General features: G+C 43.9%; 2 long non-coding RNA genes across 2 annotated transcripts; one reads left to right on the forward strand and one right to left on the reverse strand.

Moving 5' to 3' along the window:
• Positions 1–75323: 75323 nt before the first annotated feature.
• LOC142471126 (uncharacterized) lies at positions 75324–85772 on the reverse strand. Its single transcript, XR_012789367.1, has 3 exons — positions 85548–85772; positions 84144–84284; positions 75324–75509 (listed from the first exon to the last, which is right to left on the reverse strand). It is a non-coding gene; the product is annotated as an uncharacterized LOC142471126 (long non-coding RNA).
• Positions 85773–87588: 1816 nt separating this feature from the next.
• On the forward strand, positions 87589–116420 carry LOC142471134 (uncharacterized). Its single transcript, XR_012789368.1, has 5 exons — positions 87589–87671; positions 88123–88281; positions 97782–97966; positions 102186–102282; positions 116273–116420. It is a non-coding gene; the product is annotated as an uncharacterized LOC142471134 (long non-coding RNA).
• The last annotated feature ends 26108 nt before the right edge of the window (positions 116421–142528 follow it).

Here is a 142528-nt window from a genome sequence, read left to right on the forward strand (position 1 = left end):
TCGGGTTTATGTGCCGGTTTTTCTACTGAATACACGCTGTTTTTTGTACCTTTGAGTGTGCTGTCTCCTTCTTGCCTCGTGATCTTGGGATCCTGGATCTACTCGGTAAGGAACCTATCTATACATTACCTGTATGGGACAAGCACATTTTTACCACATATGTGTGTGCCATCTGTTTATTTTTATATATATATATATATATATATATATATATATGAAAAAAGCTACCAGAAGCAAGATAAAGACGCAGAAATCAAGCTTCCAAAACTTGACCAATGATGAGAGACATGCTGTCAATACCTTGAGTAACAACAAAAATATTATCATCAGAGCCGCCGACAAGGGCGGAGGAATCGTCATCTTGGACTACCTCTATTACAAGGAAGAGGTTCTGCGACTACCGGCAGACACAGAAACATACAAGCGGTTGACCAGAGATCCTACTATGGCGTATAAAGCTGAGATAGATTCAATTATACAACTAGGCATATCCAACGGGTGGATTTCAGAAGACACCAGCAGATTTTTCACCCAGCAGCATCCAAAAATGCCTGTTATGCACACAATTCCAAAGATTCATAAGTCTGTGACACACCCACCAGGTCGACCGATCATCTCTACCCGGTCCTCATTATGCCATCCAATATCACAGTACGTAGATTTTTATCTGCAGCCATTGGTAGCGGGTATGGCCACATACGTAAAAGACACTACCAATTTTATGGAGCATATTAACAACTTGACGTTTGATCCCTCTAAGTGTATATTGGCCACGCTTGACGTAGCAAGTTTATATACGAACATCCCGCACAGAGAGGGCTTGGATGAAATCCGGAGCAAGTTGAGTACAAGAGCTTCATGGAACGGCCCCCCATCAGAGTTACTACTACTCCTGACGGAAATAATTTTGAACAAAAATTTCGTCAGGTTTGAGAGAACCTATTATTTACAACTGAGCGGGACAGCCATGGGCTCAAACATGGCACCATCATATGCCAATTTGTATATGGACATGTACGAACAAACCCATATTCTACATGATGCTCCCTATGCACAGTACATCAAAAAGTTTTTATGCTATATTGACGATATTTTTATTATATGGAGCGGTAACACCACAGAACTAAACAGCTATGTGGAACATTTGAACAGCATTCCATCCAAAATAAAGATTCACATTATGTTATAGCGAACTTGAAATACCATTTCTGGATACAATGGTGTACAAGAAAGGTGGCACATTGGCAACTAGGCTATTTCAAAAAGTAACAGATAAGAATACGTTACTTCATGCATCACCCGGCTCCTCTCAAAAAAGGTCTACCGTACTCGCAGTTATTGAGAGTTAAACGAATCACCAGCGACCCGGAAAAAGTAGAAGCAGCTCTAATGAATATGGTGAACCGGTTCCTTGAGAGGGGGTATAGCTCATCAGATGTCAAATATGCTCTTGATCGTGTGATTGCATTAGATGGAAAGAATCTCGAGAGTGGCAGACCAAGGGAGAAATCGGATAATACAAGATTTAACATCATTAGTACATTCAGCCCTGCATCCACATGTATTCAACGTAGTGTGAAAGAAAACTGGCACGTCCTAACGAATGATGACAAGATAGGCCAACACTTTCGTGAACCACCCCTTTTTTGTTTCCGGCGAGGACCATCTATTGGCGACAGGATAACGCAAGCGGACCCCATGGAAAAATACACCAAGGATAAAACTTGGCTAATTCAAAAGCCAGGTTCATACAAATGTAAGGGGTGCACGAACTGCCAATACATGCAGGTGGGACCCTCCTATTGTCATCCACACAGTGGGATTAAAATCAAAATTCGCCAATACCTTAACTGTGAATCTAAATTCGTTATATATTTGATAAAGTGCCTATGTGGCTTGTTCTACATTGGGAAGACAGTGCGGATGTTAAAAGAACGTATTGCTATACATCGTTCAACAATACGAAAAGCTTTGTTATCTGACGCCAACAACCTTGAGTTTAAATGCCTCCCAGTGGCCAAACATTTTAGAGATTTCAAACACTCGTTGGCAACCTTCAGGTGTATGCCTATTATGCAAATCCCAGCGCCCGCACAAGGGGGGGATAGAAATAGACTTCTGCTGCAAAGTGAAGCGAGGCATATTTTTGAACTTAGGACAAATAGCACCTTTTGTCCTAAACGAGGACCTATACTTAGGGTGTTTTTTGTGATTTTTGAATTTTTTATTTATTTTTTGATGATAATAATTGTTGTATCAGCTTTTTCTTCTTTTTTGTCCTTTTTCTTGTTGGTTCATTGTGTGGTCCTTGTTATGTTTTCCTCACGTGGTCACTCCTACTGCTGCGGCAGCTTTTATTCTAACAAATCACCGGTTTTCCCCTGGCTTGTACCTGGAATGCGACACTCTTCACCTGGCGCATGCCGCGTTTATTTTGCGTTCCCAGCCACTGGTCATGCCCGGCTGACGCGCGGTTGATGGGTATATTGATAATGATTCGGATTCAATAGGCTGCAATGCTTCGCGTGTCCGCCAGATGGCAGATATTCATGAATTGTAATCCGCATACGCTTCAGTAATGTGTCGGCTTGCAGGTGTTTCGTTTAAAAAAGATACTGTACCACAGTGTGCCATTGTAACTTGGCCTTGAGACTGAAGGAAGAGGTTGCAAAAATGTATCAATTTAGGCTTTTCATATTAAAGAAAGACAAAGACCAATTTCGGTTACAGTATTCTCCAGAGACCCGCCCTCCATGAGTGTTCAAGTGCAGCCCGCTTTCCAAAAACCCGACAGAAGTTACGCATATTTGATATGTGCCGCGATTAATGCAACAGAGGATAAGATGGCAACAGTTGTTCAAATTTATCAGAATTTTATCGAAAACTATGACTTTTACAAATTTTCGCCAACTCCTCATACGTGGAAGCGTGCAGTAAGGAAAAGGTTATGTAGCGATCCCTGTTTTCATCGTATTGAGCCACAATTTGTTGGAGGGTATTGGTGTGTATCACCGGATTTTTCCGGTATCTATGATCATGAAGGCGGCAAAAGGTGAAGGGTCGTGTTAAAACCAACTAAGAAACGACAGTCGCTGCCAAGCAATGCAATGCACCAGCACCTGAGCTGGATTTGGCGTGCAGTTTTGATGAAGCTTGCATGTACCTAAGCAATTTCCAGCCTCACCAGCTGACTATAGGTGGACTAGTCCCGCTGCAAACTATCGACGTGGATGATCAAGAAAGCTGGACTGGCAGTGGACCGGCGCCGGCGCCAGCTGAATGGGAAATACGATGGTGAGTATTGTTGCTGTATTATTTTCTGTGTTTTTTTTATTTTGACAATACAGTATAAATATCGGTGGGATTCCAAAGTCAAGCAATTCTCCTGTAAGCAATATCATTGGCTGAGCAGTTTCTACAGTACTGTACTGCAGATTCTGAACAATTGGTGGAACGCTAGGCGCATGCGCATGTGAACAGGAGAAAATGATTGGTGGGGCTGGCTGGGTACTTCATTAGGGGGCTGACCATTACTGTACATTTAAACTTTTCTTTTTGTTTTTCCTCAGAAAAGAAAACGGCTAATGGGGGGATTTCGATGGATAATATCGCGTTGTGTGACAATGCCTGCACATTGCTGAATCGGATTTAAAACCCCACGTCTACTGTTTTTTTGCCCTTGTTCCGGCCGTAGTATACTGTGTAATAAACCCGAAAAAATAAAACTATGCATTTATTCTACATGTACAGTATCATTTACATTATGTGTGTTCTACAGTATACAGTTCCAAGTTCCTAACATCTATGGGCAAAATGAATTTTATTTCTAGGTGCCCTAGAACAGAAGTTCCCACGCCAATTGGCCGTGAACTAGACCGAGGCCCTAGTTCCTACGCCAATTGCGTGATTACCCTGACTCCGTTCTGTTGCCACGAGAGGGTCGCTATTTGCCATGCAATCCTGCCTGAAATAGGACTACATGGTGACCGAATCTGAGCCCTCTAGGTTGAACAGAACCAGAGTTATGGGTTCCAGGTTTCTGCTCATTCTGACTTAGCCGTTTCAAAGCAGCGCGGCTTTCTCCGCCATTACGGTCAATGATAGGACTCTCCTCGCCGGCGTGACCCTTTCTCGTCGCCATTACTGGTCGGACCCTGTTGGGGTCAAGTGAGGGGGTTCCTAACATCTATAGGCAAAATGAATTTTATTTCTAGGTGCCCTAGAACAGAAGTTCCCACGCCAATTGCCCTAGTTCCCACGCCAATTGCGCGATCATTGCTCTTTTTTGACAATGTTTCCGATCTTGCGGCTTTGCGGTCTGGCAGTAAAAAAACAGTGCAGTAAGCCTCGACATTTGTTACACAGTCAAAGGAGCAAATGGAAACAATGTAAGACAAATCAACATGTTCTTTTATTGGTGGAGTCAGTATAAAAACATTTATTTACAAATACAGTACAATGTTGAAACATTTTAAGTGCACAGCAATTCAAAACATCAACAGGTGTCTGGTTTACTGCTACAGTACATGTGTGAAAACATTTGTCAGTCAGTATGGTTTAAAGTCACATGTTTTAAATACAATACATTCTTTAATATCTTTAAAATATAAATATATAAATATATAAATATAATTTAAAATAATCCGTTCTGTGGGTCTGAGCAGGTTGAAATTTGCCTGGTCCTCATGCGGAAGGACCCTTGCCATAGTGGCCAAATATTAGCCTTCCACTGCCCCGGAACCGGAGATACAAAAATACAGTTTAAAAGCACATTACAAAAGTGGCTTTTTTCTGCCATGCAAGTCAATGGCAGAAACCTAAACTTTACCATTACCCTTACTCCATTCTGTTGCCACTAGAGGGTCGCTATTTTCCATGCCATCCTGCCTGAACTAGGACTACATGGTGACCGAATCTGAGCCCTCTAGGTTGAACAGAACCGGAGTTATGGGTTCCAGGTTTCTCATCATTCTGACTTAGCCGTTTCAAAACAGCGCGGCTTTCTCCGCCATTACGGTCAATGATAGGACCCTCCTCGCCGGCGTGACCCTTTCTCACCGCCATTACTGGTCGGACCCTGTTGGGGTCAAGTGAGGGGGTTCCTAACATCTATAGGCAAATGAATTTTATTTCTAGGTGCCCTAGAACAGAAGTTCTCACGCCAATTGCCCTAGTTCCCACGCCAATTTTGCGATCATTGCTCTTTTTTGACAATGTTGCCGATCTTGCGGCTTTGCGGTCTGGCAGTAAAAAAACAGTGCAGTAAGCCTTGACATTTGTTACACCGTCAAAGGAGCAAATGGAAACAATGTAAGACAATTCAACATGTCCTTTTATTGGTGGAGTCAGTACAAAAACATTTATTTACAAATACTGTACAATGTTAAAACATTTTAAGTGCACAGCAATTCAAAACATCGACAGTACAGTCCTAGAGGTCAGCAAACAGGGCAGGTTTTCAGGGCAACCTTGAAAACCGTGCCTGTTTTTGGCCCCCAGGGACTGGAGTCGTGCATGTCCTGTGTAAAAAAGCACACAACAACATCTCCTTTTTTTAAGTACAGCAGGTGCTGTAGGGCAAAACATGTACAGTACAATACAGTTCAGCACAACAGTATGGTCTCACAGAAAATCCTCCACATTGTCCGTCCATGGCCGATTCCTTGCATGGCGCAAAACGCCATTAATGCAGTCTCGAACGCCTTTCATTACAGTACCTGTAATTGTATAAAAGCGCCGCATTTCATCCACAATGTTTTTCCTTAAATTGACAGGAAGCGCCTTTTTTACGCGATTCCCATCGTAGTTCACTTTGAAGGCCCAGTCGCAGTACAACGAGTAGGGAACATGGTGCTTAAAAATGAACAAGGCATACTTGTGGGGTACACCAGCACTCTTCACCCTATACTTCTCCCTGAGCTTCGGTGGCAGATCGCACAGGGTGATGTCGGGCACCGTATCGATGCGAGCGAATGTAGGTCTTTTGGGAGCGGGTATGCTTGAGGCGACGGGCGATGGTAGGTTGTCTGGGAGGAAGCTTACCTCCGGTCGTGGTCGCCGTGTTGTCTCCTGGCGTGGTCTTGACGGGGTTGTTATGTCCTCCTCAATGGCATACATGTACACTACATCTTCTGGTGGAGGGGGTGCACTTGGTGATCGAAGGGGGTCGAAGGTCCCATTCATCACATCCATGTCACCCCCCTGCTCCGGCGTCGGGGAAACAGGGGCATTAGCACCGAGCAAATAATGTATGCCCGCTATGTCAGCCTCTATCTTCTCCATCCGTCGATCCATCCGTTGATCCATTTGTAGCATCTATTGCTCCACATTTAACATGGTCTCCAGAAGCAGATCTATCTTTGCTAGCACAATAGAATTCCCAGGGAGATCCACAGTAATCCCATTCAGCAACCGGTCTAACGAGCTGCTTCTTGTGCATGGCGTCTGGTCATCTGGGGGGATGGTTGCAATGGAGGATGAGATGGGGTTTCCATGGACAGAAGCGGCATCAACATCGAGGAAGAGTGGAGGAGGTGACCTGTGGATTCCTGGTAGAGGAGAAGCGGCAGCGTCGTCGAAGAGGGATGAAGAAAGTGACCTTTGGATTTCCGGGCGAGAAGCAGAGTCATCCATGAGCAAAGGAGACAGTGACCCGTGGATTTCAGAGGCAGCGTCGTCGTCGGATGGAACCGGTGAAGCTGGGGGTGGAGAAGACGGGCTGAAGACTTCCGGGACAGCTACAGCAGAGTTTTTCGAAGCATATGTGAGGAAGTGGTCTGTGGGTTCGATGGGTTGGCTCCCATTCGTTTTGCGTCGAGAGTACATCACCGTATATCTTCTTCACATAATGAGGCTTACGTCTAAGAAAACCCTTAACCTGTGGGGTCAGCAGAAGGTTTTCTTTATTGGCCTTAGCCTGTAGCTTTTACCTTGGCGTGGAAACGGCAACCGCCTTTCGCTTTTTCAGCTTGACAGGCACGGCAGAGGCGAGTGGGTTCCTGCATCCATAGAATCGGGGTTGCTCCATGGAAGCAGGTGGAACAATGCAGTATCTGGACAAGGGCAAGTTCAGATAAAAATCATCGAGTGGTGGGCTATGCAAAGTGTGTAACCTTTTATGCATGGCGACCAGGTACAGGTGTTGAAAGTGGGCGTACTCTAATGTGAGTCATTACCGTATAAATACACCATCCATTTTGTGTATTGACTGCACATAGAATACACATCGACTAAACATCGAATACACATTCTTGTGTTTGTATTTCTTTCTACTAGCAGCAATGCCTGTTAAAAAGATTTCAAAGGAGCTCAGCATGCGAATTAAGGAGATGTACATGAGCAGACACCGAATGGCAGATATCCAACGCTGGTTAGCTACTTCTGGCCTCGTTGTGCCAGCAACCACCATGAGCTATCATGCAAACGGAAAAAACAGAGACCGCAAAAGGGCACCAAGGGTAACTAACGCGTAAGTATATTTATAAAACTTAACAAAAAAAAATATAGAAAACTGTACGTACTGTACTGTTCATACAGTACAGTGCAATTCTGTATCTACTGTAATACTGTTGTTATTTCTGTTGATTTATATTACAACATAGTTTGTATATTTATATTTATAGTACAACAGTATATATATTTTGTATATTTATATTACAACAGTATATATATTTTGTATATTTATATTTATAGTACAACAGTATACATTTTTTTTATATTTCTATTTATCATACAACGGTATATATAGGATTTATATTTATATTTATATTACAACAGTATATATATTTTGTATATTTATATTTATAGTACAACAGTATTTATTTTTGGTATATTTATATTTATATTACAACATTATATTTATATACATTTTATATTGCTGCATATTAATAAAACAATATATTTTCTTTACATTGTAGGGAGGCAACTCTTCTGGTGGACAAAATAAGTGAGGAGAATGATGATAGGAGTGCATTAAGGGTTAAAAACACTCTGCAGGAAAAGCACAATCTGACTGTATCCGAGAGCAGCATAAAGAAGATGAGACGCAGCATTGGATGGAAATATGGACGTGTGAGGTTAGTACTGGACAGTACAGGAGGTAAAAGTGTTGTTTAGCAAACTGTACTGTACTGTGCCGCTAAATTTTTTTATTCCTTGTCATTACAGAGCGTACCCCATGATACGGGACGCAAACAAAATCAAAAAAGTGGTCCAGGCCCAGGCATGGATCGACAGTGGGAAGACTTTCCAGGATTGCATCTTCACTGATGAGTCTACTGTGTCACTGGAGAGATTGACAAGCTTTGCATTCCACAAAAAAGGCCTCACATCTTTGAAGCCGCGGCCAAAACACCCTGTGAAGCTGCATGTGTGGGGTGCCATCTCTAGGCGTGGACCGGGTTGCATTGTCATCTTTGAAGGTAAAATTTATCAAATATAATGTCGCCTAATGCACTGTAATTTACTAGTGTTGCCTTACTGTATGCACTGTACTGTACTATTGTGCAGTTTTTTGAGCACTTTTCTTTTCTTGCTATAGGAATCATGAATAAAGCTTTCTTCCAAGACAACATTGTGCCCGAGTGCAATACATCACACGCGAGTTCCCCAATGGTCACCGCTTCTACCAGGACAACGATCCGAAGCACACCGCGTCAACAGCGCATATCCTTGAGCACGGCATCAACTGGGTGAAGACGCCAGCGGAGTAAGTGCAGTAGACCGTGTCCCATTTTTGTTCCCCACTGTTTTTAGCTCTTAAACCAATTGTCCTTTTTTTCCAATGACAGATCGCCAGACTTCAATCCAATCGAAATGGTCTGGCATCAGCTGAAGGACCATATCCGGAAAGTGGCGAAACCCTCCAAAAAGGACAAGTTGTTGAAAGGCATAATTAGTTTTTGGAACGATGTACTCACCGTGGAACGCTGCAATAAATATATAGACCATATTGCCACTGTGTTGCCCATTGTCATAGCGCGCAATGGGCAAGCATCAGGAAAGTAGTACTGTGCTGTAGTATTGTAAGTACAGTATGATACAGGTAAGTATGGCACAGATTTTTTCTTTCCAGATAGTCAGAGTATACAGTAGTTAGTTTTTTCTTTACAGAGAGAGCAGCACCAGCCATCAGGTTACAGTACATAGAATTTAACAGTAGTCAGAGTATACAGTAGTTCCAGTACAGTATACAGTAGACTAGTTTGACAGTACTACAGTAACTGCTCAATTTTTTTCTTTCCAGAGAATGCAGCACCAGGCACCTACAGTAGTTCTACACATCACAAAATGCCATAATACAGTACGTACATACAGTACAGTACAGTAACTGCACTCATTTTTTGTTTTCTTGTCGTTTCAGGAAAAAAGGGTGGCCTGGGGAGAGGTGGGTTTTTGTGTCCAGTCTAATCTGTTTGTACAGTAAAATGTACAGTATATAAACAGCAGTAATGATGTACACAAAACCTCTCCTCTCTCAATGAACTACTGTACTGTAGACAGAATGAGGATAAGATAAAGACGGAAAAAATAATATTACTATACAGTATATACAGTATACAGTATATATATTATACAGTACATTACAGTATATATTATTAAATAATATTCTTATAAATGTGCATTATTCATGTTTCCCCATGTTTTACAAATGTTTTCTAAATGGTTATCCAATTTCAATCTGCCAAAAGAACTTAATAAAGACTGCATTACAGTATGTATTATTCATGATTATTTTTATATTTGTATTTTTTGGGTCCTGACAAAATAAAATAAATATTTATTCACTTTCCTGCTAATCATAATCATTGACAACAACCACCCCTCCCCCCCGACAGTATAAGAATGAATGACAAACAACATGAATCAGTTAATGGTTTTTTTACTCTCAATTCTTACAATGCTGTGCACATCAGATTTACATTTCAAATTCGAGAGGGGATTTTCCAAAGCGTTTCCGTAAACAAAGCCTCTAAGGGTTGGGGGGGGGATGGTGTGATTACACGCAGGCGCACTGAGGCTTTGTAGCTCGGCTATGGACGGATTAAGAACACAATGGCAATATTCAGAAGATTAACGACTGTGGAGAGAGGGGGTTGGTAGGGTAGGGTGACTCATGCGCTGTAAGCAGCAAGCTCCCATCTCTAAAAGGATTAGAGTACACGCAGGCGCAGTCAGCCGACTGACGTTTGGCTAGGGACAGATTAAAAACACAATGACTAAAGTAACTGCAGAAAATGAATGACTGGAGGTGTGTGGCTAAAATAGTTAACAGTACTTTAATTTCAAAAGGCAGTTCATCATAATAATTTGATCAATAAACCCCCAAATACAACCCCCAAACACAGTATATAAAAAGCAAGTCACTTTAACTCCCTGTGCCTCAGGCACCAAAAACAAACAGTAGATTTTCTATATATATATTATTAATTAATTTTCATATAAATGTCCATTTTTCATGTATCTCCATGTTTTACAAATGTTTTGTAAATGTTTCTCCGATTTCAATCTGCCAGAAGAATTTAATGAAGGCTGCAGTATGTATTATTCATGATTATTTTTATCTTTGTATTTTTTTCCCCTGATGAAATATAATAAATATTTATTCACATTCCTGGTTATCGTAATCATTGACAACAACCACCCCACCCCCCCCAACAGTATACTGTAGTGTAAGAATGATTGAAAAAACAACATGAATCAGTTAATGGTTTTTTTACTCTCAATTCTCACAATGCTGTGCACATCAAATTTACATTTCAAATTCGAGAGGGGATTTTCCAAAGCATTACCGTAAACAAAGCCTCTAAGGGTTGGGGGGGGGGTGGTGTGATTACACGCAGGCGCACTGAGGCTTTGTAGCTCGGCTATGGGCGGATTAAGAACACAATGGCAATATTCAGAAGATTAACGACTCTGTGGAGAGAGGGGGTTGGTAGGGTAGGGTGACTCATGCGCTGTAAGCAGCAAGCTCCCATATTTAAAAGGATTAGAGTACACGCAGGCGCAGTCAGCTGATTGACGCTTGGCTAGGGACGGATTAAAAACACAATGACTACAGTAACTGCAGAAAATGAGCAAAGCGTTGTTATGTGTTTTTTTACACAGGACATGCACGACTCCAGTCCCTGAGGGCTGCAAACAGACACGGTTTTCAAGGTTGCCCTGAAAACCTGCCCTGTTTGCTGCCCTCTAGGACTGTACTGGTGCAATTTCAACTCGCTCAGACCCACAGAACGGATTGTTTTAAATTATATTTATATATTTATATATTTATATTTTAAAGATATTAAAGAATGTATTGTATTTAAAACATGTGACTGTAAACCATACTGACTGACAAATGTTTTCACACATGTACTGTAGCAGTAAACCAGACACCTGTTGATGTTTTGAATTGCTGTGCACTTAAAATGTTTCAACATTGTACAGTATTTGTAAATAAATGTTTTTGTACTGACTCCACCAATAAAAGAACATGTTGATTTGTCTTACATTGTTTCCATTTGTTCCTTTGACTGTGTAACAAATGTTGAGGCTTACTGCACTGTTTTTTTACTGCCAGACCGCAAAGCCGCAAGATCGGCAACATTGTCATAAAAGAGCAATGATCGCAATTGGCATTGGAACTAGGGCAATTGCGTGGGAACTTCTGTTCTAGGGCACCTAGAAATAAAATTCATTTTGCCTATAGATGTTAGGAACCCCCTCACTTGACCCCAACAGGGTCCGACCAGTATTGGCGGCGAGAAAAGGTCACGCCGGCGAGGACGGTCCTATCATTGACCGTAATGGCGGAGAAAGCTGGCAACAGAACGGAGGCAGGGTAATCGCGCAATTGGCGTGGGAACTAGGGCCTCGGTCAAGTTCACAGACAATTGGCGTGGGAACTAGGGCAATTGGCGTGGGAACTTCTGTTCTAGGGCACCTAGAAATAAAATTCATTTTGCCCCTAGATGTTAGGAACCCTCTCACTTGACCCCAACAGGTTCCGACCAGTAATGACGACGAGAAAGGGTCACGCCGGCGAGGAAGGTCCTATTATTGACCGTAATGGCGGAGAAAGCCGTTTCAAACCAGCGCGGCTAAGTCAGAATGAGCAGAAACCTGGAACCCAAATCCTATGTTAGCAGGCGAATTAAAAATAAGGTGGAGGAAGGGTAGAAGGGTAGACCAAAAAGGAGTATGTATCCCAAATAAATTCTAGGCTACTGTAGCTCTATACCCTCTAACAGGGCAGGTAAGTATATGCAATGATACAGTGTATGGTTTCTAAATGCTTCTAAATGGTTGATACAGTGTGTAGCACTGACATGTGAAAGGAGATACAATATTGCCAAAAGGGCAACTTAAACAATGTCAGTAGCGAGGGTTCCCATTTCAACAATATTCAAATGAGACATACAGTACAATACCGTACAGCAGCACAGCACGCAAATGCATGTACTTTAAATATGTAATTTTACTATTACTGCGCGCGCACGCACAGACTGTGTACTGACGTAGGTTGAACCGCGAAGGTATTAGACTTCAAAGACAGCAGCTCGCAAACGCCCCCCTGAGTTTTTACACGGCATTTCAGTATTGCAGACAGTGAGAATAAAATGCTTAAATCACGGGCGCGAAAATAACGCAATTCACTCCGGACGAAAATGACACAAAACCGCACATAACCGGGATAATCTGAAATTAGCTGAACTTGCCGAGTTAGAATAAAGGGTGTCGCCACTGTAGGTGATGTTATATGCACTGAGTTTGTGTTGATTTCTCAGTTCTGGGATGGTGATATTTTGTACAATTGCTGCATACATTGTAGTGTGTAAAAAAATGTGTAAAAACATGAAAGCATTATGTTGTCTAGACGGAGTCAGTTTAAAGATTTTGAGATTGTTTCAGGTTTTGATTTCAGTTTTATTCATCAATGTTTACCCATCAGTTACATGCCTAACATTTGCCTCCCCTATGCCCTGTGGTCAAATTGTTTTCAACTATAATTTTAGACCCTGCATTTCATCACCAATCCTGTTTTAGACTAATAGTCATTGAAATTATAGTAATTAATTATGTATGAGCATTTTCAGTACTTAGTGTAAAAATTATATGCATTTCATAATTTGTTCACATCTGTGTCCTTATTGTGTTACGTGGCTTTAGTGCTGGAACGTGTCACCATCTTTTCATGCATTTGTTTACTTTTTAACAGAAATGTGGATGCTTGGGTCGTACCTAGTGGGCATTATGCCCTAGGTGTGACACTGCTCGGCACTTATATGTTTTACATCTGCTGGGCAGTGCGTTTGCAATGCTGCCTCAGATGCTACTGGCTCCTTTAATGGATCGAGCATGCGCAATGGTATTCTTTTCACAGTTCTGCATTATACCAACACAGCACATGCGCACTAGTGCGCGCTGCGGGAATAGATATAAACCTAGCAGCCCCCTCACTCTTAGCATCCTTAACACAGTGCAGGGCACTGTGAGTCTTGCACATGTGCATGACATGTAAGGGTCTGATAGTGGACCATGCGGGCATCTGTATTTAGTCATGAGAAGCCCCATCCCAATTTCCAAGATGGTGGTGCGTTCCAGCACACACCTGCGGTTCACAGAGTACACAGCTGCACGTTTTTCTCACGGGCAATTATGTTCACACACGGGTGAGTTTGTTTAAGCTTTGATACATGTGGTTATATAAGGGGTTCATTAGCATTCACACATTGCACGTCCCTGAGGAAGGTCACTCTTTGATGACCGAAACGTTGGATGTGGTGCCATGTTAATCTGAATACAGTTCTTCTGGATTTCCCTGGCTGTGTGCTGTCTCGTTTTTCCCGGACTCCTATCTGGTAAAATCTATCTGTATATATATATATGTCTATATAAGTGTCAGAAAGGAGTGTTATTGAGCGTGGCATATGTATACAACAGACAACAGAGAAGCCCAATGCTACATCCAACATGACAAAAATACACAGTAAAATACTTATATATTCTCTTGAAAAAGGGTCATTTAGTTTAACCCTTTGGCCAAAGCATTGTAAGCTTGCGAGCCACGACAAGGCAGACCCTGTTCGCAAGTCCTAACACTACCAAATAAAATACTAAAATACCTCTATTAGGATTAAAATTCTCATTTACCTCTATTAGGAGGGAGAAAGACCACATTGGATCTATATCCAGTAGAATGAAAGGACCTACTAATTGGGCCAAAGGGTTAAACTAAATTACCCCTTTTCAAGAGAATATATAAGTATTTGACTGTGTATGAAATGCAAGTAGGGAAATGGGGCAAGGAAAAGACACACTCTCGCTACTGTCTGTGACTGATTAGGGTGCTGGAGCTAATTAAATATGAACAAAGAATACCTATAGAGAGCATAGGTGTTGAAAGAGGTGGACCCTATTATAGCACTCCCAATGGTTGTAATGATGATACTATTAAAATTAATGCCTTTATTAGTATAATATAGTAAAATAATAGTGGACTAACAAACACAAAATGTATCACTTTACCATGTAGGGTCTCAGTACTATGCCATATTAGTATAACAGGCTGTTGTATAGAGTTAGGACAGTAGTGCTAAACCTCCTGCTGTACAGTTGAACTGAATGGCTATAGCCAGGCCCGCCAACAGAAATCGTGGGGCCCGGGACAAACATTTTAAGCAGGGCCCCCCCCCCGTGACGGCGGTATTTCCCGCCGCCCCTCCCCATTTCACACCTCATGAGCCCCCTCTTTCCCCCCTCCCTTCCCACCTCACGAGCCCCCTCTCTTTCCCCGCCTTCCCATGTATTTCTCTCCCTTCCATCTCACCATCCCGCCTCGCATGTATTTCTCTCCCCTGCTTCTCACTCTTAGGCCGTGCCTATAGTGCCGTCGTTGGCAACGGCGACACGGTGGGTGATGTCACCCGTCGCCACCGGCAAAAGTTATGACTCGCCGGGTGGCGGGGTTGTGGGATTCCAGCAATTTGATTTGTTCAAGGGCCGTCACGTGACAGCTTTAGATTTCCGCGACGGTGACGTCGCTTGTAGCGTGCACTATAAGCGCACGCAGCAGTGGCAAAGTATTTGTTTTCAGGCGACGTCGCCGGCACTATAAGTACGGCCTTACACCCTCTTTTCTTCACTCCCCCCATCTCTCCTCTCCCTCCGTCAATTACCCCATGCTCACTCATTCCGTCTCCCCCCCACACAATTCCCCCCACAAGATATATACCAAAAAACTTCCCACCCCCAATGCACAAAACTTCCCACCCCCAAATACATTAAAAAAAAAATCTCACCCCCCAAGTATATACAACCTCCCCCCCAAATGCATACAAAAAATCCACCTACCCAATGCATATAAGAAAAACAATACATATAACCCCCAACACATATATATATATATATATATATATATATATATACACACACACATATACACACTCCACATAAAAAAAACATACATATACAAAATATCCCAACCCCCCCCATACATATAAAAAAATACCCCAACCCCCCCATACATATAAAAAAATACCTCAACCCCCCAATACATATAAAAAAATACCCCATCCCCCCAATACATATAAAAAAATACCCCAACCCCCAATACATATATATAAAAATCAGACTTACCTTGGTGGCTACAGAAGGGGGGCATGCCGGTGGCCGTGCGGGGGTGGCGGTGCTGGGGGGGCAATGCTGCTGGGGGGGCCGAGGCTGGAGGGGGGGACCGAGGCTGGAGGGGGGGGCTGAGGCTGGAGGGGGGGGCCGAGGCTGGGGGCCGAGGCTGGAGGGGGGGGGGGGCGAGGCTGGGGGCCAAGGCTGGGGGCGATGACTGCGGGGGGTGGCGGCGACTGTGGGGGGTGATGGCGACTGCGGGGGGCCCCGATGCTGCAAAGGGTGGCAGTGCTGAGGAGGGGGGGTGGGGGGTGGTGGCGGGACTCAGGGGCTGGCAGGAGGGTCCAGAGCTGCGGGTCCAGGACATTCCGGTGCTGCATTGGGTGGTGCGACTGCAGGGGTTGGACGGCCCGTAGCAGCGGTGGCGGGGCGAAGTCCTGCGGAGGATGGACAGCCCGGTGCAGCGGGGGGAGGGGGGTGTCGATACGGCCCAGGGGTGGTGGTGGTATTGACCGTGCGGAAGGGGGGGAGGTGGCCCCACTGCAGGCACCTGTACAGCGCCACAATGCTGCTCCCGCCCGCGCCGGAAGCTCACTTACTTCTGGCACTGCCAATAGGGAGACCGGTGCCGGGTGTCGCGTTTTAAAAAAAAATTAAATTAACAGCTACATGGGGGCCCGAGCGGCCAGGCCCCCCTGACTCAAGGGGCCCGGGACGACAGTGCCCCCTGTCCCCCGCTGTTGGCGGCCCTGGCTATAGCTCCGTATTTTTCTAAAAGCAAAGATCGCCACTAGATGGGAGTATATTATCGTTAGTATTCTTAGTTAATCTGAGTATGACTGCTCCAAATGGCATAAAGCAATAATAGCCACTGACTGAGTGTGTGATATCAATTATTTAAAATCCTTGTGTACCAAGTCTGACATAGTAAAATACAATGTCTAAGTATACCATGTTAGTAACTCCGGTAGAGCAAATACTATTTGAAATGCTCAAATGTAGACAGATATTTAAATAGTGTGACTCTGTTGGAGCTCACAATATTAATAAAGTGTAACTGGTAGCTATATACTGCGTGGTCTTCAGACTGGTAAATTGTCTCTGCAGTTATACTACTTAGTTTCTCATATTTGTAGATGTTAAGGTTATTCAGTTATACAGAAAGCTGATTTTTGCCAAAAGTATCAAATTTTATCTTGAGTGTAAGAATATACACTCTTCCTTAGTTTTTATTATATAGGAGGCACCCATTGATATACATCTGCTATTGATATAATAGCTAGTAATAACTTCATTAGTATATTAGAGGTAGTGAGTTCCTATGTGGCTAAGTAGTGGCTAATATGACTTATCTTGCTAGATAGTATAGTACTGATGTACCATCTCTTTGCCTCATAATCCCACAATAGGTCATTCATACTGTATACAGATCATAGCATCTGTGTATACCGGTGCTTGTTTGACACTGAGCCAAAACCCTCTGTGTGGAGTAGCACAGAAGCTCTACTGGCTGTTTATATAACCATGAGCTGCTGCTTAGCAATATCTCCCCTCTCTCTTAGTGTACAGTACAAGGCACATTGCATAGCATCTGTGTATATTGGTGCTTGTTTGGCAGTGAACCAAAACCCTCCATGTGGAGTAGTTAAGCAAAGCAGCTCTACTGGCTCTTTATATAACCATGAGCTGCTGCTTAGCAATATTTCCCCACTCGATTAGTGAACAAGGCACATAGCATAAAGAGGAGCTCTGTCTGGATTACAGCTGAATAAACTTTTTACTTCTGGTGTAACATGGCATAGCCTATTTAAATTAGCCTAAATAGCCTATTTAAATTAGAAAAAGAAAAGAAAATAATAATGTGTAACATATAATGTATATATATATATATATATATATATATATATATATATATATATATATATATATATATATATATATATATATATATATATATATATATATATGTGTGTATATATATATATATATATATATATATATATATATATATATATATATATATATATATATATGTGTGTGTGTAACGGGTTTTCTGACCTGGCCTGACCCACCCAATCTCATATTGGCCCCTGTGGTCTAATCAGTCCCCATTACAATGTGATGTCTGGTGGTGCACCTGTTGGCAACAGGACTCCTGAGTCTCCCGCATGATGTTGTGTGGGGATGGCCAACCCAGACAGGCAGCTGAGGTAGTGTGCTTGAGTACTACCTAGATCCAGTGCAGCGCCTCCACCTCATCAGGATCCCAGCGTGAGCTTGTGGATGGTCCTGGTGAGGAACTCCTCTGTGGTGCTCCTCTCTGTGCAATAACTCCACACTTACACACAAGAGTGTCTTGAATCAGGGACATCTTTATTGACGGCTGTGGGCTAACTGCCCCTCACAGTGATCTTCTAGCCACACATAATTAGTCAGCTGCTTCCCTGTGAAAGGTATGTCTCTGTCTTTGATTTGGGGATTCCCTATCCCCGCAGGGATGTCTTTCCTGTTCCAGGTCCCTGGTCACAGTCTCATCACTTTGCAGTGTATAACTACACCAACTACCTTTACTCCTTGCCGAACATGGCAGAACTGAACCCTTCAACAGCTTGGCAACACTAACTTTTGATCAGTGCTGTGCCTTATGTATCCTCTGGGGGCTGACACAACTCTGACATCACTAATTATGGATTCAGAGCATGTGACCACTCCCATCCATACATAGGGCACCTCACCAGGGTGTGAGGGAAAACCTCCATAATCACTGCTTGCATGCCCATAACTTACCAGGCCTTACTATCAGCAGGAGAGATGACTGCAGCCATTTTACAGCATGGTTATATATATATATATATATATATATATATATATATATATATATATATATATAATGTTGTTATTTGTTATTTACATTTACATTATATGTTACACATTATTATTTTCTTTTTCTTATTTAAATAATTGTTCTTTAAGCACAATACATATTTTGATTATTGGTTTAAAGATGATCCTATGATAGTTTTATATAATTTAATTTATTTTACACATTTACATTTTATATTTTATTAAGCCTCTTGTGGTATAATTTGGTCTACTCTAAATATTCATTATTGGACTTCCTTTCAATGCATTTCTGTTTAAGAATAATAGTTATGTATGTATCCTTCCGTATTGACCAATTAGGGTTTAATAGCCCTATAAAGGCTCATCACCATTTCCCTAGAAAACACAAATGAAGAAGTCGGCGCAACAGCTGACGAAACGCGTTGGTTTATGTCACTGTGTCCAACAGTTGTTTGTGGAAGGAGTGCTGAGTAACGAGTGAGGAGTGGAGAGAACAATTCAAGTTCATGCCGGTTAGACAAAGTGGAAGTCTGCATTTTTGGTTTCTATGTGGCTGAGTCTGACATTCTCCTGATACATCAGAGATCACACAACTTGTTGTGAAACAGTCTAAGATCGTAGATTTGTGTCTGTAGAGGGGGGAATACAGGAAGCAGGACAGCATCTTCAGTGTTACCCATATCAGCATCACGTGGTCACCTTATAGCGTGTTTTTGCCAGTGCAGCTGAAGGAGGGGACCCCAAAGGGTTCATCGTGGATACACTATCTGGTGAGACCGTCCCCTTATCCCCTTTCTGCCTATATATGTTGTCATTCAGTTATCCTTCATACGGAAGACACCTACCAGCCCGTTACTGCAACTGTATCATACTAATTACCTACCCACTTTATATGGCTGTCTTATACTCCTCATTTATTGCTATATATATTGTCAACGAATTCAAGTGACTTATCATCTGCAGCAACTGTTACTCCACAATAGATCTACTGGACATTTTTTGGGATAACAAACCAATTTTTTATCTCTCCTCATTTAATACCTCTCTTTATTGTGTTTTGTTATTACATATATTGTGTTTTTATCTGCATGTCCAGTAACTAAGATTGTCTTGCTTTAAAATAAATTATCCAGTTTTTTACTGCTAGATAGGATTGCACTTTTTTTTCTCTTTGTTCAATATGTGTGTGTGTGTGTGTGTGTGTGTGTGTGTGTGTGTGTGTGTGTGTGTGTGTGTGTGTGTGTGTGTGTGTGTGTGTGTGTGTGTGTGTGTGTGTGTGTGTGTGTGTGTGTGTGTGTGTGTGTGTGTGACGGAAAGTGAATCCCTGCGCTTCTGCCTAATGGGTTAACAATATAAGTGAAATACATATATATATACATGATGTGCAAATCTATGAGATAAAGGAGACTTTTTAGTTTAGTTGCATCCTTTGACCAAATAATCCCCAAGCCTGCCACCAAACGCCAAGGTAAGTCTCATAGGCAGGTCCCTACAATGACTGCAACTAGTGTTATGTAAAAATGCCCCAAATGGGGTTAAAATGCCCAAGCATGTGCTTATATATCTAGTGAGCCTGACAGGTATACTGCACCACACCTGGTAACACATAGGTTTCCACCCACACACACGGTATCTGTGATTGGGATAGATGGAATACCCGTTACATATATATAGCACTATTTGTGTCCAGGTATAGAGGTCTTGTATCCTGTTCTTGCTGTCAGCATATACAGTGGCGGCCGCCTTTATCCTCGTGCGGCCGTATCGGAGCAACTCTGAAAACCGCGGGCAGATGCAGTATTTGATGCGGTATGTTCCGGTATTTTTAGCCGCGGTCGCCTTTATCCTAGTGCATTGTATTAGCGCTGTCTCGGCATGAATGCGGCATGAACGCGGTGAAGTGCGTGGCATTCGGAAAAAATACCCAAACAAAATCGGAGATGTTGGAGAATAAAAAGGGCCGTGACAGTAGTTCTTTTGTGTGCATCAAGACATCATATTTTCTTCATGTCAGCCCAGTTGTAGACTAAGGAAATCTCTGCAGTCCACTTTCTCCTTATTTCAGCCCACATGTGAGATAAGGAAATCTACCTCCTGTTTCTCACATCAGGCTTTTTTAAAGATTCCTAATCAGCCAGGTGGAGTCTCGTTGACTGCCTGTGTGCAATTAGCCAGCACACTGCTTGATTTAGAGGCCGTTTCTCTCAAGTCCCTGTTACAGGTACATTATAATGCAATTCCAAATGCACACTCTATGAAATTAAAGTGTGCGTAAAGTGAGAGATACATCTGCGTGTGTTCCTTTGTACTGTCAAGAAGACAGACCCGCTAGGCATAGGTGGAGAGTAGAGACTGACCCGTACCTGTGATCTAAATCCTGAATCAGTAGAATAGTGTTGTTCAGTACTGGGGTCAGGGCAGGAGAGAGGCAGGATTGTCGAGGTCACAGAATCGGGGTCAAGGCTGGAGAGAGGCAGAATGGTCAAGGTCACAGTTGGACTGTAGAGAGGCAAAGTAGTTTGGAGGCAGGTACAGTATCTGAGGCAGGCAAATCAGGAACAAGGCTTCAAGTGGGAGACAAGGTAGGAAGTAAAGTCCGCAAGCAAGGAGAGAGGGGAATGGAAGCTTTTAAAAGAAGCTTTTAAAAGAGAGAAGACAGGTGTGAGCAGCAAAAATGGTGAAGACAATCTTTAGCTAATTCAATCCTTTTAAATTCTATAATTAGGCTCTGAAAAATAAGTTATAAAAAAATTACAATCAAGGAATTTAAACTGGCCACTGCTATTAACCCAGACAAACATTTCTATGGTATCCATTAATGTCATATCAATGCCATATAATTTTTCACAATCTAATAAAAGGTTTGCAAAAACAACCGAAAGCAGCTACAGCATACAGTATATGAGACGGATCAGGAACACACTTCATATAGCAGTCTTGTAGATAAGCAAGCGCCGCTTGATAGTGAGGACTCATGTGGTCCAGAGACATGATTAATGTGGTAAACAGAGGAATCACAATCACATAATTCCATTAATCTCACTACTTCCTGATTTATCATACAGCAGCACTCATCAAAATGTGTAGTGTAAGTCAGGATGTTGAAGCCATCAACAACTTCTACTCAGTAATTAAATGCATGGTACAGTATCAGAATATTGGGATATGTAATAAATGGGATAATATTTTCTTATGCTGGGAAATTATTTTAATGTTAGTGTAAATTAACCTTTTTTTTTACATTAAACATAACCATTTGTTATTATATAACTAGCCAGTCCGAAGCCACATGGGCTAATTTAACTGTAACAATAAAGGAAGAAAGATTATTTATTTCACCATACTGTACCTCTATAATTAATTAAATGTTATAATTTAAGGATTTAGCTGATGAATCTATAAATATGAATTTATGAAACACCTTGTTCACATTAGGACACAGGGCCTCATGCAGAGAGCAGCGCTATTTAGAATTGGAGAGGGGAAGAAAATTTAGCTTTATTGGAGAGTTTTTTTCTCCATATGCAGAAAGGGCATAAAACTGCCTTTCTGCATATGGAGAGTTTCAACCAGCGCTATGAGCGCTGTTGAAACTAGTGGGAAAGAAATCGATTTTTTTTTTTTCTCCTCCACCGGCCGCCAAGCGCCAGCTTCTTGGTGGAGAGGAAAAAAGTTGAAAATCGCGCCATTTTTTTGGCGCGAACAGCCACTAGATGGCGTTCGCGGCTCTCTGCATACGGCGGTTTTTAAACACTGGAGAGATTAGAATCTCTCCAGCCGCGCGGCGAATTTCTGTTAAAAAAAAAAAAATGGCGCTTTTTTTAAAACTTGCCGGTCTCTGCCTTTCTCAAGGCAGAATTCGCCAAATAATGCCGCTTTCACTTTTTGCGCTGCTCTCTGCATGAGGCCCACAGTGTCTTATGGCGGAACTGTATACAATTTATTTATTCTCTACATCCATTGAATTGTCAATTGCTAATATCTCTCGAAGACATTTACTTTAAAGGTTATAATAATGTATGAATTTAAGAGCACTCTCAGAGCAAAATTATTACTTTGAAAAGTCTGTCTTTTTATTCACATAATTAAAGGCTGTATTTTATTCATCTAATTATGGACACAACATTTCAAACTTAGAAGGTTATATTTGCACACTGTATGATTATCAGGTGTATATAATGCACAAGAAAAATGTAAATTGAAAGATATGTTTCCTATTTCTCTATTTGCAGAACAAAAACTCAGTATTATATTTGTGTGCAGTTTGGTATTTGAATTTTAAATGTTCTGGTATGATAAATGTATTGAAATATGAATAGAAAAATGAAATGCTTGAAGAGTATTGAGCAGAATCTATTGTGTGGCATGACACCAGTATTACCATTTTATTTTTATGTTAGCTGTAAATCTGCTGTTCATTCACAAAACCTTAAAAGTACTTAACAATCTGTTTATGTTTGGTGTACATTGCATTTATGGTAAAGACCAAATGAAACAGATAAAGTCATTATGCAATATCTTATTGGTAGCAGGTTATTCTTTTATTTAGTATGCACCCAGTGTTCTTTTGTATACCATTCATCAGTGGTTTTATGCATATCTGCATATCGTATTGATTTTTTATTACAGTATATTGAAGTGTGTGGAAAATATACAGAGAGAACAAGATAAACACACATTTAGTAACATGTTCACTAGCATTCTGTTGTACTGTACAGTACATTTTCTTTCGTCATTTGGAATATATTTTTCCTGAAGGTGCTTAAACCTGTGTAAATGGTCAATACATTTATAGGAATTAGTTCAACTATAAGTGAAAGAGACCCTAAATACATGGATTAGTACATTATTTGTATACATTTCAGTGCATGTTTATTAGGATGTAAAGTTTTGACAACTTATCAGCACTGATAATATATTAGTATACATTAATCAGATTTTGAATTTTATTTTGAAAACATTTGTGAGTGAACAGGCTGTTTTGGAATTATCCATTTTGTAGTATCATTTTTATATTTCTAGTAAGTTGTCTATGTCTTATTTACTATATTTGAAGCATGTTGATGGACATGTAACGGGTAGTCCCCCACCCAAGAGCATATGGTATGTGTGTGCGGGGAACCTAATGTTACCAGGTGTGCTGCTTTACCTGTTAGGCTCACAGGGGGCCTAAGCCTCCGCCACGGGGAGCCTGGGGCACGTATAGTAATAATAATAGGAGTAACCTCGTACTCGATGCAGCGCCTCCACCTGCGATGGCTCCCACCAGAGGGGGAGTGATCCTCGCAGGACAATATATATATATATATATAGATCACACAACAGCATGTAAAAACCCAATAACTTTACTTGTGAGCATAGAAACGTACTTGGGCATATAATATCAACCGGTGTCCCTCCCTAGAGGAGACACTAACTACTGCATTTTGCAGGACGCTATCCCCCCTTCACCGGGTGATCCCACCCTGTGTCCAGTAACCCCACACAATTGTCCTCCACCCGTGAGTGAGATAAATATGTGTGACTGCGCAGCCACTATGTCTTATAATAATAATATAGGATTGGTGCACTTGATGATGGTTACCTGCCGAGCACTCCAGTGCCCGGGCCTGCCAAGGAGCTTCACAAAGGATCCGGAGGCTGACGAACACAGGAACTACCATCCGGGGCGATCCCACCCGGATAGCTGCTGCAACCGCAGCGGAGGTCTGAGCCCAAACCTCTGAATGGAAACGCAGCGTCCGCTGTGTCCCTAACTTTCTCTGGATAATAAAAGGGGCAGGGTCCCTAACCTGGGGCCTGTCCCTACAACACTCCACTACTGATGACTCAGGGCTATCTGGGGCCTAGGGGGCTGCTGGCCTAGTTCAGGGAGTCACTGACTCCTGCACCCTACCTCCTTCCCCTAGCTGCTAACGTGCTGCAAGCCCGCGAAAATGTATCAATTCTCCCTTGCAGGGAGATGCTGTGGCCCTATCGGCTCCCTGGAGTCATGTGGGGCGATCCTAGGCTCATGGGATATGTAGTCCCTTCTCTAGAGCCCTATTCCTATTGGCCAGCGTTCGCGCAGTCTATCTGCGCATGCGCAATGTCCCTGGCTGGCCGCCGCTTGCGAGGACTCACTGCGCATGCGCGAAGTTGCGCAACATTGCGGCGCCCTGCTCGGGAGCCGCCGAGGACCTCCGGAGCACCGGCGTGCTCCCTGCTCGGCCCCCACCCTCCAGAAGTGCCGGCGGGTCTATCGAGTGACCCCCGGCAGTGGAGGTAAGAGGAGGGGGGGTCGCTACACAAAAGGGGACCTGGCTACATCCTCCACCTGGTAAAAACCCAACATCCTCGCTTGGGATACATAACTCAACCCTGTACAGAAATTATATAATGAAAATGCAGTTCAATCATATAACTTAGTACATTCGCATTGACTCTATACGATATTGCACAATTCTGTGAGCATCACAGATTGGATTTTGCTCCGAGACCACTGCTGAGCCTCATAATGGGGTGCCCCAATTTGATCATAGGTTACCCGAGTTGGAGGGTACCTGACTCTTTGGCTCCTTCAGAGCTGTTCTTCTGCAACTCCCTCGGGGGAGTAATAAACACAGTCCTGAGGCTCAGCCTCTTCCTTTGAGGTGAGAAATGTCTCTGAACAGTCTCTGTTAGGCACAAAGCACGGGCTCTGTGGATCCAAAGGCTGGCCTGTTGGTGCCACCTTAGTAGGCACTGGCCTAAGGGGCCCTTTACCCGTAGCTCCTCCTGGAGATGCCCCTTCTGTGGAGTAGTCCCTTTGAGAGGGTCCTTCCATAGGATCTTCAGGAGTTTCAGAGTGGGTCTCGTTATTGACAGTCTCTTGACCCATCTCTGATAAGTCGGACTCACCGTTGAGCGGTGTGGCCAGTATCTCTGCTTCCTCATCTCCCACTTGTGGAATGGGGAGAAGATGATTATGGTGCCATACCTTTACCCGGCCTTCAGTGTCTTTAATGCGATAGACCGGGAGGCCAGGCATCTGAGAATCTATTTCATATACCCCGTCTCTCCACCGGTCGGCCAATTTGTGTTTTCCAGGGACTCCCAGATTTCGAAGCAACACAGCGTCCCCAAGACGAAGTTCCCGATATTTGACCTTATGATCGTATCGCCTTTTATTTCCAGCGTTCAGCTTAGCTGTAGACTTCTCAGACTGTTGATTAGCCTGCTGTAAACTGTCTTTAAGTCTTTGCACGTATTTGAAATGGGTAGCATTGTGTATCCCATCCGTCGAGACTCTAAGACGTACATCCACTGGCAGTCTCGCCTCTCGCCCAAACATAAGGAAGTATGGGGAGAATCCAGTTGACTCGTGTTGGGTACAATTGTACGCATGCACCAGGGCCTCCACGTGTCGACTCCATTCAGTTATCTGAGCATTCTGCAGAGTTCCGAGCATGTCCAGTAAGGTTCAATTAAATCGTTCTGGCAGTGCATCTCCTTCGGGGTGATACGGGGTCATTCGTGATTTGGCAATGTTCAGCATTTTGAGCAGTTCTCGGATCAACATGCTCTCGAAGTCCAGACCTTGGTCTGAGTGAAGGCGGTTGGGAAGACCGTAGTGCACGAAGTACTTCTCCCATAATATTTTTGCCACTGTGATGGCTTTCTGATCTTTCGTGGGGAAGGCCTGGGCATACCGGGTGTAATGGTCCATGATGACCAGTACGTAGCATATTCCCCGGCTATCGGGCTCAATGCACAGAAAGTTCATACAAACAAGGTCCATTGGGCCAGAACTCTTCAGATGGCCCATGGGTGCTGCTCTGGTAGGCAGGGTCTTGCGCTGTATAGACCTAGTACAACGGCGACAGTGGCGTTCTACGGCCTCTCGCATCTTGGGCCAGAAAAAGCGGTCTCTGACCAACCCAAAGGTCTTCTCTACACTGAGATGTCCATGCTCATCATGTAGGGACTTCAACACCATGTATTGCAAGTTCTTAGGGAGGACTAGTTGTCGCCTATCCGGGTGGTTGTGGTATTGCACCACCCGATAGAGTAAGCAGTTGTCTATTTCGAATTTGTCCACTTCCCGCATGAGCAAGGCCACCAAGTCATTGGGAGCATGCATCAGAAGGGCTGGGTTCTTCTTTTCAACGGCTTGCCTAATGATACTAACGACAGGATCTCGTATTTGGTAGTCTACCAGATCTTTCCACCGTAGCACTTTGTCGTGCGTTATGTTCATCCCTTTTGGATCGCAGAAGGTGGCTGGGACAGCCTGCGACTGGCATCCCAATGAATCTGCAACCCTTAATTCTGAGAAGGCCACTTGGTCATTGGCGATGGCGGCAGTGATACACGTAGCTCGCACCCCAGGTCCTGGGAGTTCTTCCCATTCCTCATCATCTTGAGTAGCACTTAGCCCTGGCCATCGGGAGAGGGCGTCAGCCCCGACATTCAAGGGTCCCAGCTTATACTTCAGGGAGAAGCGGTAATTGTTCAGAGCTGCCAGCCATCGGTGTCCTGCTGCATCTAGTTTGGCCGAGGTATTGATGTACGTGGGGGGATTGTTATCCGTCCTTACCTCAAACGTAACCCCGTAAAGGTAATCGTGGAGCTTCTTGGTGATTGCCCACTTGAGAGCCAGGAACTCCAACTTGTGGACGGGGTATCTCTGTTCACTGGGTGTCAGACTGCGGCTGATGTAGGCTACAGGCCGAAGGCACTCGGGGTGCTTCTGGTGCAGGACGGCACCCAGTCCATTGAGACTGGCCTCCACATGCAGAACATATGGTTGTTCAGGATCAGCATACGCAAGCACCGGCGCTTCGGTCAGACATTTCTTCAATTACAGGAAGGCCTGTTCACACTCAGATGTCCATTTATCACCAAACGGTTGGCGAGCCGATACGGCCTTCCTTCCGGTCTCTTCGGGGTATATCTTCAACAGATGGAAAGAAAAAGTTGCATGGTGCTCTAAACCAAAATCACAGCAAACAATAATAATTGACTTGAATGTACAGCGGATTAACCCTCCACAGACAGCAAAAGATAAGGCTAGGATTTTAAATTACACCCATACACCTGTTAGATGTGTAACTGGAAAATAAAGTCCCACATGCAATGAGGTAAGGACAGTATACACCTGCCGGTGTCTAGCATTAATACAACATCATGGTAATAACATGGGGTAAAAAACAACAATCCTTGCAGCCACTAATGGAGAGAGGAGAGTGAAAGAAGCTCACTTAAGAGTATAACCCACGCAATTGTGGAGCCTGATGTATCACTTCTCCTGGGGTGTACCGTGCCTCCGCTGATATAGATGAGCAGAAGCAGGGAAGGAAAAAAACGAAGCACTGGTTCCACTGAGGTAGAAAATAAACACAGAGGTGCGTTCCCACAATAAAAGTTTAATGGATCAAAAGCACAAAAACAGGACACCTCTGCGTTTCGGGCTTGTGGCCCTTTATCAAGGTGTTCTGTTTTTGTGCAAGTTTCAGAGAATACTTCCATCTGTTGTATAGATGTGTGACAGGGTGAATGAACGTCACCAGCCATATACCTGGCAAATCTATGTTTAGGCTTGCCGTGCAGCAGTGACGAGGTTAAGTTTCAGTTGAGAAGGGCTGCTTAATTAGTCTGACCCCAGCTGCATAATCAAGGTGTTTTAAAACCCCCAGGCTGTACACACATGCAAGCTAGCTGGTCAGGAAACAGGACTGAAATACTGAAGAGATTACTGCTATAAGGTCTGTTTTTCAAAGTACATGTGTGATGAACTGCCTGTGTCCTGCATGCTGAAGAGAAGCTACCTTGTTTTCTATGCTGAAGAGAAGCTATATTGTTTTTGTCTGCTGAAGAGAAGCTATTTTGTTTTTGTATGCTGAATAGAAGCTATTTTGTTTTGTGTGCTGTATGTTTTTAAGGCTCAATAAAGAAGCCTTATCAAGATAACCCGCGTGGGTGGTTGCATGTGCCCTGCAACACGATGGATACTTTTTATTGATAGATACAGTATATGTTTGATTTTATTAGTCCTCTTTCTCCTTTCCAAGCATATATGTTGCAGAAATCTTTGTAAATTGTGTTCCAAATAGCTTTACACTGATGTCTTTAGGCTGGAATATTTACATTTGGAATATACTGTTTATATACTTGACTCACAAATGAGACTCAATTTGCTACACTGTCATTTTGGACCACACAATAAGTGCCCTATATATTTGACTGAAATTGTATGTTACAAGTACGTCTCGCATATTTCATTTTTGTCCAGCTTAATTTGCTTAGTCAACTGTTTTTTATTTCCAGTATACATTCATATTAGTAATGTTCTACCATTTGATTTATACAGTATATGGATGATTCAGTGAACTATTACTAGCCAATGCCTGTTTGCCTTTACTGTCAGCTCATATCCATACCCAGCTGCTGCTTTTCATTGGCCCTTCTTTCAGTTACACTGCGGCTGGGTTCTGAGCTGAATGGTATGAGACTGTTCCATGAATCCTTATGCTGATTTTGTTACATAGTTACTATTATCTCAAGCCCTCGTTTTATTGTAGGATTAATACAGTATGTTGGCCTTACTCCTGGTTGCCACATATAGTCCTGTGAGATCTATCTCTCATCTATCTATCTATCCATCTATCCATCTATCCATCTATCCATCTATCCATCTATCTATCTATCTATCTATATATCCCAAAACAGAATTAGGTGAGCTGAAACCTACCCCTATAACAAGAATGTATAAGTTACACTATATAATTAAATTCCTTTATGGAGTATGCAGCTGGCCAATAATTGGCCTTACATTATATGAAAAAGAAATACACAATTCCACGCTCCTCAAGTCGGCTTGCAATTTATTAATGAAATTCTTCATTTGTATCCTAAGTTGTTATTAGATTTAGAATTAAAATGTAGAATTTCAGTAATAAATTGCAAGCCAATTTGTGAGAAGGGCAGGATTTGTTTATTTGTTTTCCATAAATGTAAGGTACATTTCCAGCTGCATATTCCATAAAGATATTGATTAACATAGTGTTACTGATACATTCTAGGTCTGATCTCACTAACTCTGTTTTGCTAAATAGTTTTTTGAGGTGTTTGGCCCCTCCTTTCAGGTTCTCAACTCCTTACCAATTCTCCAATTATTAAATACTGTAGGTGTAATACATGTCAGAGGTGGTTTGAAGTTCATTCACTACTGCGGAGGGGTGAGCGTCAATGACTGACATTAATAAGAGAAATGTGTGCATGTGTATATTATTACTTTTCACTACCAAACGTGCACTCACATTTTCCTTCGTAATGTTAAGGAACCTTCTTTCTGGCTTTTGCCAGCTTTAATTGTGCTGAATCACAGTTAGCTTTAGTCTTCATTCATTTGACCACATAGGCACGTTCACATATTTCACAAAGTTTAGTCCACAGAACAATGAGAGATAATATGTTTAAGTGCCCGTTGACAGGGTTAGCGTGGCTCATCTGTTATTAGACAGGATCAAATTGTAGAATTTCAGTAATACATTTCAAGCCAACTTGGGAGGACAGCAGGATTTGTGTGTGTATGTATGTATGTATGTATATATGTATGTATGTATATATGTATGTATATATATATATATATATATATATATATATATATATATATACGGAAAAAAAAGGAAAAGTAACCTTGCATCCACTCCAACGAAATAATGGTCACCATAATCCAGTATATAATAAAAAAATTAATGTCATAACTGGCGGTGACTGGTCCACTCACAATGTGGACCCTAATGCCTATTATTGACGATGTAATATGAAACACTTAATAGAGCAGTAAACACTAAAATTGGCTGTGCAATACCAGTAGATGAGACATGCATATGATATATAACATCCCTAAGGAAAATAGAGTGAACAAGCAGTATACAGAATACTTCCTCAATGAGCATAAATCCTACCTCTTAAAGGCAGGTATATTTGAACCAAACCCAAAGCAATTGAAATCTCTGGGGGAGATAGGTGAACAAGCTCTGAGGGTCACTCTAACCATGAAAAAGAATAACAAACATGTGTCATAAATGTCTGAATACTCCAAATCAAAATACAAAATAAACAGCCTGTGTATGACCAGCATGAATAACATAAAGTGTTTCAAAGTCCAGAAAAAATAATAGCAGCAGTGTTAGATAGCATAATTACGTGCTGAGTAATTCAGAGGTCCTGCCTAGCACCCCCACTCCTACGCGTTTCGTCAGAGGACTTAAACTTGGAGTGGTGGGGAGGCTAGGACAACACACTGTTTATGAAGGTGTATTTTCGTGCCAAAGAGGCCAATGGGGCAGGTGTGGGTACTTACTATATTGATTACGAATCAGTACTTCCGCATGTCAGTGTGACACGCATGGCTAATGTATTTAGTTCCTATGTAGCGTCATTATGAGCGGTGCGCATGTGCAGTACTGTCAAATACCTAATGCTTTCATCCCTCATAGAGCAGAGAGTTATACTTTGCGCATGCACAATGATTACATGGTATAAACTACTGCGTGTCAGCGTGGCACGCATGACTGGTGCATTTGGTTCCTGTATGGCGTCATAATATGCTGTGCGCATGCGCAGTACCTGCCGAAACACTAAGAAAAATGAGGAGACTCAGCACAGCCCCTTCTTCGTTGTTTAACCCCCACACAGGTAGCAGCACGCCAATAGCCAGTGACATATGGTCAGGATCAACTACATTGTGTATCCAATACCTTTATCCGCCATAAAGCCAAATAACAAACTCTGCAAATGCGCAGTGGTGGCATGGGTAAGGGGCACATAAGCCACTAAATTAAAAGATTATCGCAGCAGCCTATTGAAGACACCATTAGGGCCAGGCTGAAAGCACCCCCCAAAGGACACATAATGAGGTTGCATAACTATTGGTAGAGTAAATACATATCACATCTGTCAACCACAATTAGCTAGAAAGAATACTATTAAAGTATAGTGTAAATTGCACAACATCATATTTAGAGCAGTTAGATCACAAATAAGCAGAATCAGTATCCTTTCCAGATAGAAATAACATGACAACTACAGTAGGTACAACCACAATAATGTCCATAAACGTGGTACCCATACTAATTCCATATATTGTCAGTGTGAAAGAGTCCAGATCAAAGATAAGGGAACCACATCAATGGTAAGTCCATATAAGTGTGTCATATAGAGAGTCTTGAAACTGATAGGAAGGAAAAATCATATAAATCATCTTCAGCCCAAGGTAAGGATCGGTGATTCTAGGGAGGCGACATCCACTTTACACTCATCTCCTCATTGTCTGAATTCCAGCATCTAAGGATCGATCAAGGCTCCGCCACAGATGTATCATCCAGTGCACAAACTTGTGAAAACACAATAAGACATGCAGTAAATCTTCTTATCAAGAAAGAACTTGAGAGCATGAATAATTATTGATACATAAATGATGTTAAAATCCAAACAGCATTAACCATGAGCAATGACATGAGAGGGTCTATAGGAAGCTGGTGAGGCCTATATAGTCATTGTGACCCTTGGGAATCATGGAATCTATTTGTGTGATCCATCTAGTCTCCCTACGTAAAAGGGCCCTTTCAAGGTTTCTACCACGAATGCCTAGCATGACTTTTTCAATTGCAAAGGCCCTAAGGAGTGTGCTATCCGCATTATGCTTGATTAGAAAATGTCTGACAATGGTAGTGATGTTTTTGACATGATCAAGATCTCTTGGTGCGTTTTTGACATTTCTAACGTGTTCTAAAATCCGAAAGCAGACCTCCCTAGTGGTCATGCCGACATAGGGCAGGCAACAGGGGCATTGAATACAGTAAATGACCCCTTTGGATTTGCAATTGAGTGAGTTCTTAATTTGATAATTATGGGTCTTCATACTGTTGGAAAAAGTTGGGACGTATTACTGACCGACCCAGATCTAGCATATGTTCTGGGTAAACAGGTCACCATGACGAGTCGTCGTTCACCAAATTTAAAGGACAGCTTGGTGAACAGTCATTATGTCCCAAATGTTGGTAGAACATTTCTGTCTACTACATCAAGAAGGGGTTTTATGAGGTGCCTAAACTGCTCTGCGTGTAAATGTATGGAGAATACATTAACTTTTTCCAACAGTATGAAGACCCAAAGGGGTCATTTACTGTATTCAATGCCCCTGTGGCCTGCCCTATGTCGGCATGACCACTAGGGAGGTCTGCTTTCGGATTTTAGAACATGTTAGAAATGTCAAAAACGCACAAAGAGATCTTGATAATTTCAAAAAATCACTACCATTGCCAGACATTTTCTAATGAAGCATAATGCGGATAGCACACTCCTTAGGGCCTTTGCAATTGAAAAAGTCATGCTAGGCATTCGTGGTGGAGACCTTAAAAGGGCCATTTTATGTAGGGAGACTAGATTGATCACACAAGTAGATTCCATGATTCCCAAGGGTCTCAAAGACTATATAGGCTTTGCCAGCTTCCTACAGTCCTCTCATGTCATTGCTCATGGTTAATGCTGTTTAGATTTTAACATCATTTATGTAGCAATAATTATTCATGCTCTCAAGTTCTTTCTTGATAAGAAGATTTACTGCATGTCCTTATTGTGTTTTCACCAGTTTGTGCACTGGATGGTACATCTGTGGCGGATCCTTGATCGATCCTTAGATGCTGGAATTCAGACAATGAGGGGACGAGTGTAAAGTGGTTGTTGCCTCCCTAGAATCACCGATCCTTTGGGCTGAAGATGATTTATATGATTTTTCCTTCGTATCAGTTTCAAGACTCTCAATATGACACACTTCTATGGACTTACCATTGATTTGGTTCCCTTATCTTTGATCTGGACTCTTTCACACTGACAATATATGGAATTAGTATGGGTACTACGTTTATGGACATTATTGTGGTTGTACCTAGTTGTCATGTTATTTCTATCTGGCAAGGATACTGATTCTGCTTATTTGTGATCTAACTGCTCTGAATATTATGTTGTGCAATTTACACTATACTTTAATAGTATTCTTTCTAGCTAATTGTGGTTGACAGATGTGATATATATTTACTCTACCAATAGTTATGCAACCTCATTATGTGTCCTTTGGGGGGGGCGCTTTCAGCCTGGCCCCAATGGTGTCTTCAATAGGCTGCTGCGATAACCTTTTAACTTAGTGTCTTATGTGCCCCTTACCCCATGCCACCACTACGCATTTGCAAGTTTAAATCCTCTGACGAAACACGTAGGAGTGGGGGTGCTAGGCAGGACCTCTGAATTACTCAGCACGTAACTATGCTATCTAACACTGCTGCTATTATTTTTTCTGGACTTTGAAACACTTTCTGTTATTCATGCTGGTCATATACAGGCTGTTTATTTTGTATTTTGATTTGGAGTACTCAGACATTTATGACACATGTGTGTTATTCTTTTTCATGGTTAGAATGACCCTCAGAGCTTGTTCACCTATCTCCCCTAGAGATTTCAATTGCTGTGGGTTTGGTTCAAATTTACCTGCCTTTAAGAGGCAGGATTTATGCTCATTGAGGAAGTACAGTATTCTGTATACTGCGTGTTCACTCTATTTTCCTTAGGGATGTTATATATCATATGCATGTCTCATCTACTGGTATTGCACAGCCAACTTTAGTGTTTACTGCTCTATTAAGTGTTTCATATTACATCGTCAATAATAGGCATTAGGGTCCACATTGTGAGTTTATCCCTATATTATGCTACAGTGTTTCTACTGGGTAGTATTCGTGTCAGGGGTCCTAGCCTTATTTTAATATTGTTGTACTGTTACTTATTTCTCTCAGTGTCAATTAGTATATTGTAATTTTCTAAACGGTATACCTGAGTGCTCATAAGCGGGTTTCTTTTTGCTATTGTATATATATATATGTATATATATATGTATCGGGTTTCCCCCCCCCCTCCAATCTCACATTGGCCCGGGTACTCTAGCAACCAACCCCCATTACGTGTTTGTGTTTGGTGGTGCACCTGCAGGCAACAGGACTCCTGAGTCTCCCGCTTGATGTTATTAGGGGATTTCCAGCCGGACAGGTAGCTGAGTTAGTGGGTGCAAGTTCAACTTATCATGGATTCCCAGCAAGCTCAAACTCCCACACCCACCACAAAGTGAATATATATTTATGTCAACCAGAGAGCTACTGAGCGTGGCAATTGTATATAACAAGAGACAGGGGGTGCCCAATGCTGCATCCAATTGACAAAACATATAAAGTAACATACTTCAATAATAATAATTGGTTATTTAGTTAACCCTTTGGCCAAAGGCGTCATAAGCCTGCATACCAACGTCAAGGTATAACCAAAATAATGCAGGTCCTACACTACACTGTGAACCCTTCCTTTTACCTCTGTGAGAGGGGAAAAACCATAATGGGTCTTGTTCCTGCAGCAAGTGAAATGACCTTCCAAGTTAAAAGGGTGAAGGAGGAGGAGTGAGCTCTGGGGGGAGGTGCCACAGCCTCCAAAGAGACATAGGTTAACACAGATTCCCAGCAAGCTCAAACTCCCACACCCACCACAAAGTGAATATATATTTATGTCAACCAGAGAGCTACTGAGCGTGGCAATTGTATATAACAAGAGACAGGGGGTGCCCAATGCTGCATCCAATTGACAAAACATATAAAGTAACATACTTCAATAATAATAATTGGTTATTTAGTTAACCCTTTGGCCAAAGGCGTCATAAGCCTGCATACCAACGTCAAGGTATAACCAAAATAATGCAGGTCCTACACTACACTGTGAACCCTTCCTTTTACCTCTGTGAGAGGGGAAAAACCATAATGGGTCTTGTTCCTGCAGCAAGTGAAATGACCTTCCAAGTTAAAAGGGTGAAGGAGGAGGAGTGAGCTCTGGGGGGAGGTGCCACAGCCTCCAAAGAGACATAGGTTAACACAGATTCCCAGAAAGCTCAAACTCCCACACCCACCACAAAGTGAATATATATTTATGTCAACCAGAGAGCTACTGAGCGTGGCAATTGTATATAACAAGAGACAGGGGGTGCCCAATGCTGCATCCAATTGACAAAACAAATAAAGTAACATACTTCAATAATAATAATTGGTTATTTAGTTAACCCTTTGGCCAAAGGCGTCATAAGCCTGCATACCAACGTCAAGGTATAACCAAAATAATGCAGGTCCTACACTACACTGTGAACCCTTCCTTTACCTCTGTAAAATGTGCAGCGCCTCCACCTCATCAGGATCTGTGCTTCCGCAGGGAGATGGTCCTGGTGAGGAACTCCTTCTTGGTGGTGACTGCCACGGCTGAGTAATCTCACACTCACACAGTGGGGGTTTCGTTAACAAGGTCATCTTTATTGCAGATTGGGATGTAGCAGACTGCCCCATGCAGCTGCCGGCTCTAGCCGCACATCTCTCTGTGCTGTCCCTTTGCCAGGTACGCCTTCCCAAATTGAAGTGGGATTCCCTCGTCTCCTAGGGAGATCCTCTCTGTGCCAGGTCCCCGGACACAGAGTGGCTTAGACAGGCCGATTGGTCAACCTGGACCGCTAGTTACTGCACTAGGGTCACAAAGTGTTCCTACAATCCCTTATGCAGGAAAATACAACTTCCCAACAACTTCCCACAGCTGCTGGAACACAACTAACTAACTGTGTTGTGCCTTATATACTTCAGGAGGCAGGCGCATCCCTGATGTCTCTATCCAGGGACTCAGAGCATACAGCCACTCCCCTCCATACATAGGGCACCTCACCATGGTGTGAGGGAAAACCTCCATAACTACTGCTGGCATACCTGTACTTACCAGGACTTACTGCCAACAGAGAGGAAAGTAATATACCATTATTATGCAGGGCTATATACTCCCCCTGGTGAATCCCCACCGACCCGGCTGGGGCCTAAATTTGGTTTACTGTACCTTGCTCCAGGAAACACTGAAAAGAACACACAAATTAGCGTTAAACATTATCACCTTCACATAATAATGACAGAACATCCGCTCACTGACCAGCAGAGAGCATCAAAGAAAAGGCAGACCACTCTTTGACGGGATCTAATAGTAGTGTCGAGGGTCTGGTTTCTTCACCTCCCGCCCCGCTGCATCGGTGACTGTCACGCTAAACTCTCGGGGCAAACCTCGCTCATTACAATACACCACCTTGTGCATATAAATGCTGGGCCCGATTTTCCATCAGTTGGGAGACCCTCTGCTCGGCCTGAACTCCCTTAATGTCTCCTCCCTTATTAACGATATAGTATTCGATATCATTACGAAGCCACCTTTCTCGATTGTCCTCTATTTCCCTCATCAGAGGTTCAGGGACATATGGGTATTCAAGCCCATGGGACCTTTTATATTTGGCTGCAATAGCCCGTTCAGCTCGACAGGCCCGGGTTAACTTAGTTTGCCCAGCCTTTCCCGGTAACACCCATGACAGGGGCTCATCTAACTCCACTGGATCATCTAACCCTTCAGATCCCTTTGGGTAATAAGACCTCCTTGTATTCGGTCCCACCTTACTCGTAGCTCCTTGAGATAGGCCTCATCGTCAAAATCCCCAGGAGCCCACCAATGGTCAACCACCCCATCCCTTTCTAGAATTAAATGGGTGTGGTCTATCCAGGCGACATAACCCTCATATAATGGTGCCCACCACCTAGTTTCCCATACCTCCCCTGAGTTGGGTTCTAGTGGCTCTTCCTCTTCAGGCCCACCCGATGATACCCCTGAAGTACCCTCAGATGGCGCAACCCTTTCCTTACGCTGTGACCAGTGTCCATCCGTGAAACTCAGCATGCTAGTGCTATCACTGGGTACCGACCCTCGTCGGGAAATCTTCCCTCCACCCTCCGACCCATCATCCGAAGTTCCCCAGTCCAGGCTTCTAGTCCGTTCTTCGGTAGGACCCCGGGAATCCCCTGACATCCCCAGGCTAGAGGTTGACCCGAATGAACAGGTGACAGGGACAGGGGATTGAACTAGGGCCTTGGGGCAAACTTTGGGTATGGACGGGGTTGGGGGACGGGGCCGGACGGTAGGTACCGGCAGGGTCACGGCCTGCTCCTCCGCTATACCTGACTCATGTCCGCCACAAAGTTCGTTCTTTCCTTCGGCAGCCGAGCCTCTTGCTCTCCAGTTCAAGCTGCCACTCCGTCTGTCCGTAGGGGATCGACTCCCACTGCTCGACCGCAGAGGCGCAATCGCCTCCCACTCGACACCGCTCAGGTCATCCGGAACTGCCTCGGGAGACGCACGTGCTGCGACGCCATCTTGGGTTGGGTCCCCAATCGAGACCTCTTCCTCCACGAGGACATCCGGCAACACCCGTCTGCTGTGCGGTCCAGCCTGACCCTGGATCTGCTCTGCGTTCACCTCCACCCGCGGAATTTTTTGGTGAGCACGCGTTAACCTACTGCTCCGCATGGTCGGGGTGGATCGACCTCCTTCCGACCCGCTAGTCACCACGGCAGTGGGACTCTGGCGACCGGGTTGTCGCGGTATTGGAGACACTCGACTCCGTGTCTTCACACCACGAGGGATAGCATCTCGCCACGGAATACCACTAGTATGGTACTCCGCCAACAAGTCCTGTGCCTCTGCCAGCCTGGCACACTCCTCGTCCGAGGACTCTAATTTACAGTACGGGCGGGGTATTCCAGTAGGGGACCGTCGATGGGCTCCTTTCCGGTCACCTCTCCGATGGCTGATTTTCTCGGCCTTAAGAACTCGGCTTGATTCCGGCTCCGCGGGACCTGCACTCGCATTCCACAGTGCACCCGGAAGCTCCGCTGCCGACATCGGGGTAGGATCTCTCATCCCCACAGCTTGTACCGGCACAAACGTTGTCATAGGCCACATATATTGCAGTCCACAATGAGGGCATCGAGCCTCACTGCCCATGGCTCCGCCAGGCAGTCTACACTGCAGGCAGAGACAGACCACTGTCTCCACACCCTCTACGCAGATAATCAGGAAGCCTCCTGGAGCCGAGTAGGGGTGGGTCGATATCAAGGGACTCTGTTCCACCTTCTTCGCTTGCTCAGCCATGGTCACAAACGGAAGCACTCGTCCTAGCGGTCTGAATTGATCAATGGCTCTTCGCAACTGAAGTGCAGGGGATGGTAGTGCAATCCTTCCCCCCACTTCCTCCATCGGCATCGGTGGAACGGCAGACCACTCCCCCTGGTTGAAACTAGGGGGATGTCTCGCCGCTTTGTAGGCTGACCCAGCACTGGGGCGGAGTGAGTCATAGTCCATGAGGGCGCGGCTCCAGCTTTCGCGCCAAACTCCCCAACTGGGTGGAGTTTCCTCGTTGCTGCCAATCCTGGCCAACAATTAGCAAACTGCAAAGTTGCAAGACTTTCTGCAGCTGGCCCACGCGGTGTCCCGGGAACGCGGGAACCGCCATTTTGGTAAGTACTGTCCTTCTTCATATTTGAGGTAGCGTCTGGCTGTTTGTTTATTGGTGTGTAACAAAGTCCATTTCGTTCCTCCCATCTCGCAAGGCTGTCGTCCTCACTATTCTCGGGGGTATCTTCCCGAGAACATAAGCATGACAAACACGGCGTAGCCACGGCTTTCACGCCATTCCATAACAAACACACAAGAGTCTCTCCTGTAGCTTGTTCTCCTTCCTCATCCCGGCATCCTGGACCTTCTGCTCTTTGCAGATCCTCCATTCTGACGGTCGCTTCTTGCTCACTGTATACTGGATTATTGTACATGGAGCTCCGCTCTACGGGGCAGCTACCACATCCGTACAATAAACATGTCTTGTGCACCACCTTGTGTACCTAACATAGGTCTAACTCGTGTTTGCACTACCTCAGGCTAGGCTCACTCTCTCAGTGTCTGCTGTATCTCCTTCCTCCCAGTCTGTGCTCCCTTTGGTAAGTGATCTGGAATGGCTAGAGTACTCTGGGGCTTCCATGCAGTTCTTGGGCGTCTACCTCTCTTGGTCAGCCTAGTGCAGACACTCTCCAGGAGTCCTTACCTAGTTAACAGGCTATCCCTTCAGGCGTCCTACCCCTAGCGCGACCTCAAGGTGACTCGGACAGCTATAGCCCGTCTCCAGACCCACTAACTCCTCTCAGGTTCCCAGGGTGTCCCTGCGGTTCCATCCCAACGCAGCACAAAGTGGCAGCATACACTTTCCCTGTTTCCTAGCGTGTGCCTAGCAAAAGCCTGTCCTGTTTAATAGATATATATCTCTCAGCAGCGCCTCCAATTGTAACGGGTTTCCCCCCCCCCAATCTCACATTGGCCCGGGTACTCTAGCAACCAACCCCCATTACGTGTTTGTGTTTGGTGGTGCACCTGCAGGCAACAGGACTCCTGAGTCTCCCACTTGATTTTATTAGGGGATTTCCAGCAGGACAGGTAGCTGAGGTAGTGGGTGCAAGTTCAACTTACATCATGTGCAGCGCCTCTACCTCATCAGGATCTGTGCTTCCGCAGGGAGATGGTCCTGGTGAGGAACTCCTTCTTGGTGGTGCAATCCACTGCTGAGTAATTTCACACTCACTCAGTGGGGGTATCGTTAACAAGGTCATCTTTATTGTAGACGGTGATGTAGCAGACTGCCCCATGCAGCTGCCGGCTCTAGCCGCACATCTCTCCGTGCTGTCCCTTCGCCAGGTACGCCCTCCCAAATTGAAGTGGGATTCCCTCTTCTCCTAGGGAGATCCCCTCTGTGCCAGGTCCCTGGACACAGATTGGCTTGACAGGCCGATTGGTCAACCTAGATCGCTAGTTACTTCACTAGGGTCACAAAGTGTTCCTACAATCCCTTATGCAGGAAAGTACAAATTCCCAACAGCTTTCCACAGCTGCTAGAACACCCACTGTCACTAACTGTGTTGTGCCTTATATACTTCAGGAGGCAGGCGCATCCCTGATGTCACTATCCAGGGACTCAGAGCATACAGCCACTCCCCTCCATACATAGGGCACCTCACCATGGTGTGAGGGAAAACCTCCATAACTACTGCTGGCATACCTGTACTTACCAGGACTTACTGCCAACAGAGAGGAAAGTAATATACCATTATTATGCATGGCTATATATATATATATATATATATATATATATATATATATATATATATATATATATATATATATATATATATATATATATATATATATCTGTGTGTGTAACACAATTGTTTTTTACCAACATCAGCATTTTTTATTCAAAAATTAGTTTCTTGTACATAGCAAGAGCTTATTTATGCATTCAGTGACAGCAGTTGATGTATTTTGCCAATGGGCACTTACAGTATGTCAGAATATGTGATGTGTTGCTAATCTGTCAAGGGTAAATGCTAATATGAAAATAAAATGATATAATATTTTACCAATAAACTTTCACCCATGCAATATGACATTAAAGAACCAAGACAAAAAGAAATTGTAATGTCAAGTGTCACTAACTTTCCTGAGTTCAGTGACTTTTTTTTGTGAAGAGAATGAGAAACTGTTACTTGATAAACTGATTTTGGCATGAAGGAGATAAAAGCTTTTACATTTATCTGGGAAATGAACAAATGTCTAAAGGTTAAACCAATGATATTTCCCATACTCTATTTTATGTATCCTTGCTGCATCTTAAAATAAATGAAAAAGTGGGGGGGAAAATGTCATGGCAAAGGGTATTTTTTATTTTTTTTTCATCCCAGTAATGTATTTTCAGGCTACTTGGACTCTTAAGCGGTTTGTATATTATTATCATCTAAAATGTTTAGTTTACTGTACAGTATGTAGTTGTATCACCTACATATTCTAAGTTAGCTTTAGTCTTCTTGACTATGTGATTGTCATATAGTCAAGTTACACCTACTGTAATGTCGTGCTTGGTTATAATAATCAACTATATTTTTTGGTGTGGTCTATTCCAATATTGGCAGGTATCAGACTTCAGTAAATAGCACAATAATAAGTAATTTAGCTTTAAAAACTCATTAGCAAAATGGTTAAAATGTCCCTTATTATTGCTTTACCGCTGGTGATATTGCTTCACCGCCGGTGATATTGCTTTAAATAGGTTGATAAATAACATTTACATGATAAATGCCATTTGTTAATGAATCAACATTTAGTGAATTTTGCTTTAAGTGGAGTTCCATCTGTAGCATTTCTTTATGCACATTGCAGTAATAAATAATACATCTGTTTAATATGAATTCTAGATTTCTTCTGAAAAAGTTGAACATTAGGACCACAGCATTGATGTCCTCCATTCCTAAATAGGTGCATTTGGTAAAAAAGTAAACTTTGTTATCCCCCTTTTCTATTTCTTTTTTTGATAGCCTTTTTGCCTTTTAACCATACACACCCTCCCCTTTGGGGAAAAATGCCCTACCATTTCCACTCAAGCATGTTATAATTTCTGTACCTTTGCAAAAGTGCATCACAGCAAAATACGTTATTACACATGCACACACAGCATTAAATGAAGTGCACATATTGTACAGTAAATAGAATACAGTAGGTTTGTACCCCCCTCACAAAATTGTATATGCACACAATATATGGTACTACATAAGGGGAGCGTAAACTTTTGATCTACGCCCCCCTACTTGCTCCCCCTTGCTCTTGCACTCCCTTACCTTGTTGTTTGGCGTTGTTGTCAAATAACCCCATTGCCATGGACATGCATGACACTGCGGTGTCATTGCCATGGCGACGGGTCAAAGCAACTCTTCTGAATCCTGGAAAGTGAGTTGCAGAGTCTTCACGTGATCCCCTGGCATTTAATTTAAATGCCTCAGGGAAAAACGAGTGGCCTCTGCAACTGCCCGTGCCACCCAAAAAAATCCCGGGGTGGGCCCCCTACTTTGCGCACCATTGTACTACATACTTATAATACACTGATAGTACATGTATTTACTATGAACAGATTTTACTGGCCTCCCCCACGACCTACAGTCAGGATACTTACCTCTGATTTTAGCCATGCAGGTTACTATAGGTCAACACACCCCTTGAGTACAGCACCCAGAGGGTTACCTCAGTTCATCCTGACACTGATATGGGCATACAGATCCTTACATAGGAGCATAGCTGATTGCACATTACCACTACTGATATACATAGTGTATTTGTTTTATATGTCTATCAGTTGCTACTGGTCACACCTACCATTAAGTACTAGGATATAGTTTTTATCCTTGTGATCTGTAATCTCAGTACTTACCCGGACACACCTGGAGTATTCACCCACCACACAGGTCGGCATTAGGAACACTGTGTTGACATATTACCAGTGTTTTATTAAAATTATCTGGCACACATTATCAATTTGATCCGGAGCCAATATGGCTATCTTTATTTAGGATCAACCCACCTTCAGTACGTCGTTCTTTCATCAATTATTTTATATATGTTGTTATTAATAAAGATTATGTTTTTAATTCATTCACTAATCTCCAGAGTGTGAACCTGAGTGCTACATTGGGTTCTCTCTCTCCCATATCTACTATGAACAGATGTGTACAGATGTACTGTTTTCAGTACAGCAACAAGGTGCTAGATTACAGCCGCGTAAATACTTTTTTCACTATGACTCGTCTGCGTTTCGGCTGCAATCAGTCAGAATAATTATTTGTAGTATTTATTTAAGTAAATGCAGTGCAGTATGTGTCCAGCATATAGTGTACTGAATATCTTTCCATGTACCCATGCATACACTATCTACAATGACACAACACGTGTTTCTGTACAATGTAACAATGTCTCTAGAAATACTTCACCCAAAGACAAGTATGATGAAGAATGACTCAGCACTCCATTATAGTGTGCAAAAGCAAATAAGTTGCATTATTGATGCAAAAAAATTCAACGTTTCAGTCCAACTATCAGACATTCATCAGGGCAGTGCACAGTCAAGGGTGAGGGGATATATAAATTCATACAGCGAAGGAGAGGGTAGGGAACAGGGGAAGGTGGGATGCAAGGGTCTAGGACCTGGAAGTTAAAAATCAGTAAAAAAAGCCAGTGAAGCAGGGAGTCACAGGCCCTGCACCTACTGTACTATAGTTGCTGACCAATTAGAGCGTAAACAACTGTGGAATTGTGAAATCTACGTGTAGACTAGGCTCGATCTGTGTACACATAGTGAAGAAAACTAGCACGCACCGTGTTGCCCCCACCATGTTGCAGCATCTTTTAGTCCCAGAGTAAGGTTTGAAAAATTGTATTTCTCTACATGGGGTTTATTTACAGGGTTAAATTATGCACTAACTGTCCCACCGTCCCTTTAAGTCAAAACAAATCATAAACTAAATGCCTACTCCTCAAAGGAGACTAACTATAAATGCGCCTTCAGCAATTACTAACTGGATGGACAGCTAAGCTGGTTACCACACCAAAACAGGTACTATTATATCTAAACATTCACAGTCTCTGCACCCAGCAGTATTGTGTTTCTCTTATATGTTTATATTGGGGCTCCAGGTAGTTCCTTCTGGACCCTACGAGAGTTCAGAGAATCCCTCCACAGTAGTTCCAATGATATGATAGGACATCCCTGCTAAAGCACTGACTCACATCCTTCATTCTTCCCTCTGGGATTGCAGCCCAGGCAGTCCCAGCAGATTCCATGACCACCGTCCAGCGAGTCTAAGGAATTGTGCAAGCTTTCTTAGCTGGGGAGAATTTTCTCTCTTCCCTCTTCTCTGTGGAAAGCGGTCTCTCTCAGAATGGCATTTCTCTTTGTCTGCCTTACAGTAAAACACTTCCTTGTTCATTTAGCAGTTCATTCTGATTAGCTGCAGCTGAACTAGCTCCTCTAGGAAGATTAACTCCCTGTATGCTGGAAGGTCCCCTAGCTGCCCTATTCCAGTACTTAGAGACAGTGATTGTATCACATATTCCCCTCCCCAGCGCAACATTGTCATGTTGTGCGGAATGTACACCTTTCCTGTGCACCTACCTCTTCCATGAAGACACCCAATGTCCATTTTTCTATCTATTTTCCTCGTCTTACAATTGGGGCATTTTCTCTTTGGGTCAATTACTAGGCCTTCTGGGCCTGTAGAACAGTATTTTGCTACCTCTTTGTCTTGTGCTGGTTTGAGTTTAGCGTTGAAGCTCCGCTTTTGTTGTGTCCCTACTTACAAAAGTTCCTGTGCATCCTGCTGTCTGTTAGCTCTCTCTGCCAGGACTCTATTCCCTTCTGTGACCCTAACTTCGCTGGTTAGCTCATTGCGCTAACTCACCAGTGTTTGAGACTAGAGACCGGTCATCCACCACAAGTTCTGTGTTTGGTTCCACACCATTTATCTTCAGAATTTTAACTTGGGCGGGATTCTCATAACCCCAAGTGCACCCCATGATGCCTCTCTATTACAGTCGGTTGACTCATAGGCTTGCGCCTTTCTTTCTTGATTCCTTATCTTACTACGATGGGAGTATCGTTGGATAATCTGTGAGGTCTTTCTCAGTTTATGATCACGGATACTCTTCCATCCCATTCTCATCCGAGATTGCACCTTTATAGCAGCTGTCCTCATGGCAATGAATCCACTTTGAACCCCATGGGCATTGCAGTACAACTAGATTATTACTGCGCTACTCCATCAAAACTTGTTCACCCCATTTCATGCCTTGTGAAAAGTAGACAGTGGTACTGCAATGGTATTGTAGTCATGCTTACAGGGGCACACAACTTGCTCAGTTTGATAAAACTGTGCATCTTGTTTTTCAGTTGAGCGGTGTCCCCAGCTCTCACTATTCCCTTGTCTTCACGAGCATTTGTTTCTGTGGGATACAGACGCTTGGGCTGGGTGAATACCTTTTCCTGTAGTGGAGACATCTGTGCATTACTTTTCCATATACAGTAGCCACCTTCTGTTTTAACTCTACCACCATCTTTTCCAGGGACTGCTTTGGTGACGCAAATGTCTGTTTTAGGTTTTGCTGCAAGTTCAATTCAAAAGCGAGAAACTTCTGTTTCTTGAGTGCATCTTGCAGTTCTCTTCTTGGGGTTTCCTGCTGGGCAGCAGTATAGTCCAACATGTCCTCCAACTCAGCCTTCAGAGCCTCGAGCTTTTCGCCAAGGTCACGCTTTTGTTTCTTTGCCTTCTTGCAGACAGCACGCTCAGACTCCATGTCCTTCCTCAGGTCTTGAAGCTGTCCCTGTGCACTTCTTTTTCCATTCAGAGCAGCTGCCAGTTCAGCTTCTTTAGAGTTGATTCGCAATTCCACATCTCCTAGCAGATTCAGAGCAAGGCTTAAATCTGTTTCCTGTTCTCAATTTCTGACCTGTAGCTGCTGGTGCTCTTCCTGGACCTTGACCAGGTCCTGCTGCATCTGGTTCTTCTCACTGGCGTGTCATCCCGAAATTTGCTGGCATCAGCCGTCTCGGTCTCATAGCATAGTGTCAAGTCGGCCACCTGATGGATGGACACTTCCTCCCTCTCTTCCTTTTTGGTGAGCTGTATCTTGAGCTCAGCAATCTGAATTTTCAGCTCTGCAATTTGATCCGGCAAGTCTCCTCTCAGGGCCTTCGCTTCTTTCCGGTGCATACTCTGAGTTTGCATCAGCGCCTCCTTCAAATTTTGGAGCACTGCAGTTTTTGTCGCTAGGATCGCTGCTTCTTCTGTTTTAAACGTCTCTTTCTCCTTAGCGTACGGACTATTGGGAATGGAGCAGCCTCTCTATTGGGGATGGAGCAGCCTCTTTGTTTCTCCATGTCTTGCTCCATTTTCTGGATCTTCTCCCGTTCCTCTCTTACAGAGCTCCACCTACAGTGATGCTCGGGTAATGCTTGGTGTGGCCTTCAGCCCCTCATGTTTCTCTGCTGGGACACACTGGTACTCAGCCATTCCTGTAAGGCTTGTACTTGTTTAGTAGCCTGGATACTTGCTTCCTGTAGAACTCGCTGCTTCTCTTTGGCCTCTTGCAGACTCACACGCATCTCTTGCAGCCCTCTCTCTGCATTCTGCAGTGCTTCCCGCACTTCTATATTTTGTTGTTTCAGACTTGTATTTTCTCTTTTGCAGTCTCTAAATTAATCAGGATCTTTTACTCAGCATCCTTCAATTCAAAGACCTCTGTGCAGGGAGCGTGGACATCCTGGCCTGAATGTTCCACCTTTGTGCTGAGAGTCTGAACCTCTTGCAGAGCCTCCTTATATTTCTGTTTCAGGTTGCCAATCAGGTTATCAGCTTTGCTTTTCTTCCATGGCGGTCATCAGAGTGTTTGCCCTTTCCTATGTAAATTCATTCTTTACCTTGACCTCCGGAGGTGCTATTTCCTCAATTATTCATGTCTTTCCCTGTGTATCCTGTAAGCACAACCGGTCATACACAGTGGGATAGACTTTACATGCAGAATTTCTAATTTCACTTCAGTTTGGCGGCCATTTTAAATCCCTGCATTTATTTTCAAACCCATAGTTTCCACTACTCAGTGCCTTTTGGACTGCCCACATTCAACTCCACCAATTTTGATGCCCACACCATGTTGCAGCATGTTTTAGTCCCAGAATAAGGCCGTAAACATTGTATTTCTCTACGTGTGATTTATTTACAGGGTTAAATTATACACTAACTGGCCCACCGTCCCTTTAAGTCAAAACAAATCATAAAATAAATGCCTACTCCTCATATGAGACTTACTATACATGCAGCTTCAGCCCTTGCTAACTGGATGGACAGCTAAGATGGTTACCACCCCAAAACAGGTACAATTATATCTAAACATACAGTACACAGACTGCACACAGCAATGTAGTGTTTCTCTTATCTGTTTCTGTTGGGGCTCCAGGTAGTTCCTGCTAGACCAGGCCTGCACAACTCGTAAAGTGAGAGGGGCTGAACTGCTCCAAGGAAAAAAATTTTTGGCCGCACGGGTAAAATCATCATCATCATCTCTCCTCTAGCACCTCTCATCATCATCATCGTCATATCTCCCCCAGAACCCCTCACTATCAACCTTTACGATACTCCTCATCTATCTATCATACCCCCATCTCTCCCCCTCACCAACACAATACTCCCCCTCCACATCAAACACACAATAACCCCCTCCACATAAAACACACAATACCCCCTGCACCTCCCATCACTCTCCCCCCCTGCACCTCACACCACTCTCCCCCCTGCACCTCAAATCACTTTCCCCCCTGCACCTCACATAACTCTCCCATGCACCTCACATCAATCTCCCCCCCTGCACCTCAAATCACTTTCCCCCCCTGCACCTCATATCACTCTCCCCCCCTGCACCTCACATCACTTCCCCCCCTGCACCTCATATCACTCTCCCCCCTGCACCTCACATCACTGCCCCCCCTGCACCTAACATCACTCTCCCCCCTGCACGTCACAAGGAAAACAGAGTCAGGCCGTACGGGTAAAACAGCATTTATTATTCTAAATAACACATTTATTTACGATGTTTACTTGAAACAAAATTACATTTAAAATACTTTAATTCAAATTAACTAATTTCCTAATCATCAGCAGCCCCCCCCCAAGTCAGCATCCCCCCCCCAAGTCAGCATCCCATGTTAGCAGCCACCCCCCAAGTCAGCATCCCCCCCCAGAAGTCAGCATCCCATGTCAGCAGCAACCCCCCAAGTCAGCATCCCCCCCCAAGTCAGCATCCCATGTCAGAGCCCCCCAAGTCAGCACCCCCCCCCAAGTTAGCATCCCATGTCAGCAGCCAACCCCCAAGTCAGCATCCCCCCAAGTCAGCATCCCCCCAAGTCAGCATCCCATGTCAGCAGCCCCCCACATTCAGCAGCCCCCCCAAGTCAGCATCCCCCCCAGAAGTCAGCATCCCATGTCAGCAGCAACCCCTCAAGTCAGCATCCCCCCCCCAAGTCAGCATCCCATGTCAGAGCCCCCCCCAAATCAGCATCCCATGTCAGCAACCCCCCCCAAGTCAGCACCCCCCCCAAGTCAGCATCCCATGTCATCAGCCACTCCCCAAGTCAGCATCCCCCCCAAGTCAGCATCCCATGTCAGCAACCACCCCCCAAGTCAGCATCCCATGTCAGCAACCACCCCCCAAGTCAGCAGCCACCCCACAAGTCAGCATCCCCCCAAGTCAGCATCCCATGCCAGCAGCCCCCTCAAGTCAGCCCCCCCCCCAAGTCCCATGTTAGCAGCCCCCCCAAGTCAGCATCCCCCCCAATTCAGAATCCCATGTCAGAAGCCCCCCCCAAGTCAGCATCCCCCCCCAAGTCAGCATCCCATTTCAGCAGCCTCCCGCATGAATGAACTACCTCCCCTCCACCCCCCATGCCTACCTGATGATGTTAGCGGTGGTGGCGGTGGCAACAGAGTTGGCAGCGGTGGCATCAGCAACAGAGGAGAAGGTGGTGGGTGGTGGTGGCGGCGGCGGCGGCAACTAAAACTAATGGTGGCATTGTGAAGCGTGGGGGAATAGCACTCTAGCAGCAGACCCGGAAGTTCCGGGTCGCGCTACACTGCTGGAGCGTGCCCCCCTGCTGGAGCAGGCTGAGGGGGAAGGGGGGTTAGGGGGATTAGGAGAGAGCGCGCATTCACACCAGGGAAGGGGGGGTGTTGAAGGGCGACCATCGTGGGCCGCATGTTGTGCAGGCCTGTGCTAGACCCTCTGAGAGTTCAGAGAATCCGTCCTCTGTAGTTCCAATGCTATAGATAGGACATCCCTGCTTCAGCATGGTCCGCTTCCTTCATTCTTCCCTCTGGGACTCAAACCCAGGCAGTCCCAGCAGTCTCTGCGACCACCGTCCAGTGGGTCTAAGGAACTGTGCCAGCTTTCTTAGCTGGGGAGAGCGATCTCTCTCCCCCTCTTCTCTGGGGAAAGCGGTCTCTCTCAGAAAGGCAGCTCTCTGTGTCTGCCTTAAAACACTTCCTTGATCATTCAGCAGTTCATCCTGATTAGCTGCAGCTGAACTAGCTTCTCTAGGGAGATTAACTCCCTGTACGCTGGAAAGTCCCCTAGCTGCCCTATTCCAGCACCTAGAGACAGGGATTGTATCGATACATCATATCACTAAGGAAGGTTGGGGTAATACTGTAACCACAATTCTTAATAAAGGTATTTATATACATAAAATCCAGCAAATAATACCAGTGTTATGGAAGCAGTCCAGGCTCATCCAGGGTACAAGAGTCCATAAGAATCAAACAGATAGTAAGTCAGGATTCAATCTGATAAACTGTTGTGCTGTCTCAGTCACACTGCAGGGCCTTTTGTCCCATATTAAAGGCAGGAAACTTAGAGTTCATTGAACAGGGTTTATTTACGGATGGTCAGGATCCATGATCCGCGATGTGCTCGGCGCACCCGGTGCTTACCCCAACCCATGATCGGGCCCACCGCTCCTCCCGTCAACCGTGACACTTCTCTTCCTCCTCCTGTGACCAGCCGCCATGCTGTGGGAGTGCGCGCATCCCATGTGGAGATAAATAGGCTTCCCTCCAGTCCCGCCTCCAGACTCTGCTCACACGGGGATGTCATCGGCGCGCAGCACGCACACGTGGTTCGCGGTCAGCGCGCCCACGAGTCATGTCATCTGGAGTCATCAGGGATTCTTTCCACACCTGTCTCCTGCATCCAAACTACCAATCATGATCACAGGAACTGCTCCGATAGGAGGCAAAAGCGAAGCACAGCCGCAAGTAGAAAACGAAGGAAGGCTGGTGTAATGACTAAACAATCTTTATTCGCACAGTGTACTGACGGATCCGTTTTTGCTTCTGAGCGCCTGAGGGGTTAACTGTTGTTCACCCGTCCATACAGTACCAATCATGGTCAACCTTACTGACACACATCCTCTTGTCAGCAACCCCATTGGTTCCTCTCTCCTATATATGCTCAGACGGTCCACTAGCAAATTGGCTGAGCATAAACCTTCCTATGTGCGAAGTGTTCACTGCTACCAATGCCTCCACAGTCTTGTCTTGTACAGTTCCTAGCTTTTACGTTCCTGACCCCGGCTATTCTTTTGGACTCCGCTCTACTACGCTCCTTACCCCGGCTACCAATGACGATTCGCACCTCTCTAATCCCGACCTCGGCAAAGTACCACGATGATCCGCTCATCTCCAATCCAGAACCATGGCTAAGTACCTACAACGATACGCACATCTCCAACCCCCGACCACGGCAAGTACTTTTGACTATCCATACCTCTCCAACCCCGACCCGGCTACCTCGACCAATTTACACTCCAGACACGCCCACGCTGCTGTGATTTGGTGTTTTTTAATATCCCCACCTCGGCCTCGCGGTCACTCCTGGTTTGTGGTGAGCACTCCGTTACTAGGATTAACTCAGGATACAAAACAAACAAAAGACCTAGCTGCACTTTGGAGTTCTGACTAATAAATCTTAGTCCCTATCTAACAGTTGGAGAACTAATCTCTTTTTCCCCCTTAAAACCCTGTAGCTATGGATGGACTGCATCTACCACTGCAGTCTCTCACTGGGCTGTCAGTGTGTGTGCTCGGCTCTCAGCACAGCAGCAGCCCAGAAAGGGGTATGTGCTGCATTTAAAACTGCAGCCCTTTAATTAAGGCTCAGGTGAGGGGAAAGGGTACACATCCAAGAAGGTACTGGGTCCTATGTACCTCCCTTCAAATACCTTCTGACTGAACATTTCATACTATGTATACATTTACTATGTCTACAGGAAGTGCAGGATGGTTAGGAGATCATTGCAGATGTTAGTTAACCCACACAGTAGGTCCTGTAGCAGTGTGTAAATCCTTGCATTATTACCAAAGATTCCCGATCTGACATCTTCGCGATAGCGCCAACAGTCACTACCCATCCCTTACCCCCGCATTCTCTCACTTGCACATCACTCCAAAAAAAGGAAAGGAATCACATGGTGCATCCACCATTCAGATTGGTGCCTGTACCATATCATTACATCAAGATTGGTAGAGAAGTCATTCTCTGCCAAACTGATGCCTGGAAACATCGTAGGTACATTAACAAATAGTATTGATGGGTGAATCATTTGTCAGTCCCATGTGACATCACGGATAGGGCCTGTCACGTCTCATTTGACAGCAATAAGATGGCGAGTCAACATCTCCTGGACCTGGTGAAGAAAAGAAAGAAGATAAGAAGAAAAAAAAGAAGATTTACTCACTGGTGACTCCTCTTCAAGTAATTGAGGATCGTGGATTTCTGTGCATCATGCTTCAAGATATTTATCTTGTTGTTGCTGCAATAGGATGAGGAGGATGAAAGCCTTCAACGCAGCAAGGGTAAGATACACATTGATTTAATTTTATTTAATTGCATTTCTTTTTATGTTTCCCATTAATTGCCAATGTGGTTATCTCTGCCATTGAGGATATAGATAACAATAGTGACAATCAATCCATTTTTTGGCTAATATTTTATTTTATTATAATGTATTTTTTTTTTTTTTAGGTAGCCCATTGGTTGTCAATGTGGCTATCTGTGCCCCCTTTGAGGTCAAAGATAACCACACTTACAATCAATGTTTTATTTTGCTACTATTTATTTTAATGTATTGAAATTACATTTTTATATTATTGTTTAATTTTTTATTTATTTCAACACAAATGGGCAAAAGCACTAATAGCAATATTTGGCTACTTGTGCGTTTGCCCATTGGTATGTATGTGATGGGGTAATGGGGGTAGGGGATGGGCTAGTTGCCTCTGGGAGTGTGGGTGGGTGGCCTTCTGGGTGGGTAGCGGGGGAGTGGGGGTTAACCCCTTAATTACCATAGTGGTTAATAACCGCTACGGTGATTAAGGAGTTACAGGCCAGTATCTAGTTTTTTTATTTTACTGTTCGGGCCATGGAAGAGGACCATGAGGATGAAGATGAAGACAGCCTTCATCCTGACAGGGTTAAGTACAACTTGTATTTACTATATGTTGGCTGACTAATGTTTTATTTTTAATGTGCAAATGTGCTATTATCCAAATTTGGATAATAGGATTGTTTTCCCATTCCCATTACTTTGTGGTGTTGGGGGGGGGGGGGTTGTTGGGGTTAGACGGGGTGGGTAGTGGTTGCTAATGTGGCTATCTGTGGGCATACTATAGATAACCACAGTCACAACCACTGGATTAAATGAATAGCTTGTTTTTTTATATATTGTATAGTAATGCTACTGTATTGTTTCATTGAATGGGCAAAAGCGCTATTAGCCATTATTGGCTAATAGCACTTTTGCCCATTCCTTTATGGTGGTGCTCGTGGTGGTAGAGGATGTGGCTGAAGGGGGTACCCACGCTTAAACCCATTATCCCCTCACTTATCCTAGACCTAAAATGTAAAAATGCAGGATAAGTTTTACATTGTAATTACTGTGAAGATGAGGGAATCATAAGATTAAGAAAGCAAAATGTTCTAGTAAAAACACTACAGGAAATTTTTTACATAAGAAAATATAGTACTGTACTTTCCAATTAAATATATAGTATGGTGAATTGAAATGAGGGGTTTAAATGTACAGGTATGAATTTTTTTTTATGACAAAGTACAATATAGTGACTACAGATGTGTGAAACTGTCCAAAATGAATGTGGAAACGTTTAAGAGTTTTTCTCCCTGCAAAACATTTCACCAAACCTCAAAGGTCTAATGATGTCCTCAAATTAGTAAATGTAGCACTAAGTAAATGTAGTAATTGTATTACAATTGCAAATTAGCATATTAAATTAAATTGAAATACACATTGTGATAATCTGCGAACCCCTGTGAAGCAACTTTTCCACGCAATTTAAATGGGCCAATTTTGTATCGTTTATGACCTCATGTAAAAAGTTTGCACTTCCCTAAAAGTAACTTCACATAGTAAGATATTTAGTATATATAAGATGTGTTTTAAAGAAATCCTTTTTCCTGCAGTGAAGCGCGGATTTAGACAAACCTCTACTAGTAAAACAATTTACTTATCTCTTCAAATATTGATTACCTTGTGAAGGTATTATTTTCTGCAGGCATCCAAGTGTCACTTACAATAGAGAATCTGTTGTTTTCATACTGTACATAAAGCACATCAGTGTACCCGGTAGAATTATTTATTTGCTTGCTTTGTTAGAATTTTATGTTTAATGCCTGGAAACCCAGCTGCATTCTTTAACTGCAGTGTTAAATATACTGCAATAACATTTTCGAACCACTTGTTTCACAATATTTACATCCTAATTATTTACTTAAAATCCCTTCCTGCTATTTTATATTTCTGATTGTGCTTGCAGCTACTGTATGGCATTTTGATATTGGAGTCGATACACAGAAGAACATAGTAGTTGAAATCCGCACTCGTGCGGTCCCAATGTGTGGTTAGAAATCAACTGCTAGACTCTTGCTGCTGCCCGCTGGGAGAACACCATCTCCTATAATGTGAGCTCCCTTGCGGGAGCTAACAAAAAGATACAACAAAAGAGAGCGGGAGAGGTGCACTGAGAATCAGTATAAATTAATAATAAAAAGTCCCACATAGGGACTAAAAATACAATTCAAATACAATACTTGAGTACTGGATTGAGCACTTCTGCCCTAGAAGACAGTGACCTGGATAGTAGGATAGTAAATGTCATTATCTGTGCCCACGGCTTGATTCCTGGATCTCCCGGCTCGCTCCACCTACTACTTTTTAGATAGTTGTAAGTTAACATATTATTTTATTGTATTTTATTTTTCTGCATTGTGTTTTAATTGTATTGTTAGTCCCTATGTGGGATTTGTTATTATAATTTTATACTGCTTCTCAGTGCACCTCCCCCGCTCTCTTTTACTGTATCACTGTATCACAGAAGAACAGTATTAACAAGATACTTCTAGATTGATTTAATTTGAAAATCCATAATATGACCTTTAAAACTTCAGTAGAAAGGTACCAGCCAAAGTCAAAATACATCAGGCCCTTACAGTACATCATTAAAATGATTATCTGCATGCATACTTTCATAGTTATATAGTAGATGAGGTTGAAAAAAGACATATGTCCATCGACTTCACCCTAAGCTACATTTAGATGGCATACTTTATTCTATATAAGTATCGACAGTATATTGATCCAGGGGGGGGGGGGGGGGAAACAGTGAAATATCATTCAATGAGGTATTATAAGGGGAAAAAGAAATTCCTTCCTGACTCCAAATAATCAGATTTCTGCCTGGATCAACATGCTTCCCTTGTTTACTTACTTGATATATACCTGTACTGTATACCTTTCCTTTCTAAAAAGTAATCTTCCATCAAAAGTCCATCTTTTTTTTTTAAAGTATCTACTGTACTGTACAGTATCGACGATCACATTATCCATAGTTAATGAATACCACATTTTCACACCCTTAATGTAAAGAACCATTTTCTTTTAAATCTCCTTTCCTTTAACCTTAAGGGAATCCCTGTGTAGTTTGTACTGCACTTAGAATGAATAGTTCTTAGGAAAGCTACTCACAGATGCAGCGGCCATTATTTTAAGAAATCACAGCGCCGTTTTCGTGTGTGCTACTGTACTGCACGCGGAATGAACGCGGCCAATCGCACTTTTTCTAGTTGCAAATTTAATTTTTTTTGGAATGGTTGCCCAAAATGGTATATCATATTCAAGCGGTGGTACTACTAATGCTTTATAGAGTGGTATAATTATGCTTACTTCCCTTCCATCCATACCCCATTTTACGCAAGACAAGATATTATTTGCCTTTGCAGCTGCTGCCTGACATTGGGTACTATTGCAATTACTATTACTATGCAAGCACTCTTAAATCCGTCTCCATCAAGGATTGACCAAATGTTCCCCTATTTAATTTGTAAACTTTTTTCCCAAATTAATAACCTTACATTTATCTGTATTTGTGAGGATGAGGGGATCACGGCGCTCACAGCGCAACCCCTCCTCACCTCTGAATGCCCCCGCTGCCGTGAGACGGCTTCCTCTCCTCATTCAATTCTCCTCACCCGACCTGCTCCCGCTGTGCGGGGTCGCCCCCCTCATCCCCGGCAGGCCAGGGCTGTCCCGTGGCCTCTCAGGGCTTTGACGGTTCCCTCTGGTCCCGGACGCGCGCTCTCCGACTTTACAGAGCGTGCCGCCGGGCAAGGATAATTTATTCACTGCACTAGCAGTGAAACCACGCCCCCAATTCTCACAAAGGCTGCCACTTAACCCTAAAGCTCCCCACCTGGCTGCATACCATAGTTACATAGTTACATAGTAGATGAGGTTGAAAAAAGACTTCCGTCCATCAAGTTCAACCTATGCTAAATTTAGACAACAGATACTTTATCCTATATCTATACTTATTGATCCAGAGGAAGGCAAACAAAAAACCCCATTAAGGGGAAAAATTAATTCCTTCCTGACTCCAAGAATTGGCAATCGGATTAATCCCTGGATCAACATCCTTCCCATGTATACTTATTTGGTATATCCCTGTATACCTTTCCCATCTAAAAAGATGTCCAACCTTTTTTTGAACAAATCTATTGTGTCTGCCATCACAGTCTCCATGGGTAATGAATTCCACATTTTAACTGCCCTTACTGTAAAGAACCCTTTCCTTTGTTGCTGGTGAAATGTCCTTTCCTCCAACCTTAAGGGATGGCCCGAGTCCTTTTTACTGCCCGTGGGATAAATAGTTCTTTTGAAAGCTCCTTGTATTGTCCCTAAATATATTTGTATAAAGTCATCATATCCTCTCTTAGACGCCTCTTTTCTAATGTAAATAAATCTAATTTAGCTAACCTCTCCTCATAAGTTAGAATGTCCATCCCCTTTATTAATTTGGTGGCTCTTCTCTGCACTCTCTCTAGTTCCATATTGTCTTTTCTTAGGATTGGTGCCCAAAATTGTACTCCATATTCAAGGTGTGGCCTTACTAATGCTTTGTAAAGGGGCATAATTATGTTTACTTCCCTTCCATCCATTGCCCTTTTGATGCAAGATAAGATCTTGTTTGCCTTTGCAGCTACTGCAATACATTGGGCACTATTGCTAAGCCTGCTATCTACAAGCACTCCTAAATCCTTCTCCATCAAGGATTCCCCCAATATATCTCCATTTAATTTGTAATTCGCCTTTTTATTCTTGTATCCCAAATGCATAACCTTACATTTATCTGTATTAAACCTCATCTGCCATTTACTTGCCCACGTTTCCAGTCTCTCCAAGTCCTTCTGAATAGAAATTACATCCTGCTCTGATTCTACTACCTTACACAATTTAGTGTCATCAGCAAAGATGGAGACTTTGCTCTCGATCCCAACCTCAAGGTCATTAATAAACAAGTTAAAAAGCAGGGGTCCAGTACCAATCCCTGAGGTACTCCACTGACGACTTTAGCCCAACCTGAAAAAGTTCCATTTATGACAACCCTCTGTTGTCTGTCCTTTAACCAGTTTTCAATTCAGGTGCATATATTATTACTGAGTCCAACTTTCTTTATTTTATACACCAACCTCTTGTGTGAAACCGTATCAAAAGCCTTTGCAAAATCTAAGTAGACCACATCAATGGCATTACCCTGGTCTAGATTCCTACTTACCTCCTCAAAGAAACAAATAAGGTTAGTTTGGCAAGATCTATCCTTCATAAATCCATGCTGACTATTACTAATAATTTTATTTTCCATTAGGTATTCCTGAATATTATCCTGTATTAAAACTTCAAGTAGTTTCCCTACTATTGAAGTCAGGCTTACAGGTCTGTAATTTCCAGGTTGTGATCTAGCTCCCTTATTAAATATAGGCACCACATCTTTTTACGCCAATCTTGTGGTACTGAGCCTGTGGAAATGGAGTCCTTGAATATTAAATATAATGGTTTTGCTATTACTAAGCTTAACTCCTTGAGAACTCTTGGATGTATGCCATCGGGGCCAGGTGCCTTTTTAACTTTAATTTTTTCAAGTCGCTTATGAATTTCTTCCTCAGTTAACCAATTGTTCATTAATATGGAGGTTGTGGCTTCCTCCTGAGGCACTACTATTGAACTTGATTCTTCCCTGGTAAACACAGAGGCAAAGAATTTGTTTAATACTTCAGCTTTTTCCTTATCTTCAATAATCTGCCTACCCATCTCACACTGAAAGGGTCCTATATTTTTTTTTCTCATTTTTTTGTTATTAAGGTACTTAAAGAATTTTTTAGGGTTGACCTTACTTTCTATTGCAATCCTTTTTTCATTATCCATTTTTGCTAATTTGATTGCCCTTTTGCAATTGTTGTTACATTCCTTATCATTCTGATACGATGTCTCTGTCCCTTCTGACTTAAAGAATCTAAACACCTTCCTCTTCTTGTCCATTTCCTCCCCTACCTGTTTATTTAGCCACATTGGTTTTGACTTATTTCTTTTATACTTATTACCCAAGGGTATACACTGACAAGTGTGCTTTTCTAACAATGTTTTAAAGTCTGCCCATTTATCTTCTACATTTTTTCCCTACAAAAACATCATCCCATTGTATTACTACTAGATTAGACCTCAGTTTATTAAAATCTGCCTTTCCAAAGTTGAAGGTCTTTGTTGAACCCAAGTAATCTGTTTTTTGATAATTTATTTCAAATGAGACCATGTTATGATCACTGTTACCCAAATATTCCAGGACTTGAATATTTGTTATTACTTCAACATTGTTTGATTTGACCAAATCCAGAACTGCCCCTCTCCTGGTTGGTTCCTCAATAATTTAGGTCATATAATTGTCTTTAAGCACCCCCAAAAACCTGTTCCCTTTTGTTGTAACGCTAATCTCATTGCCCCAGTCTTTGTCTGGATAATTAAAATCCCCCATTATGCAAACATGACCCAGTTTTGATGCCTTCTCCATTTGCAAAAGAATTTTAGCTTCCTCAATCTCACAGATATTTTGTAGTTTATAGCATATTCCCACAGACATTTTCTTTATACTTTTATAAGTATAGGGACATCATCCCTTATAATAGGTTTTAGATCCGGTTTAACATATAAACATACTCCACCTCCCCTTCTATTTGTTCGATCCTTCTGAAAAAGAGAATAACCCTGTAAATTAACTGTCCAGTCATGAGTTTCATCCCACCATGTTTCAGTAATGCCTATGATATCATACTGCTCCCTTGCAGCTATTAATTCAAGCTCCCCCATTTTATCTGTCAGGCTTCTTGCATTAGCAAGCATGCATTTCAGTTTTTTTTCAGCCTGTACTATTATCTTATCTGCTCCTTCCTTTCTGCGCCCACTTTGTTTAGTCTTTAGAAGTTTTCTAGTATTATCTGTATTTACTATGGGTGTCTCACTGCTTGTCAAACTTGCACTTGCCCCCATTCTACCTCCATACCATCTTGTATCCTCATCTATTCCATTTAGTTCATTATCTGTTTAATTCCCCTCCCCCCTCCATCCTAGTTTAAAATCTCCTCCAACCTTTTTAGCATTCTCCCCCCTAGCACAGAAGATCCCTCTTCATTGAGGTGCAATCCACCCCTAGAATATAGATGGCACCTCTCAGAAAAGGAGTCCCAGTGCTCTAAAGATTCCAAACCCCTCCTTCCTGCACCACTTTCTTGGCCATGCATTAACCTCCCTGATCTGACTGTCTCCCTGTGGTAGCGCATGGCAAGGGAGGTCCTTGCCTTAAGCTTATGGCCTAGATCCCTGTAATCATTTTTTAGGACCCTCCATCTTTCTCTAACTTTGTCATTGGTGCCAACGTGTACCAAGACCGCCGGGTCAATCCTAGCCCCAACAATCTGTCTACCCGATCCGCAATGTGCCGAACCCGAGCACCCGGGAGACAACAAACTGTTCGGTTCATGCGGTCCTGGCAAAAGATTGCCCTATCTACCTTCCTAATAAATGAGTCCCCTACCACCACAATCTTCTTTGTATCTGAGCATCCTGAGTCCCCTCTGTGCTGGAGGAACTATTCCCCTGGCTGCTAGAGGAATTAGTCTCCCCTAGCCTTGCCATTTCTGCCCCAACATTCTCAATATCTTCACTCAACATGGCAAATCTATTGGGATGTGTCAGCTTAGAAACGACCTGCCTCTCCCTATTGCCCCTGCTTCCCCTTCTAACTGTCACCCAGCTACCTACCTGCTCCTCACTAACAGCATCCATGCTACCTACCTGCTCCTCACTAACAGCGCCACCATCTGCACCACTAGTCGAAAGCAAGGGCCTGCTCAGTGAGCTCTAATTCCCTTTCAAGATTGCCAATGTCCCTCAATATTGCAAGTTGCCTCTTAAGATCAGCAATCTCTGACTCTAAAGAGACCACCTGCTCACACTTTTCACAGCGGTATGCTCCTTGGAACAGCTGCTCCAAGTGCACATACATGTGGCAAGATGTGCATTGAGTGGCATTTTCAATCCTGCTCATTCTAGCAACTATGAAGTTTAGACGTACTAACAGTAAACTGTACTTCAATAACTATACCTTGTTTAACCGCTTCCTTGTTCAACCTTGTTCAAATCATAGGAACCAATCCAGGACAGCTCATGTTCCTCCAGGACTGCCTCCGTTCCCTATTGGTCAGCCGCAATATATAGTACCTGTCTTGCCTCTCTCACATTGCTCGACATAGTCTCTGCTTACGACGTCTATTCAGGCTCTCCCTTTGCTCTTCGTTTATTCAGGTTGCGACCCCGCTTGGCGGACGTTCCTCTCTGACTCTGGACCCCAGCTCCCTCTTGACCTTGCAGCTTCTCTCTTCCCTCGACCACAGCTTGGACCTCGACATCCCGGATCTCTTTCTCCCTGACCTTGGCTAACGGCAACGACTTTGTCCCTTCTGTACCGGTACCGGTAAGTATTGCTACACCTATTCACATCTTGCCTGGCAACGCCAAAACACCATACTCCAGACACGCTCCTTCTGCTGCGTTTGCGTGCACATATACATCCCCACCTCAGTATAAGGGACGAGTCTGGTCTGCGGGCAGCACCGACGTAACAGTATTAAATTGTATCTGTTATTTACCTGCTGAAATTTGCAGTCTGCCCAAGTACTTCTTGAGAGAAATGACATCCTGCTTTGATTTTACTAATTGCACAACTTAATGTCATCATAAAAAGATGGAGACTTTGCTATCTATAACAACCTCAAGGTCATTAAATAAGTAAAAAAAAACAGTGGCCCCCGTTCCAAACCTTAATAATACCAATAACAACTGTATTTCATATAGCACTCTTCTCCCAAAGGGACTCAAAGCACTTCACAAATACAGAATAGTATGTGGTACACAGCAAAAACAGTAGGACTTTTACACACAGTCCCTGCCCAGATGATCTTACAATCTATGTTTTTGGTGCCTTGAGCTACTCCATTCACAACTTAAGCCCAACCTGAAAAGGTTCAATTCATGACAGTTTTCTGTTATCTATACTTTAACCAGTATAAATAGGTGCAAATATTTTTTTACCGTGAAAAATTAATTTTATTTTGTACACTAACCTCTTGTGTTTCAAAGTATCAAAAGCCTTTGCAAAATGTAGGTATACCACCTCAACTACATTACCATGGCCTAAATGTCTACATATCTCAAAGAGAAAATAATACGTTTAGTTTGGTATGACATCCTTCTTAAATCCATGCTCACTATTACTAATAATTGTGTTATCATTTAGTTATTCCTAAATATTATCCCGTACTAAACCTTCAAGTAGCTTCCCCACTATTAATGTCAGGTTCACAGGTCTATAGTTCCCCTGGCTGTGATCTAATTCAATTTTTAAGTATAGGCACCACATCTGCTTTGCACCATTTTTGTGATACTGAGCATGTGGAAGTGGAATAATTGAATATTAAATATAACGGTTTGGTTATTACTGATCTTAGCTTTTTAAGCACCCTTGGCTGCATGCTATCAGTGCAAAGTGTTTAATTTATTTTAATTTTATCAAGCCACCTTTGCACTTCTTCTTCAGTGAAGCAATTGTTTGTTAATATAGAGGTTGTGGCGTCCTCCTGTTGCAATATTTTTTGCAATTGACTCCTCCTTGGTAAACACAGAGGCATATCATGTATTTATTATGTCTTCTTTTAATAGGGTTGAGCTTACTTTCTATTGCAATCTTTTGTTATTACTAATCTGATTGCCCTTTTGAAACGTTGTAAAATAAACCACGGAAGAGTTTGTTAAGGCATAAAATATACTGTATGGACTGTTACTGGCTCTACCACGAGACTGTGCATAGAAGACCAATGCACTTAAATTCAAAGACAAGCATGTGCATAGGCAGGAGGGGGCATTGTACTTTAAGCATTTATTTCTTCTTGATTATTAATATGAAACAATGTCACAATTATTTAACATAATTAAACTATTCAAGAGAGACAAAAGAAGAATATGTCAATTGAAGTCTGTTTTTTTATCTCTAAGTTCTAATTTACACTTCTAAAATTTTCAACTTTTTTTCTACTAACTTCTGTTACTTGTATGTTATATTCAAACATAGGCAACACGATTCAGTGTAATATTTTGCACATGTTTCTATATTAATCACAGAGACATATCCATTATTATACTTTTATACTATGAGAGTTTCATTTAAATTAAAACTGCAAATACTGAAACAGAAATAGTGTGATTCTTGTGTAATATTTACATGTTTTGAGTTACGTGATTTTGCATTTGGTCACAATACTGACACAACCTACCTACACTATCTACTGCATAGACAAACACTGTACACGGTACCCTGCCCCACACCATCATGCTTCTAAGGTCCGGGACGTAGCTGTGGTCTTAAGCACACAAAAACACAAACTGTAAAATAACAGTGACAAAAGTCCCTATTGTTTTTTCAACCTTTCGTTCATGTGAAGGCACTTCTGCCCTCAAAGACTCGCATGTGCATTAAATAAAGTTCTAATTTACACCACAAATATATTCAACTATTTTCTACTAACTTCTGTTACTTGCATTGTAAATATTTTCTACTTTAAAACTATACTAATCAGAGTAAGCACATAGAGACATCAAAACAATACATATTTGTTCATTTAAATAACAGTTTAAATTAAGAGAGTTTCAATGAAATTAACTAAAGGCTAAAAACATGCGTAGTGCTAAAGACCAAAAATACAGAACACAACAATATTGTATATTAAGTGGAGGCTGTTATGAACGAACCCTTGAGACATATAAATCACCATGGGACAGGTACTTGGTGTAGCATTTCATTTACTGTAAGTAAACAACCACTTGTATATTGAAGTGAAGGTATGATGCATAATCAGTCCAGAAACCGTAGCATGTGAATTCACCCTGAATAGTATCTTAAGTCCACAAATACAGGAGGATACATGTAGCAAGCAAACTCACTGGTACTGTATGTTGCAGCATCCACACATAGATCCCAGGCTCCAGGCATTCCAGGTGTGCCTCCGTGATGAAGATTCATAGAAGAACAATGGTGACAGTAACAGAGAACCACTGAGAAGGCGTCCAAACTTTGCTTAAAAAAAATTAGAAAAATTAAAGTGAGTATTCCACAAAAATGAAATTATTTATTGGTCATAGAACAAACAAATGGAATAAGCATCACCCTACCAACGCATTTCAAACTGTGGTAAACAGTACGTGGGTCGCACTTCTCAAGCTCTTAAAGTGAGAATCATGGAGAATGTGCGACTCGTCTTAAAGGGGGACTCAAGGGGTTATAGATGTGTTTTCGTTTTCAGGGATTGAGCAAGTATTATCATCTTTTAGGGGTGGCAACATAATTAATGTGTTAGATCATCGTGAGTTGTTTTTGATATTCACTATAAAGACTAGAGTCCCATTTGGTCTAAATTCAGACTGGGACATTGGTCCTTTCAATGAGAATTAGGTTATCATACTAAACGATATATGACAATTTATGGAATCTGTATAAATATCAAATGCAAAATAATCCATGAGTTTCAACATATTTAATGAAGCATTACAGTATCTGTTGTTACTTACTCAATTCTCTCTCTTGTTTGATTTTTGCCTTTAGCATAAACATAAACCATACAGATTTCAAAGGACATTTCAGAATTTATTATTGTAATTTTTTTCTAATTATTACCAATTATGAAATGTACAGGCATACCCCACATTAACATACGCAATGGGTCCAGAGCATGTATGTAAAGCGAAAATGTACTTAAAGTGAAGCACTACCTTTTTTCCACTTATCGATGCATGTACTGTACTGCAATCGTCATATACGTGCATAACTGATGTAAATAACACATTTGTAACAGGCTCTATAGTGTCCCCACTTGTGCACAGCTTCGGTACAGGTATGGAGCCAGTATTGCTGTTCAGGACATGCGGACAGGCGCATGCGCGAGTTGCCATTTGCCTATTGGCCGATATGTCCTTACTCGCGAGTGTACTTAAAGTGAGTGTCCTTAAACCGGGGTATGCCTGTATTACACAAACCATTTAAAGTTACAACTAGTGTGAACACTATAGTGATGGTTTTAATCTTTTAATTTAACTGTTTGTCAGTTTGTATATTTTTTTGAATAAAGTTTTATTATGTTTATTTTATCAGGACGCAACGTGCATGCTCATGTGACTGGGGCCTCGTCTGGTGCGCATGCGCCATTGCGCATTGTGCCGTTCCCCTGCTCTGTGGGCATTCTTCCCATGTATCATGGTGAGCGTGCCAGGAGTTAATTACTGAGTGAGCTCAAACCTCCTTTGCTGCCGCTCACTGTTACATGGGCTTTCATTGACTGGGGCAGGGCTAGTGTGCACAGTGCGAGTGCATGTGCACGTCATGATGACTCTCAGGGCTTCGATTGGTAAGCATGCGCGTCTGTGGATTGGGCCGTTCCCTTGCTTTGTGGGCACTCTCCTCATGCCTACAGTAAGCGTGCCAGGAGTTAGTTATTGCGCAAGTGCGAACCTCTTAGGTTGATGCTTGCTGTCTCATTGGTTAAGATTGACCTAGGCGGGGCTAGGGTGCACCGTGCAGGGTCGCGCACGTGCGTCATGATGACGCATCAGGTGTTCATGGGCGTGCTATCTGTTGGATCCCAGGCAAGGCTTATGATTGGGATGATATTTTATTATTTACTTTTAGAGTAACAGAGCAGATGGCACACAAATACAGATGAGGATAGGTGCTAGTCCCATATGAATAAATATAATCAAAGGCTCCTTACCAGGCAGACCAGAGAGTCCAAGGAATCCAGAGTAGGCACAGCAAGGAAGAGATAGCACACTTGTTAGCAAAAAGAATTGTATTAGAATAGCAGGCACATACACCAACGTTTCGGTCCTAGGAACAGGACCTTTATCAAGGGAGTGCTCAACACAGATAAACCATCACCACCTATATATACCCATAACTAACTACCTTAATTAAAACCACAACTGCACACACCTGTGTGACTGCAGCCATCCCCGGTGAGGAACCGATGACGTCATCACCTCGCGTCTATCACATGTGCTGACTGCAGTGAGGAGCATCATGGGTAACTAGGGAGCCTAAGGAAACACCCCCTCAGCCAAAAAAAACGGGCTCTACTGCGCATGTGTGGCGCTCAAGTCCCAGATTGCCTCGCAATGACAGGCAACAGGAAGGAGAGGGGAGGAGGGAAGAGGGAGGAGGGAGGGGGGCCAGAGTGCTCCGTGACAGCAGCTAGAGAGTGCATGGAGATAGAGGCAGCAGCCAGAAAAGCATGTAAACAATAAAGATGCATAGAAAACCACCAAAGTGCAAACATCACGGCTGGGCAAAGGGACAGCAGGGAGAAGGGGAAAGGGGGAGTGTATAGGGGGGGGGAGATGGGGGAAAGGGAGGGGAGGTAGGTGGGAAGCAGGGATAGGAAGACATGGTAAAAATTAGAATGACAAAGAAGAATGTGGGGCAAAACCGTGCAGGTCCATAATGAGGACAGTGCCAAAAGAGGAGCATGCCAAAAATCAGAGAAAATCAGAAAAAGGAGAAAGAGGAAAAGAAGGAGAGAAACATCCAACACCATGATCACAAAAGGGGGGGACACTAGAAAATGGCATACTGAAATAATGACATTCTTAAATAAAACATCCAAGTCTGAAGTTCTCGTTAAGGCCAAACGGTGACATAGTTTTAAGGTCGTGGATCATTTTAGCCTCCAATTGCAGCAAAAGTCTATTGCAATCACCTCCTCGAGATGAAGTGTCAGCTTGTAAGAATGGCATACACCTTAAAGTCGACAGACTGTGTTTTTCCTGTTTGAAATGTCTTGCCACCGGGAGCAGTTTGTAATCCTCCACTGTGTTCGAGTCCAATAGTGCTTTCCTAATAGTAGAACTATGAACGGCCATGCGTTCTTTCAACATACGGCTAGTTTTGCCTATGTAGTAAAGCCCACACGGACATCTGATGAAATACACGACGAATCTTGTCTCACAATTCATGGGTGTTTTAATGTGTATTGATTTTCCAGTGTGTGGATGGGCATAAGATTGGCCAATCTGTAAAACGCCACAGTTAATACATCAATGACATTTATATACACCAGGTTTTTTATGTAGCCATGTTGTTATAGGTGCATATTTGTTCGATGGATCAGCCTCCACGAGAAAGTCCCTCAGGTTTCTACCCCGACGATAGCACATCCTAGGTGGTACCTGACAAATATAACCTATTTTGGGGTCATTGCTCAGGATGTTCCAGTTCTTTCTAATACTCCGTTTGATCATATTAGAAGCGGTAGTAAAAGTACTGCTGATGTTGATGCGGCTGGTCTTAATTCCAGCAATGTGCGGTGAGAGGAGAGAATTTCTGTCCATGCCCCTAGCTTTCGTGAGGGCCATATCAATTTCAGATCTAGGATATCCCCTATCAAGAAATCTATTGGCCATTTGGCATAAAGCACCCTCTACCAGATCTGGATCGCTAGTGACGCGCTTAACCCTCAGCATCTGTGAATAGGGAAGACCCCGTTTGAGAGACTCAGGGTGATGGCTCGTTGCACAGAGCAGAGTGTTTTTATCTGTAGGTTTCTGAAAGATTTCTGTTGCAGGTAATCCACCATTCTTATATACCACGGTGTCAAGAAAAGAAATTCTATCCATACTATAATTCGCCATGAACCGTATGGTAGATGGAATCATGTTTAGGTACGAAATGAATTGTGCTAGTTCATCCTCACTGCCTCCCCATATCAAAAAAATATCGTCAATGTAGCGGGTATAGTGGACAATGTGATCAGCAAAAGGTGCATCATTCAAAATATGTAGTTGTTCGTAACTGTCCATGAACAGGTTAGCATAAGCAGGTGCTATGTTGGAACCCATGGCTGTCCCTGTAAGTTGGAGGTAAAAGTCACGTTCAAACCTGAAAAAGTTTTTATGAAGAATAACTTCAATCAGCAATAGGATGAATTCGGTAGGTGGACCATCATATTCCAGATAATTGGAAAGATGTTCCCGGATTGCTTCCAGTCCCTCACCATGTGGAATATTGGTGTAAAGACTGGAGACATCCAGCGTCACCAATAACATGTTAGTGATGTCAAAGGTGATGGTGCCCAGTTTGTTAATAAAGGCCGTCGTGTCCTTGACAAATGATGCCATATTAATGACCATTGGTTGTAGCAAAAAGTCAACAAATTGGGAGAGTGGGTGGCAAAGGGAACCTCTTGCAGCAATAATAGGTCTGCCTGGCGGATTTATAATGGACTAGTGCACTTTAGGTAGCACATATATCACTGGAATCAAGGGGTGGTCCTGAAATAGAAAAGAGCCAGTTTCCTCAGAGATCCACGAGTTGTTAACACCAAGCCTGATGATGGAGTCTATTTCTGTCTTATAGCCTGGAGTGGGATCCTACTGCAGTTTTTTGTAGTAATTAGTGTCCATCAGTTGCCTCTCGATCTCTGCCCTGTAGTCACCATAGTTCATGACAACAATGCCACCGCCCTTGTCGATAATGTCATCATTAGACTTCAAAGACTTGATAGCGTCTCTTTCTGTAGCTCTCAGGTTTGAAAATCTTTTCTTGTGAGTCTTGATTTGTTTCCTAGTATCTTTGTCCAAAAGCCCCATAAAGGTAGCAATGCTGTGGTTAGCTACCGTAGGATCAAAGGTGCTCTTGGATTTGAATTTATTACCAGTGCACAGTGTCTGCTCAATACTCGAATGAAAGAAGTCTTTGAGACGCAGTTGTCGGTCAAGTTTGTACATATCAACTTCCCATAGGAAGGGATCTTGGGAGGTAGTGGGGACAAATGAAAGTCCCTTCTGCAGTACACTTGTCTCTGCAGTTGACAGTTGATGGTTTGAAAGATTGAAGATCACCTCATCCTTGTCTTTGGGCACCATCTCCCCTTCTTGGCTTCTTTTTCCAGGTACCTTACGCTTCCTACCGCCTCGCCGGATCCACCTAGGATGTGCTATCGTCGGGGTAGAAACCTGAGGGACTTTCTCGTGCAGGCTGATCCATCGAACAAATATGCACCTATAACAACATGGCTACATAAAAAACCTGGTGTATATAAATGTCATGGATGTATTAACTGTGGCTTTTTACAGATTGGCCAATCTTATGCCCATCCACACACTGGAAAATCAATACACATTAAAACACCCATGAATTGTGAGACAAGATTCATCGTGTATTTCATCAGATGTCCGTGTGGGCTTTACTACATAGGCAAAACTAGCCGTATGTTGAAAGAACGCATGGCCGTTCATAGTTCTACTATTAGGAAAGCACTGTTGGACTCGAACACAGTGGAGGATTACAAACTGCTCCCGGTGGCAAGACATTTCAAACAGGAAAAACACAGTCTGTCAATTTTAAGGTGTATGCCCATCTTACAAGCTGACACTTCATCTCGAGGAGGGGATCGCAATAGACTTTTGCTGCAATTGGAGGCTAAAATGATCCACGACCTTAAAACTATGTCACCATTTGGCCTTAACGAGGACTTCAGACTTGGATGTTTTATTTAAGAATGTCATTATTTCAGTATGCCATTTTCTAGTGTCCCCCCCTTTTGTGATCATGGTGTTGGATGTTTCTCTCCTTCTTTTCCTCTTTCTCCTTTTTCTGACTTTCTCTGATTTTTGGCATTCTCCTCTTTTGGCACTGTCCTCATTATGGACCTGCACGGTTTTGCCCCACATTCTTCTTTGTCATTTTACTTTTTACCATGTCTTCCTATCCCTGCTTCCCACCTACCTCCCCTCCCTTTCCCACTCTCCTTCCCCCCCCTATACACTCCCCCTTTCCCCCTCTCCCTGCTGTCCCTTTGCCCAGCCGTGATGTTTGCACTTTGGTGGTGATCTATGCATCTTTATTGTTTACATGCTATTCTGGCTGCTGCCTCTATCTCCATGCGCTCTCTAGCTGCTGTCACGGAGCACTCTAGGCCCCCCTCCCTCCTCCCTCCTCCCCTCTCCTTCCTGTTGCCTGTCATTGCGAGGCAATCTGGGACTTGAGCGCCACACATGCGCAGTAGAGCCCGTTTTTTTGGCTGAGGGGGTGTTTCCTTAGGTTCCCTAGTTACCCATGATGCTCCTCACTGCAGTCATCACATGTGATAGACGCGAGGTGATGACGTCATCGTTTCCTCGCCGGAGATGGCTGCAGTCACACAGGTGTGTGCAGTTGTGGTTTTAATTAAGGTAGCTAGTTATGGGTATATATACAGTAGGTGGTGATGGTTTATCTGTGTTGAGCACTCCCTTGATAAAGGTCCTGTTCCTAGGACCGAAACGTTGTTGTATGTGCTGCTATTCTAATACAATTCTTTTTGCTAACAAGTGTGCTGTCTCTTCCTTGCTGTGCCTACTCTGGATTCCCTGGACTCTCTGGTCTGCCTGGTAAGGAGCCTTTGATGATTTACTTTTAAATATAATGTTGGCAACCAGATATGTATACCTTGAGAAAGCGCTTTTTGGTGTGAAACCTGTTGGTAGGGAGACGTCTACACCATTTGTTTGTTCTATGACCAATGAATAATTTCATTTTGATGGAATACGCACTTTCATTTTTCTAATTTTTTTTATCAAAGTTTGGATGTTTTTTGGGTGGTGCTCTGTTACTCTCACCAGTGTTCTTCAATTAAATTAAAACTGCAAATACTGTAACTGCAATGGTGCTTAACTTGCCCATTGCATTTAAATTAAAATCATTTAAAAAAAATTACATTCTTCCCTCTAGGCATGAATCATTAATATGCTCCTTCCACTAAGTCTCCTTAACTAGGGCTAAGCTGGACGTAACATAGAAAACCAAATAAATTCTTCTCAACTGTAATTCCTAACAAATGACCCACATTGTTAAAGACAAGAATAATTTTCTCACAGGTCAACCGGCTTTTTTTTAAACAACGGTCAAATCTGATGAAAATGTTCATACCCCATCAGTGGTCGATAGTCAGCTACTCCTGTAACTTGTATCTGGTAAATTGAAACCAAAAGGATTTAGTGTAAAATACACTGATTGTCCATACTATAATTACAATTCTATAGCCATTCCAAACCGTTCAGCTGTAACCACAGGTCTTGCAGCCTGATTTTAAAGCAGGCCATATTTAAAGTAGCCCATTTTAATTAGCATGCGGTGCTGGAGTTTAAAAGGGATGATCTCTTACCCAAACAGATATCATCTTCTTCTGCTCTTCTCAGCTAAATCCCATATTTTAATCCTGTCTCCTATCACCCCTTGATGTGTGTTTTTTTGTCAATGCATCTTGTAAAATTCCTAGGTAAATCCCATATTTGAATCCTGTCTCCATCAACCCCTTAATGTCTCAGTTTTTACACTTAGGCAGGACAAAACCCTGTTTAGAAAAAAACATCTATTATAATGTGCCTCACTTGTGCTAATTACAGTGGCTGGACTGAACCTAATTCAGTCAGGTGACATTTTAGAGCTATATACAGTAACTAAAAGCACATCAGCTTTATGCTGTCTATCAGCCTTATTTTAAAGCAGACCATATTTAAAGTAGCCCATTTTAAGTAGCATGCAGTGCTGGAGTTTAAAAGGGGTTCAAAAGGAGCGAACAAGTGGATAATACCTACTGACCCTGATTCCTGAATTTGATCTACACTGGAAAGGAGGATATTATCTATCCCAGACTGCACATCTCAGCACTTTGATTTTGCTGTGATGCCTCCTTTACTATTTATATTTGTTATGGTCTCACTTCTTTTCAAATTATGCACTTCTTTCTACCAGCCTCATGTCTCTAACTCTATTCATATATCTCCATCTCTCTTTTCTTCACCACTTCTCAGTTCACATGAACTACAGTACTTTATTACCTCTATCACTACACAGCTATACCCCCTGTACTAAAACACACCCCTACAAATCATCCTCACACATCCACTTCCTATCCATGCTTCTCCTTCTTGCTTCTGGGGATATCTCACCCAATCCTTGTCCCTGCCTTATTACTACATGCTCTTATCCTCAGTGGCCAAATGCAACTTCTACTCCATCTGGTGTCAACCCCTCCAACCTCATACCCATTCCCTGCAAACCTCCCTCCTCTCTTCCTTTTTCTTTTGCCCTTTTAAATGCTCACTCCCTTTCTAACAATTTCCTCTCTGTGCATGACTTCTTTATTCTCTCACTCTGCTCCTTTTTGATATAACTGAGACCTGGTTCACTCAGTCCGATTCTGCTCTAGAATCTGCCCACTGTTATGGTGGACTTTCTTTCTCTCACACTCTGCACCCTGATGGCAGGGGTGGAGGCATGGGGCTCCTCCTCTCCTCTCTCTGCCATTACCGAACCCTTCCTATTCCTCCCTCTCTTGCTTTTCCCTCCTTTGAGGCTCACACTGTACAGACCTTCTCTCCTCTCCCTGTCTACATGGCGGTCATCTATCACCCATCTACCTCTCTCTCTCACTTTGAATCCTGGATCTCTTTCTTCTTTCCTCAGACTCTCCTGTTCTTCTCCTTGGGGACATCAACTGCCACATTGATTACACCTCTCTCCCTTGGGCTTCCCGCTTTCTCTCTCTCTCTCTCCTCTTCTTTTGGCCTTCAACAAAGGACTGCAGGAAGCACCCACGTGGATAGCAACTACCTAGACCTGGTTTTCACTAAAAACTTTTCACTCTGATTTCTCCATTTCCGACTTTCCTCTCTCTGACCATCACCTCATCTCATTTTCTCTCTCGCTTCTCCCCTTCTAAATCTCCATCTTCCCCTCATTTCTGAAGAAATCTGCGCTCTTTTAACCTACCAGCCTTTATTCCACTTTACACTCCTCCCTCTCCCCTTTCAGTTCTGCTCCAGACACTGACAACGTGGTCAGGAACTAGAACTCTGCCTAATCCTCCTCTCTTGATCTACATGCCTCACTCGCCCTTCTAACCCCAGACCCTGGCTAAATTACCACACGCACGTGCTGCGTTCCTCCACTTGTTCCTCTGAACACTTCTAGAGGAAATCTCACACTCTTGCAGACTTCCTTCACTACAAATTTATGCTATCCTGTATCAATTCTGCCCTCTCTCAGGCTAAACAAACCTACTTTTCTTCACTAATCAACACCCACATGTCTAACCCACGCAACTCTTCTCTGTCTTTGACTCTCTACTCATACCACCCTCAGCTGCCCCTTCTTCTTCCTCAATCCCATCTCAGGACTTTGCTGACTATTTTAAGGAAAAAGGTGGAATCCAAACGTCAGAACATCCCCTCTGTTTCCCCCTCCCATTCTACACCTCTTCCTAAGTCTCCTCCTGCCTTCCTTGAGTCTTTTTCCTCTGTCTCAGAGGAGGATGTCACTTCTGATCTCCTCTTCTCCCTCTACCACTTGCCCTCTTGACCCCAAACCCTCCCATCTCCGAAAACCTCTTGCTCCTACTATAATCCCTACGGTCACACACATTTTTAACTCCTCCCTCTTCTCTGGTACCTTTCCCTTCTCCTTCAAACATTCAACAGTTATACCATTACATAAAAACAGCAAGGTTGACCAAACTTGTCTTTCTAACTATCGACCTGTCTCCCTCCTGCCTTTTGCCTCCAAACTCCTTGAATGTCTTGTATTCTCTCGCTTGCTCCACTTTTTCAACACCTATTCTCTCCTAGACCCTCTACAATCTGGCTTTCGCACTGCTCACTCGACTGAAATAGCCCTTACTGAAATAAATAATGACTTCCATGCCCCCAAAGATAGAGGTCATTACACTCTGTTCATATTACTCGATCTCTCTGCAACATTTGACAGCGTGGACCACCCTCTCCTCCTTCACATTCTCCATACTCTTGGTAATTGTAACAAAGCTCTATCCTGTATCGACACTTACCTCTCCCATCGTACTTTCAGTGTCTCTTCTGCTAACACCTCCTCCTCCTCTATAGATCTCTCTGTGAGAGTACCCAGGGCTCTGTCCAAGGACCTCTTCTCTTTTCTCTGTACACACTTTCTCCAGGTGACCTAATCACATCTATTGGGTTTAAATATCACCTCTTTGCTGATGACACACACATTTAGTTTTCAACCCCTGACCTTACACCTGCTGTACAGACCAATTTTTCTGAATTACTCTTTTGATATCATCCTGGATGGCCCTCTGCCGACTTTAACGTAATATGGAAAAAACAGAGCACCTTATACTTCCTCCCAAAATTGGCCATATTACTGCCTTCCCCATTACTGTTGGAAGTACTATCATTCACCCAGTAGCCCAAGTACGCTGCCTATGGGTTACAATTGACTACTCTCTCACATTCTCCTCTCACATTCAAAACGTATCTAAAACCTGTTGCTTTTTCCTCAACAATATTACAAAAGTATGATGTCTCTGTCACAGCTTCGGATCTCATGTCCCATATTTAAGGAAGGAAACATAGTATTTCTCTATATGGGGTTTATTTACAAGAATAAATAATACGCTAGCAGGCCCACCATCCCAATAAGTCAAATCAAAATCATAAAATAAACTCCTACTCCTCTTAGACTAACTACACTTTCAGCTTCAAACCTTATCAACTGGGTGGACAGCTAAACTGGTTACCACCCCAAAACAGTTACTATTATAGGTAACCATATACAGTCTCTGCACACAGCAAAATAGTGGTGCTCTTATCTGTTATTCCAGGGTTTTGAACAGACTTCCTGATTCAGTGAGGCCCTGCTGCCTTCCTTCTTATGGGAGCTCAGCCCCACGAGAGCTCATGGAATATCTCCACTGTAAGACCAATGTTAAGGACAGGACATCCCCACTTCAGAATGGTCTCTTGTCCTTCCTTCTTCCTAGGATTAAAAGCCCAGGCAGTCCCAGCAGGCTCAATGACCACTGTCCAGCAGGTCTAGGGGGCTGTGCCAGCTTCCACAGCTGGGGAGAACTCTTCTCTGTTCTGTATAGTCACTTCCTGACTTTTAAAACTCCATGAGCAATCAGGAGTTTAACCTGCTCAATTAGCCAGCAGCTGCTACTGGCTTCTCTAGGGAGATTAACTCTCTGTGCACTGGAAAGTCTCATAGCTGCCCTGTTCCAGCACCTAGAGGACAGTGATGGTATCACAAAAGATACACCCTTTCCTCTGTTGCTCGACTGCTAAATGTCTGACTCAGGCCCTCATTCTCTGCCATATCGATTACTGTAACCTTCTGCTGTCTGGCCTTCCTGTTTCTCACCTGTCTCCCCTACAATATATCCTAAACGTTGCTGCCAGAATCACTCCACTCTTTCCTAAATCTGTCTTGGCGTCTCCCCTGCTGAAATCACTCTCCTGGCTTCCTATCAAATCTCGCATCTCTTACTCAATTCTCCTCCTCACTTTTAAAGCTTTACACTCTTCTGCCCTCCTTACATATTAGCCCAAATTTCAAGCTTTGCACAATCCCGACTCTTGCGTTCTGCTCAAGGATATCTTTGCTCTACCCACTTTGTATCTAAAGCCCTCTCCCACCTTAAACCTTTCTGACTGACTGCCCCACACCTCTGGAATGCCCTACCACTCAATACCGGACTAGCATCCTCTATATCCACCTTTAAGACCCCCCTTAAGACACACTTGCTTAAAGAAGTATGAGTGGCACCATAGCTAATATTATATACATGTAAGGAATCGGGGGCCACGTCCCTTGCGGCGTGACCCCTCCTTACCCACTACCAGTACTGCAGTGGCTGCTGCCCCTGCCCCCCGTTGCTACCCATGCCGCGCCCAGTGCATACCTTGAACTCGTCCGCTGCCATCTTGGATTCTGGCACTGATGTTACAGACTCTCAGCTGTGCTCTACTACTTCCTGGTCTCTCAGCCACTCACAAGCAGCTCCTCGACATGCCACCGCCATACCCCTCATCCGGATTGGTCACTGTCGCTTTAAATATCCTGCTTTGCCTTCACTTCCTTGCTCTGCATAGCTCTTTGCTACCTGTGTTGTCTGGAACCTGTGTCGTGCTCTCTTGTGTTTTTTCCTTACAGCTACTGACCCGGCTCATCTGAATACCCCCTCTGGCTCCTGAACTTGGCTTTCCTACAGACTACTCTAACCTCTAAGACCCTCTGACTCTGCTATGGATTTTGACTACGGAACTTTCTATATCCTCGGACTCAGCAAGTACTTGACCATTCTTTACCTACATCCAGGCCTGGCTACGCTATGCCACATCCCGGACACGCCCCCTCTGCTGTCGGTGCATATACTCTACATCCCACCTCAGTACAGGGGACTGGTCTGGTCTGCGGACTGCACAGCGTGACAATACATGACACAAATCTTGGCCCTCTGCAGATGTACTTAGCAGAATGCCCTCCTACTGTCTATACGTTTATCCTACCTACCAATTAGATTGTAAGCTCTTCGTAGCAGGGACTCCTCTTCTGAAATGTTACTTTTATGTCTGAAGCACTTATTCCCATGATCTGCTATTGGTATTATTTGTTATTTATATGATTTATATGATTGTCATGTATTACTACTGTGAAGCGCTATGTACATTAATGGAGCTATATAAATTAAGACATACAATACAATACAGGTGACACTTTATTTATATGATTTATGTAATTATTGCAGATTTCGACAGTTAGATACTGAGACTGGTAGCAGTAATCAATGATCCCTTCTCAAACTCTTCTTTGTTTGTCGGCTTCATATATTTCCTCTGAAGATGTTTTATTGCATACCACACCAAATCTATGGGGTTCATATTTGGGAATCTGCAAATGTAGAGACAAAGACAGTACGGTTATTACCAAGAATAAAACAAGCATACGCAATAGCACAGTACTGCATAGTATTGCACAGTTAATATTATACTACTGCTCTAAACAGTTAAAGTATTTGCTTTGGGTGCATGCGCGAAGCCAGAGTAGATGGAAGCTTAGGTTTCTAGCTCCGCTCGCATCGGCACAATAATCTACTAAAAGCGGCAATCAAAGTGACCCCCCACGAATCAGCCCAGCAAGATCAAGTAGGGGAGCACCCGGTGATGCCGGCACGAGGGAAAGCAAAACAGAAAGACCCCTTGGTCACCACATATTTTAATTTAAAAAAAAACAGCAGCGGGAGACAGCCCTGATCCCCCTACAGCAGGGATGGCAGCAGAGGCTGAGGTTGCCGGGCCGGCTGTGAGAGCGGACGATAACGAACCAGTTACTAGAAAAGACCTCAGGGAGTTCTGCACCGAGATGAAACAGTTCTTCAACAGAGAGCTGTGGAATCTGCGGAGGGACCTCGATGGACTGGGGGAGAGGACCGGGTCCCTAGAGACCAAAATGGACGCTAACATGAGGGCAACAACAAACAAAACAGTAGCCCAGTTACAGGATAAGATCCGAGACCTCACAGACAAACAAGAGGACATCGAAAACTGGGACAGACGAAATAATGTCCGTATCCGTGGGGTGCCAGAGACAGTAACGGACGCTGAGGAATTTGTACAGCAGTGGCTGGAGCATATACTTCCTGATAAATCTGCCCAGGACTTGCACCTTGATAGGTGCCATAGGGCCCTCCGTTCAAGACCACAGGCAGGAGCCCCCCCTCGGGATATAATAGTACGCTTTAATTTTTATAAAATAAAAGACGCAGTCTGCCGGATGGCCAGGGAGGCCAGATCCATGGAATATGAAGGCGTCAAGCTTCAAATCTTTCAGGATCTATCCCCGGCTACCCTTCTAAAACGACGCAGCCTGGGACCGGTAACCAAAACCCTATAGGACAAAGGAATCAGATACCGATGGCTGTTTCCGTTCGCCCTACTAGTTGTGAAGAATGGGGTTGCGAATACTCTACGGAGGGCCGAGGATGGAAACAGCCTCCTCAAGAAGCTGGGACCGCAGCAGAACCCCCCCAGCCCTGGCTCCTCTCGTCCACCTTACCTGGAATCTGAGGCTGATCCGACCCCGTCAACGTCCTGGAACAGAGTGGGAGCCGCGCCGGAGGAAGCCACGTGAGACCACGAGTTCTACACAGCTCTGCCGGACTGGTAGAGCTCTTAAAGGGGCCTGAATCATGTCTCCCCCCTCGTGTAAAAATGGCCGGCCATAGGTACTCCTGAGATGTCCCACCCTGGTGGCCTTCTCCGAGAACTGCAGCTGGGCGACGCCGGATCCCTTCTTCTCCGACGAGCATAGAAGCTGAGAGCGGGAAAGCAGGCTAAAGGCACGAACAGGAGGAGGGAGGAGCTTCAGACCTGCACACACCGCGACGTCATCACAAAGACTCCCTGGCACTTGGGCACTTCCGCCCATAGGGGAGACTTCTGGGTCGGGGGGTACCGGGTGCGGAGGGAGAGGCATTGGGACTGAAGGGAGAGGGAGGAAATAGCAACTAGGCAAGGAGATGGAGAGCAGCAGCGATGCGGGGCTAGTTTCCCCGAGAACCCAGGGCGGGCCTCAGTGTAGGGGCAGCCCTGCACCGGCGACCCAACAGAGGGGTAGGGGAAAGCCCCCTTCCATGCCCCCCCCATGCCACTCCCCCCCCTCGCAGCCCCCCCCCTCATCATCTTATCCACGGTCCCCTCCCCCCCCGACCGCCTTCCCCCCCTCTCTCCTCTCCCCCCCTCTCCGTTCTCCCCACAACCCCCTCCCCCCCCACTCACCACAACCCCCTTCCCCCCCACAACCTCCCCCCTCCCCCCATTCCCCCCCCACCACATCAGTCCGTCTCCCCCCCTCCGCCCCCCATCACCCCCTCCCTCTCCTCCCCCCTCCCACTATCCTCCCCTCCCCTCCTCATCACCCCCCCCACATCATTCCCCCTCCTCCGCACCACCCCCTCCCCCCCCCCTCCACCCCCCCTCCCTCCCCACACCCACCTCACCCCCCTCTCTCCCCACACCCACCTCACCCCTCCCCCCCCTCCAACCCTCCCCTCTCCCCCACCCCCCTCCCCCCACAGGTTGCACTCACGATAAGCAGGGGGAGATGAGCAATACGCCCTGTGCTTGGATGATAGCAGTTAAAGGAGAGAAAGGAGTTTCACCATAAGGTTGCTCTTACCATGGCCAGATTGACACATTTATATCTTAAAGGGATGTTGAATATAGGGGGCACCACAGGCTCAAGGGAGACGGGTTATTGTTGGGTCCATGTTTGACCCAGGTTTGTTCGTTCAACCTTAATGACTTTAGCTTTACGAGATGACTAATGATTAATGTACTTTGTCTACTTTAAGGTCAGGAATTGGTCACGGCGGTCGGCTGGCGGGGTATCGGGGTGCTCGGGGGCACCCTCGGGGGGTCCCATCTTTGTGGACCGCTCCTAGACCGAGACACAGGCCCCCACTCCGTATGGGATCCATGGACAGGGCGAGCGAGGGTACGTAAGCCCCCAACGCAGAATCCCACAGAGGCATCAACATCGGGAGTGGGGAGACGTCGGTCCGGGGAGGCCCCCGAGCACTGGGATGCGACCGTGGAGCCGAAGCTGAATTAAGCTAAGTCTATAGTTACAGTTTTTTTTTTGAAGTTGCAATAAAGATTGTTATGTTATGCCGCAACACACACACAAAGTTCAATGTCGGTGCGAGACACCTTTGGTCTTCGCCGGCGCCTCACAAGGTATCTCATGGAGGTAGTCCATGGGAGCCAACACGCCCTACAGAGGACATGCCCACAAAGACTGACACTCCCGATTGATGGGTGCCAGTTGGCGGTCCGACAAACAGGGCATGAGAGTCGACTCTGGATCAGCCCAGACAAGGCTTTTCCCTTTTTCTTTTTATTTACTCAGTTTTTCCCCCTCCCCTTCCCCTCCTCCTCCCCCCCTCTCCCTTCCTTGGGGCTGTGGGCCTCCCGTCAGGGCAGGGCAAGGCCAACCCAGTGGCACATACCTATCACAGGTCACACTCAAGATAATAGGAGGCCCAGATCTGGACCACCTCAGAACCATAGCATCTCTTGGCAGATCCCAGACACCGACCTAACTATATGGCGCTGAATTTTGTATCTTTAAACGTAAAGGGATTCAACAACCCTACGGAAAGAAAAGTCGCCTTTACGGATCTTAAGGCAAAACAGGCCGACATCCTCCTAATACAAGAAACTCATTTTAGCCGTAACAGTGTACCCAAATTCCTAGATAGACAATTCACACAATTCAAAAGAGGGGTCGGAGTTCTCTTCCACAACAGGGTACCATTCACTCTAGACACGATTAGGAGAGACAGTGAAGGCAGATACTTAATAGTAGTGGGATCAGTACAATTACAGCCACTGACAATAGCCTCGTTGTATGCCCCGGGTGAACAAGGCCACGAATTGCTTAAGGATTTTTTTCAGAAACTCACTCAGGTAGCCAAAGGCCAGATAATCCTAGCCGGAGACTTCAACCTTACTATGAACCCGAAGCTAGACAGATCGGGAATCGCTAGAAACTGTCGTAAGAAAGTGATCGACACCCTAAAATCAGGTCTCAAGAAAGCCCAGCTGGTAGATATCTCGAGGGCCCTATTGGAGTTAAAGAACATCAAAATCGACCTAAACCTACTATTGGTCTCCCAGGCTGATAAATCTCTGAGGAAGGAAAAGGCGAACAGGCCGGATACCATGCTAGAGCGCAAACGAAACACTAGACAGCCCAATTATAACATACAGGCAGTGCGTCTGAAGGACGGCTCCTCCACATCCAACCCAAAAAGCATAGTCGAGGAATTTAAATCATTCTACGAAAATTTATATAATGGAGAGAAAGTGGCACATAATCCCAAAATGGCAAGGGCCACGGAAGATTTTCTAGCACGGTCCAACCTAACAGGGCTGAGCACGCAGGGCAGGGAGGGGTTAGAGGCTGATTTCACATTAGAAGAACTTACCCAGGTCATCACAGACCTCAAACCCACAAAGGCCCCGGGCCAGATGGGTTTTCGGGGCAGTATTATAAGGCGTTCGCAGAGAACCTAGCCCCATGGCTGCTCCGAATGTATAATGCTGTTTTAGCAGGAGCCCCGTTCCCGGAGCAGATGCTTCAGGCGTCAATCTCAATTATTTATAAACCTGGGAAAGATCCGCAGGACTGTAAAAGTTATAGACCAATTTCCCTAATTAATACGGATGTTAAAATATATGCCAAACTACTGGCCAATAGATTAAGTCTTATCCTGCCCAGTCTCATTCATGCAGATCAAGTCGGCTTTATAATGGGTAGACAAGCTGCGGACAACACCTGACGAATCATTGATCTGCTAGAAATAGCCACTAATCAGAAATTAAGCATTATGATGTTGAGTCTGGATGCCGAAAAAGCGTTTGACAGGATTGACTGGCCATACTTAAAACAGACGCTTATCTATACTAAATCTATACTCGGGCCCCGCGCCAAGGTCATACATCAGGGTTTCCCCTCTAATTTATTTCAAATTAAAAGCGGCACATGACAGGGGTGCCCGTTATCCCCCCTGTTATTCGCCCTATGTATGGAACCTTTAGCTGCGCAAATCCGTAACAACTCGGATATTTCAGGGATTACGGTGCATTCACAATCACATAAGATTGCCCTGTATGCAGACGATATACTGCTGCTGATCTCCAAGCCTCTAACCTCCCTGCCGAACGTATTTGACCTGTTGGATAAATGTAATAGAATATCAGGATTCAAAATAAACCAAACCAAATCAGAGGCCCTGAATATCAGCCTCCCAAAGGAAACTGAAAAGCTACTGAGTCTGAACTTTAATTTCAATTGGCAAACAAAACATATTAAATATCTAGGGGTCTACATCACCAAAGATTACAGGGGCATCTATGATGCTAATTACCCCAAGCTAATCAAGACATTAAAAGCAGATTTAAAAAAATGGATGCCCTATAAGATCTCCTGGATAGGTAGGATACATAGTGTCAAGATGAATCTTCTCCCCCGTATCCTATATTTGTTTCAGACTCTACCAGTGCCACTTAGACTGAAGGATATACTCTCACTTCAGTCTGATATCTCTGAGTTTATCTGGGGAGGGAAAAAACCGAGAGTAAATAAGACAATTATTAAAAAAACCACGCGGACAGGAGGCCTAACAGTACCTTGCCTGGTCTCTTATTACACAAGTGAAAAAACAGGGAAAATCCCCACGTGGAAGCTACAAATATGGCAAGTGCTGTGAAAACCGGTATAAAAATATATAAATGCAGAGAGTGTCCCAAACAAATGTCCGATGTTATGTGTGGGTCTATGTGACTCCCACCTCACCTGTAGGACCTCTGGATATCCTCCGATCAGGTCAATGGCACCAGTCCCCCGTGCAGATGGAAATGTGACCCTCCTCACTCTGACAAGCGGTTCTGGCTCCCCGGTATAACAGGACTGGCTGTTGGTAGTAGAGATCTGCAAGCAGAATCTCCCGCCGCCTTACCGGGTGCCTGATGATATGCCGCGATGTTTCAGCCAGACGGGATCTGGGGGGCGCTGGTAAGCGTGGGTGGACCGGCGCGCAATCCAAAGCTGCAGCCGTTTGTCCCCGCAAGCCGTGATCCTACCCGGAACAGGTGAGGCGCTGGGCGTGTAGACCGCACACTTGTCCAAAGATCCGGATCCACTCTGCAGCTCCTGGAGGAAATCCCCCGATGATAACAGCTGCTCTGCAACGATGAAACCGGAGCGTGCTGCTACACTGATGAGACAAAAATAGAAAAGAAAGAAAAAAGCGGAGCACTGCCAGGAAATGAAAAAAGGCTGGGGCAAAAATTGAAATAAAGATTATTTATTGGGCATAATGGCCAAAAAAACAAACACACAAGGTGATAAAAAACTCTGACGCGTTTCCCGCCGTGGAGGCGCTTTATCAATTATCAATTTTGATAAAGCGCCTCCACGGCGGGAAACGCGTCAGAGTTTTTTATCACCTTGTGTGTTTGTTTTTTTGGCCATTATGCCCAATAAATAATCTTTATTTCAATTTTTGCCCCAGCCTTTTTTCATTTCCTGGCAGTGCTCCGCTTTTTTCTTTCTTTTCTATTCTGGTCTCTTATTACAAGGCAGCGCAATTGTGTCAACTCACACAATGGCAGACCAACCCTGATCTGAAAAGATGGGTGGATCTGGAAAAGAGGGCTTGTGCCCCATTAGAGATAGAGAATTTGCTATGGTTACCCAAAACTGCTATTAAATGGGCTGAACGGCCACTCTCTTCGGTGGCCAACTCACTGTCGATATGGGAGACCACGAAATATAAACATACCTTGACCTCAAGGTGCTCCATGATGGCCCCTTTGTGGGGCAACCCTGACTTTGCACTGAGACTAGTGGCAAACGCTGCAGGGCCTTGGAAAAGATACGGATATCTTAGGTTAAGAGACCTGGAGGGTATACCGAACAGAGTTAAATCATTCGAACAAATTCGATCTGAAAAAACATCCCACATTCCGAATTCTTCCGCTACCTCCAGGTACGAGCGTTCTTCGCCAAAAACTCCCCCTTCCCACCATTAACCACATTCGAAAAGCTCTGTCTGACGAAAACAGACACACAGGGACTTACATCGCAGATCTATAGAGAAGTGGTCGGTTCTGGGAGCTCACAGCAACGACAAAAACTGGCGTACCAAATTAGACGGGAAAAAGATTTGGGGGAGGAATTGGAGGAGGACGACTGGACGGCTATTTTAGAGGCTACTGCTAAGAGCTCCATATTCACTACTTTGAAGGAGAATGCATATAAAGGACTGATGAGGTGGTACCTCACCCCATTAAAATTATCAAGGTTTGTCACAGGATACTCCCCGCTGTGTCCCAAACAGTGCGGAGAATCGGCTGACCTGTTGCACATGCTGTGGTCTTGCCCTCGGATCTCACACCTGTGGGAGGAGATTAGACATTGGATCCAGAGGATTTTTGACCTCACAATTCCCCCTGATCCGTGGCTGTTCCTATTGAGCAGACCATGGAAGGGGCTTTCAAAATCAGACAATAAACTAGTTGCACATTTTGCAACAGCAACGAGGTGTGAGATCGCAGCTATGTGGAAACAACCAAAGATCCCAAATATCCCAAAAATTCGGAATCGATTATGGTACATATGCCAGATGGAGAAATTGATGAGTCTGGTCAATGACACTGGCCAAAAATATCTAAAAGTCTGGACGCCTTGGCTGGAACAGACAGACATCCCAGGGGTTGAGGTAGCCACGATATGGCATTGATAATCCCAAATGCATTCTCGTACAAAGAAAGCAGAACGGATTACGAGACTTAGTTGAGGACACACCATATGAACACTTTGGGCGGCCCAAGAAGTCGGCAAACAAACTGTGCATAGTAAATCTACCAGCCACTTATGGGAAAGAGGCAGTGCAGCGTGCCCGCGAACCCCCTTCCCTCCCTCCCACAATCCCCCCCCCCCCCCTTAATTTTAATTTTTTTTGTTCCCCCAAGTTTAAACTACATAAATATCCCAGCTGGTTTTAGAGATATTATGTTCAACACGTGAACACTTGTTGCTCCAGAGGGAGAGTTTAGCAGTATCGTACATGACTGTAATACTGTGAATGTTCATGTTAATTGTTTTGCGATGCTATTTATATTGAAAATCTTCCAATAAACTTGAAGTTATAAAAAAAAAAAAAAGTATTTGCTTTGTTGTTGTTTTGACCCAAATGATTTCACTATCCTTAATAAATGAATCAGATGCACTGTGTTTTGGATTGTAATCTTGGAGGAACAAGTAATCAGATGGGAAGAAATCTGAAATGGATGGTGCTATCTAGGAGATAATGGCCCTCCTGGAAAAACACTTTATCCATGATTCCTGGAAGAAAAACAAATATAACACCATTATACAGGGACAGGGTCACATTCAGATACAGTTACAGTAGTACAGTTATTAGTTCTTAAATTCAAAAACAACTTTGGGTTCTGGTCTAAGTCTCAAAATTGCTTGCCACAGATGAATTAAGTGGATGCTTCACCTGAAGTTTCAAGGATAAACAATTTTTTTTACTGAATACCTGAATGGAAAATCTTTCCAGAATGACTGATGTTTCATCAGAAAATATAAAGTCCCAAACTTTTCTCAACTCTTAATCCATGCACACAAGTTGTCAACACTTTACATTGTGTTAACATTCTTTATCATGGGAAACACTGCAATACTAAGAAAAAATGGGGAAGATACATTATTATACTTGTCTACTAATGGGTCATTTACAATGACAGCATACTCAGACATGTGGTTAAAAGGAAACAGATATTCTTTTGCCGGAAATCCTCCCTTCCACTTCATTTTTCCTTCAGAATATGTTGCAGTACCGTACTTCCCAGAATAATCCATACTACTTTAGTGTAATATTGAAACTTTTCTTCAAAATAAACATGCTACAGATTGCAGTAGGTAAACAAAGACATAAAACTTCATGCGTACTTAATGTACACTTTGCCTCCCACATCCAAAGCTCCAGCCCAAATAACATTTCGTTATGCTTCTATTCAGAATATACCGAACCTCTGCATCAAAGGGCCATCTCCTATCAGGCTGATCTCATCTTCCAGCCGAATCATTACACTGTGAAAGACAAAATGTGGAAGATTAACAAGATTAAAAGAGTGCTGATGCATAGTGTTAGGTGTGCGAAGAAAAACATTAGAGGCAAAAGTGTATACAGATCTGTACTTAGTTTGTTCACACCCTGCGGACCATTTTATGAATCTTTGTTTTACCTTGGGCATGATACCGAACCCAATATAGTGCCTATTCTAGTAGCCATCATAACCCACTTATTGAGGCTTTTCAGCTGTTATCGGGCAAAAATTCCTACAGTGATTCAGAAAGCCTTGATAAGTGGGCGGTGAATGCATTTTTGGCTCTCATCAAAAACACATCACCTGGTGAGCTGCGATAAACCCCTTATCGCCAGTTTTGACATTTGTGCTATTCTAGTAGCCTTGATTAGATTATTGAGGCTAATCACGGCTCTAGAATGGTGATAATCTCCCAAATTCCTCACGCCAGAAAAAGTTGGCGTGAACCTGGTGAGACGCTTCAGAGGGCCAAGCTAGGGGCAAGGTTCAGACAGCGCTAGAAAGAATGCCGTCATATCCATAGCAAAAGTAATGTGTATGTTGATGTAAGAATAAACATGCTATTTGAATGAATTAAGTTCCTGGCCCCATCCTGCCCAGTCACACAAATCCCTGACAAGGTAATAAACTCTGATGTAAACTCCTTAGGACCCCGGAAGTGATGGTTACAGCAAATTTGTGGGTAAATGTATAGGTTATTGTAATGGGTACAATCCACCTTTGGGGATACATGTTATGGATATCGATATGTTAAAAACAGCGGTAATGTAATGCTAAAAAATGTATGCACTTCTGTGGATCTATCCGTTAATCTTTTTTTTAAAGGTCTAATTGTTTTACCCAGATACTGTATGTTTTGCTACAAGGGCAAAGCAGCTCAACTTTAAAATTTGAATCAATTGTGAAAAATATATTGATTTAAAAATGTTTTCCTGTTCTTGGATGTTGGAAACTATTACCCTTCATCAGTTATAGTGAACACAATTCAAGAAAGGATAAGCACATGCTTTCCAACTGGATAGATTATCACAAAATGTAGTGTGTGGTGCACAGCGGCAAGAAGCAGGTCGTGTGGCAATAAAAAAATATTTATTCAAGCTGCATTAAAAAACGGTAGAGTTAAACACTCCTACGTGTTTCGTGCCGCAAGGCACTTTATCAAGGAGTTACCTGATATTAAATACACACATACAATTTATACACAACCTTGCACCAGAACAATTTGCGCCAAAAAGTGAAATCATACCCATGATGCACTGTGCTCCAGGATCAACCAATCCCGCAAGCTCGTCAGTTCGTGGGAGGTGGATCGTGGTGTGCGTAACCAGGATGCTTGGCGCAAGCCCTCCGCCGAGCACCAAAAGCTGCCGCTTTCAGCGTCCCGTCACGCAAGCACCACCCACATTGACAACGACTCGACGCGTATGCGCGAGCAGCCGAAATATACCAAGACACACAATGTGTCAATGATAACAACGAGGCAGGGAATGGAGGCAGCGGTGCATCCCGCCCCCTGTACAATGCGGGTGACGTCAGACCAATGGATGGTATAGACACCAGCCACATCGCAAGGCTCGGGCGCAGCCTGTTCCCATCTCCCCCACTCAAAACCCTCCCCACTGCATCTACCCAATAACTGAGCTCTATATGAGAGCTCTTTGAAATCTGAATTCCTTTAATTAACCTGTTGTCATAGATACATGGGGATAAACAAAATAGATATTGGATGCAGATCTGTAAGGGGGTAAGGTCACACAATATATACATGAGCATCCAGCATCAGGGTACAATATGTTCTATGCCGGGACGAATATCTCTGTTACAAATACACACACAAAAAAAGAAAGAAAAAAGAAAACAACAAATTAATAAAGTACTTCTTATGGTACATAGTGTTGTGCACATACATAACAATAAAATAAAATCAATGAATACTCTCCCCTAATACGGGTGACCCGTATGGTATTTAGATTATTTCTCATATCTATATATATATATAGTTAATCAATGAAGACAAAATGTTATTATCAATATTTACTATATCCAGCTATAGACACCAAACAGGAAAGTCATATGTTTAAAATTGGACTCTATTGCATAAGCTACAGTAATAATGTAGATATCTAATATTCTCTTATGTGTTAGTATGTTAGTCAGCAGTAAAAGACTAAAAAATAATACTATTATGAAATATGGTCAATATATAAAGCACTAAATTCTATAAAGTGCTCAAAAGGTATGATAGCAGTACTTCATACTGATTAATACTACTAAATGTGTTCATGTTATGTGTATGCATATTAAACTATATTATGTATCGAGATATGGAGTTAAAGACATGATGAGATCCTCAAACTTGCAACCCCATAAAATGAATGAAAATCCCTATAAAGACATTATGGAAACAGTATAGAGATGGTATAGGGAACATATGGATAGGAGCTAAGCGAGAATTATCTCAAGAAATGACTAAGGCTCCAGTCCACATTAATTCCATTAGGAACCTGTGTTTTTAGGTTAAAGATCCAGAATGATTCCCTACGATCAAGTGTTTTAATGATATCGCCTCCTCTTTCATGTTGGATGATTCGTTCCACCCCTACAAAAGTGAAATTCTCTGGCCCTTCCCTTTCACATGCAGTAAAATGTTTTGGGACAAGATGTTGAAGATCTTTTTTTTAAATTAGTCTATAATGTTCCAGCATCCTAACTTTTAGTGGTCGCATGGTTCTTCCAATATATCGCATCCCACATCCTCATGTAATCATGTATACCACATGAGTGGTATCACAATTAATAAAATTATTGATTCTGAATATCTTCTGTTCTTGATGTTGGAAGCTATTACCCTTCATCACTGAGTTATAGTGAACACAATTCAAGAAAGGATAGGCACCTGCTTTCCAACTGGATAGATTACTCTGTAACTCGCCAGTGGCTTCATTGTCTTCTTTAACAAGATAATCACATATATTCTTTCCCCTATTTGAAGTGAAGAAATACAGCTTTTTTTTTATAAAATAGGATAACTGGAAACAAATGCAAATGTCTTAAAATGTGAGAAAACAAAAAGATGCTGTGAAACACCAACATGCGTAATGAAGTGAGAGAGGGTGACTTACATGAAAAAATTTCAATTTATTGAATCATTCTAAAAATCGAGGTAAAACAATTCCTCCGACATGTTTCGCACAGAGCACTTTATTAGGGTGATATCAGGGTCTCTTCATTACGCTTGGTGGTGTGTCACAGCATCTTTTTGCTTTCTCCCAGTGTTCCAGTATTTTGGCGGATTCGCACGCTGAATGAACCCAGCAAGCGACTGAAGATATTCCTTCACTCATTCAAAGGATCCTCGGTACAGCACCATGTGAGTCACTTTTTAAGTATTTACTCATTATAATGGGCTAAGTTTGCAAACTACAGTATTAGAGTTGTAGAGCAAATCTTGAATGTCATCTTCTGTGCCTGGATACTGCATATTCTCATAGAGAAAGAGCCAGGTAGGCGTCATCCTCATTTAATAACTAGCCCAAACATGTATATACTGTTTATGGACATTTTGCAAGGGTGCATCTCCTTTAAATAAAGAAAGAAAAAAGGAAGAAACAAATCCTTTTTTTTTTCTTTTTTGTATGTCTTTGCACAGTTGTGAGTCCCCTATCCTTTTTAAGGACTCCTATACAATGTTTTAAAATGTAATGTTTTATATACCTAGATGCTGTGGTACTGTTTATCTAGAAATAAATGGAGTTCTTATTGGGTAAACTATTCAACTTTTTACAAAAAGATTAACTGAACATAAATATTTAATTTGGCAGGTCTTCAAGAATCTTTGTGAGATTATAACAGAATCACCAGTAGCTAAACATATTCTTCAGGCTAAACACAATATTAGTCAGCTTCGTTTTCCAATTATTGATCATGTCGTTCCATTGAGGAGTGGAGGCGACAGAGAAAACCTTTTAATGAAAAAGAATGTAAGTGGATTTTTACACTTGACTGCTTATTTCCCAAAGGCATGAAAGATCAATGACTTTAGGGCATTCATTTGATTTTTTTCATGATTTGGTACAGTTGTTATACAGTGAATGTATGATTCAGGTATTCATATCTGCCTAAACTTTTTGTGCGTTATACGGTTACATTTTACTTTTCTACTGTATAAGGAGAAAAAACAAAAAAAATATTATTATTTCATTGGAATTTATAAATTAGTTGTTATTATCTTTACATGGTTAATTCCTGTTGTAGTATCTATTATTATCATATTTTAAGATCAATATCACTGTAGAGTTTTTTTATTATTATATGTTTAATGCATAGTTAAATATACTGAGAATGTATGTGATGTGTACTGTATATACTGTAACATAGTTGCATACGGTAGTTACATAGTTACATAGTAGATGAGGTTTAAAAAAAACATATGTCCATCAAGTTCAACCTATGCTAAATTTAAACAACTTTATCCTATACAGTATTTGTATTTACTGTATATTGATCCAGAGGAAGGGAAAAAAATTCCCCAGTGAAATATCATCCAATGATATCTCTTAAGGGAAAAATAAATCCGATTTCACCCTGGATCAACATCCTTTACATGTTTGCTTATTTAGTACTGCGTATCCCTGTATACATTTCCTTTCTAAAAAGATATCCCAACATTTTTCTTAAATACAGTATCTATTGTATCTGCCATCACAGTCTCCATGTGTACTGAAATCCAGATTGTAACTGCCTTTACTGTAAAGAAGACAAATAGACACGCTCAGCGAAACGTACGTTGGCATGTGACGTCATCACGTCAAAGGGTCGGTCTTAGTGCTCGTGATCGGAGCGCAACCGCTTCTACTAGCTCTCCGTTTGTAGCTATGCTAATGCACTAACGTGCTTCATTGATTTTAACCTCAGCAGTACCCACTGGTTTAAGTTATAGACTGTACAAGCACCTTGTATTTGCTAGAAGGTGCACCGCTATTCAGCGCAACTACCAGGGCTACTGAACATGGACGGTGTAGACGGACGTTCACAGAGGTACACAATTGGAGGCTTTTATAAGGTGAAATTATAATAAGGCTTTATTGTGCCTTTTCCTTTTCATCAGGAAATCATCCAAACACAGGGGGGGGGGGAACAAAGCTTAATTCACTTGGGAGTATTTCTAGTGAAACACATAGCATGACATAAGCAGATATAAGAAGTCTCTTTAGAATGAAAGTCTAATCTGTCAGCTGCTGTAGAGTAAGCTTCTCTACTCTCCTGGAACCGCACCCGTGCGTGCACAGAAAATCAGCATCCAGGTTTAAAAGTCTTATTTGGTGTCTTGGAATCAGCTCTGCTGTTTCTTCTTGACAGAGCTCAAGACAGGTCAGCTCCAGAGATCTGTGTTCTCCAAAGTTCAGCCCACAAGTGAGCTAAGGAGTCACTTCCTGTCTCAACAGAAAGGCTTTTGTAAGCAATCTAAATCAGGCAGGTGGTGTAAGGAATCCACTACTGGCTTTGACTGTAGCCTTGCAGACCTATGCAGTTGCAAGCTTCCTCTGGCAATCTATGGCACATGTGCTGCTTCTCATTGCAGCTTCTGCCCTGTGCTTCAGCATTGGAGGAATACTCACACACCCTCCTCCTGTGATTGGATCTCCACCCTTTATATCCTGGGCATTGGCACTGAACCAGTGCCGAGCATAACTCCTACCTGGGACGTTACTATCTCTGCCACAAACCACCCCAGGCCTCTCTCCTAGCGTTCTTACCTTCCAAGTTCCTGAGTATCAAGAGGCTTGTTCCTGTCTCCTGTGCTGAAGCGTTGTTGCCAGCACTGTTACCTGCTGCATTCACTCCTAGCAGTGGTTACCCCTGTTTCCTGGTACCTGCTGCATTCTCTACTAGCAGTGGCTACCCCTAGTTTCCTGCGGCCTGCTGCTATCTCTATGCAGTGGCCTGCCTTGGACTTCTGCGCTGAAGCGTTGGTTTCCCCGATGCTGCCCTGCGGTGTACTTCAGCCAGCCTGCTGTCTCCCCCTGCTGAGACCGGCGTCATGGGCCGAGGCCGCTCCTCGTGCAGAGGCCACTCCCGCGCTCACGCTCCTAAGCTGAAGCAGGGAACTCCTGTCTCAACAGAAAGGCTTTTGTAAGGAATCTAAATCAGGCAGGTGGTGTTTCATTAATTGACTACCAGCAGTTTAACCACCACACTGCTAGATTAAATGCACATTACTTGAACAGGGATTACTCCCCTGTTACATACCTCCCCTGTTTGTGGGAAGCTCGGGCTTGCCACGGCCAAAGCCCATCCTTCCACTCTCATTCTAGATATCTCAGTGACTTGAATGAGAGTGGATGGAGGAAGAGAACCCTCAGTCCTGTTGGGATTGGAGCCCTTTCTCCAGTTTATTTGTGTCTCCTCCTAAAGGTGTTTGAGATTAGCACCTCTCAGTCGCTCGAGGAGGACTTTCTCCAAGTATAGTCTTTTTTCTACGTGCGCGGTCAAGAGATTTCCCTCACGTCGGGTGCTCATCTTATTGTAGGCATACTGTATGGCAGCAGTTGCAGAGCGTTTAAAAAACGCCCTTTTCCCACTCAATGGGGTTGCTAGTTCAGCCCCTTTTAGATTAAGTTGCAATTCCACACCCACTTCCAGAGAATGTCCCATCTTTTCAGCTTCATCAGCTAAGGATTCTTTTGGTTTTAATTAAGCACGTGTACCTTCTTTTGTTGCCTGCTGGGTGGCTGAAGGTTTTGCTAGTGCTTGTTTAGGTGGTTCAAATTTTGCAACCTTGTCTTTCAGATGAATGGTATTCCCAGCTCTTACTGTACCCTTGTCTTCATGGGTTTTTGAGGCTGTGGGATACTGACGCTTAGTCAGGGTCAATACTTGTCCTTGTAGGACCGTAATCTTATCCGCGAGAGATCCCTGGTTTTTGAGTGCGTCTTGCAAGTCTCTTCTCAGGGAATTTATCTGCATGCTTTGCTTTCTCTGAGCCTGCCTCCACATTTTTATTGCATTGTGGAGCACTATGAACTTCTTTGCTTGGGCCACAGTTACTTGTTTCAGTTTCTGGACCTTCTTGTGCTCCCTTTTGTGCCGCGTCACCTGGGTTCTAAGCTTGGCCTTTAGCGTTGCTTTGGTGATGCTCAGGGTAGCCTTCAGTTTCTCATGCTGCTTTGCGGGGACATACTGGGTCATCAGACGTTCCTGCAGCACTAGAATTTCTTTAGCAGCATGCAGCTTTTCTTCCTGCAGCGTTTGCTGCTTCTCCTCAACATACTGGAGGTGTGTACGCAGACCTTGCAGTTGGTTCTGCAGTCTGTGCTCTGCTTCAAATTTTTCCTTGACTTCTTCTGTCAACTGAAAATTTTCTTCTTTCAGTTTTAAGTTTTCTCTTTTTTATCTTGAATTTTCTCTTTTTTCAGTCTTTGTATTCTTCAGGGCTTCTTTGCAGTCCTCCTTCCATTTACGCACATCTGCTTTGAGAATGACACTCTCCTGGCGTGAGACTTCCTTCTCTAGGTTGAGGGTCTGAAGCTCCTTCTGAGAGACTTTGAGATCTGTATCAAGATTACCAATAGTCTCTTTAGCAATGTCCAGCTCCTCAGTGAGACTGTGTAGTTCCTTTCTGGAAACTACCAGGTCTGTGCGGCAGCTGTTGGTCTCATGATGTGAGGCATCAAGCTCTATACGAAGAGTGTGAACCTCTTGCTGGAAGACTGTCATCTGCTTCAGTGCCTCCTCATACTTCCGCTTTAGCGTAGCCACCATTTTATCCGATTGGCTCTGCTTTTCATCCATGGCGGAAATAGTAGCCTTTGCAGTATCTAGCTCAGTCCAATTCGGTCTTGGCCGCAGAGTAAATTGCGAGCACAGTCTTCTGTAGCTCAGCATTATTTTTTCTCTCCCTTTCCAATTCTTCAGAGAGCAGATCACAGTCATGCCTGGCAATTTTCAGGGTGTCTTCAGGGCTTGTTAAGGGATCGTCACTCACTGGTTCCGGCTCCGCTTCCCTGGGATGACTGGTTGAGGGTTCCTCACTGTTGGCACCGGACAGACACTTCTTTGGGGTACACGACTTCTGCCTTGGGCCCTCTGGATATTCGGTTTAACCGCAGGACGAATTCTCCATTTTCTCTAGGCTGCAGGGCAACTCGGTCCCCCTTTTCCTCCACATGATCTGCAGACGTGTCTGTTCCTTCCACGGTACTGCACCGACACACTTTATCCGAGCAAATACCCGGTATGTACCTGGCACATACCTGGAATGCGCCGCTCCTCACCTCTGACAAGCCCCGTTGCATTTGCCTTCCCAGCCTGGGTTCATGCCTGGCTGATGGGCGGCTGATCTGTTAAATGATAATGATTAGGATTTAATAGGCTGCAATGCTTCGCGTGTCTACCAGATGGCATAAATTCATGAATTGTAATGCAGTATATATAGATATACTGTGCAGTATTGCAGCCAGCGGGAATAAAATGCTTCAATCCCGGCCTGAAAATAACTCAATGCACTCGGGCAGAAAACAGTCACAAACCTCAATACACCCGGGTATACCCGAATTCGTGGGACTAGCCGAGCTCGAATAAAGTGTGTCGCCAGTGTAAGTGAAGAACTGCTTTTCTTTTTCCGCCTTTTTGATTTGGATGACACAGTCCCTTCAGGGATATTGGGGTCTCCATCTTCATTTGAAATTTTAGCGGCTTCATTATATACGCCAGGCTTTTCTTGCAGTTGCTTTAGCTGACAGAAATATTGGGTGATCTGCTGCTCCCGCTCTGTCTCCTGCTGATCATATTCGTCAAAGGGAGCGGTCTTTTCTGTTCGTGCCGAGTTCAGGCACCCCCACCATTCTTGGGGTTTTTTGTGGGTGTGACTCAGTTCGGGTTCCCCATAAGAGATGTCTTCCTCTTTATTGGACTGGAAGGGACACTCTTCCATGGGGTAGGGTTCATTACAGGAACGCTGCATCTTGTCCTCCATTTTTAGGCTATCAGGTGTAATTTTCTTCCTGACCTCAGGAGGCACTATTGCAGCTGTTGCCACTGTATTTGCTAGAACCCCCAATTGGGGTAGTCCTACAGATGGGCATATTTTGCTTGTAGAGGTCGTAGCTCTCACAGGCATCTCTGTAGACTTTTCTTTCTTGGGAATTTTTTTTTTTTCAATATCAGCAGTGCTGTGCATGCATTTTCTCTTATCAGGTATACAAGATGTGCAGTTGATAGGTCTATTTGCTCTACTCCATTTACTTGCTAGGTGCAATCTCTCCGCTTCAGCAACAGAATTTGGTTTTCTGCCTGAGTTCAGTAATTTTCAGTCTCATCTTTGGGTATTATGGCATTCACACTTCACACTTTGGGTGTCTGTTTTTGCTCCCAAGATATATATAGGCAGACTTTTTTACTTGCAGAAAAAAAACATTCTTTCATTCCCGGCAGGGTGACTCAACACTCAGCATTTGTTTGCTAAAAATTCCCGTGCTTCAGCACAGTCTTGTATCAATTTTCACACTTTTCTGCATATTCTCCATTCACAGCTGGTAGCCCTATGCGGTGTGGCAACCTTAATTTGCAAAATCAGTACCACTCGTGGGTCACCATCTGTATTCACTGCTTCAGCGAAACTTTTGAAAACAACAAACACCTATCCCTTTTTAAGGGCTGACTCACTTCTTGAACCCTGACTATGGCTGGAAGGCAAAACCCCTATTTCAATGACCATATTACACTTTGTGATAGGCAAAATTAGGTTTAGCTACTTCAGCAGTCTCTTCTGGGTTTTTGTAAGTTTCAGTGCAGTGTGTATCCCTTTAACTCTGATCTCTGCTGCATGAGGTTTTTTTTTTCAGACTGTTTGTAGGCAAAAAGCATAACAAAACATTTCACATAAAAATCTCTGGTCCTTTTTAACTTCAAAGACACCTCTTGTCCCACCTCGGACACCATATGTAGACGGACGTTCACAGAGGTACACAATTGGAGGCTTTCATAAGGTGAAATTATAATAAGGCTTTATTGTGCCTTTTCCATTTCATCAGGAAATCAGCCAAACACAGGGGGGGGGGGGGGGGGGAAACAAAGCTTAATTCACTTGGGAGTATTTCTAGTGAAATCCCATGCAATTCACAACTCCTAGTTAAGCAGGTCTCCCAGCCCCAAACACATAGCATGACATAAGCAGATATAAGAAGTCTTTTTAGAATGAAAGTCTTATCTATTAGCTGCTGTAGAGTAAGCTTCTCTGCTCTCCTGGAACCGCACCCGAGCGTGCACAGAAAATCAGCATCCAGGTTTAGAAGTCTTATTTGGTGTCTTGCAATCAGCTCTGCTGTTTCTTCTTGACAGAGCTCAAGACAGGTCAGCTCCAGAGATCTGTGTTCTCCAAAGTTCAGCCCACAAGTGAGCTAAGGAGTCACTTCCTGTCTCAACAGAAAGGCTTTGTAAGCAATCTAAATCAGGCAGGTGGTGTAAGGAATCCACTACTGGCTTTGACTATAGCCTTGCAGACCTATGCAGTTGCAAGCTTCCTCTGGCAATCTATGGCACATGTGCTGCTTCTCATTGCAGCTTCTGCCCTGTGCTTCAGCATTGGAGGAATACTCACACACCCTACCGCTGCAATAGTGTGTAGTGAACCCTCCCGCCCCATTCCCTCGCTAACCATCACCCGGAATTCCTTGGAAGCTAAAGACTCTCGCAACTTCCTCCGTGCTGATTTCACCAAAGGCATTGCCTTCTCTGAAGGTCCCTCTGCCATTTTTGTCCGACAATCTGTGTCCTGTGTCCCGTACTCTTGGACTATTACTATGCACCGGACACCTGGCTAATGCCCTTCTGATGTTCCCATTCCGGAGCCCTCAGGTTCCATTGTCCATGTACCAAGAACTGCAGTGCCACCGCTGTCTTTTATGGCACTCGCCAATGTACACCTGGATTGTGGACCTAATTCTCGCCGGAGACACTTCAGGAACAACTCAATGTCTCCCAGACCTATGAATGGTCCTGTCCACCCAGGCTTCTCACCCAGTAGTGGGGGTACTGTAAGGAATCCCAACAAACTATGGGCTTTCAACGCCACCTCTCGCCTAAGGAGGTTTAGGAACAATTCCATGTCCCCCAAATCTGTGATGGTTCCTGTTCGTCCGGTGGTCTCACCTGAAGGGGGGGGGGGTACTGTAAGGAATCCTCTACTGGCTTTGACTATAGCCTTGCAGACCTATGCAGTTGCAAGCTTCCTCTGGCAATCTATGGCACATGTGCTGCTTCTCATTGCAGCTTCTGCCCTGTGCTTCCGCATTGGAGGAATACTCACACACCCTCCTCCTGTGATTGGATCTCCGCCCTTTATATCCTGGGCGTTGGCACTGAACCAGTGCCGAGCATAACTCCTACCTGGGACGTTACTATCTCTGCCACAAACCGCCCCAGTCCTCTCTCCTAGCGTTCTTACCTTCCAAGTTCCTGAGTATCCAGAGGCGTGTTCCTGTCTCCTGTGCTGAAGCGTTGTTGCCAGCACTGGTACCTGCTGCATTGACTCCTAGCAGTGGTTACCCCTATTTCCTGGTACCTGCTGCATTCTCTCCTAGCAGTGGCTACCCCTAGTTTCCTGCGGCCTGCTGCTATCTCTATGCAGTGGCCTGCCTTGGACTTCTGCGCTGAAGCGTTGGTTTCCCCGACGCTGCCCTGTGGTGTACTTCGGCCAGCCTGCTGTCTCCCCCTGCTGAGACCGGCATCATGGGCCAAGGCCGCTCCTCGCGCAAAGGCCACTCCCGCGCTCACGCTCCTAAGCTGAAGCAGGGAACTCCTGTCTGCCTTTTGCCAATTCCTTGCTACGACTACGACCACCCGGATGTCTTCTATCCTGACCCTGCTTTGGCCATCGATTGTCCTGTCTTCTCCTACCCCGACTTTGGCTTCAATAACGACGATGCTGCCTTCTCCAATCCTGAGCCTGCGATGTACGACTACGAACTGCGCACTCCGGATCAGTCTGCGCGGACTAAGGTCGGTGATTATATAACCCCACCTCAGCCCCACGGTCCGGTCCCGGTTTGTGGCGAGCATCGGCGTAACAGGTGGTGTTTCATTAATTGACTACCAGCAGTTTAAACACCACACTGCTAGATTAAAGGCACATTACTTGAACAGGTATTACTCCCCTGTTACAGTCGGATACATTTTTTTATTGTCTACAACTCAGGACACCATGTTTAAACAGGCACTACTTGTGCACATACCAGCTTTTGACCCTACCTACCTGTGCTTATTAGTCCTTTGTGACTTAGGGCTAATCGTGTCTAGGCTAGCACTCTACCTTATTCGTGTACTGTATGCACAAAGCTGTACTGGCATGCAGACCCACTAGCCTACCTCTGTCACAGTGGGCTTGTCAGTTGTAGCACTAATACCTATATGTGCTAAACGAATGTAAACAGTTATCCTACCACTGGTGTGACAGTCACTGAATCAGTAGGCTGTGACAGTGAATGGAGAGATGCTGCAGCCAGTTCACCGAGTGTTAATCTCCTCAGACAGAGAAAGCACAGCTGAGGACTGATTAAACAGGGGCTGAACTATCAGTGAAACAAGTGCTTTAAAAAGCAGGAAGTTGCTCACAGAAGGTGAGCTTGTTTTTCCACAGGAAGGGGGACCAGCTGGGACCCCAACCCAGGATAAAGATAAACATTGCTGCGAAGCTCGACACAGCCTGCTCCCCAGTATATATTTTCTTTCGTGATTGTACAAATTGATGTTTTAGCTGCCGATTCCCAGATATCCCTCCAGTCATCATTATCTATTTCTATGTTTAGGTCTTCAGCCCATTTCCGCATATAATTGTGAGGTTGGGACGTTGCGTGAAATGCTATCCCTGTGTATATTTCCAAGATCAAACCACCTCTATAGAGGTCTTCCATACATAATTTCTCAAAGTTCGTCAGGGTAGTAAATTTGGAATTCTGAGAGAACTTTTGGAGGAAGTGTCGGATTTGTAAGTAACTAAAAATTGGAAGGTTCTGCCTGTGGGGCTTTTGTTTTAATTCCTGATATGAGAGCATCTCTTTGATAAGGTCTTTTGCTGCTAGCATGTCCATACTTCTGAGTTGCTCCATATATTTAGAGGAACACGCCGCTGGGAACCTAGGATTATGGACTATCGGGACCAGGCTATAAAGTTGGGTGGAAAGGGCGTATCTTTTTTTGCTTTTAGACTAGATGTCCCATGTGCATCTCATCGCCCCAAGTTTAAATCTTCCCATGGGGCTCTCCCCATCTCCAGAGCTCCAAAGTTCCGCCGCTAGAGTGGAAGGGCCCACATAGGTAGACTCGATCCCCAGCCAACCACAAGTTGTTGGCTCACAGTTCCACATCACTGCTTGTTTTAAGTGGGCCGCATGATAGTATTTGATAATATCAGGCACCCCCATGCCCCCCCGATCTCAGTGCTAGCATTACTAATCTTGCAACCCGTGGTCTTTTATTCTTCCAGATAAATTGAAAGTTTCTGTTTTGGATATTTTTGAGCTCCCTAATCTGGACTTTTATCGGAAGGGTTTGGAAGCAGTACAACAGCCTAGGCAAAATATTCATTTTTACCGCCATTATCCTTCCGATCCAGGATATTTGATAGTCGTTCCAGGACTGAAGATCTTTTTTTAATTTTTTCAAATAGGGGTGAGTAGTTATATTGGTATAATAAATTGTATGTGTTTGTTATGTATATTCCTAGATATTTGATGTGTGTTTGTGACCATTTATATTTAAAGTTTGCTTGTAAAAGCCTGACCTCTTGGGCAGGGAGCGATAAATTTAGTGCTTTAGATTTGTCATTGTTTATTTTGTATCCTGAGGCCTGTCCAAATTGGTCTAGTTGGGATTGCAAATTTGGTAGAGATATCAATGAGTTGGCTAGTGATAATATTATATCATCTGCGAATAGTTAGATCTTGCAGTTTGTTTCACCTATCTGTATACCCTGGATATTGGTATCATCTCTGATTATTGCCGACAGGGTTTCGATCGATAGTGCGAAGAGAAGGGGTGACAATGGGCATCCCTGTATAGTACCGTTTTAATTTTGATGGGGTTCAAGTCTCCTCCTGGAAGTTTAACATAGGCAGTGGGCGTCCTGTAGAGGGCTCTAACGCCCTCCGGGAATGGGCCTGAGAAACCAAATTTCAGCATTGTCTGATCTAAAAATGCCCACTTTATCCTATCAAACGCTTTTTCAGCGTCTAAACTTAATAGAATCGCCTTTGATGGTGGCCATGGCCAGGTGGCCATGGTCCACAATATCCATGACCTTACAGGTGTTATCTGATGCTTGTCTGTCTGAGACAAAGCCCACTTGGTCCGAATGTATAAGTTTATGGAGAATTGGGGTTAATCTATTCGCTAAATTTTGCTGAAGATTTTCAAATCTGAGTTTAATAGAGATATAGGTCTATAACTCCCACATTGAAGAGGGTCTCTGCCTTCTTTATTTATAATCCCTAAATTGGCCATTGAGATTGAGGTCGGGATTTCCGCACCCTTCAGGAAAGTGTTAAACATCTCGAGAATATACGGGGACAGCACCGCTCTGAACTTTTTGTAATACAGGTTGGAAAAGCCGTCTGGGCCTGGTGTTTAATTAGTTTTAAGTTAGCTTATTACTTCTGCAAGTTCTTCCTGGGAGATTATTTTGTTTAATATCTGCGTATCTGCCCCTGAGAGTTTTGGAAGATTACATTGTTTAAGATATTTGGATATTGCCTCAGACCCTGTATGTCCTCCTCGGTTAGATTCTAGATTATATAATTTGGTATAGAAATTTGAGAATTCTTTCGCTATTTCTTTATCTTTATATGTTGTCTCTCCAGTTTTAGTACAGATTGCTGAGATTTGAGATTTAACTCTCAGACCTCTTAGTTTGTTAGCTAAAAGTCTGTCAGCTTTATTGCCCTGATCGTAGAACCATTGGTTTGTCCAACTTAGCGCTCTCTCCACCTCATCTATTTGTATTTTTTTTAGTTCCAATCGAGCTCTTTCTAATAATTTATATAATTTTTTTGAGGGGTTCTGTTTGTGTTTTTGTTCAATGTGGTCAGATTGTCCGCTGCCTCTTTGTATTGTTTTAGTTTCTCTTTTTTTTAATATGCTGCGATATAAATGAGGTCCCCTCTAATTGAGGCCTTGTGTGCCTCCCAGAGCATTGCCGGGGGGACACTGAGCCTTTGTTTAATCGGGAGTCATTTAATTTCCAGAGATATCTACTGTTTTTGCCAAAAGGCAGAGAGAGCGCTAATTCGATAGGGGCATGGTCTGACCAGGATATATATCCTATATTAGACTGGTCGGATGCCTGGAGAATATTTTTAGTACCTACAGTATGAAATAGTCAATCCTCGAGTAGGACTGATATGGGGCCAAAAAAACCGTATAGTCTTGCTGACCTGGGTGTTGGGCTCTCCAATGTCCACCTGCGAGAAATTTTGCATTAATTCTTTGAACACCTTCGCTTTTTTAATGGTAGTTTTGGAGTGTCCAGCCCCTGTGGAGTCTGATTTATCTAATTCTGGTGTGTTTGTCATATTAAAATCTCCGGCTACTATCATTGAGGAGAGAGTAATCAGGTCCAAAGATTCCAGGACCTCTTTCAAAAATTCAGGTTGATGGTCATTCGGGGCATATATGTTACAGAGGGTTACAGGAGACCCTGACAGACAACCCTGAACCACAAGGAATCTGCCTCCCGTGTCCCGGAATATTTTTTCCATTATAAAGGGGGTATTGTTTTTGAGTAGGATTGCTACTCCTCTTTTTTTCACGGAGTAGGAAGCATAATATGCTTTGGGATATAAATGTTTGAATGAGTTTGGGGGGGAATTTGAGTTAAAGTGTGTTTCTTGGAGGAATAGTATATCCCCCTTGGTTTTTTACAACTCCTGTAGAGCTAATTTCCTTCTCCTGTTTGAGTTGAGCCCCTTGACATTCATAGATATTAATTTTATTGAATTTAGGGAAGCCATGTATGTCTGAGTTTGTGAAATTGTTTGGGCCTATCCACTTTCCCAGAGTGGAGGCTTGTTTCTCTTGATTCCTTTTTTATGTTGAGGTTTTTGTTTCATGTTTTAGAGCCCTTCTAGTGATAGACTTGGTTGCTTGGTTGGAAGGGTAGGGGAGGGTGGGTGTCGGGAACAGGCGGGGGGTGGGGAGAGATGGGCAGCAGAATGAAAGTGGGTTCTTTGTGAACCCAATATTGGTATCCTTCTTCACTCTAGTGAGAAGGTAGTTGGGCCTATTGCCCATGTGAGAACTTCCCAGGTGGTCCGCACAGGTGTGGGTCAAGGGAGATAACCCTACCCCCTGCACATTTATGGTGTGAGGGAAACCATGTAGTTATCCTTAGAGAATGAATATTTTCGTCTCCTGAATCCTAACCTTTATATTGGTTTGGCGGAACAGTAGGTCGTAGAGGCGAAGGGGTCCTCTTAGAAGCTTCAAACCCTGTTGGGGAACTTTATAACTACGGGTCAATCCATGTTCCCCACTGGCGCAGGGGAAAGGAAAGGGGCGAGAGTGGGGGGGTGGGAGGGGGGCTAATGGCGGGGACAACCCCCGGGGAAGAAACAGAAGGCCACAGCAGTTCTTTTCCGGCCAAATATGAACCATCGGGGTTTTAACATATAGAAACAGACCTGTCAGATGGGAGTCCGTATGGGCGTCCTCCCCTCTGGTACCAGAATATCTCCCCCTCCTTACGGTTTGAGGGGCTTCTTCTCGGGGCCCTCCAAACCGACCAGAGACTTGTGGATGCGGCTCTTCCTACCACCTCCCTCGGAGGAGCTATATAGCGCACTGGGATCCTCTTCGGTGCTCCCCTCAACTGCCACAGAAGGTAAGATCGCTTCCGTAGGCGCACCCCCACCCCATCATCATCATCCGGTAGGTGCCAGCACGGAGGCCGATGCACGCTGTGAGACACTCCCTAGATCGGGGAGAGAAGCGGGGTCCCAACGGGCAAGGTAGGTGGCAGGGTAGTGGCATAAAGGGGGGAGGGCAGGGCGGGGGAGAGATAGCAAGGGCCTGGGACAGGTATAGGAGGTTGATTGCATCTCGAACCGGAAAGAGGGGGGGAAGACCACCAGGGGGGGGTCTGCCCATCCGGAGCGGCATCTAGAGATCCAGTAATAGGAAGGGTAGTGTGGGGAGAGCAGGAGGGGAGCCCATGGCAGGAAGGGGCAGATCAGGAGAAAAGCCCAGCGGGAGCAACACTCCCCCTCCAGCCGGAGGGTAAATGAGTAGTTGGGCATCAAGGGTGCTCCCGTGCGGCTCTCAATTCCGGGCGGCCCCGGGCTGTGGCGGGGGTATCCGGACCCTTATCATGGCTCAAACACTTCAGGGGTTGCAGGAAGTAGACGAAGTCGGGGCAGCTCGAGGACGGTGGCGATCTTGTTCTGATTCCTGGGTGAGTTCTTCTGTTATCTCTTTTTTTTTGTCTCTGGGATTGTTATATCTCCATGGCTCTGGGAACTCTCTGGGAGGCGATCCTTTCTGAAGCTCTATGCGGAGCGCAGGGTGACGGGAACTCGGCTCCTCTTCTCCTTCTCCATGGTTTTCCAGCCCTGGGAGTCCTAGTGATTTTAAGAAAGAGGTCTTGAGATTGATTTAAACTTGCCGTTCTTTTGAACGATCAATTTGAATGGAAATCCCCATCTGTTTCGGATTTGTTGGGCATTAAGATCTTTATTAGGGGTTTCATGTCGCGTCTTCGTTGTATGGTGGCTCTAGAGAGATCTTTGTAAACTTGAAGGGCTTTGTTTTAGAAGCTGATTTCCCCTCTCTCTCTGCACACGTACATTATTTTTTCTTTTATGGAGTATCCTTATGATGAGGTCTCTCCTCCTTCTAGGATCCTCCGAGCGGGGACCTAGCACTCTGTGAGCGTGATCCATCTCCAGGTACCTGGGGTCGAGATCTGGTATCAAGGACAGGAACAGTTCTTCCAGGTAAGTTTTAAGATTTTCCATTTTTATTTCTTCAGGTATGTTGCGAATCCGGATATTTTGGCGGCGGTCTCTGTTTTCATGATCCTCGATGGATTCCTTCAGGGAGTTGATTTCATATCCCAGGCGGCATATCTCATCTTCCGCAGAGGATTGGGAGAGGATCACCTCCTCTAGTTTGGTTTTGACAGTATCTGTGCATTCTGCCAATTCTTTTAATTCTGTTTTAACACCAGTTATGGCCGTTTGTAGGTCTTCTTGGAAATTATGCCTCATTTTTGTGAAGAATTGTTCTAATAATTGCTCCAAATAGGCTTTTGTAACTTATTCTGTCTCTCCTGCCTCCCACGGCCCCTTCAGCCTCGCGTGAGCTCACATCAGTCCCCTGTGAATTTTCTTCGGCGCCATCTTGGGAATCCAGGGTTTCCATTCCACGGCCCATTGGTCTTTGCAGACTCGCACAGAACTTAGCAATGTCCTGATTCACAGCTCTTTTAAGTTTATTTGCCATCTCTAGGCGTTTACCTAATCGGGTCCCCGAAAAAGTATTTGTTTTTGGTGGTTTTTATGCTTTTTCTAGTTGCTTTAAGGCAGGGAGTCTTGGGAGCTCTTCCCTCAAGCAACCATGCCGGCTGACGTCACCGGACGTCCTCGAAGAAATTTTTAAAGATGCCCCTGCAATGTCAGGAAAGCATGTGTCAGAAGGGAACCCCGCTGGAAATGCGCTGCAACTAACAAGACATGAATGAGATCTCCTCCATAAACAATTGAATAAAGAGCAAGAAGTGAAGGTTGAATTAAAGAGGTTTCTGTTCACTGCTCACCTTGAGAGTGAGAAAGCATAGCTTATGCAGTGAGTTTGATGACGCCATGACGGATCTTGAGAGGGCAAATGCTGCTTTTGTCGCCATGTAGAAGAAGACTCCTAGTCTTAACATACAGCTGGAAGTCTCCCAGAAAGAGGTGCACACCCTGAGCACACAGCAGGAAATGTCACGCCATGAGGTCCATGCTCTCAAATCAGAGGTCAGTAAATTGAAGGATACAGATGAAAAGATCCTGATTAATTTAGAGACTGTAAAAAGAGAAAATAAAAGTCTGAAATAGGAAAATTCAGATTTGAATGACCAGGTCAGTCAAATGAATGGAAAGCTTCACAAGCTAGAACAAATGAAGAAACTTTTTGAACAAGAAAATTTAGAAGTACACGAAGCACTTCAGCAGCACACATACTGCAGAGCCATCTGCAAGGTCTGCGTATGTACCTACGAGAGGCAAAGGAGAAGCAGTGAACACTGCAGAAAGAAACTCTGCAGGCTATTAAAGTACAAGTGCTGAAGAAATGTTTTAGTACCCAGTGTGACACCGCAGAGCAGTATGAGAGGTAGTATGAGAAGGTCCATAAACTGAAGCAAGAGTTAGAGGAGCAGAGACACTGCTCCATCCTGAATAGTCAGTACGCCCAGGAGAAAGAAACATGGGAAAGGAAAGCTGCTGGGACCCTAGCAAAGAAATCTACAAAGCTCCGAAATATAATGAAGGATGCATTGATGTACTGTACAGTCAGAGCCAGAACAAGGAAGAGATGGAGGCTCTGAAAGGAGAACTGTGAGATGTACTCAAGAAACAGAATTCTCTTGCTGGTGAATTAATCTTATTGAAAAGGGAGAAAAGCATTTGAATCGTTCAGAAACAGTGCAAAGCTCTTATCTAAGGAAGAAGGGAGAGAGAAAGTTATCTGCGTAAAAGCTCCTCAACTGTTGTCATCCAGGCTTCCTAGAGAGGGATGAAAAGTTGTCAGTTTAATAGCTGGAATAAAACCGCCTGCGATATTCAGTCAGTCTGGAGGATGCAACGAAAAAGGAAGAAGTATAAACATTTGAAGCAATGTATTATTACACTCCAATCATTATACCATGAACACATGATACGAAACAGGTTCCTTACTATGAAATGTGCAACTATAAAAATTCAGTTTCTGACTATAATGAAAAAACAGAAAGTGAATCCCTGCACTTCTCCCATTGGGCTAACAATAAATGGGGAAATCAATATACTTAGTGAAAACTAAATGTGTAAGACAAAGGAGACTTTTGGTTATATCCTTTGATCAAATAATGCCAAGCCTGCTAACCAACATCAAGGTAAGTCTGACTAGGATGAGACAGAACTTTATTCGCTCACACCCAGAGAAAAGCAGCACTGGTTATCCAGCGATACTTCCGTCTGAATAAATTTAGGCCACGAGAAAGAGAGGCCTAAGACTACGAGTTTGCCAACAGCAAAGGAAAGATGCCACAGGGTACAGCCAGAGTTGGTGAGAACTATGTCAAGGTTAAGGCGTTAAATATTAAAGGTGTCTCATCTTCTAAGTACCATACAATTGCCCCAAAGAGAAATAAAAAAATTACTGATGAGTGAAAATGGTCTTGCAAAAAGACATTGCAATTATATATGTATGTGTCTTTATTTATATAGAACCATTAATATACATAGCGCTTCAATAATACACGTGACAATCCTATAAATAATATATAATACAAATAATAGAACATGGTAATAAGTGCTTCAGACATAAAAAATAACATTTAGGAAGAGGTGTCTCTGCTCCTAAGATCTTACAATCTAATTGGTAGTTAAGAAAAACATACAGAGACAGTAGTAGGGCATTCTGGTAAGTGTGTCTGCAGGGGGCCAAGCATTATGTATCAGGTGTATAGTATTAGCCACGGAGCTACTCATATGCTTTGTTAAGCAGGTGTGTTTTAAGGTGGGTCTTAAAGGTGGATAGAGAGGGTGCAAGTCGGATATTGAAGGGAAGGGCATTCCAGAGGTATGGGGCAGTCAGTGAGAAAGGTTTAAGGCGGGAGAGGGATTTAGATACAAAGGGGGTAGAGAGAAGACATCCTTGAGCAGAATGCAAGAGTTGAGATGGTGCATAGCGAGAAATTAGGGCTGAGATTTAAGGAGAGCAGAAGAATGTAAAGCTTTAAAAAAAAAGGAGGAGAATTGTGTTTAAGATAGATTGTAGGGGAGACTGGTGAGAGGCAGGAAGGTCGGACAGCAGAAGGTTACAGTAATCGAGACTGGAGAGAATGAGGGCCTGTGTCAGAGTTTTAATAGTGAATCAACAAAGGAAAGGGCGTATCTTTGTAATATTGTGGAGGAAAATGCGATGAGAGAGGAGAATGTGAGAGAGGAATCGAGTGTGACCCTTAGGCCTCGGACATGGTCAAAAAGACTGTGCTGTGGCGCGCTGAGCCGCGCTGAGGGGAAACATTATCCCTATCAGCGCGGCTTTAGACGGCGCTTCCGCACGCTTCCGTAGGCGTGCGGAGGCGTGTGGAAATGCAAGAGACAGGCAATTTTGCCGCTGAGGGAAGCGCAGGGCCGGTCACGTGACTGCCAGAAGCCAATGGCATTCCGTGACGTCGGCGCCGAGACGTGGTGCCCTAGTCCAGCCTCCCGCCCCACCTCCAGGCCCGCCTCCAGCCCGGCTCCCACCCGGCACACAAACGCGCTCGCTGACGCTCATGCAGGGACACGAAAAATCTCCTGCTTGAGCAGGAGAGCATGAGCGTCAGCGCTGCCCAGCGCTCTTCATATCACCATGTCCCAGGCCGAAGGCAGCGTGCTTGCGCTACTGGGTGTATAACAGAACTTCCAAAAGTAATGTGGAAGGAGGTAGTGGGGCCAGGCTTGGGATGAAATATAAGGAGCTCTGTTTTTGACATTTTTTTTTTTAAGTCGGCGTAGGGCCATCCAGGATGATATCGCAGAGAGACATTCAGAAACTTTGGTCTGTACAACAGGTGTAAGGTCAGGGGTTGAGAAGTAAATTTGTGTGTTGTCATCATAGTGGTGATATTTGAACCCAAAAGATGTGATTAGATCACCTAGAGAGAGTGTGTACAGAGAAAAGAGGAGAGGTCCACTACAGAGCCCTAGGGCTCCCTGATAGAGAGATCGATAGAGGAGGTGTTAGCAGAAGAGACACTGAAAGTACGATGAGAAAGGTAAGAGGAGATCCAGGATAGAGCTTTTTTATGAATACCAAGAGTATGGAGAATGTGAAGGAGGAGAGGGTGGTCCATGGTATCAAATGCTACAGAGAGATCGAGTAATATGAGCAGAGTGTAATGACCTCTGTCTTTGGCAGCAGAGAGGTCATTAGTTATTTTAGTGAGGGCTGCTTCAGTGGAGTGAGCAGTGCGCAAGCCAGATTGTAGAGGGTCTAGGAAAGAATAGGTGTTGAGAACATGGAGCAAGCGAGAGAATACAAGATGTTCAAGGAGTTTAGAGACAAAATGCAGGAGGGAGACAGGTCGATAGTTAGAAAGACAGGTAGGGTCAAGCTTGCTGTTTTTGAGTAATGGCATGACTGTTGCATGTTTGAAGGAGGAAGGAAAGGTACCTGAGTAGAGGAAGAAGTTAAAAATCTGTGTGAGTGTAGGGATTATAGTAGGAGCAAGAAGTTTTAGGAGATGGTAGAGAATGGGGTCAAGAGGGCAAGTAGTAGAAGAAGAAGAGGGGATCAGCAGTGACACATCCTACTCTGTGGCAGCAGAAAAAGAGTCAAGGAATGCAGGAGGAGAGTTAAGAAGCAGTGTAGGGTGGGAGGAGGAAACAAAGGGGATGTTCTGACGTATGGATTCCACCGTTTTCTTAAAATAGTCAGCAAAGTCCTGAGGTGATATGGAGGAAGAAGAAGAGGCTGCTGAGGGTGGTCTGAGTAGGGAGTGAAAGACAGAGAAGAGTTGGTGTGGGTTAGACCTGTGGGTGTTGATTAGTAAAGAAAAGTAGGTATGTTTAGCCTGAGACAGGGCTCAATTTAAGCATACATTTGTAGTGAAGGAAGTCTGCGAGAGTGTGAGATTTCCTACAGAGGTGTTCAGAGGAATGAGTGCAGGAACGCAGCAAGTGCATGTGGGAATTTAGCCAGGGTCTGAGATTAGAAGGGTGAGAATGGTAGAGAGAAAGCAGGGCATGTAGATCAAGAGAGAAGGACAGGCAGAGTTGTAGTTCCTGACCAGATTGTCAGGGTCTGGAGCAGGGCTGAGAGAGGAGAGGGAGGTGCGTAAAGTGGAATCAAAAGCTGTAGGTTAATAGAGCGCAGGTCTCTGCCGAAACGAGGGGTAGAATAAGATAGAGAAAGGGAAAAGTGAGAGAGAGAGAATAAGATGAGGTGATTGTCAGAGATAGGAAAGGGGGAAATGGAGAAATCCGAGAGAGAAAAGATTTTTGTGAAAACCATGTCTAGATACTGTAGTAGCCATCTTGTTGGTGCTGGCTGCAGTCCACTGTTGAAGGCCAAATGCAGAGGTTAGAGAGAAAGTGGGAAGCCCAAGGGAGAGTGGGGTCATCAATGTGGCAGTTGAAGTCCCCAAGGAGAACAACAGAAGAGTGTAAGGAGAGAAAGAAAGAGACCAGGATCCTAAGTGATAGAAAAGCAGGAGGGGGGTGAGTAGAAGTAGGTGGGCAATAGATGACCGCCACGTGGACAGGAAGAGGAGAGAAGATCTGGACAATGTGAGCCTCAAAGGAGGGAAAAGCAGAGAGGGAGGAATAGGAAGGGTATGGTAACGGAAGAGAGAGGAGTGAAGGAGCCCCATGCCTCCACCCATGCCATCAGGACACAGAGTATGGGTGTGACCATTGGGCTTCAGTCACGCAACCGTGATGTGTCCTGTGACGAGATGCATGATGCACATCGCACTACCTAGCCGGGGCATACCACAAGCACCACACTCATGCTCCGCACACAAGCTGTGCGCAGGCGCAGCACGGCTCTGAAAAGTCTGTCTCTTTTTAATTATTCCTCACCTGATCTTCTCCCCACCAATGCCTATCAGTGGATTGAATATGTCTAAGGGGGCGGTTCTCATTTATTGCTCTGCAGCCTTGTACTAACTAGCTATTGGCTACCTGTTCGTTAAATGCTCAGCCAACCCTGCTGCAAGTTGGCTGAGCATAAACTACTGTTTGCCCCAAGCACACTGCTGGAGAATCTCAGTAAGGCTCTCTCTATGCAGAAAAAACTCATGCTCCGCACACAAGCTGTGCGCAGGCGCAGCAGGGCTCTGAAAAGTCTGTCTCTTTTTAATTATTCCTCACCTGATCTTCTCCCCACCAATGCCTATCAGTGGATTGAATATGTCTAAGGGGGCGGTTCTCATTTATTGCTCTGCAGCCTTGTACTAACTAGCTATTGGCTACCTGTTCGTTAAATGCTCAGCCAACCCTGCTGCAAGTTGGCTGAGCATAAACTACTGTTTGCCCCAAGCACACTGCTGGAGAATCTCAGTAAGGCTCTCTCTATGCAGAAAAAAACAGGCTGACCGACATGGTCCAAAACCCCTACGTACAACCCGGGACAAAAGGTAAGGGTATCCACAAAAAAACATCCAATTGAAGGTCCCCACAGCAAAGTTGGCACCGAGGTATATTGGCCCATTTCCAGTTGTTGAAAAAATCAATCCAGTGGCCTACCGGCTACGATTGCCAGCATCTAGGAAAATCCCCTCAGTGTTCCATACGTCACTACTCAAGCCCTTCATACAGGACCCTCAGTCACCAGCTTCGGTGTCCCCTCCTGAACCCCTCTTGGTTGAGGGACAACAGGAATTTGAAGTTCAAACCATCTCGGACTCCAGACTCACCCGAGGAAAGATCCAGTACCTGGTTCATTGGAGGGGCTTCGGTCCCGAGGAACGTTCGTGGATCTCAAGGGATCAACTACATGCCCCTAGACTTGTTCAGGCTTTTCACCAAAGATTTCCCTCCAAGCCATCCCTGGGACACCTGGAGTTCGCCCCTGAAGGGAGGGTAGTGTGAGGATTGGGCTTCAGCCCCGCCCTGTGATGCGTCCTATGACGAGATGCATGACGCATGCATGCTGCTCTTCCTAGCCGGGGGACACCGCACGCACCGCTCTCGGGCTTTGCCCTCGTGATGTCACAGGTGATGCGCATTGCACACAAGTTACGCACAGGCGCCGCACAGCTCTGAGAAGTCTGTCTCTCTCTAACTATTCCTCACCTGCTCTTCTCTCTGCCCTGCCTATCAGTGGACCGAATATGTCTGAGGGGTCGGTTCTCATTCATCATCCTGCAGCCTTGTACTAACCAGCTATTGGCTACCGGTTCCTTAAATGCTCAACCAACCCTGCTGCAAGTTAGCTGAGCATAAACTTCTGTTTATGTAATGAAGTGCTTGCCCCAAGCACACTGCTGTCTTGCTGTTGCCTTGTTAACCCTTGCCTTGATTCATTGCTCCTGTTTCACTTCGGCTTGTATCTGTACCTCTGCCTTCTCTGACCCCTGACTTCGGCTCGTATTTGGACTTCTATCTTTTCTACTCCTGGACGCCGGCTCCGCACTACGACTATCCGATCTCTCCTATCCTAGACCACGGCAAGTACCACAACAACTCTGACATCGGCAACCTTGACCGGGCTACACGACCTTCACTCTGCACTCCAGACTTGGTTGCCCGGCTGCAGGTTGGTGGTAACCAACATCCCCACCTCAGCCTTGCGGTCCTGTCCTGTTTGTGGTAAGCACTCGTTACAGGGAGAAAGAAACGCCACCATAAGAGGGCAGCTTCCAGAGCAGAGTCAGACTGAGTGAGCCAGGTCTCAGTTATAGCAGATAGGAGCAGAGAGTGAGAGAAAAAGAAGTCATGCACAGAGAGGAACTTGTTAGAGAGGGAGCGAGCATTCCAAAAGACACAAGAGAAAGGGACACATGAGGGAGGGTGACAAGGGATGGGTATAAGGTTAGAGGGGTTGGCACCAGAAGGAGTTGCAGTTGCATGTGGGAGGCGAGGACGAGAGCATGTAGAAATAAGACAGGACCAGGATTGGGAGATATATCCCCAGAAGCAAGGAGGAGAAGCATGCAAAGAAGGAGAATGTGTGAGGAGGATTAGTAGGGGTGTGTTTTACTGCAGGGGGTATCGCTGTGTAGTGACTGAGGGCACAGGTAAGAAAGGAGTTCATGTGAACTGAGAAGTGGTGAAGAAAGGAAAGATGGAGATATATGAATAGAGTTAGCGACATAATGAGGCTGGTAGAAAGAAGTGCGTAAATTGAGAAGTGAGGTCATAGCAAATATAAAATGTGCAATAAGAACAAACAAGAAGGTTCACAGATTGGAAAGCAAAAGTGACAAAGTTTAACGCTGGCCTTGAATAGTTCCACATCTTGGCAATCTGGGTTACAATATAAAGACAAGGAGAATCAGATCCAGGGGTTTCGTCAGAATCCAAAGAAACAGGCCGACAATCTGAAAGACACAAAAAGCTCTCCCCAACTTCACCCCCTCCTTCACCTTCCCTTCCTTTTCTCTTTCTCTTACTTTACTTATCTCTTTCAACTTAAAAACAAAGGGTTGCACGAACCAGGCGCTATGTATTAAAATTATTATACAAAAAAGAAGCGCTCTGAAAGTTCAAAAAAGTGTCTAAACAAAAACGGAATTGATGTGGTGCTGCATTAAGAAAAAAGAGCTGTTCCTAGTTCTTTTGATTGAAGATTCACTCAGGAAAAAATTAGCGCACCTCCAAGAAATAAAGACAGAAAAGGCAACAAATAGTGAAGTACGTTCTAATGATTCAGAAAAAGAAAAAATGGTGAGATATGCACTTACTTCCAAGTGCCTGGTAACCTTTACGTGCCAGGTTACCAGGCACTTGGAAATAAGTGCATATCTCACCATTTTTTATTTTTTATGAATCATTAGAACGTACTTCACAATTTTTTGCTTTTTCTGTCTTTATTTCTTTGAGGTGCGCTGATTTTTTCCTGAGTGAAGCTATGTATTAAAAGTAGAGGAAAGATCCTCTTGGGCTAAAAGGCAGAAATCTTATCAAACTCTCTGTTCCATGGACGGTAATTGCATCTGTTTCTATGTTCTAGAAATTCTGTTTGTAACTTAAAGTTTGCTATATACGCCGAAATATTGGAAAACTGCATGCATGTAAAACCATACTAAAAAACAATAAAAAAGATTGCTATTAAAAAAAAAGAAACAGAAAGCATTAAAATGAAATTTGGGGATTTAATGGACACAGGATATCAAAGAAAAACATGGGTTGGGACTAACCAATTAGGTTACACGTGCGGACTACACTACCGACACGTTTAATCCGAGCAGGGCTAGTTCCGCAAGCCGGGGGATGCCCCGGCTTGCTAGCCCCACTCCCTCGGCGTGCCGCGCGTCACCGATGCGCGGTCACGCGTCATCGTGTGTCAGCGCCCCCTGCACGCGCGTCCAGGGCTCCCCGAGGGAGCCCTGGTGTCCCGCGATGTGGGGGACGGCGGCAGGGGGTTCCGGGGGACCCGGCGGACCCGGCGGCGGGAGGGAGAGCGCCCCGATCGGAGGGCGCTCTTCCGCTGCTTCGGCGCGCGCCCGGCACCCTCCGGCGCGCGCCAGGTTACTGCTGCGGCCGAGAACGGGCAAATGCTCGAATAAACTCGGCCGCAGCAGTATGTCACAGACAGTTTAGCCTTGCAACATTATTTCCTAGTACAATTATATTTGGTATATTATGACTCTAGAATTATCAGTCTGTGAATATTGCAATGTTGTATTTATTTCTCTTCTCTGAAATGTAGGTAAGGCTACAAGTTAGTATACAGGGTTGACGGCCCTTAACAATATTGCAAGGTTGTATCTTTTGGAAATATAGAGAGGTGGCCAACTGTTCTCTCCTGCTAGCCTAGGAAAATCTGTGGCTATCTTCCAGAAACGCTGCAACATTTCTGTGTTATTTCTGCAGCCAGACTAATGGCCCATCGGATTAATACAGCAGGGGGCCCTGCTAATAGAATGGGACTGCAGGAATCCCTGCTGTGTTAATCCAATGGGCCATTAGTCTGGATGCAGAAATATCACAGAAATGTTGCAGCGTTTCTGTAAGATAGCCATCGATTTTCCTAGGCTAGCAGGTGAGAACAGTTGGCACCTATGTATACTGTAGGTACCTTAAAAATTAGAAAAAAAAGTTGATGCCCCTTTTGGTTCATAAATGTATAATATTGATCATATTTTAGACTAGTAAAAGAGGCGTATTCAGAGGGGAAAAATCCCAGGGAGGTGACAGAAACTTTCCAGCTTTGTGAATTTATACAGAGAATGTTTATCATATCCTAGGATATAGGAAAATTATGTTGCTAGAAAGTATTTTTGAAAATGGTTCCCTGTGAAATGGTAAAAAAATATGATGGCCAAGAATAGTGTATTATGAAAAAACTCATTGTCAGTAATTGCAGCTTAGGGTCAAATTAAAGTTTTAGGATAAAGGTTCACATTTATTTCAAGTGAATGCTTAATTTTGAGGGAGTTACCGATGTAGCGTTATGATTGTCGCGCTGCCCTCACAAAATATGCCACGGCACAGTGTGAGCGTACCTGTGCTCATGGAGTCTCAGTAAGGAGACTAATGGCTGATCAGGTTTAACAGAGCGGGAGCTCCTGCTTCTGAATGGACTCCCGCTGTGTGAATCCTACAGTTTGCATTAGGCTGGAAGAGATGTGCCATGAGTAGACAGAATCAGTCACTCTAACTGCGCACCTCTGACAGGCAATGACGCTGTTTTTATTTTATTAGAGGAGGTGGATGAAGGGCTAGTTTTTCCAAGGGGTGTGGTTAGCCCTACCAGGAAGGTTGCGTTAGGGGTAAACCCCTACATTACCTAAATTATGGTAATGAAGGTGTTAACCCCTGCCCCTACCCACCCGAGAGGCCTAATCACCAACCCGGGGCAACTTTCCCCTTTATCCACCCCCTCTACCCCCAATAAACATTAAAATATAACAATATTCCAGAAATGTACGATTATTAAGCTGTTATGGTATACCAACAAGTGGAAAAATATTCTAAAAGCAATGCCATTTTTTCTTCTTTTTCTTTTCCCCTTTCCCAGTCCTTTAAGTTATTTTTTTTATTAGTTACATTATACGCTGTCACAATAGTGATGTCATTATTGTCTTCCCACTAAATGTGTTTTTATATATTATAAAAATAATATATATTTATATATATATATGATACAAATGTCGGTAATTCAAAAATAACATGTTATCCTTTTTTATGTTCTGTATCCCATTTCCCACTTTTCTTAACAAAAACTCAAATAAAGAACAAGTTTACAAAAAAAAAAATAACAATCCTACCTCCCTTCCCCCCCTCTAACCCTAACAACACCACCCCCCCTTCCAATACATACAATACAATTATGGTCAAAATTGGTATTATCCAGATATGGATAATAGCGAATTTACCCATTGAAAATAAAACATTTGCCAGCATATAGTAAATAAAAATGGTACTTTCCTGTGCCAGGACTGTCCTTATCCTCCTCATCTTCAGTGTGAACTGACAGTAAATACTAATGTGGGCCCTCAAACTAAAAATGTACTGCACTGCTTAATATGTTGACACTACATATAAATGCTAGTAATAATAATATATAATAACATTTGCTGCTTTTACGACTTGTACTTTGTGTATGTCATACTGATATGATATGAACAAGTGGGAGCAATACCTTTGACAACATCTGTAGGTACAACATCCAGGCCCTTTTACAGAAATAATTAGAACATAATAGAAAATAAGGGTGATTTTAAATGTGTTAAATATTTTTCTTTTTTGTAATAGTACAAATAAAAATATTACACCACAGACAGAAAAGCTACAAGACAAAGAAATGTGTATACCATAAGACACACCATGGCACAGCTTAGTAAACATTGGTAAATAATTATCAATGTGCATTATGAATATTTTGATGATCAGATTATGTGCAATAAAATAATGTATTAATTGAATTGTGTATTTGGCAATGGAAAACAAGAAATTAAACAGTATCCATTTTCTAAATACACAAAACAAAAATTGAAATAGAGGATAAATTATGAAAATGTGTTAGGCACAAGTAAGCAATTCTCTTGTTTTGTAAATGTACTGCATGTCATAGACTTGCTTACAGACCCTTATTGCAGCTATACAGTAAATTGCTTTTTCAGTTAACCATGACACAGTAAATGTCAGTGCTGGATTCCTAAACACAGTTTCATTTTACTACTGGCACCTCAAGATATTTTGTCGAATGAGTACAAAGAAAAACAGCAGGAGGGTTGGAAAAATAAAACGTTTACTGAGAAGGAAATTGGGAACAGGATGCTACAGTATACAACAATATATATTTAATCTTGTATTTGTTGCACCACAGGTTAACAGATGTCAATCAATCTGAACTATCTAAAGGTTGGTTTTGTATCTACTGTTGGTTTACTCTACAGTATCTTTGACAAAACAGTACTGTTGCAGATACTGTATTCTGCAACTGAGTTTATGTTGCAAATTGCACGATTGTAAATCCCATTGCAATGAATTTGTGTTGCCCATTTTTTCAGCTTATATACATATATTGATTTTAAAGTATTTTCTGAAATTAAAATATTGGTGTTTCATTGAAATAAATAATTTTCCTTCTAATCCACTTTTCTGTCACTATGTACAAAAGATTAAAAATAATTATCCATAAAACCTGTCCTGTTGTCCAACATTTTCTTCTCAGAGTGAGTTTAATTCCCCACATTTTCCATCAGCTGAAATTTGATACATTTTATAAAAACTTGACAAAGAAGGTAACAGTGATTTCCTCCATATTTTCTAAGGGGAGCTATGCCACAATTTCAGCCGACCCTGAAATGGTGCAAATGTGGAATTTCCAATAGCAGTTAAGATTGCGTCATTTAACAGATTGCATAATGTTGTTACCGGTGGCTCCATGGCTCTGCCATGGAACATCTGTAAATTGCACAATAAACATTGCAGTAATTGTAACTCTATATCATGTGATAACATGAGCAATAATGTCTACTACATCTGTACATAATTTCCCAGAAATCTTATTGTACAGTGCAATATATATATATATATATATATATATATATATATATATATATATATATATATATATATATATATATATATATATATATATATATATATGTATGTATGTATATATATATATATTATTAAAAAAAAAGGGAAAACACCCTGGCCCATGAATGTAATACTGATGATTCCTAGAAGCTCTAATGGTTTCCCAAAAAATCTAATGGTTTCCCAAGTTTCCAAAAAATAAGCAGTAGTACAGTATATAAAAAAAATACAATTTATTAAAAATATTTTAAGTACAATTGAAAAGCTCCCAATCAGGAGTCTTGCATTCAATAATTCCTATATCTTGATTAAGCTTAATCAACCCATATTACACATTCACAGTTATAGCATTAAATATATAACAAATATATCCAATGCACAGACTAATGCAGATAAGGTGAAAAAGTCCACTCTAAACTTTGCAAGTGGTTTGTTCTATAGATGTCCAGATATTATATATATCTATATGTATATATATATATATATATATATATATATTTGATTTTTGGCACTATAGCCCAATTAAAAGCTTTTCAGCATACGATCCCCTTTATTGGAGGAAGTTCTAATTTGGAAAACTGTGTGGAATATAGTTCGTATGGATTAAGTGCATGTCGCAACCTGGAGTTTTTATGGATGTACTTTTTTTTAAAGATGTTATATCCTTGATTTATGGATGCTGGAGTAGCTTCATTTGGGTGTATATGATGTAATCACTATGTTGTTAAACTGAATTTTCTGTTGCCACCCATAAGTGATAGTTTCTATTTGTTTGTTCTGTATGTACGCCTGTGAGTACTTGTGCCGGTAATGTAGGTGTACACAGTATTACTTACGGACTCCGGTTGTTGTATTTGTTATACGCCATCACCGCTCACGGCCCGGTTGGGCTTGGAATCTGCTCACTCTATGTGCAGATAGCTCTTACCGCAGTGTCCGTCGGGTGCTGTGATTATTACCTCTTCTGGCACTATTAGCCCCCGATCCATGGCAGCTTTGCATAGTGATCTTTTCTGAAACTTTGTTTCTCCTCCAGCTTTGATCCAACGTGATGTTCAAAGCAAACTCTTCTCCGATCCGCTGCAACGTTTCCACCAGACACAGCAAACACACCAATTGCTTCCTTCTCACCAGTCTGGTTTGCCGCCAAAAACAGATAAGGGATGTCTGTAGGTGTTGCGCTATGGGTGCTCGCAAGTCATATGTGTCTTCAAATCAAAACCATTATCCACAAACACTGGAATGTTTTGAAACTTGATAAATCTCTTAAACCATTTATTGATTCTGACTCAAAATTGTTTTTTTAGGAAAGCCGAAACACTTGCTATTTATTTATCTCCAAGTCTTTATTCACAAGACAAATATACCAACACATTTAATATTCCTAAAGGTTTTTTCAAATGTGGACATTGTACAGTAGTGTTTGTTCTTATGCGGCTCCTATTAAAACTCAAGCATATCAAAACATAATACATTTATTCAGTCATATCTAGGACACAAAAGGTTAGAACAGTCTGAGGACATCCCCTAATCACAATCATGCCTGCAAGATAAGTATAGCTAGCAACAGAACCAAATATCAAAATAAAGTATAATCTATACTCACAAAGACTCAAGCAGAAATACCCTCAAGTATCAGAATGGTTCCAGGTGAAAGAATAATTCACCCTTCCCCCCTATCTATGCTGGCTGGTGTGAATGCTATATTTATATAAATGACAAGACATCCCCTAACACTATACACAGCACCAATGTACTTTACTTATGTAAAAAATAGATATATAAAAGGGATAATTGTGCATGTCAGTGTCATAAGAGAGGGGATTTGGCCAGGGATTGAAGGGGTTACACCCCATTTGGCCACCCCCTACTCTCACCTGGGAAGCAAGGGGTTAACTGGACTGAGGTCCAGTAATGTGTTTTTTACCTTGCTTCAGTATCCAACTGTTTATTCCCCTGTATAAATGTAATATCTCATCCTGGTGTTTGAACTAACACATACACTAGGGTTGATGCGGGAGGGAAGGGGTAAATGTTAATTTAGTGATTATAGCTCTTTGTTCCCTTTTCCCGCCTTTTCGGGCTCCATTATGCAGCCTTCCATAGGTCGCCATTGAGACTCCATGCGTTCTAATGGCAGAAGTAGCGGTTTTGGACCTGTTTTCCAGCGACGACCAGCAGGTGGCGTCCGAGAGGAGGAGCGGTGGTTTCCCATTGTAAGTCAATGGGCTCATTGACTTCAATGGAGATTCCTCAACGCCGGCCTCGAGGAACAGGTTGGTAGCCATCCAAACCGCAGACCGCACAAGCGGATACAATGTCTTTGAAAAGAGTTTAATCACTTCGGTCAAGTTCAAAGACAATTGGCGTGGGAATCTTGGGTTCTAGGGCCCCTGGGAATAAAGTTCTTTTTGCCCCTAGCTCCTAGGAACCCCCACACAAGATCCACACCGGGTCCAGGAATGAGAGACCCCCGTAAGGAGTCGAGCGGAGAAGGAGGGTCACGCCATTAACTTCAATGGCGGAGCGGAGGTCCCATTGAATCTAATGGCGACGTGCGCCATGTATTTTCAGTGTCGGCGCCGGCCATTGATTCCAATGGGGAAAAGCCGTGTGGCGTAAAAAACGACTAAGGGGTTCATGCAGTAAGCAGCGGAAAGGCACTTCTCGCCACTTTCCTGGCAAAAATGCCTACCTTTATTCAGTAAGGGGCGAGAAAGTGGCGAGAATAAAAAAAACGCCAGTTTGGCTAGCGGGTTTTTTTTTCCGCCGGTGGCGAGGCGAAAAGGCACTTTCCACCTAAAATTGAAACATTTTCCGCCACGCTCAATTCTAGTAGTGGCGAGTAGCTAAGCGGAGCTATTCGCCACTCTAAAATGGCGTTTTTCTGGCGAATAAGCCACGCAAGAAAAAGATAGCTAGTTGATGGTGAGAGGCGGCGGATGGGCACTTAGAAAAATTTCTGGCCTTTTTCCTGGCTGGGATTGATGCCGGGGGTCTCCTGAGCTGATACCATTAATACCAGCACTGGAGCCCCCCGGCATGCATCTGAGGCAGGACAAATGCATTTAAAGGCCACTTCATTACCTTAGCGGCTAACCGCTAAGGCAATGAAGGGGTTAAACAGCCGTGCCAGGTTTATTGTGGGTAGCGGGGGTGGGTGAAGGGGGTATTTGGCCCTTGTTGTTTGTTTAGGGCTTGCAGGGGGGATGCGGGTGCACTTAAACCCTTCACGACCATCGCAGTTAATACCGCTACGGTCATGAAGGGGTTAAGGCCTCCCGCTACCCACCCGCAAGCCCTAAACAAACCACTGTTGGGGCTAATACCCCCTTCACCCACCCCCGCTACCCACAATAAAAAGAAAACACACTCAACAGCCCCACACTAACTAAAGAAATATATATATATATATATATACAACAATACCTATACTCCCCTAACATACAGTATAGTAATGGGCACAATGACTATTATCCACAAATGGATAATAGTGCATGTGTCCATTTAAAATACATACAGAACAATAAAGACATTAAATACATATAGCACTCACCCATGTCCGGCTGCCATGATGAAGGCCATTCTCATCTTCATCCTGCCCATGACCCATCCGCTTGTGCAAAACAGACACAAGAATAAAAACATCCAATGTAATGTCCCCGAACCCCTTAATCACAATAGTGTTTATTAACCGCTACAGTCATTAAGGGGTTAACCCACCATCACCCACATACCCTCCCCCACTACCTCCCCATCCCCTGAGGCCTAACCATCCTCACCCACTACCCACAAGGGAGTCCTACCACATACCCTTGGGGCCAATACCCCCTCCCCCCACCACATACAGTACAATAATGTGCAAAATAACTATTATCCACATAGGGATAATACATTATTTGGCCATTATGAAACACATTAAATACCATAGTAAAATAAAGAAAATGCTACTAACCTCTTCAGCAAGAAGGCCCCGTCGCCAGCATCATCCTTGTGGTCCGTTGCCAAAATAATAAATAGCCAATACATTTCAATGACATTCACATATCAATGAACCCCTTAATCACCTTATCGGGTACTAACCTCAAAGGTAATTAAGGGGTTAAGCCATCCTGGCAATGGCAACAACACTTATCCATAACATCCTCAATGAAATAAAATGCAATTTCCTAAACAAATCTAATGTAATCATTCAATCTAAAGCATCAAATGCCAATCCAAAGCCTCAAATGCCACTTAAAACATTGCATTTACATTGTATACATGCTGCATAAAATGTAAGCTACATGTAGACGCTGCAAATCAATGTTAACAATACAATATTTCAAATAAAATAGCATTACATCAAAATAAGTATATTATGTAATCCAATAAAGTCACCATCAATCAATTAACATACATGAATTACATCCCAAAACAATTAAAATAGCATCCATACCAATTACACAATTAACTATAGCAACCGTCACAGAGAACAAGTTACCATCATACAAAATAGGACACCAACAATTACAATATACTAAAGCAAGCCTCACCATTACCTAAAGTACAGCATAGAAGCCCAAAAATTACATCTATCTAATTATAAAATACATTTAGCACACATCTATGCATAGCAGCATAGGCAAAATCATTTACAATAGTGCAAATCAAGCTTTTACAACACTATCATTTCTTATCCTGTATGTATATATCTCTCTAGACATACATACATACATACATACAGTGGCAAGAAATGATGTACAAAAAAAAAACAACAAATGTAAAAAGCAACAAAAAACACAGTTACATTAAATACATTTCTTTAGTTCACTTACCATTACTTGACCCACTCACCGACTCCCATTGATCAGCTTGCTCACGAACCAATCCACGAACAGGAACCCATAAAATAAAAAAACATAAAATAATAAACATTAAAATAATAAAACACGACAAATCAAGGGGTCTTCTAGTTGTAATCCATCTTCATCTGTATTCTTCTATCTTCTTCCGGGGTCTTTTTCCCGTCTGCTGCCACGCCCTGGTCTTCTTTCTTCTCCGGAGGTCCTTCCTCCTCGGCATCTGGCTTCAAAATTAGACGACATCGGCTTTTAAAGGCTTATGACGTCACATTTTCGTCATGGTTCCCACGGTCCTGATTGGGCCGTGAAAACCATGTGTTTTGGCCGATAAAAAAAAAATGAAAGGCAATGAAAGCACAGCCAATCAGAATGGCTTTGCTTCAATTGCCTTTAAGATGACGTCATTAAAAGAAACATGGCCGGCCTCACATGGTACGGCAGCCAATCAGAGCGTTGCAAACTCCATCCCATCTCTGATTGGCTCTAGTAGACCATGTGACATGTGACAGAGACTTGGGGAAGAACGGATATGACGTCACATGGTACTAGAACCAATCAGAGTAGGGATAGACTTCTCACGCTCTGATTGGCTGCCGTACCATGTTGGAGCATGTTTTTGTTAACCCGGCAACATTTATTTGTATATTGGTTCATCATGTGTGTATATATAAATATATAAATATATATATATATTGTTTCTTTTATTTTTTCATGATGAAGCCACTGTACAAAGGAATGTGTGAAGGGTGGGTATGTGCTAAGTAAAGGTGAAGAAAACGGCGCTAACTCTATTAGTGTACACTTGTGTTATACAGTGAATTATAAGTAAAATCAATTGATTAATAGACAATAGTGACGTGATAAAATAACGTGCAAACAATATTATAAAGTTCAAACCCCCTGTTCAGACCCAGCTGGTGGGGACTGGTTCCACTAGTCCCACAAATCCTCATTCTCCAGTTGTAACCCAGGGGGAGCATGAAGGGAAATAGAACAAAAGACAAAAAACAATCTAAGTGCAGACAGTTTTGAAATTAGTGTATAAATTCTGTGTTCTGTCTTGGCTCATATGTGTTGCCTACTTACAAGATGTAAGTCAAAATCAAGCGGCTTTGACACACAATGGTCTCTGCTAGAAGGATTTCTCAACCAGGTAAGTGGATTCTCCAACTCTCAGCTCAGCAGCAATGTGTATGCAAAAGAAATGATAACCATAGTGCAGACCAATACAATAAAAAACTCGACTTTATGGGGTTAAAAATGAAGACTTACAATAAAAACAAGTGGTTTAAACAATCATTGTGATCAAGGAGAGAAAGTTGTTAACTTCAGGCTCACCCGCCTCCTCCGGTGTGACTCTGTGTGGATCACCACTCTCTGGGACTCTGCACCTCCAGCGGTGAACGCCGTCTTCCAGGCCTTTTCCCCTCGTGGGCTCCCTCTTAAGTGGGTTGTTCTGCTCCCATTCATAGGTGTTTGCAGGCACCGTATGGGTCTTAACTTGGAGCTCCCTCTCGGGTGGATGGTCCTGCCTTACTCGCTCCGATGCGTCACTTCCGCTCAGTCCCGATACGTCACTTCCCCAATAAACATGCTATTATGCGTTAACCCCTTCATTGCCTTATCGGCTATCCGCTATGGTAATGAAACAGCATTAATGTATTTTAATATTATTGTGCGGGAGCAGGGGGTCCCCTGAGCTGAACCGCATTGAATTGTGGCTCAGAGACCCCCTGCTTCCCGAGTTACAGGCCCCGGTTTGGGGCATCGGTTACAGTGTGGACGCCATATTTATTGCGGGCACGTAGCTTATGGGACGCTATAAACATGGCGGCGACACTGCCCACCCGATAACACATACCGGGGCCTGTAACTTGGGAAGCAAGGGGTCCCTGGTCCACAAAGCAATGCGGTTCAGCTCGGGGGACTCCCTGCTCACTGTACAGTATAAGGTAGCCTCTAGGGAGGAAAGTGGGGCACAGCCCAGGGACAAGCAACAGGAACCAGCACACCATAGGTTAAAAAACTCCTTTAATGGTCAACAAGGGGAGACACCACAAAAAAGAGGGACCAACCACCCACTCTGACTCGTTTCGGGCAAAGCCCTTTGTCAAAGAGTACACCCCAATTACAAAAAACACACACTTAAATACCCTAAAAGTCAATTACCTTACTTGACCGCATCTTCCGGTTTTGATGACGTCAGCGGGACTCGCCGAACATCTCCCGAGACTCCCTCACAAGCCAGAGGTCACGGAGACATCATACCATATTTATTGCGGGCATGTAGCATATGGGACGCTATTAACATGGCGGTGACACTGCCCACCCGATCACACATACCGGGACCTGTAACTCGAGAAGCAGGGGGTCCCTGGTCCACAAAGCAATGCGGTTCAGCTCGGGGGACTCCCTGCTCACTGTACAGTATTATTAAAAATATATTCATGCTGCTTCGCTACCATAGCAGATAGCCGCAAAGGTAAGGAACGAGTCTTTATTGATATGGGTGTTTTACACATGTAGATGTGCAGAGGGTCTCCAGAGCTGAACCGCTTTGATTTTAGGTCCGGGGACCTCCTGCTTCCCGAGATACAGGCCCCTTTATGAGGTGCCGGTATCCCTCTGCTTTGTTTACATTCGGCGGTCACGTGATCGGGACCTTAAAATGCAGAGGGATACCGGCACCTCATAAAGGGGTCTGTATCTCAGGAAGCAGGGGTTACCAGGACCTGAAACCAATGCGGTTTAGCTCCGGAGACCCCCTGCACATGTACATTATGAATAAAAATGGTTTAAAAAATAATTTTTAATGTGCTGATGTTTGCGCCGAGAGAGCAGCAGATCTCTCTCTGCTGCAAACACATCTCGGCAGAGGACGGCTTCTCGGCAGTTTCTCGCCAGGCAGCCGTCTCGCCACCGGTTACTAGCCATTTTATCAAATGGTGGTGGCGCATTCATTCGCCAGGGATTGGCCCTTACAGCATACAGCGAGTTTAACACGCCAAAAACATGGCTAATTGCTAAACTGGCTAATGCATTTTTTTGCTGCTTACTGCATGATGCCCTAAGTCTGAAATGATGAAAAATGTAAGTCCATATCTCCGGTTCTGGAATGACCAGAGGGATGGGATTTGGGTGGCATATAGCCAAGGTTCCGGCTTTAATGCATGACCCTTCCCAGCCCTCTCCGAACAACCAGACGGAGTATTGACGAATGTAAAGATTTGTGGTTTTTCCCATAGGCTTCAATGGCGGCGGTTACCCCATTGAAAGCCTATGTGGGGAACCCCATTGACTGCAATGGCGGAGTTGCTCCATTGAATCCCATGGCGGTGGAGCCCGTTGTTTTCAATGGGGAATGAGTGAAAAGCAGAGATCCATTTTTTAAAGGGAAGAATCCTGTATTTTAAAAATGTGTTATAGTATATTTATGTATCTCCGGTTCTGGAGGTCGCAGAGAGTCAAAATTTGGCCACTATATAGAGTCACTGTAGGCATAAAAAACTGGCAATTTTCGACCCACTAAGCCCAACAGAACGGAACTTATTAATATGTGAAGATATTAACGTGTATATGGTATTTTGGATCTGCTCTGAAAATGCAGACCCCATCTGCTATGCTAATAGGTCAGGAAGGGCAGCCGGATGGTTTAGCATATGCCCTCTGATCAAAGGTTAACTGCCCTGATTGTTTATACTAGGGTCAGGAACAAAGGAGCTGAGTGTTTTTTTAAGTGTCGTACTTCAGACTTACAAGGGAAGCCAAAATCTACTTCAAAGAGATTTTCCTAGCCAGCTCAGTGCCTAGGGTTAAGAGTAAGAGCTGAAATGTTATATAAGTCAGATTCACCCCTTACTCAATTGTCTTCATGTATTGTCGTGATGTGCACATCTGAACCTGAATTATGGAAGAAATGGCCCATCCTGTATACTGATGGCTTTCTTGTCCTAACCTTTAAGTAAGTGTCTATATTTTGTCTGTTATTTGTATAATCCTGTGTGTTCACCTTTTTCAAGGAATAAATTATATTTGATCATATCTAAGCCTCGTTCAGTTCAACCCAGTTATATTTTTGGTGTATTATTATAGCCTGTCACAAAGTTACCGTCACAGGCTTATAATAAAACTGGTGGCAGAGGTGGGATTGAACTAGACCTGTATTACAGGGTACTGCGGGACTCTGTAAAACAGCTGGAACTCGGATGAATTTTGAGTTCCAAAGGCTAAAGATATTGGACACACAGTGTACAACACATAACACAAGATATGGCACCTCCTCACTGTTCCCCTACTTGTGAGAAGCATTGCCTCCAGAACCAAAGTGCCGGCCATCCGTGTGACTGGAGCTGGGCACCGAGACCGGTGGAGTGCATCAAGTAGGCACGGGGACCAGCAGCCGGAAAGGCTGAGAGAGGTGGCGATCGGTGAGCTTGAAACCCGGCAGGCTGAGCAAAGATCCACAGCTGCAGCCGCTGTAACCACCAAACCGCCCAGAGAGCAGGGAATGGATCCAGTTCCGGTACAGCAGAGACTTGTGGAGGGAGCGGGTGATCGCGGAGACCTTGGGGGTCCTGCAGCCGGAGAGGTATCGGCCGTTGTTGTGGCCAGTCCATTTTCCCTGGAAGAGCTTTCACTGTTGTCTGCGTGGGGAGGGATGTGGTCCCAGGCGGAGCGGAACGAGCTCCAGAAGCTTGCGATGTCCCGACCCACTTACCCCCTCCCTGAGCCCGGTGCTCAAGCAACTCCGCCCTGGACTCAACAGCCTCTTGCGGGGGGTAGTCCACTGGCGGTGGAGAAGCTCCGGCAGAAGTGGGCGGTGTTACCACTGCCACAAAGCGGGCGACAATAAAGCCCAATGCCCGGACCGTGTGCGGCCAGGCGAAGAAGCCCCTCAGGGCCAGCGCTCACGAGCTGCGGAAGAGATGACCCAATTAGCGGCATCCTCTGATGGCTCCCACCCAGCCGGGGCGACAACCCTGTGCCCTGGAAAACCTGGCCAGGCTGCATCGGCAACAGCGGCGGAGAGCGGCGGCCATCCATCGGATCCCGGCGGCGAACCGGCAGTGAACCGGCGGCGGCGGAGAAGAAGCCACCATTCCGGCATCCTGCCGGCGGCAATTTTATTTGGGGGGAGGTTTGGGGAGGTAGGTGTTTCACATTGTTTGGTAGAGTCGGCGATTCCCAGCGATGACCGGAGCCCCACATTCCACGCCGGCGACCCTGCACCAAAGCTGGGTACTGTTGCAGCATCTACCCGGTGCTCACCCATAGCGGCGGCGGAAGAGCCGCGATTCTGGCAAAGTACCGGAGCCCTTTCTGAGTGGGGGGACGGACAGGGATTGCGGGAGGGGGTTATTTTACCTGGTTTGGCGGGAGCCGTGTTACTCCACAAAGACCTGGGACACTTGTCCTGCACTGTTTCACCTGTACCAAGCCCGGGCGCTGTTGCGGCAGCGGGGCATTGCTGCCTGGCCCAGATGATGCCGACAGCGGTGTGACAGGGTAAATAAAAGTCACCAGCTATATGCCTGGAAAACCTATGTCTAGTCTGCAGTGCAGCAGTGACTAGCTTAACTTCAGCTGGGAACCTCAGGACAATTAGTTGGATCCAAGCTGCCTAATCAAGGTGTGTTAAAACCCCAGGCTGTAGACACATGGCGGCTGGCTGTTGAGGAGAGAGGAGTAAGCTACTGAAGAGAAAAACAAATGACAGGCAGGGCACTAAGGGATAATGAACACTTTATTGTTAAAAAAAAAAGGAATAAGACAGTGGGCAAAAAAGCTCCACTGATGCAAGATAATAACAACAAAACGAAAGTAAAAAGTGTTAGAATAACTGGTTCATACACCAGTATGATCGGGGGATAGCACCGGGTCAACACTGAATCTCACTAGCACTACAGAAAGGATCTGGACCAGTCTGAGTACATACCCCGTTTGAAGCATGGAGACCCGCTCCCACCAACTGCAAAACTCCACAGGAACTGCCCCAAGTGACCTCTATGCGTTTCGCACGTAGTGCTTCGTCAGGAGTACACGTGATAGCGCTGTCCCTGGAGTTTATATAGAGAGCAGCAGCCAATGACTCTAACACTAATGAGGAAAGTTGATACTGATGTGATTCAAGTGAAATACAATGGAGTCTCCTATGGTGCATAAAATTAGTTAAAAACCAGATTCTAAATAAAAATGATACAATAACAGTAGCTGGGTCCCATGTATAACTCTAAAGTGACTTATTGCCTTTAAAAATGACTCACGGGACATTAACAAAAAACTATCATGTCCATATTAAATTAATGGTTAAAACATATATTTATACACATATTTTAAAATGTTTAAAAATATTTAAAAATAAATATTTATTTAAAATTCTTAAAACATCAAAAAAAGTCACATATAAAAACCCCAATTTTTCACCTAACGATTTATTCTTTAAGGAAGGGAACCAATTCTATATAATCATTAAGACCATGCGGAAATCTAGTTTGCATGGTATAAATTCAGAATTGCTCCCTTCTACTAAAACGTAAATCTCTGTTGCCTAAACGCTGATTAGAAAAAATGACTTCAATGCCCATAAAAGAAATGCCACTCGGGTCACACTGATGACTATCATGGAAATGCTTTAAAAGATGGGTTAAGGGCTTATGTTTGTCAATTAATTTTTGCACATTTTTAATGTTTCTCATATGTTCCATTACCCGGACTTTCATACACCGTTTCGTTTTACCAATGTACTGTAACCCACATTTGCACTGGAGTGCAAAAACCACATAGGTAGTGGAACAATTTATAAAATGATTGATTTTAAAACTCCATTTTGTAGTAAAAGAAACAACATCTTTTTTATTCAGCAAATTAGGGCATATCTTACATTTACTACATTTATAATTGCCCTTTAATTCCAAATAGGATCTCAATGTGCCCTCATGACTCAAAATAGACTTTAGTTGACTGGGACCTATTATTCCTTTTAGGTTTTGAGCTTTTTTGTATACAATCTTTGGTTTTGACGACATTTGGGCACCCAACACTGGGTCCAAGGATAGAACCCCCCAGTGCTTAGCAATAGCCGATTGTATGGCCCTGTGCTTATCATTAAATTGGGTAATAAACACTGGGAATTTTTCACTTTGTATTGGACCACCATGTCTGGCTCCCTCTATTATAGGTGTAAGCTCAGTCACAGCCTGTAATTTCTGATTATCAACATCCTTTCTGAAGTTAAATCTCTTAGTTCTTTTTTTCTTATTGTTTAATAAGTTAGTTCTTTTGACGAGATTAACTTTATCAATAGCACAGTCTATCAGATGTTTGTCAAAACCTTTCTGTATGAATCTTTCCTTCAGAAAGAGTACCTGAACTTGAAATTGCTCATCATTAGTGCAATTTCTCTTTAGACGCGCAAATTGGTTGAAAGGTATTTTCACAATCCAGGGTTTAAAAAGGCAACTGGAAGGATGGATATAGGAATTTACATTAGTGTCCTTGAAATAGGTTTTCGTACAGATTTGCTCTGATTCGATGGAAATTTCAAGATCCAAATAATGCACTGATGTATCACTGTTTTCCCCACTAAAATAGAGGTTAAACATGTTAATATTTAACTATGCAATGAACTCAAGAAGAGAGGTTGCGCGTCTAAAGAGAAATTGCACTAATGATGAGCAATTTCAAGTTCAGGTACTCTTTCTGAAGGAAAGATTCATACAGAAAGGTTTTGACAAACATCTGATAGACTGTGCTATTGATAAAGCTAATCTCGTCAAAAGAACTAACTTATTAAAAAGTAAGAAAAAAAGAACTAAGAGATTTAACTTCAGAAAGGATGTTGATAATCAGAATTTACAGGCTGTGACTGAGCTTACACCTATAATAGAGGGAGCCAGACATGGTGGTCCAATACGAAGTGAAAAATTCCCAGTGTTTATTACCCAATTTAATGATAAGCACAGGGCCATACAATTGGCTATTGCTAAGCACTGGAGGGTTCTATCCTTGGATCCAGTGATGGGTGCCCAAATGTCATCAAAATCAAAGATTGTATACAAAAAAGCTTAAAACCTAAAAGAAATAATAGGTCCCAGTCAACTAAAGTCTATTTCGAGTCATGAGGGCACATTGAGATCATATTTGGAATTAAAGGGCAATTATAAATGTAGTAAATGTAAGATATGCCCTAATTTGCTGAATAAAAAAGATGTTGTTTCTTTTACTACAAAACGGAGTTTTAAAATCAATCATTTTATAAATTGTTCCACTACCTATGTGGTTTATGCACTCCAGTGCAAATGTGGGTTACAGTACATTGGTAAAACAAAACGGTGTATGAAAGTCCAGGTAATGGAACATATGAGAAACATTAAAAATGTGCAAAAATTAATTGACAAACATATGCCCTTAACCCATTTTTTAAAGCATTTCCATGATAGTCATCAGTGTGACCCGAGTGGCATTTCTTTTATGGGCATTGAAGTCATTATTGCTAATCAGCGTTTAGGCAACAGAGATTTACGTTTAAGTAGAAGGGAGCAATTCTGGATTTATACCATGCAAACTAGATTTCCGCATGGTCTTAATGATTATATAGAATTGGTTCCCTTCCTTAAAGAATAAATCGTTAGGTGAAAAATTGGAGTTTTTATATGTGACTTTTTTTGATGTTTTAAGAATTTTAAATAAATATGTATTTTTTAATATTTTTAAACATTTTAAAATATGTGTATAAATATATGTTTTAACCATTAATTGAATATGGACATGATAGTTTTTGGTTAATGTCCCGTGATTCATTTTTAAAGGCAATAAGTCACTTTAGAGTTATACATGGGACCCAGCTACTGTTATTGTATCATTTTAATTTAGAATCTGGTTTTTAACTAATTTTATGCACCATAGGAGACTCCATTGTATTTCACTTGAATCACATCAGTTTCAACTTTCCTCATTAGTGTTAGAGTCATTGGCTGCTGCTCTCTATATAAACTCCAGGGACAGCGCTATCACGTGTACTCCTGACGAAGCACTACGTGCGAAACGCATAGAGGTCACGTGGGGCAGTTCCTGTGGAGTTTTGCAGTCGGTGGGAGCGGGTCTCCATGCTTCAAACGGGGTATGTACTCAGACTGGTCCGGATCCTTTCTGTAGTGCTAGTGAGATTCAGTGTTGACCCGGTGCTATCCCCCGATCATACAGGTGTATGAACCAGTTATTCTAAAACTTTTTACTTTCGTTTTGTTGTTATTATCTTGCATCAGTGGAGCTTGTTTGCCCACTGTCTTATTCCTTTTTTTTTTTACAATAAAGTGTTCATTATCCCTTAGTGCGCCTGCCTGTCATTTGTTTTTCTTGTCTGTGAGCCCCCCTTGTGGGAGCTCACTTTTATAGTGGATGTGTCGAACACCCTCAGACTAACGGCTGCAAGAGGGACTTTTGCAGTGACATCCTTAGCGCGGAACAACATATCTACCTTAAGCTACTGAAGAGATTACTGAAACAAGGTCTGTTATCAAAGTACATCAATTATGAACTGTCTGTCTCCTGCATAGAAAAGGGTAGCTGCCTGATTTTTACACTGTCTGCTAAAGAGAAACTGTTTTGTTTTGTCTGCTGAAGAAAAAGCCAGTTTTCTTTTTGTTTGCTGATGAAAAGCTATTTTTGTTTTTGTGTGCTGTATATCTTTTAAGGCTAAATAAATAAGCCTTGTCAAGAAACCCGCGTGTGTAGTTGCATGTACCCTGCAACATATGGTGTTCAGAAGTCCTGGGATTTTATCAAAAGGCTCCTGCAGTTAAAGGGGAACACACACACACACACACACAAGAATGGAAGAAATGTTGAAAGCGTTTCTGTGCGAGCAGACCAGACAGCAGGGACAGTTAATGCAGGGGCAGGCCAGGCTGCAAGCGGAGAGAGATGAAAGACTACAGGCAGCACAAGATGAGCGGATTACCAAGCTGCTGACCCATTTCCAAGGGTCTGCCAGTCCAGAACTTGCAAACAGACCCCCAATACTCCTGAGGAAAATGGTGCCGAACGAGGATCCAGAGGCTTTTTTACTGACATTTGAAAGAGTTGCCGAAGCTCAGGGCTGGGCTACAGATCGCTAGGCAACTGCTTTGGCCCCGCTCCTCATAGGAGAAGCCCAGGCCTCATATCAGGGTCTCCCAGCAGATCAGGCAATGGACTACCGACAAGTAAAAGCCGCCATACTGGATCGCTTAGGTCTGACCCCAGAGACCTACCGGCAGCAGTTCCGGAACATGAAGTACACCACTAAGATGAGACCCCGGGTCCTCGCTCAGCGATTATTGGACTTGTGTACGTGCTGAATACAACCCGAGGAGTGCACTAAAGAGGCAATTCTGGAGCAGGTGGTTTTGGAACAATTTCTACAAATAATACCCCCTTCCGCATGCTCGTGGGTAAAATGCCACGCTGCTGAAACCCTAGCTTTGGCGGTCCGACTCGTGGAGAACTTCCTTGGGGCTGAGCAGCAGGTGAGTGTCCTTGATCCGACTCCACCGGCACTTGCGGACGCCCAAAGAGGGAGGTCGGATCAATGGGGAACCTACGGCCCGTCCATATGCAACCGCCAAGTCCAACGGAAGAAGTTGTCGTTCCAGCAAGGATGGAGTCCAAATGCTGGTCCCAGTCGAGACCCTCATCTCCTTCCGGATGTCGGCTCGTCACAAAATGAGAGGAACTTCTGATGCCTGGTCTCCAGGCCTGGTCTCCAGTAACCGGTCCAGCAGAGCGCTATCCACAGCCCCCTCCTGCGAGGGAACCCTCTCCATGTTCCGCCTGCGGAGAACAAGGCCACCGGTATGTGGACTGTCCACAGATGGATTGTTCATTCAGCAGAACCGTCTCCTCGGCCTTCACTGGGGAAAATTACAAGCCCTGGCTACTTCCAGCCCTGATTGGGGGAAAAACCGTCCAGGCCCTTGTAGATTCGGGCTCTGGGAAAACTCTGATCCTCCAGGAACTGTTACCGCCTAACGTGTGTTCTTTTGACTCCCCATGGAGCATAGAATGTATGCACGGCGATCTAAAATGCTATCCGACGGCCAAAATCCGGCTACAGGTAAAAGGCCAGGAGGCTTACCTCGAAGTAGGAGTCGCTCCTTTGCTCCCTGCCCCCGTTGTGCTCGGTCGGGACTGGCCTTTCTTTTCGGACATAATGGCCCCAGTCTTTCACGAGGAGTCTCCTTCTAGGGCTCAGGAGAACCCTGGCAAACTGTTCCCTTCTCGGCAGACCTTTTTCCCAGTAGACACCGGGTTCAAAAGACTCAGAAGTAAAGACGCTCGGACAAACAGGACTGGTTGCAGAAATCTGGGTCTCAAGTTGACCATTCTAGTAGTCAGAGGTCACAAATGATGGCTGGGGATGGCCAGAGGGAGAGGGATATGGGCCCTGGAGATTTACCAGACCTGTACCTCCCTGACTTTCGCCAGAAGCAAAGGGAAGACCCAGTCCTTGCTAGACAGTATGACAAGGTGGTGAAAATTGATGAGCAGATTGTAGATGCACAGGGGGTGATAGTGTTCCCCCATTTTGAGCTATCAAATGATATCCTATATAGGGTGAATAGGCAGACACAAACAGGGGAGGTCACCAGACAGATATTGGTTCTCAAGGCGTTTGTTAAATCTATGTTCACTCTAGCCCATACTGTCCCTTGGGGTGGTCACCTGGGCAGGGATAAAACATTGGACCGTATTTCATCCCGATTCTATTGGCCAGGGATGCATAGTGATATTGCTAAGCTATGTGCGGCATGTCCGGAGTGCCAGCTAACTAGTCCAAAAGGACAAAAAAACAGCCCCTTTGGTTCCTCTACCCTTGGTGTCAGTTCCCTTTGAGAGGATTGGGGTAGACTTGGTAGGACCTCTGGAATCTTCTGCGACAGGACACAGGTTTATCCTTGTAACAGTTGATTATGCAACAAGATATCCTGAGGCGTTCCCCCTGAGAACAGCAACGGCGAAGCAAGTAGCCAACAAGTTGTTGGAACTATTCTCTCGGGTTGGACTTCCCCAGGTTATGTTGACAGACCAAGGTACAAATTTCATGGCTAAACTGATGCAGGATGTCTTAAAGTTACTAGAGGTCAAGTCTGTTCGGACATCGGTTTACCATCCACAGACTGACGGATTGGTGGAAAGATTTAACCGAACTCTAAAAGGGATGCTGAGGAAATTTGTAGATTCAGAGAAGAGAGCCTGGGATGAACTTCTCCCTTTTCTGCTGTTTGCAGTGCGGGAAGTTCCCCAGGCCTCCACGGGATTCTCTCCATTTGAATTGCTCTATGGCCGCCAACCCTGGGGTATCCTAGACCTCCTAATGGAGTCCTGGGAGGAACAGCGGTCCCCTTCTAAGAATACCCTGCAATATGTACTAGACCTTATATGTACTAGACCTTAGGAAGCGCCTAGATGTGGTCGGCCATTTTGCCAGGGAGAATCTTAGATCAGCCCAGGACAGTCAGGAGAGACATTACAATCAGAATGCTCGCATGAGAGTGTTTCACCCAGGAGACCAGGTGATGTTATTGTTACCCAGTTGCGAGAGTAAACTCCTGGCCAAATGGCAGGGCCCATTCGAAGTACTCCGACGTACGGGTGATGTGGATTACGAGATCGCTCAACCAGGGTCCAGGAAGGGTAAACAAATTTACCATGTGAACTTGCTGAAACCCTGGAAGATGCAGCAGTCTCTATTCATCCACCCGGTGGAGGAGGAAACGGACTTGGGTCCTCAGCCTCCACGGGAGAACATAGTGAGTGACAATAAAATCCCAATGGGTAAACAGTTGTCCTCTGAACAAAAAGGGGACTTGTTAGCAATAATTACACAATTCCATGATGTTTTTTCTGACTTACCAGCACAAACTAACTTAATTTCCCATGCAATCGAGAGAGCACCTGGGGTAAAAGTACGTTCCCGTCCTTATAGGTTGCCTGAAAGTCGGAGGGCTCTGGTAAAGAAGGAGGTACAAGAAATGTTACACTTAGGAGTGATTGAGGAATCATGCAGTGAGTGGTGTAGTCCACTAATTATGGTCCCTAAACCCGATGGGAAGGTAAGATTTTGTGTGGACCTCCGAAAGGTCAATGCTTTATCCAAGTTTGATGCATATCCGATGCTAAGGGTGGATGAATTAATTGACGCCCTTGGTAACGCGGAATATATATCCACGCTGGACTTGACAAAAGGATACTGGCAAATACCCTTAGAGGAAAAGTCCAAATGCAAAACAGCCTTTTCCACTCCCATGGGTTTATACCAGTTTGTGACAATGCCATTTGGACTGCATGAAGCCCCAGCCACATTTCAGAGACTCATGGAAAAGGTACTGAGGCACCATAGGAATTATGCCGCAGCCTACCTAGATGACATTGTCATTTATAGTAAACACTGGCGGGCCCATCTAAATAGTCTGAAAGTGGTCCTCAAATCTTTAAGAGAGGCAGGGCTCACAGCCAACCCTAAGAAATGTGCCCTGGGAAGGCGTAAACTAAATACTTAGGGTATGCAGTGCGAGGTGGAAAAGTAAGGCCACTAGCCGACAAGGTAGTTGCCCTGAAAGAAGTTCCGACCCCCCAAACAAAAACGCAGGTACGCTCTCTGCTGGGTTTAGCAGGGTACAACCGGCAGTTCATCCCCAACTATTTGGAAGTGGCAGCCCCTTTAACGGACCTCACAAAAAAGTGTGCCCCTATACAAGTGGTATGGTCAAGGGATTGTCAGAGAGCCTTTGAGGACATAAAAAGGTGTCTATCAGAGGGTCCCATCCTTAGAAGCCCGGACTTCAACAGCCCTTTTATAGTGCAAACAGATGCATCAGCGATAGGGCTAGGGGCAGTATTGTCACAACAGTTTGAGGGAGTTGAACACCCTATCCTTTTCCTGAGTAGGAAATTGCTCCCGAGGGAAAAAAACTTCTCAGTGATTGACAAAGAGTGCCTCCCAGTAAAGTTGGCAATCGAGGCTTTGAAGCATTACCTGGCAGGAGTCCATTTTACTTTGGTGACGGATCATGCTCCACTGAAGTGGTTAAATAGTATAAAGGATTCCAATGCTAGATTGACTAGGTGGTATATGGCCCTACAAACCTTCTCATTTGAGATTCAGCACAGGCCGGGAAAAGAGAACGCAAATGCTGGCTTCTTTTCTAGAGAAGGGGTGGATGGTCAGGCTTCAGCTGTGCGTAGCCCCAGCCACACACTAACAGGGGAGGAATGTGACAGGGTAAATAAAAGCCACCAGCTATATGCCTGGAAAACCTATGTCTAGTCTGCAGTACAGCAGTGACTAGGTTAACTTCAGCTTGGAACCTCAGGACAATTAGTTGGATCCCAGCTGCCTAATCAAGGTGTGTTAAAACCCCAGGCTGTAGACACATGGGGGATGGCTGTTGAGGAGAGAGGAGTAAGCTACTGAAGTGATTACTGAAACAAGGTCTGTTATCAAAGTACATGAATTATGAACTGTCTGTCTCCTGCATAGAAAAGGGTAGCTGCCTGATTTTTACACTGTCTGCTAAAGAGAAATTGTTTTGTTTTGTCTGCTGAAGAAAAAGCCAGTTTTCTTTTTGTTTGCTGATGAAAAGCTATTTTTGTTTTTGTGTGCTGTATATCTTTTAAGGCTAAATAAATAAGCCTTGTCAAGAAACCCGCGTGTGTAGTTGCATATACCCTGCAACAAGCGACCACTCCAGTCCCCCTGCAATCGGGACCAACGAGGGCGGCGGTCTCTGTGGGGACCAGCGAGGTAAGCCAGACCAAGTCGCAGTCTGACCCTGACTTATTTTTTCCTATGACTGTACCCTGTTGTTTCACTGTAGGGGTGACCGGGGGGTGGCAGAAGATAGGGGTACCAGGGGAGGGGAAGATAGGGCAGCTTGTTGGGCAGCTAGGCTTTCCCATTACCCTGGCGGAGCAGCAAGGGGACTTTCAGTTAAGAGCCCCACTGTTGCAGCCTTGCTATTGGCGGGAGGTATCAGGAGTTGTGGCAAAGTTAGACCACCTCAGGGTTACCTACCAGCCAGGAGCTAAGGTAGGTGCATCTGCACCAGCAACCCTGAGCTCACCTCCAGTAATGGGGGCACAGCTTCAGAGAGAGGGGCTAGCCCCGTTAGCACCCAGCTCTAGGGTAGGATTGCCTGGGAGAGGGTTGGTGGGCCAGTGGGTACCAGGGAGGGAAGGCAGCAAGTGAGCCATCCAGATTTCCACATTTCCCTGGCAGAGCCTCAGGGGTCTCTCGGTTGAGAGCCAAACTGTTGTTGCCTGGCTATGGGCTGGAGGTATCAGGGGCAGTGGCACAGTTAGCCCACCCCCAGATTATCTGCCAGCCAGGAGCCAAGGTAGGTGCTTCTGCACCGGCAACCCTGAACTTACCTCCGGTAATGGGAGGGCAGTGTCAGGTTGACGGCCTCACTCAGGTGTCCCTAGGATCCAGGTTAGGATTAGCTAGGGAGAAGTGGAGTGAGGGAAGGCTGCAGGTAGGTAGCCAGCATCAGATCTCAGTGGGAGAAGAAGGGCTAGTAGTAGCCGGGGAGGGAAAGCAGCAGGTATGGCAGCTAGAATTCCCCATTACCCTGGAAGAACCTCAGGGGGTTCCTCAGATCAGCAACCCCCTGTTGCAGCCTGGCTATGGGCTGGGAGTATCATGGACAGTGGCAAGCTTGTGCCACCCCAGGGATTCCTGCCAGCCAAGAGCTAAGGCGGTTGCATCTGGAGATGTGCCCCTGAGCTCATCCCTGCTAAGGGGGAGACAAGGTCAGGGAGGTAGGTGCACTCAGGTAGTTCCAGTGTCTGGGTTAGGATTGCCCAGGGGGGAGAGGCGTGCAGGTGGGCTGCAGGGAGGTAAGCAGCAGGAGTCATCAGCAGGGGCTGAGGTGCTGGGCCTAGGGGAGGCTAGGCAGGGAGTCACTGTGGAGCAGGGGGAGATAGGAGGTCAGTGGGGTGTCAGGCAGCTGGCAGAAGCTAAGGATGGGCAAGGTAGGCAGGAGGTCCCTTGTTCTGACTGGCCAGAAGTGACCCCCTGACAGATTCCCCAGGGTTCCCAGAGGAGGGGCTGTGGGTAGATATGCAGCCAGGGAGGAGAGTCAAGTGTATAGCGGAGCAGCTACAGGTGGGCACAGGGCCAGGGCAGGCAGGGTTCCTACAGGATAGTGACATAGCTCTTTCCCAGACTTGGTTGACAGGAAGGCGACGGTCTGTGCTTAATAGCTGGTCTCACACTGGTGCAGAGACATGCCAGTCTCTGGGCAGTATGCAGCCTGGCCTGCAGAGGTGCCCCTTCACAATGGACTTGGTTCACCAGGCACTGGGTGGGGGGCAGAGGGAGGCAAAGGAGAATGCCCGGCGGCCACGGTGGAGCCCTGCTCAGCAGGATCTGGACTTCACTGTCCACTGTGGCCAGGACAATGTACTGGACAATGCTGGAGGACAATTTTGCCAGGCCAATCCCTCAAGACTTATTAAGTGCTCCAAGGATGCCAGTGGTGTCCCAGTGCCAGGAGAGGCAGCTGGGTCACAAGGCACCCATTGAGCAGGGGAGGTGTCATAAGAGAGGGGATTTGGCCCGGGATTAAAGGGGTTACACCCCATTTGGCCACCCCCTACTCTCACCTGGGAAGCAAGGGGTTAACTGGACTGAGGTCCAGTAATGTGTTTTTTTTACCTTGCTTCAGTATTCAACTGTTTATTCCCCTATATAAATGTAATGTCTCATCCTGGTGTTTGAACTCACACATACACTAGGGTTGATGCAGGAGGGAAGGGGTAAATGTTTAATCACTTCGGTCAAGTTCAAAGACAATTGGCGTGGGAATCTTTGGTTCTAGGGCCCCTGGGAATAAAGTTCTTTTTGCCCCTAGCTCCTAGGAACCCCCACACACGATCCACACCGGGTCCAGGAATGAGAGACCCCCATAAGGGGTCGAGCAGAGAAGGAGGGTCGCGCCATTGACTTCAATGGCGGAGCAGAGGTCCCAGTGAATCTAATGGCGGCGTGCGCCATGCATTGTCTATGGCGGCACCGGCCATTGATTCCAATGGGGAAAAGCCGCATGGCGTAAAAACGACTAAGTGTGAAATGATGAAAAATGTAAGTCCATATCTCCAGTTCTGGAATGACCAGAGGGATGGTATTTGGGTGGCATGTAGCCAAGGTTCTGGCTTTAATGCATGACCCTTCCCAGCCCTCTCCGAATAACCAGACGGCGTATGGACGAATGTAAAGATTTGTGGTTTTTCCCATAGGCTTCAATGGCGGCGGTTACCCCATTGAAAGCCTATGGCGGGGAACCCCATTGACTGCAACGGCGGAGTTGCTCCATTGAAGCCCATGGCGGCGGAGCCCGTTGTTTTCAATGGGGAACGAGGGAAAAGCAGAGATTCATTTTTTAAAGGGAAGAATCCTGTATTTTAAAAATGTTATAGTGCATTTATGTATCTCCGGTTCTGGAGGTCGCAGAGAGTCGAAATTTGGCCACTATGTAGAGTCACTATAGGCATAAAAAACTGGCAATTTTCAACCCACTAAGCCCAACAGAATGGAACTTATTAATATGTGAAGATATTAACGTGTATATGGTATTTTGGATCTGCTCTGAAAATGCAGACCCCATCTGCTATGCTAATAGATCAGGAAGGGCAGCCGGATGGTTTAGCATACGCCCTCTGATCAAAGGTTAACTGCCCTGATTGTTTATACTAGGGTCAGGAACAAAGGAGCTGAGTGTTTTTTAAGTGTCGTACTTCAGACTTACAAGGGAAGCCAAAATCTACTTCAAAGAGATTTTCCTAGCCAGCTCGGCGCCTAGGGTTAAGAGTAAGAGCTGAAATGGTATATAAATCAGATTCAGCCCTTACTCAATTGTCTTCATGTATTGTCGTGATGTTCACATCTGAACCTGAATTATGGAAGAAATGGCCCATCCTGTATCCTGATGGCTTTCTTGTCCTAACCTTTACGTAAGTGTCTATATTTTGTCTGTTATTTGTATAATCTGTGTGTTCTCCTTTTTCAAGGAATAAATTATATTTTATCATATCTAAGCCTCGTTCAGTTCAACCCAGTTATATTTTTGGTGTATTATTATAGCCTGTCACAAAGTTACCATCACAGTCAATAAGGAACAAAAGCAGTGGATTGCATCCAAAAGATAATAAGGCAGGAAAATGGAGAAGAGACAGCAGTCCAGGAATGAATACTTGTGGACTCTGAGCCCTGTGAACAGTTAAGGATTCTACCACAAAGCAGTCCGTGGATGTCCACCCACTGTACACAGATTAAATATGTACTCAGATGTATCATGGAGGAAAAGAAACCTAGTATACAAGCATTCCGTCACAACTGAATGTATAATGAATGTGTTAAAATACTTTATTATTAACCAATGAATAAAAAAGGGGGTTTAAAATGAAATGTGTGTCAAACAGCACGTGACTGTCATTGGTAACGTAACTCTGGGTAGTTAGGTTGATTTTACATATGGAGATCCTTGATTGATATTCAGGATCTTGTGCTATTAGTATAGCTGCCTATATATATAGGAATGGGGCCGTAGTGGGACCACTGTGTAGATAAAGTCTTGTACCAGTAAAATATATCAGAGCGTATAAATTGTAAATGCGCTGTAATCTTAGACTTATGGTACATATGTTAATGATCCTTGGCAAGGGTAGCGAACATAGATCCAATCTATGTGAATACCTATAGTAAATGGTCCTATTGAAATCAGAGGTAACCTTTTGTTGACTGCTTTGCAAGATGTGAGGTTATGAGGATACCACTAGAGAGAAACACTTGGAATTGTTTCTCCCCTTACACCAATAAGCCTAGAGGATAATATATAGTGCACAATAAGGTAAATACTGTAACCCTCACAGTCGGGTAATCATATATAAGGTGACAACCTGATATGTATTAGTATATACTCCGGCTAATGTAAGGTAAATACAGGGGATAGTAGTACATCCCCCAGAGGTTATACACAACTTTTCTCCAATACAGGAGATACTTAGTATATAGTGTGAACCCTCATAGCCCTTGCACAGGGAGTGTTTAGGGCAAACAGGTGCAGTATAGATGTGGTGAGATTTGCATCCATAAATAATACTTCTGGCATAGGTGGAGCACTAGAGAGAACCTTCACAGATGGTTAGTGTTGTACCAGTGAACCATAAGCAAAGCGCGATTAGCATTGATAATACATGAGCATAATAGAGGTCATAGTGTCAGCTTCATGATATAGGTGCTGTTAACATAGACCCTAGTAAAGCAAGGGCTAAGAACCGGCTGGTTCCTGCAGCAGAGTGGTGGGTGTCGTGCGTGGCGGTATGTGTAAACCCGCAGTCCACGAACACCCCCCGTTTATTAAAACGCTTTGGTAATCATAGATGTCAACCTTGGTAGAGTATAAAGATACTTGCATTATCTAGTTAGATACGACCACTGTGTTGCATCTATATACCAGGTTCTAGTCAGTGGCTTAGATGAAGCGCAGGATGGTCTCTGCAGAGGAAAACTTTTTCAAAAAAAGCTGGTATGCAACAGCTGATACAGCAGGCTTCCCGTGTCGGTGAGAAAAGCCGTGCGGCGGGTAACTAAGGATCCGTCACCCCTGTGAGCCCCTACACCAGGATATATGAGAATGCAGGTAAGTATATAGTCACCTACAAGTATAGGAGTTGCACAGCCAAAGCATTTATTGCGAGCCTGAGCGGTGATTCCGGGTAATTAGTTGTCCAATAAAGGCAACCACAGGTAATTCATATACCCACTTTTGGCTAAATGCCCATTAGCTATCAAAGAGGCTGTCAATAATGCTTCTTGAGATAGCTGTAGTAACTAATGGACGTGAATCATACATGAGACATAGGTGCCGTATGGTAAGGTCTAACTAGATCCAGACTCTCCTACACCTCCACTCAGCAGTAAAAAGTAATATGACCCTTACGTTCCCTAAAGAAGCGTTCACACGTGAAACGCGCGGGTCGGCCACACTCTCTTACACACATGCTGGAAGCTTTCCATTTTGAAAGTAGCAATTTAGCGACACTGTTGCTGCTACAAATATTTCAGCTCCCTCTGTGTATTGATACAGTGATTCTGCGGGTTATACTTTACACCGCAGGATGCTCCTGCCCTATGGGGCTGTACTCCAAGCCCATTGTTTAGTTAGGCATGCCCTCGAACATATCAACGCTGATATATCAATGATCAGCGCTGATATAGGGGACTATGCGTTGTCAGTTCTCTATTTATGTGTTCTACCGTATTTAAGTTATCAGATTAAATCTCACCACATCTATACTGCACCTGTTTGCCCTAAACACTCCCTGTGCAAGGGCTATGAGGGTTCACACTATATACTAAGTATCTCCTGTATTGGAGAACAGTTGTGTATAACCTCTGGGGGATGTACTACTATCACCTGTCTTTACCTTACATTAGCCGGAGTATATACTAGTACATATCAGGTTGTCACCTTATATATGATTACCCAACTGTGAGGGTTACAGAATTTACCTTATTGTGCACAATATATTATCCTCTAGGCTTATTAGTGTAAGGGGAGAAACAATTCCAAGTGTTTCTCTCTAGTGGTATCCGCATAACCTCACATCTTGCAAAGCAGTCAACAAAGGTTACCTCTGATTTCAATAGGACCATTTACTATAGGTAGTCACATAGATTGGATCTATCTTCGCTACCCTTGCCAAGGATCATTAACATATGTACCATAAGTCTAAGATTACAGTGCATTTACAATTTATACGCTCTAATATATTTTACTGGTACAAGACTTTATCTACACATTGGTCCCACTACGGCCCCATTCATATATGTATAGACAGCTATACTTATAGCACAAGATCCTGAACATCAATCAAGGATCTCCATATGTAAAATCAACCTAACTACCCAGAGTTACGTTACCAATGACAGTCACGTGCTGTTTGACACACATTTCATTTTAAACCCCCTTTTTTATTCATTGGTTAATAATAAAGTATTTTAACACATTCATTATACATTCAGTTGTGACGGAATGCTTGTATACTAAGTTTCTTTTCCTCCATGATACATTCTTGTTCCTACCTAGTCAGCACCTCACATTGGTTAATTGATCAGCTGTGCAGGTGTTCTCTTACATGTAGCCTAAATATGTACTTATCCAGATCCTGTGTAGAGGTGATCCGTGATTAATCTGTCATCTGGCTGTAGCAGCATAAACATCCCCCAGGTCCTAGAGGTAAACCAAACACTGATGAAGCACAGTAAATTTTCTCTCTTCCATAGTGCACAACAGCAGCATGCAGCAGTGGGGGATTAGTTGCATGCAAGTCCCCAAATGACTTTAATCTTCACTTTACATATACTTTTAGTTATCATCACATACATTATCTAGATTTATATTTATACGTTGATAATTCACTGAATATCCATACGCAGTGGTTGACAAATCACCAAAAAATCTACTCGCCACACAAAAAAATCTACTCGCCACCTAGTACCAAACGTGTGCTGCTTGGGCCAATATTTACTCGCCCGGGGGTTAAATCCACTCGCCCGGGGCGAGCAAATGTATAGGTTTGTCGAACACTGTCCATACGGATATATAACGCAAACCTAATTCACGGAATGCTTTCTTACGAGCGAACAGCTGTCCCCCCCAAAACCCTGATTAGGGTTATACCAAAAGGGCAACTTATAACTTCCTACAGCAATCAAGGTGAACAGATTAAACAGCTATTAAGGAAACATTGGTCCATTCTTTCCTTGGATCCTGTCCTTAAATCTATTGTCTCCATGGGCCCAAAGGTGTTCTTCAAAAAGGCCAGGACAGTAGCTAGTTCCCTTTCACCGAGTCTATTCAGATCGGTCCCTATGGATAGACCTGCCCTCCCTAAAGGATCATTTATATGTAACAAATTTAAAATTTGTAACAAAATGGATCATTCTAATACATTCACTTCCACCATAACAAGAATAACACACAAAGTATTGACATTCATTAATTGTAACTCATCCTTTGTTGTTGTGAGGAATCGCCATCCTGGCGGCCGTATACAGTCTACTCACCTTAAAGACCCTCCCGCGACGGACACCCAGGATGCGCAAACTTGTGGCCCTGTTACCCGCGCACGTGCGTGGATCTTGTGCAGTCTAACTCTCCGCCTGTGGGTTATGACTCTGCCCCCCGCTCCAGGTGCGCTCGTCGAGCTTCCCCGCTGACGTGCGTTCCAAGCCCGCCCCCACTCTAATGACGGACAGGACTGGCGTGGGAGTGATGCGTGTTCAAGGCTCCGCCCCATGACCTCCGTGAAGCGCACGGGTCAGCGCGCGATCGGTCCCGCCTCCATTCCTGATCAGGCGGCATCATATGGCACACCTGTGTGCACCAGCAGCCTATTGGATTTCA

This window comes from Ascaphus truei, chromosome 1, assembly GCF_040206685.1.
Source record: "Ascaphus truei isolate aAscTru1 chromosome 1, aAscTru1.hap1, whole genome shotgun sequence".
In the NCBI taxonomy this organism is placed as follows: Eukaryota; Metazoa; Chordata; class Amphibia; order Anura; family Ascaphidae; genus Ascaphus; species Ascaphus truei.